At 39.3% G+C, this 144,179-nt stretch overlaps 7 protein-coding genes across 19 annotated transcripts; 6 read left to right on the top strand and 1 right to left on the bottom strand.

The window, feature by feature from the left end:
- Positions 1-455: 455 nt before the first annotated feature.
- On the top strand, positions 456-2,551 carry LOC306821271 (ATP synthase F(0) complex subunit C3, mitochondrial-like). 4 transcript variants are annotated; one of them, XM_079339592.1, is made up of 5 exons: positions 456-561; positions 844-923; positions 1,413-1,484; positions 1,607-1,776; positions 2,172-2,551. In XM_079339592.1, exons 2-5 carry the CDS (start codon positions 885-887, stop codon positions 2,284-2,286), a joined length of 396 nt encoding a protein of 131 aa, XP_079195718.1. In that variant the 5' UTR covers positions 456-561; positions 844-884; the 3' UTR covers positions 2,287-2,551. The 4 variants fall into 4 exon arrangements, with proteins under 4 accessions (XP_079195718.1, XP_079195715.1, XP_079195716.1 ...); XM_079339589.1 differs by having other exon boundaries at positions 1,583-1,776; XM_079339590.1 differs by lacking the exon at positions 456-561 and adding an exon at positions 592-715 and having other exon boundaries at positions 1,583-1,776.
- A 2,416-nt stretch (positions 2,552-4,967) lies between these two features.
- On the top strand, positions 4,968-9,484 carry nsun3 (NOP2/Sun RNA methyltransferase 3; the record flags this gene model as incomplete). The annotated part of the gene is made up of 6 exons (XM_079340353.1): positions 4,968-5,050; positions 5,860-5,976; positions 6,112-6,614; positions 6,995-7,149; positions 7,974-8,095; positions 8,361-9,484. Coding segments are annotated over 6 exons (1,305 nt in total), but the record flags the coding sequence as incomplete, so codon positions are not given.
- A 24,777-nt stretch (positions 9,485-34,261) lies between these two features.
- LOC306821401 (ephrin type-A receptor 6-like) lies at positions 34,262-82,317 on the top strand. The gene is given in 20 exon segments (XM_079339799.1): positions 34,262-34,846; positions 41,651-41,715; positions 50,774-50,902; positions 51,400-51,549; positions 51,654-51,815; positions 51,935-52,163; positions 59,510-59,665; positions 60,593-60,943; positions 71,933-72,057; positions 72,247-72,409; positions 74,073-74,178; positions 76,384-76,454; positions 78,925-79,050; positions 79,832-80,061; positions 80,067-80,174; positions 80,271-80,480; positions 80,573-80,722; positions 80,827-81,020; positions 81,134-81,283; positions 81,556-82,317. Coding segments are annotated over 20 exon segments (3,069 nt in total). The 5' UTR covers positions 34,262-34,767; the 3' UTR covers positions 81,671-82,317.
- Positions 82,318-82,467: 150 nt separating this feature from the next.
- Positions 82,468-87,985, top strand: arl6 (ARF like GTPase 6). 3 transcript variants are annotated; one of them, XR_013778786.1, is made up of 9 exons: positions 82,869-83,057; positions 83,876-84,029; positions 84,194-84,255; positions 84,414-84,482; positions 84,568-84,662; positions 84,809-84,938; positions 85,715-85,770; positions 86,182-86,274; positions 87,388-87,985. XR_013778786.1 is itself a non-coding variant. In XM_079339801.1 (8 exons), the coding sequence occupies exons 2-8, from the start codon at positions 83,892-83,894 to the stop codon at positions 86,205-86,207; spliced, it is 576 nt and encodes a 191-aa protein (XP_079195927.1). In that variant the 5' UTR covers positions 82,468-82,548; positions 83,876-83,891; the 3' UTR covers positions 86,208-87,985. The 3 variants fall into 3 exon arrangements, 2 of the variants coding, with proteins under 2 accessions (XP_079195927.1, XP_079195926.1); XM_079339801.1 differs by lacking the exon at positions 82,869-83,057 and adding an exon at positions 82,468-82,548 and having other exon boundaries at positions 86,182-87,985; XM_079339800.1 differs by having other exon boundaries at positions 82,870-83,057; positions 86,182-87,985.
- A 1,393-nt stretch (positions 87,986-89,378) lies between these two features.
- On the top strand, positions 89,379-94,954 carry slc5a7a (solute carrier family 5 member 7a). Its single transcript, XM_079339596.1, has 9 exons — positions 89,379-89,971; positions 90,693-90,918; positions 91,252-91,365; positions 91,607-91,762; positions 91,897-92,045; positions 92,381-92,524; positions 93,013-93,166; positions 93,847-94,064; positions 94,197-94,954. The coding sequence occupies exons 2-9, from the start codon at positions 90,735-90,737 to the stop codon at positions 94,866-94,868; spliced, it is 1,791 nt and encodes a 596-aa protein (XP_079195722.1). The 5' UTR covers positions 89,379-89,971; positions 90,693-90,734; the 3' UTR covers positions 94,869-94,954.
- Positions 94,955-105,158: 10,204 nt separating this feature from the next.
- On the top strand, positions 105,159-107,584 carry LOC306820921 (BTB/POZ domain-containing protein KCTD12-like). The gene has a single exon (XM_079339001.1). The coding sequence runs from the start codon at positions 106,058-106,060 to the stop codon at positions 106,856-106,858; it is 801 nt and encodes a 266-aa protein (XP_079195127.1). The 5' UTR covers positions 105,159-106,057; the 3' UTR covers positions 106,859-107,584.
- A 9,903-nt stretch (positions 107,585-117,487) lies between these two features.
- On the bottom strand, positions 117,488-142,957 carry lmo7b (LIM domain 7b). Of its 8 annotated transcripts, none has more exons than XM_079338734.1 (29): positions 142,787-142,957; positions 142,513-142,617; positions 138,220-138,290; positions 137,714-137,783; positions 136,169-136,275; positions 135,337-135,367; positions 132,280-132,393; positions 132,033-132,198; positions 131,175-131,304; positions 127,886-128,057; positions 127,609-127,757; positions 127,238-127,421; positions 126,520-127,122; positions 125,351-125,689; positions 124,712-124,826; positions 123,880-124,041; positions 123,630-123,802; positions 123,442-123,505; positions 121,674-121,699; positions 121,456-121,563; positions 121,274-121,339; positions 120,727-120,920; positions 120,447-120,491; positions 120,166-120,218; positions 119,899-120,070; positions 119,616-119,792; positions 119,400-119,505; positions 118,299-118,410; positions 117,488-118,062 (listed from the first exon to the last, which is right to left on the bottom strand). In XM_079338734.1, the coding sequence occupies exons 1-29, from the start codon at positions 142,835-142,837 to the stop codon at positions 118,040-118,042; spliced, it is 3,888 nt and encodes a 1,295-aa protein (XP_079194860.1). In that variant the 5' UTR covers positions 142,838-142,957; the 3' UTR covers positions 117,488-118,039. The 8 variants fall into 8 exon arrangements, with proteins under 8 accessions (XP_079194860.1, XP_079194859.1, XP_079194861.1 ...); XM_079338733.1 differs by having other exon boundaries at positions 121,274-121,345; positions 142,787-142,956; XM_079338735.1 differs by having other exon boundaries at positions 118,308-118,410; positions 121,274-121,345; positions 142,787-142,956.
- Between the last annotated feature and the right edge of the window lie 1,222 nt (positions 142,958-144,179).

Raw genomic sequence — 144,179 nt, 5'->3', positions numbered from 1 at the left:
CCTGCCACACCAAGCTACACTCCCCCCTGTGGTAGACAACTGCTATATATATTTAGCACCTACAGTAAGTAAGAAAGTAAGAAAGAAAGAAAGAAAGAAAGAAAGACAGAAAGAAAGAACGAAAAAAAGAAAGTAAGTAAGAAAGAATGTTTTTCTTTCTTTCTTTTTCTCTCTTTTTCTTTCTTTTTTACTTACTTACTTACTTTCTTACTCACTCTTTCTTTCTTTCTTACTTACTTACTTACTTACTTACTTAAACTGCGTCAAAGAGACCTGAGTTATATGAAATGTAAGGATAAGGATAATCTTTATTGAAATATGTAGCTTTAAGTCCATTTGAATCCCTTCTATTAAGGATTAAACTTGCTGTGCTGGCATAAAGGACACTATAATATAGGTCTATAATTAACGTATATTATGTCTATACTGTAAACGGAGTAATTGCTCCCTCTCATGGTTGTATAAAGAAGGACACACGCGTCATTACACCGGAAGTCAACTCTTTAGTGTGATATTGCGCATGCGCTTGCCTCTCGTGTCTTCGACCTCTACTTCAAACCGGTGAGAGCTAACCTCCTCTTTCACAAACTGTGTTTGAGTTACATAAATAATCATGACAATTCTGTGCAAGTATTTGCTTTTGTAGTATTATTTGAGCACTGCACTGTTTCGCCCCTTTACATTTTCAACTAGCTTGTTTTAGCGACGTTGTTCGGTTTGTTGCTAATCTTGACCTTACTTGTTCTGTATGCACACTTTGTACTTTCTTAACTAGCAAAATAGAAAGGGCTTTTATTGAACTGCGACTCATTGTTTTTGTGTTTTAAGTGTTGTTTTCTACAGACACTGAATCAACGTGAGCACCTTTAATTGACCTGATCATCATGTACGCCTGTGCTAAATTCGTCTCCACGCCCTCCCTGGTAAGCTTACACGAATGAATGGAGACATTAACAGTACATTTAACTTGGGTTACTACCTGTTGAAAAGGTCGTAGTCTGCAGAAAGCTTGCAGTTTGTGGTCAGAGCAGCTAAACATGCAGCAGCTAAGATGTAGCCTGCTAACACTGGCGCTTTAGTATGTAGAGTTAGCCGTCTTTGACTCTTTGCTAAAGTCAGTCAGTGCTCTCACCTGCAAGGGCGTCACTGTTTCACGATCAGGGCAAAAGCCTTTTATGTACTTTACAATTAAATGATACGATAACTTTATTTGAGAAGCAGGCATATTGTGCATAGAGCTGACCCGTGTATGCAGAGTGCAAATACTTTAATGCTTTAGATGGGTTTCATGTATTTACCATGTTACTTATAAGCACAACGTCACTGTTGGATAATCTGACGTGCTTTGGATGCTTGATTGGCTGAATTGATGTACCTCACTCTGCTTACTTCACTTAATTTGCTTATTTCAGGTCCGTGCCGGTTCTCGGGCTTTGTACAGACCGCTCTCTGCAGCAGTCGTCTCTGATGCCAGGAAAGCAGAAGTAAGCTTTTATTTGTGTTTGTAATTGTAAACGCATGTGATCACATGTGATGGACTATTTTGTTTTGTACTTACCTCACTTAATTGCTGTATTTTTAGACTGCTTCACTCCTGGCTCCACAGAGTGCCTCCCAGCAGCAGGTGGCAGTAAGGGCGTTTCAGACTAGCGCTGTGAGCCGTGACATCGACACAGCTGCAAAGTTCATTGGAGCAGGAGCTGCCACTGTGGGAGTGGCTGGATCTGGAGCTGGAATTGGAACAGTGTTCGGTAGTCTTATTATTGGATATGCCAGGTTAGTTGTACTGATCATCTGTTACTTTTGGACCTTTAAGCCCAGGTTGAAAAAGCTGTACTTGTTGGTTAGTTGAAGTTAGTTATTACTCACTTTTTTCCCAGTTTATGATTTTCACTATTTAATAAAGGGCATTTTGAATATTAAAATGGCCAAGAAGAAATTTAACTTTAAGTAATAAAGTGATCATGTTTTTTGATATTAAATTGATCTAAAAGAAAAGATAATCAGGAGTTATGGCTGCCTTAATATTATTGACAGAATTAATTGTTCAAGTTTTAAATCCTTCCTGGGGGAACCTTGGAAAACAGTGTGACTGTGTGCTTACAGAAATGTCATAGAAGTTGTGCTTTTGTATTTCCAGTTTACTCAGCTGCCCATCTCTGTCTCAACAGGAACCCTTCTCTGAAGCAGCAGCTGTTCTCCTACGCAATCTTGGGCTTCGCTCTGTCTGAAGCTATGGGTCTTTTCTGTCTGATGGTTGCATTCCTTATTCTGTTTGCCATGTAAACCAGGCAGGCCTTTTCAAAAGAAAGATCTTCAAAGGGACACATAGTCGTAAGCATTAGCAGTCTGAGATGTCTTTAAACTCATGTCAACTTGTTGTGGTGCTTATTCTTGTTCATTGGAATCTCAAAAGATTGGGAACCTGCAGGTTTATGGAACTCTGGCGAAACCATGTAATTTGAAATAGTGGTTTTGCCATCACATTGTATATTTAATCAAAAATGTTTTGTTAACAAATATTCAACCAATAAAACAAGTTTAATGTTCATTCTCATTTGGGTGTTTGTATATTGATAGGTTTGAAAAGAAAAGTTTTGGTTACACAATTTGTTGACTTAGATCCTAAGGGGCAGTGTTTCTTCTGGTGGCAACAATAAACATAAGTAAAGACACTAAAGGATTCTGTTTATTGGACGCTTGTATGACCACCACAGACATGAGAGACACAAGTTTATGGTATTAACTTGTGTTTAGATCGTTCATCATATGAATCCTGTTACTGCTGAAGGAAAACAGCAAGTATAATTAGACAATTCCTGCAGAAATTGTGAGGGTGGTTACCATGTGTGCGTTTGTGTGTGAGACTTTTTTTCTCCCCAAATCTAATCAGAAGCTGATCTGACTGAAAGTCCACATTACAGACCAGAAACGATCTGCCTGTTCATATTGACATGATCGGATCCACATTGGTTTCTATGGTAACAGTTTACACCTAGGAAAAAAAACAGCAACATGGATGACAGGTGTGATTATTTCTGATGGAAAAAAATCTCCAGGTGCAGTCTGTCTACGTTTGTTTTGATCCTTGCTGTTTTCTTTCACTGACCAAAGGTAACTCCCAATTTGCTGGGTCTACGTCATTGTTACTTTTCAATGGTGTTGCGTTGAGATTGACGCAGAAGACACATTGAAGTGACCAAGACGTTCAGATTGAGACAGATCTGAAGGAATCGGATTTGAAACCACCTCCGTATGTGGTTTGAATCAGATTTGGAAAAATCAGATCTTGTGGCTTTTCTGTGTTTGGACTGGCAAAAAAATCAAACCACATACAATCTGAATGTGTTAAAAATCTGATTTGGAGATGCAATGTGAACAAGGCCTTGTTCAAACTGCACCTCCAACTCTGATTTTTCACTTTTCTCACGTCGGCTCTTTGACAAAGACACCAGAAGGTATACAGCTGAAAAAGCTTTATCATAGATTTTGAATGGGATAGTGTGAATTGTGACGGAAAGAAAAATATTTCAGAGATAGAGGATATTTCAGAGACCGAGGACAATGTTATTGATGAGCCAGATTGTCAATTTTCCTATGATGAGGATGATTCAGAGATAACTTCTTTACATCCTATCACCTTGGAGGGGCTCGGTTTAGTCAGCTTTGAGGGAAAGATGGGGGACCAAGTGGGGAGAACCCAACAGCAAACAGGGCCGAGTTCTTTTTGTTTGGCAGCTACATACGCATTTTAATACTTTGTTAGATTTCGTGGCCCTTTTTACCTCCAGACATTGAGCAAGTCTCCTATTTTCTATTTTCTTTTTTGGCTCCGCTCTCTCTCAACAATTATAAAATTGGGTTTGGTAAAGACGGTGACCCGTACGAGCTTTGCGAAAAATATCTCAAACATGATTTATATATAGGTTTGCTATTACTGTGGGCAGCATCCAAGTGAGAAGTCCTAGTGTTATTTTGTGGCATTTAAATCAGTGTTGTTTTTCAGAAAGTTTTCACCTTTTGTTCAAAGTGGAATTTACTTTTTATTATATAATTTATTGACAGCTATTAGAGAAACAATGGTAAATCACGTATAACACTGGAGTTAATCACTATTTGCAGATAACACAAAACCCATAAAGGGGACATATTATGAAAATCCACTTTAACAGGGTATTTGAATGGAACCTGAATGTATATCGACCTGAGCGTCTATAGACCCACAAACAAATCCATCCATTCATTTGTTTTACAACAACATGAACCCAGAGAGGGCACCCTTGTGGGCAAAACAGAACATCACCAAACTCACACCACAGGCATAAAACATAAACATTACACTGCCCAGGGAAAATATTTAACTATTATAACATTATTTAACATTGTGGGCTTATCAACAGATGAGATGATGAACGCACACATTAACCACGCCCACTGGAGGGCGCCACAATTTCTATCCAAGCTGAAATCATAGATTGTGAAACCACAGCATTATAGATTAACTCAGCGCCTACACAAGTGTTCAGTGCATTGTTCCTGAGGAAATGCGTACTTACAACACCTAAAGTCTCGACTCCACCAAAAGTTTTCTCCTTACTTTATATTTTGGGAGAAAATCTCCCAATGAACCGCCGGAAGTAAAACGATTTTGATTCCAACGATTAGATGTCAGGTAACAAAACAACACACGAAGCCAAAGACAATAAACAAACCAGACCTTACTATATGTGACATTTTTCCATACCTTATTTATTCGTTCGTTTATGAAAATGTAACAAAGTAACGGGTGGAACTTATAAGTGACGGCGTTTCAGTGGGACGGATTTAGGTCACGCACATGACACCGGCGTGTGGAAGAAGCGTATTCAGTATGATAATATTCCCACACTGGCTTTTAAAAGAGATATCAATTACCTTGATAGTAGAATTATTTTACAGTACGCGGATGTTAATTCACTCTACATTGAAAAGGTTTCCTCCGCGGAGGCTTTGGCCGAGCATCATTTACTGTCACACACTCAGCGAGCACCAGGGAGCCTGCAAAAACCAGGTAGACAAACACTCGGGGATGCTTCATATATTCTGTAATCGTTTCTTCTCCATGTCTGGTTTTAAAGCAACTGCTATAATACTCCATGTTGCTGTGTTCAATGTCACATTTGATTTAATCTAATAATTATGAAGACTGGATAATATGCTGCAAAGATCTACACACTGTGTGGCTATATAATGAAAGTTGTGTAAATGTGGCTGCTAAAAAAAAAAAACACGCTCCTCATTAAGGAATCCGGAGTTACTGCACACACACTCTCTGTTCGCTTCTTACACCATTGTAGACATGTAGTTTTTTAATTTGGAATTTTTATTGTGTAGCTAAAAAGTTATCCCAACTTCATGTTACATAAACAGATGTGATTTGTGGCACTGTTATCCACATTTAGCCACTAAAGGTATGTAATAAAATGTATTTCACTTAATAATTAATATCCACCAGGGTTAGTACAAGACGCTTCACAGCAGTGCTTTCTGTTATGAATTTATAACCTCAATAGAGTGGACATTTTGCTTAAGCTAGTGTATATATCTGACACTTCCAGTGTTTGTTTGTTTTTTGTTAGATCAACAGGAAATGAGTGTCTACATTTAGATGGAATAGTTTAACAGGTAATACTAGAACTATTTGGTTAAGTGCAAATGTATGTCCACCTTTTTTGGTTCTATTGATATTAATGTGTTACTATCACATCTTTGTATGACACAATCCCTGTTAAAACAAACTGAAGAGCTTTCAAAGTTCACTTTAAGGAGTCTTTGTACTTTCTTGTCCCTCCAAGTCTTTGACATTCATTTTCACGGCAGTGTCTTTGAACAGGTAATAAAAAAACGCAAAAAAGAAAGACCTTCATGTCCATCAGTACTGGACCGATTTGACGAGCAGTACAGTCAAGAACTCGGGGACTTGTGGGCATCTTCTAGGTACATTTTTGTTTGTTATAACTAAATTCCCGCGATTGGATGATCAATGAAGTTGATATTTATCCTTTTCATAATAAGTTGTGTACAAAACCGTGTTTTTACCCTTCCCTCGTTGGGATTGCTTTTCTCCTACAGAGCAGTGCTCCTGGATCCTCACTCGTGGCAACATGGAGTCATGCTCAACCGCTTCAGTGCTGTGACGGATATCACACAGATTCTCCAGTCGCAGGGTTTTTCCTCATTACAGCTGCAAACAGATGTCTCCACGGTGCTTTCTAATGGCACCTCAATCATTTCAAATAGTAAATCCAAAGCAGGAAATGAGTCTCTCCTGCCAAACAACTACGTCTCCAAGTGCCCTCATGATGACAGCGCCACTAATGCATTCATTCAGGAACTTCAATTGGAGTCATCACTCAGTTTGTCCCGTCCTTCGCTACAATGTTACATCCACCCACATCCACTATGGTTTCCCTCTCAGGCCCACAGGCCTGGTCAACTGAAGCAATACTACCTCCTTAATGCTGCTTCCCTACTCCCAGTGCTGGCTCTGCAGGTCAGAGATGGAGAGAAGGTTTTGGATCTTTGCTCTGCTCCTGGGGGCAAAGCCATAGCCATAATGCAGTGTGCCAATCCAGGTAAATCAATGTAAATGTGTATCTGATTGTATTTATCTATATTAAAGAATTATACAATTGAGCATATATGCAGTATTTAAAAGTGGGAAGTAAATGATAAAAGGCTGATTTACAGAGTGATGAGAATACATCACTTTATAGCTTTTTGATCTTAATGTTAAGTATTGAAATTGAATATTAATAATACTCAATATTCAAGTTTTAATAATTCATAGTCAAATCTGAGGTTATACCTAATTACTAGATTTATAAATGGATGTTACACTATTTCTTTCAGGATGGGGAAATGGGGACTTAATCACTAAAACACATTATTTTCTTTAGCTTAGTTTTACCTGAATTAGTGGTAACACATGTTCATGTTCTGTGTGATGTTCCAGCACTTATTTGCTGTAATGAACCGGACCCTCACAGAGGTGACTGGCTGAACAGAACCCTGGAGTCTTTTCTGCCCCACTCGCTGAACACCAGAGTGATTGTGTCCACACAGGATGGACGCTATTTTGGGCGACATGAAGCAGGAACATATGACAAGGTGGGGCGAGACATGTTTACGACAGCATGTTGGTAAATCTGGCTGCAACCTTGAAGTGTCTCACCTCATTTCCAAGGTCATGGTTAGAAATGAATGAACACAGGAAGACTTTAAACAGATGACAGAAAGATCAAAATGAAACAAAGGAGAGGATGAACATGGCTTGGAGGAATCAAAGAACTCCAAGTGACCGATAACACAGCGAAATATTTAAAAAGAAAAGAGTACAGACTCGAGACGGAGTGAACAAAGATTGAGAAGCAAGAAGTCACACAAACAGAGCGCACAGATTGAAGCTGTTTAGTGGAAGTGATATTGCTTATTAAAGTTAACTATTCTCTTATGTTTCACAGGTTATTATCAAATGCAATCCTTTGTTAAGATGAAAAAGTGCATTTTGGAGAGATTTCTCTCAACCTGACAAGACTGTTCTTTCCCTTTTTTTGCCGGTGTTAAGAATATATAAGCCATACTTGCTTTAATCCTCTTTACTTTTACCTTTTCATTTATTTGAATATTTTTGCTCCTTAACTTTTGCTTTATTTTAGAGTTATTTTTTGGGGCTTTAAGGCCTTTTTTTGGATAGGAAAGTGTATCGATTTTGAAAATCCAGGAGAGTTAACGACACGCAGGAAAGGAGCTTTAGTTCATACCTGAACCCGGGCTGCCTGCTTCAAGGACAGCAGCCTCTGTACATGGGGCCTGCAATCCAACTGCAAGGCCAACTGGCACCCCCACTTTTGCCCTTTGACCCTTATTTCTCTTACTGACGTTCCACTATTGACCCACTCAGACTCACATTTCATGCACTCCTTCTGTTGCAGGTTTTAGTTGATGCTCCGTGCTCAAATGACAGGAGCTGGCTGTATTCTAGCAGCATCCAGCAGGGGGAAGAGAGGCTCAAGGAAAGATCTAGGCTGCCTGTGCTTCAAGCTCAGCTGCTTAGGTAAAGACTGAAAAATGGACTTAAATAATCAGGATTAAAAATGTCATTTGAAACGGCAATTATATTAAATAAATTGACAGTTATTTCAACATTGTTTATGGAAACTGTATCGTATGTTGTCAAAAGCAACACTATTAAATGTGTTTACAGAGGAGACGTTATTTAAGTATATATTGATGCACAACTTAATGTAATGTTTCTTTGCAGCAGTGTTTGAAATGGTAATTGTTGTATTATGAAATGCATTGTTTCCTGCTCCCTGCAGGTCTGCCATGTCAGCTGTGCGTCCAGGAGGCGTTGTGGTCTATTCAACCTGCACCCTGTCCAGCTCTGAGAACTTTGCTGTTGTCGAGACTGTGCTCAATGATTGTCCTGAGGCTGAACTTGAAGACCTTTGGGAGGAGATTGCCATTCCTTTATCTAAATACTTCACATTTAGTCCCGCTCACCCAGATCATGGACAGACCTCCCTGCAGCCACAGAACAGTACTGTGTCCACCTATCAACACAGACTCGGTATTTTAGTGGTGCCTCAGCCTGGCAAGACCTGGGGACCCATGTTTTTGTCTCGGATTAGAAGGAAAAAATAGTGTGTGTCCTCCTGTGCAGAGAAGATATGTTGGTACAAATGGATATAAACTTACACATTTTTGTTTGTACTGCTGTTGTTAGCTCTGGGTTCAACTCATGGGACTGGATTGCAACTCACTCACACAACCAGAAACAGTAAACTCTGCCCCGCCTGGAAACACTTATAGAAGGAGCAGCAGTGCTTTAGACAGTCAGATAAACATGTAAGAGTTGCCAGACACGGGCACAAATGGTCAGCAGTTTAAATACTTGGGCATATACATGACTATAAGAGAACAATCACCTGAACCTGCACTTACTTTGTGCTGCTGCTACGTTGCTCTCATAGTAACTTTCCCGAGCAGCAGGCAAATGTTTACACTGGGAAACTCTTATCAGCAGCAACAAAGCCTAATGTCTTCCTCAGCAGTTGGTAGAGACTAGAAACAAAATGAAAGAGAGTGAATATTGTTCTCACACATGCCAGCTGCACATAAAAAAAACAGAACTCCAAACAATTGATAGTGTTGTTCCAAACCGTTCAAAACAAAATCAACTGAAAGTGACGATGTGTCGATGTCGTAGTTTAAGTAAGTTTTCTCAGCTGGCAAGAAGTTGTGAGTAATTTCATCATTGTTTTTTTTAAGCGTTCGACTTGATTCAAGCTATTGTATATTTATTATATTTATCTTTTTATCAGGTTTGGCAGCTGCTCACACAGCGGAACTACAAATACAGTGTATTGATAAAAGCCATTTTTAAACTGCTTCACATACATAACACAGTCCACCTTGTGTAATAAAATTGATAATACCCCAAGACTGCAATAGCCGGTGATATATGATGGTAGCATTAATAATTCAGCCAGAGTTTATTCTATGAGGAGTGAAAGCTTATGGTGTCAGGGTACTCTTCTAAATACTTTTTGAGCGGTCGTTAAGAGAATGAGAGATGACATTAAAAGACCACCACAGGCGCTCACAGTCAGAATCTCTTTCTCCCGAGCCTCAAGTCAGTAAATCAGGTTACGGTCATTAAATTTTGATAGCTTCTTGACTTGAATTTTTAAAAAGTTTCTATCTCTAGCCTCATGACTGATAAGTTTATTAGCCAATATTTGTTTTCAATTATTTAAAGTGCCATAACTGTATGGCAAATGTATTCAGACTTGACGTACTCAACAGGAGGCTCAAAGTGTCCTGACTGAGAGATTAGTTTAATAACTGGGAAGTGGGATATGATAGCGTTAAAATCGTTTTTTTCTTTATTGCTGTTATTTCCTTTCTGGATTGTGTAACTCTGATTTAAGTGTCATAGAAGAAATCTTTAATCAGACCCCCTTTGAATGTGATGGAGAAGGCAATACCAACTCTTACGACGGTTCCGTACTTGGGTAGACGGTTTGTGTGTAAAGTAGACTATTTCATTGCAATGTTGAAGCTTTTCCTCAGGCTGGGATTGCTCAGGATAGAGGCAGACAATAATGCAGCAAAACCTTACCTCTTCAACCTAACAGACTTGACAAAGTATGTTGTTGTTAAGGCAGTTATGTGTGAAAACTCTTATCTGGCATTTCTGAGAGAGGCGGTGACACACTGTCAAAGATGAGATTGCTGAAATAGGAAAGCTACAAGAGCCTCACACAGGTACTACAACCCAGTGTGGTCATAGACACAAGCAATGTTTGGTGCATTTCTATCCCTATTTTTATTGGCTGTCCTACTTTAACTCCACTCCTGCCTGTCTTTGAAAAGTAGCCTCGGTCTCTGATACGAGTGCATCATTAAACAAACAACATCAGAAGTAGATAGATGTGGAGATGAAGTGGGGCTTCATCGGGGTTAACCATGTTGCTGACCTTTGTGTGAACTCTGGTTTGTTGATGTTCCCCCCATATTGCAGAATTTCCTCAGGGGGAGAATCTCTAAGCAGCTTTTCCCGCACTTCAAAGGCTGGGAATGTAGGCCTGCTTTGCATAATCAGGTGGGGAACAGCTTTTTGCCAGAGAGGCAGGAATTAATTTGTGCCACCGCCAGATGTAATCATTAAAACTCTAGTCATCGACAATAAAGGGGGAGGAGGATGAGGAAATGGAGGAGGAATTTTTCGAACAGTAGATGGAATGAGAAAGGGGTACAGAGCATTGGATGGTCCTGAATGCCAGAGGACTGTCTAGCTAAGTAGGCTAATCTGGCCTGAGCTCTGAGCCAGAATTCAATTTTTATCAGTCTGGTAACATTCAGCTCTGTCACTCTGTGTTTGGACATGTTGGCATGAGTGTAATCCTTACTTCCTACTCCTTTATTTGACATGTTCAATTTGAGTAGTGTAGAAAATGATGAAAGGATTTGTAAAACCACAGATTTTTTTTTTTGGGGGGGGGCAGCTTTATATGCCAGCCATACTGAAAAGCCTTTTTGAATTTATAGTAGGTTTATACACGCTGCCTGTAAATGTGGGACTGCAGGTTCGCTTTCACTGCTCTCGTTAACCCCGTTCCCACCAGCACACAGCTGTTTTCAGCAACATAAAGCTCTAAAAACCCACTCAGCATCAAGCAGCAGACAAAAATGGACTGATTACTGGTAAATAATTCTCAATCTTTCAGTGTACGTTTCCGTCTACCTTTTATTAAACACATTATGAGAACTGACATAAACAAGGAAAACAGATGTAGAAATAAAAAAATAGTTCTTAATGTGCTGCTAAACCCTACTGAATTTGATATTTCCCACTTGTTGGAAATGTTTGACTCATAGCATCTGACACTGAATGAGGTGGACGGTTTACAAGTGGGTGTATAGATTTAGTACCTTTTGGGGTATCCATCATTCATTTCAAACGTCACCGTTTGTCAATATTCCATCAGTGGTAGTGAGTAACCAGGACCGCTGCTCTTGATTGATTGCACCACGACTGATCTCTGAGGGAAAAAGTCTGCAAAGCACACAAAAACACAGATGTTCATGTTTGAAACTTTTACTTATTATGAACAAGTCTGCCAAGAAAATCTGTAGTGGAAGTTAAGGATTCCTAAAAGAGATATCACAGACTTGGAATGGGCCTTAGGACTACAACACACCTGGGAATCGATCCCCCATTTGTTTGCTTTTGCTGCTCATGTCATCATTTTGCCACCTTTGGCAAGAGATGATATACAAGCAGCAAACTTGAAACAAACACCTGTGACAGTTCAGAGAAAACCCACAACATCTTAATTTGAAGTCTATGTGTTTCAAATGCATTACCTAACTGCAGAATATGTATTATTTAAAAAACTCAGAATTCAATTGTATTTGATGTCTTCTATGGTTTGGGGAGACATCAGGTACCATCAATGTCAGAACGCACATACAACGCCAGAGGAAAATGAATCTGACAGGAGTTAGAAACTGAAAGGACGTCAAGATAAAGGAGAAGAACACAAACATCTTTATCCTTTCATGTGCTGTTTGTTTGTCACACTCTCTGACTCAAAATGCAAGTGAAACTAGAGCAAAGACAAGGAAAAGTGTTTCTGGTCTTATGTTAGGGATTATCAGTGTGGGCAGTAAATTATGTTTGAAGATTCCAGCAAAAAAAAAGTTAAAAAGAGCTGTCTCGGAAAACTTTTGGTAAAAACGGCAACAAAAGGTTTCAGATTCTTCAGACTTGTTTTTCATTGAAAGGGGATTTTTTGAGCAGAAGAAAGAAACTTTCAGAATTTCTACAGTTAGACCAAGCAAAGATGTGTTGTTTTTGGTTGTTCCTCCTGTAGTCCCAGCAGCCCAGCAGCTGCAGAGAAGGAGACATCCATAAACTCTGCACTGAAAGACAAAGCACAGGCTCAACAGACTGAAGGCAGGACAGATTACTTCTGCCCGGACATTCATTCATCCTTTGAGGGAAAGACAGAATTGATTGGGAGGTATAAAACTAAAGCCTTGGACAGTCCGAGTTACGAGGGAACTACCAGGACATTATCATCTTTCCACAAATGGAATGCAAATTGCATTCAGAGGATCGGTAAAACTGGGCATGAATTATCCAATTTCAGGTTGTAAGTTTATATCTAGGACAGCTTAATCTGCAATTTATCCAACATTGGTTCAAATCTTTTTTATCACTGAAAGTAGCCTGAAAATCACAGTATGTTTTTCCACTTGACAAGCAGTGATTCACAAGATGAACCTGATGACTTCAAGCTTAACATTGGACAACTCTTCTCTGAAAGAGCTTTGCAAGTGCTTAAGCTTCTACTGACTTTTTCCCTCTCTCCTTGCACCTTGTACCGGAGGATGTTTGAGGTGTTGATCTCTGCTGTTTAATAAAGTGCAAAGTTAATGAATCAGTATTTTTATTGCCAGTTTTCTTCTTGGAGGTAGGTGAATTCCTTTTTTGCATGATGGAAACAGTTACATTATGCTTCCCTTTTCTACTGTGAAGACCGTCATTTAGTAATCTATCATTTTCATTTATTGAACTTGTGGTCTGTGTTAGATGAGGTTTATAGTTGAAAAAACAGGATCTTTCTAACTGACAAGAATCAAACTGAAATCTGCAGAGCTGCACACATGAAGATAAATCAGACTTTAACTAAATAACATATTCCTCGAGACTTTATGACTGCTTTAATTACTGGCATGCTGAACACATGATGCAACTAAAGTTATGACAGCAACAATATTTGAGTCTCAACTTTTTTTCTGGTCCTGGTACAGGTCCATCTAAAATATATAATGGAGAAAAGGGCCAGTTTGGTCAGCTAGAGAAACGTGCTGCTGGAAGTGATATTTTCTTTAAGAATTGACTTGGACTTACGTTATGTTACATACAAGTTATGTAACATAGCTTGAGACTTGATATGGACTTCTTTCAAATAGATTAACTGAACTCGCCAGCTCTATTTTGTGCCTTTGTGGGAAGGTGAAAATCTTCTGCTTTGAGAGTTATAATAACTTCACACAAGTGTAATATGAAAATGAAAAATGATCCTTGTGGCTTTTTTTGTTTATTTACTTATGGAGCTGCCAATGGGTTTGAGTAGGTCATAAATAATTTACAAAAACATTGCACTCAATATAGGTTGTGCATTAACAAGTCCACCTTCTGCCTTTTCCCTCTCTCTCCCTCTCCCTCTCTCTCTCTCTCCTTCTCTCTGTCTCTCTCTCGCCCTCTCTCTCTCCCTCTCTCGCCCTCTCTCTCTCTCTCGCCCTCTCTCCCCCTCTCCCTCTCCCCCCCCTCTCTCTCTCTCTCTCTCCCTCTCTGTAACACGCCCACAGCTTTATCATTGCTTGTCAGTTCGCAGAATTGGTTAGAGGCATATAAATGTCTTTATTAAATTGTTTTCCTTTATTTTATTTTGTGCATATCCAAAACACCTCATTGTTATGAGGATTTTTCGGCAGCAGGTTCATCTGTGTTTCAGTAGTATACATCTTCAGCACCAAGGACAGTGACGGCTCAATAACCGGGACTCATACAAGCTGCAAAGACTCTTTTCTCATTCTCTTAAGAACATTCAGCTTAAGTTCCTGTAGGATGGATGGGGATCTTAAAAACCCCTGACCCGCACATCACTACTTGTATAAATATGTGCGCAAAATATAAACAATTGGTGCATGTGGTCTATAAAAGGGAGGTGTGAATTAAAAAGCATGCATGCAATTAAAAAAAGAAATGAAACCATACTGCTGACACTTAACTTAAATACTTTTATTTAAAGTCAATGTAACATACAATATATACTTTATTTTGTCTGAAGTAGTTTCTGTCAGGTAAAGGGAGAATCAGGTTCTGTCCTGCATTCACTAACATCAATTATGTTAACCTAATAATTATTTGTTTAATAGATTTTAAGAATGTAATAGCTATTACATTTGCAGCAAAACACATTTGTAGTAGGCAACTGCTATTACATTTGTGGGAAATATATAACATTTTAAAACGATTAAAGCTGCATATCTGTATTTTGTTTGTGGTTCCTTTCAATTATGTTGTTATACGTTGGCGAGTGCTGCATCCTATTCTAACAGTGATTTAACCCCTGCTGTCATGTGCCTATGAATAAAATGTTCATCCGGATATGGTGCATCCAGAGTGAAATGGCCCATCTCAATTTTGACTTCACTTCAGTTTAGCGTCCTTCAAACCTTGTTCAAGTGAACACTCCTGTACTGATGGAGAAGCATGAAAAATATATTATTCAACCAAAGCAGTGAGGGGGTGTCAGAGGGAGAAGGGGCTTACTAAAACAGATAGATTTCATAACAATATCTACAGTTTAAAACTACATATTCAAAGGATCAAATGAGCGCCAAAGTAAGAGCATATATTCACAGTATAGTTTGAGGTAATTGATAAATATAATGATGCCTTCTTGGAGTTTCACTTCAAAAGTCTTTTGGAGATTGGATATTTTAGTCTATTCATCACATTTTATGCAGGCATATAGGTAGTTATTCATAATATATTTATTATTCATATTCAGACAGTCGTAATGGAAAGTGCATGGCTGCAAAGTGCCATCTCTCATTTCTTCATAATTTATTTCTATTCCAACAAACTCAGGAACCCTGCTTTTGAAAAGTTGTCACTGATAAAATTACACTGAGTACCTGTCCAACATCTGAGTGTGGTAGTTTGATCCATCACAATGGTGTGCTTCTTTTATGACAAAAAGATGGGAATGCTTCTTGTTTTAGACTTTTCTAAAAGTTTGCTCTGAGAGGTTCTGGAACAAGAGCTTCTCTTAGAGGCTTTTTTTCTGTAACTTAAATGCTTAATGATGTCTTGCTAACATGCTGACAATGTCAGTGCTAGAATGCTGAAGTTAAAGATGGAAGATGATCTCCTTTCTGAAAGCAACTGAGTAAGTTTGATTCATTTCAGTAATCCAATGTAAGTGCGCTTCTTAAACCAAAGATGCATTATTGCTTTACTTTGACTTAACTTTAACTTTAATCTGTGTTTTACTGTGACACATTATTGGGGTGAAAGTTTGAAGCATTTTATTGCTTTTTCAGAATCTGGTGCTGCGCTGGTTTGTTGTAAAATTGTAACATTTTGCTTGGAGATTTGTGTTTTATTCATTTTAAAGTGTAGGCTGTTTAACAGGGTTACAAGAAGGGGGATCAATCCTGTTGCCATGTGGTCAGACAAGACACAGAAAGTACTTGAGACCAAGGAGTCTGCTTCAGTGTTGAACAAGGCTACATCACTCATTGCTGATTTATTACTTAAAAAGAAGGCATGCAATGTATCCTTTAAACAGAACATAATGTCATTGTACAATAGTAATGACAACTGAAAATAACAATAACGTCTAACAATGTTAGAGTCATCGTACCTCAATCGGAAGATCGAGGCTTTGATCCCCAGCTCCTGCGAGCAACATGTCCGATGTGTCCTTGGGAAAGACACTGAACCATGAAATGCTCCCCCTGCTGCATCAGGTTGCGTATGAATGGGTGTGAATGGAATTAGTTACTGTATGGGCCACATAACCAGCCATCAGTGTGAATGGGTGTGAATGGGTAGGTGTGACCTGCTGTGTAAAAAGCGCTTTGAGTAGTCAGAAGACTAGAAAAGCGCTATACAAGCTCAAGTCCATTTATCATTTACCATAACCTTCCTGTGTTGAAAAATTAAGCCAGTCCAAAAAACTGCAGTTCCTCAAGTGTCCACTTGAGGATTGCTCCAAAAGACGTCCTATACACACTCCAAATTAAAATGTACATTTTATCAGCAGAAATAAACATGTTAACAAACTGGTACTCCACATCTCTATCAGCACACACTGTACAGGCGGTGATTTTTTTTGTATAACAAATTATTTTTAAGAAAGATCCTGATCTCTTTGTCCAGTGTCTTAGTGTAGCTTTTTAGCATGCTTACACTTGCACCTCATCAACAAACACCTGTGTGCACTTCACAACTTGTAAATGTAGAGCTATAGCTACATCTTAGTCCAGTTTGTTAGCATGCAAGCATTTAAGACTAAGCATTATCCGCAAAGTGCCGCTGAAGTTGAAAGGGATGTGTTGAGATTTTAAAATGTTTCATCAAAGTATTATATTAACTGAAATGAGAGTTAACTTGGTCATTGGTGCAAAGTGGGTGCTGTATCTATTCCTTGATGAAAACATGTTCACTGCAGGCACATTTCCAATTAGCGCCATGACTCAGTAGTCAGGGTGCTGACCAGACAAGTTCAACGCCTGCCTTGTTTCAAGAGTTTCACAAGGCGTACACAAGGTGACATGGAGGCCAATGCAGCACATATTCTGAAGTCAGCAATAAGGCAGGTGGCAGAAGGGAAATGTCTTCTATTTATCCTCCCTGTCGATTTTTTCTATACCTGCCTCCCTGTCCCTTCTGCGCTTTCAGAACTTGCTATTCTCTCTGTCTCCTTGTCGCTGGATGACTTTTTCTTACCCCCTCCTCTGAGTCTATGTATCTGGCTGTCTTCTCTGCCCCCCTCCTCTCCCTCTCTCCTCCTCTCAGAGTCAGCCTTTGATCTTGCCAGCTCCAGCACAGAGGTAGACAGTGATGCTGTATGGCTTTTCTCTGCCTATTAATGTCTTAACTCTTGCCCTGCCTTTTGCAGGAGGTCTACTGAGACATCATTTCCCTACAATGCATGCTCTAATGACAGGTCTGGACACTCTTAATCACATATGGTGTGTATGTGACAGTGTGGAATAAGGTAAATTCAAATAAAGAACTACGGAAGACGATAACAATTCACATGAGCTGAAATAAAGTAGTGACAGCAATTACAAATGCAGTGTCCTTATCATTGACAAACGCACCAAACTGTGAAGCCTTCTTTGTGTCCGTAGTTCACACACAGCATGTACTGGTATAATCTGAAGTGTCTGTGGCATACACAAATATGATGAAGATAACTACATCAACTTGAAAACCATTTAGAGGCACATGTAGATGGAAATCTTTCTTTTCTGATGAGATGATCATATAAGCCATTTCATCACTGTTAATGTTTTATAAGAATTTATGAAGGCAGCAGAAAAATGTGCCTTAAAATCGTACCCACGTTCTGCATCAACATGCAATCTTTAATTTATCATGGATTTTGAGTCATTATTGCTTAAAGGAAAATAGGAAGAAACAATTTTCTCTCTCGCCTCAAGAAAACAGGTACATTAAGATAAATGTCTGTGATGGATGCCTAGATTATTTACCTAGTGTCACAAACAAAACAAAATATCAGGAAAGCTTCAACCTTAAGAATGGGATCAAGTGAAAGAGTTGAAGATTCACCAAAACAGCAATGACGCTTTGCAGCCGTGAAAAGGCAACGTTGAACTTGAACCAAACAAAAACATTTAAATGTAGTGCTGCATACTAATATGCACAGTTGTACCTTAAGCATCAATATTTTCCTCATTTTTTCTTCAACTAAAAATAATCTGCTGATAATGTATTCCAATGACAAGGACATGGAAAGTCATAAGAACACATCAGCCTGGCAAGAGCAAAATGTACGCCAACAGACTCCCGAGCAGGTACACCAACACCATAAATGCAAAGTGTGAAGATGGAGTGGGGAAAGGTGATGTAATTTGTTTTATAAGCATTTTTTCCATTATCAAATGTGATCAACAATTTGAATATTCAAAGATGTTCATTTTGCTGTCATATATTGCGAAGACAAGCATCAATACACAAATATTGACTGGGAACAGTTCTTTTTGCAGTTCTGCCCAGAAAAAAATAAATCAAACAAGCAAGTTATGAGATGGTGTATGTCACAGTAAATTGTTTTAACTTAAATCTAAAATGAATAATGATCAAAACCCCACCATCTACACTTATCCGAAACATAATGGTTTGAGTCTTGCTTTAATTTTCTGGAGGAACTTTTCTATATGATTGTATTTATTCAGCAAAACCCTGCATCCCCATTTTTTAAAAATGTTAAAATGATTTTACCTTCAATGTACACTTTTAAGGTTAAGATTCCAAAGAAAACATTTGTTTAACAAAAGCAGTTAGCAGCGAGGATTTTGCAGACATGCTCAGTAATTAGGAAGACATTTCACCATAATATTCCTGCAGTTGTAATTGATCTAAACTCAACAGAGATATTTCCCCTTAATCATCACTATAAGCCACTCTTCCTCTCTTTCTTCTTTCCTCCAGTTCTCCTTCTCTGTGCTGTCTATTCATCTTACCGTTTTTTTTTCCTGAAGTGATGGCTCAATTACCATTCCTCACACTCAGGCTTTCAAAAACGGAGAAGGATTCCTTGACCAGTGAACAAAATAAAAGAGAGACTTTTAATTTACCCCTTACTACCCCTCTCTGGCTGTCATAGTTCACTCAGCTCTGAAGTGAATTGTGACACCTGTAATTTAAGAGGAATCTGGGCCAGGACTGAGCTTCAGATCGATTCAGTTAACTCAGTACTTAATGCCAGAGGAGGGTAAAAACGTCTGAATGAATGCATGAGGGAATCAATTAGTCATAAACTGTGCTTCCCATAAAAAATGATATGAACAGTGTAATATCATTGTATCGAGGTTTTATATTAAAGGATCTTATCATCTAGTTTCAACAATATGAAAAGACAGAAGTCATATTTCAATTCATCTATTTTCCACTGGCACATCTGTCTTCTGCTACCCTTCATACCTCTATCTATCCATTTTTCTCTCTCCCCCCTTAATCCTCTCTTAGCCTAAGTGCTAGCTCCCAGCCCCGAGCCTCAGGGATCCACGACTTGATTGTGTTTTGATGTTCTTGTGAAACTTACAAGTGCACTCAGGACTCAAGACCCATAACATACATTTTCAAGACCGTTCACCCAGAGGAAAAGGATGGGAAAGGAAGAGTACTTACTATTACCCCTGTCAGCAGTGTCCACACTAGAGATTATAAATGCATCACAAGTCCCTGCATTTCAGTACATTTGAAGGAAGAAGACATTTGCCTTTGTGTAAATTGACCTAGAATAAATTGTAGATTGTAGGCACTGGATCTGGTTACATTGTCAGACCCGAACAAAAGAACAAAAACAAAAAACAAAAACAAAAAACTTTTATCTGTTGTCTTTTCCTCTTGCTGGTTTTTATAAACAACACTTACTCTAAGAGTGAACATTATTCAACATGATGTTAAGTAGACAGGGTAGAGTTTTTACTTCTGTATTGTACTTTTTTTTGTTCACGTCTGTGTGTGTCAGATGCTTGTTAGGCTTTTAATGAGGCTTTTTTTTTTTATCACCCTCAAATCAATAAGTGCTTTAGGTGTTGGGAAATTCAGTATAGTGACATTTTATTTAATGAAGCAAATGAAGCAAAACTGTATCATGGACTTTTTTAAATGTCATCAAACTGTATATGTAAGTCTTTGGAACTGTAAATTAGCTGGTTTGTTCATGTTTGTGTCCTCTTATTTTGTCTTGACTTCTTTTGATACAACTCTCTGGTGAGAAACTGAATTGAACATCTGGGATATATACAGTACAACAAAGTCAACTAATTCTGCATGTAAATTGTTTCCCTGTTAACAAGTACCAAGGGATGCTAATTGTTTTGGACAATAAGAAGGTTCATGGCTGAACATTAACTGAATGTAGACCTGAAAGTCATCCATGTTTAAGAGGATCATGTTACATGTACATGTCCCTTATGTGTACAGGACACACATGAGGGACTGGTTATTGGTGTACTGACATTTTTGTCACCTAAGCGTGCTACTTTGATCACATGCACAAAGATGATCTATAAGCACCAAGGACAACATTAACAGACCTTTGTAAATTTGTCTCTAGTCTTTTGGTTAGCTTCATTTGTATTACTCTGAACTGATGCATACAAAAATTAGGAAACGTCAGCCTACGTTTTAATTTGTTTCAGCAGAAATTAATCAACAAGCAAAGGAACATGAATGTCAAAGCCTCGGGGGCACCAACATTGGCGTGTGAAAACATAAACAGACAGTCTTTTGTGTTGTTGCTGCCTTGCCACATTCATTATGCACAGCTAGTTAAAATGAATAATGCAGGTGACTAAATGGTTCTACAGAAGTAGTTCAATTATCATCATGAATAATAAATTCATTATTAAAAGGTGCTTGGAGATTTTAGTCACACATTGAGGCAGCATATAATCACCAGACTTGGCAGAATTTGGTGTTAAATAAGCTCCTTTTCAGCACAACCTACCAATCAGAAAACACACTGACTTTTGCTTTTGGTAGGAGTTTGGTAAAGTTTTTGAGTTGCACATAAAATAACATCACACTTTTTCAGCTGATGCTCTTCAGTTCTTCACAGCCTAAAAAATACAGCTCAAATGCTTAGCAGCAAATTGTAACAAAACTGAAAAAAAAATGAGTCATCAGTGTGGCTAAAACAAGCTGTGAACACAAATCACAAGTTTACACTTATTATCATTCTCCAACTGTTCCTCTACTACTAATTAAATGGTAACATAAAACTTTAATATCCTTCTTCCCCTATGTTCGCTATCTTTTCCTGGGCCATGCTACGTCCACTTGCATGTCCATCACCCATCAGCTGTAACATTAGAGTGGGGTTCAATTATTAATGGGCTTTAAGTTCCAGCTGAAGCTTTAATAGATACACTTCAGCTTTCCACATCATCCATTCATCCATTTTGCACATCAGGCCTTTTTAGTGCAGCCAGTGTCAGGGATTCTATGGAGCTTTTCCCAGCAGGCATTTGGTAAAACAGCAAAGCAAACCAGTGTCAGGCCACAGCAACATCAACACTTGACTTCCAGCTGCATCCACATAACATCACTACAGCTACATGTACTATGCATGCTCGTGGAGTGGTGAGAAGATGGATTAAAGAAAAAATCCATTGAGCTAAATTGTAACTGTTAAAAGAAACAAAGCTAAACCAATTTAAGCTGTTTTTTTTTTTGCATTACCATGTAAAACAAATCAAGTGAAATGCTTAAAAGCACTTAATGAGATAGCATAATTTTAGCCTTCATTTGCATTTTGTGCAATTAACTGATAAAGCAGACTGATTTATAATAAAGCAGTAGGATAAGGTCAAAGTCTTAGAAAAAAAAAAGTGCAAGAGACGTGTAAGAAGTATTTGTTATAATTCTAAAGTTTAACTTAATATGTTTAACAAATGGCAATCAATCTGTAAGAAACAAACCAATAAATAATATATACTTAAAGAAAAATGTATTGCCTGTGCAAAAGTGCTATTTTTAAACCAGGTTTCATTCAGGTGTGCCAATATGTCTGACACTTGTTGAATAAAATTTGAAGACAAGTTAGATTAATCATGTTAACTGAAAGGTAATGAGGTGGAAGATCTCGCGGAGATGGAGTAGCTGGCAAGAAGAAGAAAGATTCAGCCTGTAAAATGAGCTGTAACCTTTAATGCGATCAATGAGCCATGAAGCAGGATGCGAGGTGAGAAGTTGCCAAAATGTGTCTAGATATGGATAGAGGTAATGCGTGTGTGACGAGAGGGAAGTGCAAATGCTTTTTTTTAGAGCAACGAAGTAACATGAGAAAGATTTCCCAGCCAATTTACCCAAACTGTGAGGCTGTATAGGACACCATGTTGTTAGTGCTATCCTTCAAGCGTATTATCAATGGTAATGCTAGCATGCTTAATTTACTAGTTCCTGACCATGTGATATATCCAAATTTCACCCACCTTCTAAGACAAGTATATCCAAAGTGAAGGTGGTATAGCCCAATGAGAGTCATATTTGAGCTTAATTGGGTTGGCTTACACCAAACATTTATTCTGACAATATTTTTTCCATTTGATGAGTTCTTCTGTTCGGCCCGTTTCTATCAGCTGAGACTTATTCCCAAAGGGAAAGCCTATCTCTCCTCTAAAGATTTAGAGAGGGTGATATTTGTAACGATCTCGACTACACTATTGTAATTCTTCTGATATGGCTTTGGACACAAGCCCGACCAATTAATGGAACAGCCATATCTTAGATATATCGATATTACTATTTATTCATGAGTTAAATAGCATTTCATTTGTATCATTATATTACACTACCAGCTACCAGCTCTCTTTCGGGCTGCCAAGAGCCAAGTGTGGAGGGATTATATGGATTACAACAAGCATTATCACCCTCAAGCTTGTCCAGAGTGTCAAAAAAAGTGACCATCTTGTCTTAGTTAAACAGTATATTTTCCACTGTTTGATATCTGCATTTGAGGGGTCAATGCAATAAATGTATATCTATCTCTACAGATTGATCATTTATATCAAAAAGATATCTGGCGATATATATCAATATAACATTTTTTGTCTATCCATTACCCATATCCAGCCCCAAAAAATTGCATATCAGTCGAGCCCTAGTTTGGACCAGTTTTCTATCTTAGTGCTTAGTGCAACTGGTTCATAATGCAGCTGCTCCCTTCAAACAGGCAAAAAAAGGAGCCATTACCCCTGTGCTACTTTTCCTTCTCCGGCTTCCTTTACGCTACAGGATTGAAATTGAAATGTTTTTGTTTGCTTTTAAAGTGGTGACTGGACTGGCACGACCTTCCTAAAGTGAACTGCTCTATGTTCACACTCAAGCCAAAGCACTAAGGTCTACCAATCAGTTGCTCCTGGATGTGCCAAAACAATGCTCAGAACCAGGGGTGAGCAAGCTTTTGCAGTAACTGCCCCAGATTTATGGAACAGTTGCCACCCCTCTTGAATGCTTTCAGTCATTGTTGCAGACCAATCTCCTCTCTTTTATTCATTGCATGATTAGAATGTTTTAGCCAAACAGATTTTACAACAACTTTTACGAGTATTTCATGAATGGTTTTTCCCAGTAGATATAAGTATTCATTTTAATATTACTTTATGATGGATTGTTGATTAATGTTTGACCATTTTACCCCGGTAAGCCCTTTGTTCGATGAAGGTGGACAATGGTACAATGAAAAAATGAAAAAAAATGAAAAAAACCTATATATATATAAATTATTAATAACAAACAGATACAAACAACAGATACAAACAAATTGAATATAAAGTGTGACAACAACTGAAACACTCCAGTAAATTATTTGACAGATTCTAATTTCAAATTAAAATTGAGTTGGGGTTAATAACTTAAGATACATGTACTGCAGACAGCCAGTTTTGATATCAGGGACTTACACATTGTTACATTTTTGCAAATGTGTAATTAATTATAATTGCTTTGCTCCAGTCACCACTTTTACACACTGTGTACTAAAAACATCAAAAGACACTTCATCTTCGACTTAAGTGTTGATCAGAGTTGTGTGATTAGAGATTTCAAATTGTGCCAAAGCTTTTTTTTTTTTTGGAAGATGGCTGTATTAAAACCTAAAATGTCAACCTCATGGCGAGCCTTAGTGATGGAAAGGAATACTTTTGGCTGAAACAATTTGTTCTGTGCTTTCGTGGACCACTTTGTGGGAGGATCAAGCTTTCAGTGAGTTTGCTGTGCTGGCGGTCTTCATGGTCAGCAAGAGGGCAGAAGCCTGGTGCCAAATCTTTTAAAACCTCCCTTGCAGGAGTGATACACGGGTCTTACTGACTCATCTTATCACACTGGGTCTGAGCTTAATCCTCATCAGGACTTGATGCTTCAGGAGAAAGACTAAAAAAGGAGAGAACATGGAACATGAGCTGTTTTGAAAGTGTCAAAGTAGTATTTTTCATATTGACACAGCCTTTGTTGGCTTGAATTAATATATCATGCAAGCTGCTGTGTAAGCTGCCCACAAACTAAAACTTTACCACTTTGAATCACTTCTTAAATGTGTTTGAAATATCATCACAGTATTGTGTCATGGATTCATATGTCCATGTGTATATTTCTTTCCAAAAACTATCTACAGACCTGCAGTCATAAAACATTTTCCAAGGCCATGAAGCCTTTCACATCCCTTAATCACTCAGAGGATTCAACATCCCACTGGGCCTCTTTGACACAGCTTCAATGCAATTCCTACAGCACAAAGCTGGGCTTTCCTTCCCGCCACCAAGATCGATCCTATAACAACAGGTGTTCACAGGTGTTCAAATGTGCTCAGACATCGACCCAAAGCCTTCCTAAGCTTTAGAACAAAGGAAGTCAGCGCAGTGGGCAGTTAGAGAGGGAGGGTCACAGTTTATGTGATGTCCTCTAGATGTTTGATATGTCAGTGTTTCATACTAAAGATGTAGTGATTGATTACCCATAACAATCCTCTTATTTCAAGAAAGACAGATGACATACTGTTATTTACAGTAAAGAAAAACAGAGATTTTGTCACTCTGATACCAATATTGGCAATGCCTCCAACAGAGGGTAAAATTATTATCCCCCCAAAAATTGACTTTCTCGAAAACTGTTATGACCTGCAGAGCTAATCATGCTGTGCTGCAACAATCGGCATATTATGGCAGGCACTGGTAACTATTGTGGCAGCACAGATGATCTGATTGATGTATAAATCAAATTACTAATTGCAGTGCATGAAGAAAGCATAATGTTACTATACTACTTCAACTAATTAGGAATCTGTACAAACTACTTTCATGTTAAAAATCTGCAATGCAGCTGTGATTGTTCATATAAACTCTATATAGAGCAAGTAAAGTGCCAAAAAAGTCATGTTTTATGTTTAACTCTAGTGTGATTATATCACTCTGTATCAGGATTAGTATCAGGAAGAAATAACAACTTAAATAGTAATTAAGAATTCTTTGACCCATGCTGGGAACACTTTAGAATACTGTTCTGCTTATTTGAAGGCATTTATGGTGAATTCATATCCAGATAATCACAAGTTAAGTTATGACTCGTGAAAAACTAAGCCATGCTTCAATCAAAAAACTGTATGGTCAACATAGTTATAAAAACATGAATTGCTATGAATAATGTCTGCATACATATATTTAATAACTCACTTATGGCATATTCAATCAATTAATACTGTTGATTAATGTGTTAATTAACACCATGAGCCAAAGCCATGGTCTTGAACTGGGATGCCCAAATTCAATTCAGAAGCAGCGTTGGCTGTGTTTTCCTCAATTGGGAAGTTTGTCCGTTCCTGATGCTGTAGGTTTGTCAGTTCAGCGTGTTTGGGCAGTAGACCTGAATGTCAAACTAGCATAACAAGTAACCAGATTTAAGTTATATATTCCTGTAGGTATGATTACAAATAGTGTTATTTCATTTGCAAAATAAATTGTTTCCTTAATTAAAATGACCGAGATTGCAATACAATAGCTACCGTATATTAGATGAATATAATATACTGTTTTAATGATAATACTGTAACTGTTGTGTGTCCAAACTTTTGACTGGTTGTGTGTATCTTATCTGTATTGATTTATATGAAGCTATTCAGGCGACTTTATTTATGTATTTTTTGTTTGGGGGCCCATAGACAAAATGTTAATTGTAACCTTTTTCCTTTTACCTTAAATGAGACTTCTCCCTGGGGGGAAATAAAGTAGATCAATCTAACACTACATGTTTTCTAAAGGGCAGAGCTGAATGAATATTAAACTTAACATGCATATGACTTAATTTTCATATGGCCCATTTTCTCTTAGTGCTGAACTTGTTCATTGCTCACTGTTCCATTTAATAGCAATGAAGTTGTCACAGTCGTTGTAGGCTTAGTCCACTGGACTGTGGTGTTAAAGTTAGGGTTCTTCCTGCTGACTTCACAGCTTTAAAGCTGCCGTGCCTTTAGGTAGATAACGTTTAACAGCTACTTGAAAGTTCAAATCCAGAGTCTTCAAGCGCATCAATTAAAATGCATTCTCCAAGGACTAATTGCTAATGGAAAATGGCAACTGTCAGAAGTTATGATTTTATTTTGTATCTCCAAAGTAAAGTTCAAGCTCTGGAATGTATTTCGATATATTCAAAACAAAGACAAGTGAGAAGTGAGATGAACTTTGACTGGAATTGAGGAGAGTATGAAAATGTACAAACCACAGTGGAAGAGTTTGGATAAAAGAAATCCAAGCTATCCAAGCAACCTCTGACGCCACGAGAGATAAGCCAAACACTGAATAAATTATTAATATCAAGAAAAAAAGAACAAGAAACAGTTCAACTGTCCACACAACAATTCTGTACAATGTCTCAGGTTGTCAGACATGCTTTGGGATCACAGGCAACCTTAAGATGATTAAACTCTCAAGTACATGCCCTGACCATGAGCCTATAACATTTACAAAGAAATAGACACACAAAAGCCTCTTTCATAAATACACTGTATGGTGTGCGTGAGAGAATGCAAATGGATCTTTTTTCAGCCTTTTTCCAAATAAAATGTCTGTATACCATCAGGAGAGTCAATGTAGGAACACAGCAGGCAAAAGTCTGCAACATTGACCATGAGCGAGTAGGCAGGACAATGACACTGTTCATGTTTCGAAGAGTTTATCTGCATTCTAGCCTTCACTTCTCTATTTTCAGTTATGGCATTTGTAAAGATAGAAACAGTCACGATTATGGGAGTCCTACCTCTGCACTATACCCAGGTCCTCCCCCTCCACCGCTTGCCTGCCCTGAACTGAGAATTTCACGTTTAGAGAGAGTGTCCAACAGACTATCTCCCACTGGGAGGTTCATGAGTGAAAGGCAAGTCTGAGAAATTTGACATCCTGAATGTCATGAAATTATCTTGAAAATGTCAGGAGTTGGTGTGTTAAAAGGGGCTTATGTTATTCCCTCTAAAACAACAAATTAGCTTTAGAGATGTTTATGGGCATATTTTTCTCACTTTGAAAAATGTAAATGTAAACCAGACTCATACAGTAGTTGGTCAGCAAGATGGGTCCACAGCTTTGTTTTAGAACGAATCATTTTGATTCATTAAGGCCTACATCAGCAGTACTCAGAGTTCCCAGAAATGTGAAATATTTTAAAACACCTCCAGCCCATGCCTTCATTTACAACTCTTTGGTTATTTTCTATAGAGTTTGATCTATAACAAACACTTTTGGAAACAATGCAAACCCTGAATGTGCTGCTTGATTGGGTCTCATCAGTAACAACTTGTTCTTTTCCTGATTTGTTGTGACCTTAAAACAAAGGACATCGGTCTTTACTTAGTGCAGTAAACGCTACATGAACAAGTAATTACATAAACAGTGACCTCGTTGACTTTTCTTGTGGATGTTATGCTGTTTTGAAGCTTACATGCACAAGTGAATCCAGGAATTTAGATTATAAGCATATGCAGTTTATTGGCAAAGAACCAGTGCTATTTACATGCATATGTCGTGTCTAACTTATAGAAATGCACCCATCCACTTTCAGTTCCAATTTTATTCCAATAATGATTGAGATCTTCATTTCATCATATTAATGTTGGAATTTTATGTAAGGTTACACAAAGCTATAGTAAAAAAAATGTATTCAAAGAACCAACAAAATACAAATAGAGTAAAATAGAATTAAGACGTATACAAATGTTAATGTTAAATGTTATGCTGGCTTTACACATAAACAGGAAGCAGCAACGATTCTATTCAACTAAATTATTCTTTTAGTTGAATAATTTAAACTGAAACGCATCATTGTACTGTTTCTCGAATAGAACAATCCTTTCCATCTTGTCTGAATGTCTTGATGTAGATGTTGGTGGACACTTGCAGTGCAGGCTGAATGTCTTTAAAGCGAGACAGTGTAAGCCGAGAATGTTTATAATGCCAAATGATCTTTCTTGATCCAAAGCGTGGATCGGCGCAGTCAGTCCAATAACCGATATGTAAATGATGTCAATATCTGACCTGGTCAGATATATATGCAATATATTAGATTGGGTAAGTCCCATCAATTGTAGTTATACGTCATTATAAAGCATTTTCCGGATTAGTATTCTGGACCAAGATTGGGAGTGGTGCTGAAATGTTCATCATCTTATTTTTTTCTTCTTGAAACACATTTTTTAAATAAACTTTTTTTGTCACAACAACAATACACACAGCTATGTTTTTAGACAAAACTGAGGTGATATAACTTACTCTAGTAATAAATAAGATTATCATTGAGTGTTTTGCCAAAGTCAGAAGCCTTCCTCTAGAGATTATACGCTTGTGTTTGCACACCGATTTCATGCAAGTTCATGAAATTCCACACCAGAAATGATTATTCACATAATGAGCAGAGTAAGTACAAGCTACAAGCAAGCTACAAACATAATTTTACCTTTTCCTCCCATTTCACACAAATGTCTTCTGAATGATTTCCCCCCCCCCCATCTCATGCTCCCACCCATTTTTCATCTCATCATGGCCAATAAAATTCAATTATGTGTCTGCGTTTCTCAGTCTGCTTTCACAAATATCTCACTGTCTTTTCTTGGCTCTCCTCCTCCTCTGTCCTCTTGCTCTCCTTCCCCTGTCCTCACTCTTCTGCATGGCCGGTTCCATGTCAGCCCCTAATTGTGTTTTGATGTTCCTCCAGACCTGCAATTGAGCTCCATTCTCGCCAGCCAAAACAGAGCAGACATTTGTCAATGCACAGGCAGCGTGAGATTCTCCACTAACTCTCTCTCTCTCTCTCACATTCATCTTTCTATCTATCTGTCTGTATGTCTGTACGTCCATTTGTCTATTGATGCATTCATCCTAGTAGACTTGAGAGAATGCAATGGAGCACTAACATCAATGTAGGAAGAGACCAAAGACCTACTTTCCCCCTCTGGGACCAATGTCACAAGTAATCACTGTTACTTACACAACACACACACACACACACAGTGTTTGTCTGTCCTAACACTCAACTAAGCGAGGCTTGGGGAGTAAATATTTCCGTGTGCCAGCGCAAGACATAGGAAGCCTCCTCACCTCAGCACTGTGCCACCAAATCATGAAATATTCAGAGAGAGGGGGAGAGAGCTGGGAGGAGGAAAGAGAGCAAGAGAAAACGATAGAAGGAGAGAGAGAGAGAGAGAGAAAGAGAAAGAGAGAGAGAGGTCACACATAACCGAATAAGATGGACGGAGGGGGAAAAGTGCATGGCCAGGTGGCTCCGTGCTACAGCAAAAAGATCTGAGGGGAAAGAACGGGTTGTTTGTGGAGAGGAAGGGAAAGGGAAGAAAAAGGCAGAGGGGGTGTTGAGGGCTGAGTGAAGAGAGAGAATGAAACACACAGGTTGAAGAGTGTGACAGGACAGAATGAAAGGCTAAGGAGCAGCAAAGAGGCAGAGGTAGAATGTGGAGGACAAATAAAGATGTCGACTGACAGGCAGACAGAATCGGGAATAATCAGGCAGCACAATGTGCTGTGTCCAACAGCAGAGGAGACGTGTACGAGTAAATGGATTGCAGGAAATGATGCTCTAAAGCTCTTTATGGTCCCAGTCAGTCTGCAGCTGAAGAGTGATAATCCCCATCCAGGACTTAATGAGGGTTCATTCTTCCACAGGTCATTCTGCCCTGCTATCTTGAATGACTTCTCACTGGTAGAGCTGAACTTTTTATACTTCTGCTCTGCTCACTTTAATACTCATGATGATGGTTACACTATGACATTTCTCCTTTTTTATGAGACTTAAATTGTTCCTGTGATTTAGTTAAGATCAGTTTGATAGGTTTTTTTGTAAAAAAAATTGGAGAGCACTTCTGTTACAATTGAGCACATGCCAGTCAAGTTTGACAGGTTATTCTTTGTATAAAGAGTTTGGAAATGGAGTGTCTGTTACGTTTTATGTTAACCAGCAACGACCAATAGTCAAGTAGTCTTTCAGAAATGATCGACTATTGGTTGTACCCATTCAGGGTACGGCCTTCGATGCTCCAGATGAGAAACTTTTTTTTTTCAGGATTTATGGAGAAATGATAAGAGTTCAAAAGAAAACTTTTGACACAGAGGACAAACTCTGATAACCGTTGATGTATCTTGTCCTTGTTGGAGAGCACCAAAGGATTACTTTCACTGAGAGGAGGCCGGACTCTTTGGTATTTTTTTCTCATGCACAAGCAAATAAAAAACTATTTTCTGTGAAAAGTGATGTGAAGTCTTTGTCTCCATTTAAACTCTACCATATCTTGCTTGCTTGAGACGATGACAGCGAGCTGAAGAGTGAGTGTGGCTATTTAGAACAGAAACACTTCAGACATGTTTGGCAGCGAGTATTGTTGTTTTTCTAATGCTCCATGTAGACATTTAATATATGGTCTTTATTGGCAAATTACTGCAAAGCTGTCTGTAAACTATCACTTTAAATAAACGTGTATGTCTTTATTGTTGTTTTCGTCTTAAGAGCGATTTAAGAACAGCAGTGTTATCATTTTAGTTTATTTGCTTTGCTTTGTGATACCTGGAATATTTACACGTTTGTGTTCACTATCAGCCTTACTCTTCGTGCTTTAAGGTGTTAATGGAAAATTTGCTCTACATCTTCATTACAGTCGTAGTCATATTGGTGTTCAGTATGGTGTGCAGTGTCTGTATCTGGACATATTTAAGTTGTGTATTTAAAGATATTCCTTGGGAAAAGAAAAATTCTCAAGTTTGTTTTGATGGGATTGTTTTCACAAACGAAAAATGTCTTGTTACAACAACTATTTGTTTGTTTCCCTTGAGTGGCAAAAGCAATTTGAAAATGAATGTGACACAACTTTATTTTCTCACTCATTTCAAAGTAAAACCTGAATAAAGACTGCAAATAAGCAGTGCAGTGTGAGCAAAGGAAACACCCATGAAAAATGAAAATATCCATGATTTTTTTTTTTTCAGAAAGAGTTCTTATGTTTCCTTCTTTCCCTTTACAATAATAGTTGACACAAAGTCCTAAGACTTGATGACAACAGAAATGCAAACGGTATTTAAACCTTGCCACAATGTACAGCATCATCATTCATTTTTCTGGAGCTTCTGATTTCACCACCCCTGTTAAATCAACTCAGCTTTGTCATTTATCTGCACAGAGGCATACATACTGGACAAAATGAAGTTTCTTGCAGACCAGGTGCTAAAGAGAAGTGGGGTTACAGAACAACAACAACAAAACAACATATATCAAGACTGCAATGTGCAGTGCATTGTTATGTTTTGAATCTTTTTGGATTACAGATATGTGAGTTGTGAACAGGTAAATGTAAACATTGTTATAGTGCAGAGTACGAACAAATAGGAACCTGAATATGAATATTGAACATGTATGTAAAAATAAATACATGGGTAAATACAATATAAGACACCGTGATGATAATTGGCCATTGTTGTGTCAGTAGCTATTGTCCAATGTAATGCTGGTGCATGCCTGCCCCTCGGCAGTTACTGTTACTATTACATACTGCTGCTGTGACCCATTATTTCATACAGACATTACAGTATTTACAGAATCAACAACAAGCAATAGCAAAAGCTGGAAGGGCAGCTGCATCCAACCATGCCACCATCTTGGAGCAACCCAGTCCCTCCATGCTTTGACATAAATTCATGCACATTTTTTTCTTTGGCAATTAAAAGGTTCTTTCCCTGTTGGGATAGTTAATTACTTTTAATTACTAACTATTAGGTTCAGTAGCCAAATGCCCTGAAAATTCCAAACAACAGATAGAAGAGGACAAAATCAAACCAAACACAAAAATAACAATTTAACAGTTTTAGTTTTAGGAAACTGTTTGTCATTTTTAGCTCAGAGCAGTCCCTCCTCTGGTCAAGGCTGCTTCCCCAGGTTAAATTCTTATCAACCCCATAATAAATGTACTGTGGCAATAGCCTCACCAACCTTGTGGCATGCTATCAGCCATGACCTTTCCAACAGTTAACAGAAAGCAAACTCCTCACTGACGTTTCCATAAATCTTTGGATACATTTGAGAGCAGTTGGGATAGGATGTACTCAATTCAAGTTTACATTGCATATAATTCAAAATGATTAAATATAAAAGATTAATATAACAGTATTCTGACATGGCAATCTAACTTTGACAATAACACATCATCTTGATAGAATAAACTTATATGAACACATTAAAAGAAAAGAGGTAGATATTCAATATGACTTATACTATCAACCAAGCAATCAATCTTTATTTGTATAGCACTAATTCATAACAAATGTTATCTTGAGACACTTCACCAAAAGCAGGCCAAAGACTTAACTCTCTGTTATTTCATATGACAAAAGAGCAGGTAAAAAGATCTTTCTCATTGCTATATCACAAAGACCAAACATTAATCCATCATGAGCACAGCAATAAGCAACATTTAGCAAAGTTTTATGAGACAGAAAGCTTGGGCAAAACCAGGCTCATGTTACATGCAGACTTTGCTTAATTCTCAAAATTAAGGTGAATGTTTAAGAACACCAACGCACCACAACATGCATGGAAGGAAATAAAAAGGAAAGCAGTTTGGTGTAACTGTCCATGGTGCTGAAATGTAGCGTAATAGTGCTGACTGCAATGAATTGTGTGAAACGTTGAGCTGTTTCTATTACAAAGGGAAATTCTTTGTGTACTGGGTCCCCTGACTTAGATGAATGCTTGTTGGGCTTTTTATTTTACATTTAATAAATAATTGAAGAAGATTTAGAAGATAATTGTTTTTGAAAACCTATGTAAAAGTAAATGAAATGTAAAATCTCCATCCACTGTCCACTTCAACACTATCAGCCTGACAATAAATATAATATAACCATACAAACTAAAGTTTGCGTTCCTTATTAGGAGCCACATGGTTATTATGACCTGCCTAAATTCTTCAGCACTGATGTCAATGCTTCAAGCAGTTATTGAGCTATCACTCAAATAGACACTGAGTGACTGATGTGGTCCATCAGTTCAATCAGCACCTTTATCCTCCAACAGCTGAGTGGGGACTCCTGAGACCAGCAGGGTCATTATACATCGCCCAGCGGACTTCCATTAACAGCCCTGTCCTCTATTGTGTTACAGATTAAAGCTAACAGGCCGCAGTCAGTGCAGATGGAAGTGTTTGAAGCACAGATGAAACTATTTGTGTCAGGATGCTATTAATGTTGATGACATTAAATGCATCACTGTGAAAAACGTTTTTTTTTTAAACATTTTAGAATTAAACGTGTATTTTTTATGAATTGAGCAACTCTTGAGCAACAAGAGCAATGTAAATATGTACAGATTATTGTCTCATTTTGTCTAAAAAACTAACTAAAAAAGGCAATTTCTGATACACAAGAGCACGTTAATGAATATAAGTGTGTGGTTACCTCTTACCCAGCATGCCTCATATCAATTTATACCCTATTTGTCTGCCTGCTGTCCTCCCCTGACACCATAAATAGAAACTGCCCCAGACACATTACTATTCCTACAACATAATCCAATGCAGGTAGAACCCACATCACAGCACGGGAGTGATACATGAGTTTAATAATGGCCTCATATTTCCTTCCATCTCCCTTGCGTCCCCCTCCGGAATCAATAGTGGCTGATGAGCCGCGCTTTACAAGATGTAAAGTAAGGCATGAGGTGAAATATAACAAAAGAGTAAGTTAGACTTGCACGCATGGGCTCGGCTGCAAAATCCCTGGTTGAGGTATGAAAATAGATAGGATCCTCTGAATGCGCCAGAGCATCCCTCCTATCCCGAAGAGAGAGAGAGAGAGAGAGAGAGAGAGAGAGAGTGAGAGAGAGAGAGAGATGCACGCAGTGATACAGAGTGTCACAGTGAGAGATGCACAAGCTGAAAATGAGGCGGGAAGTCCAGGGTTTTCCCTTTTCTGTCCTTGCTTTTCTCTCGTTTTTGGAATTAAAACGTAAAAAAGAACAAGACTGACTTTCGACTCATTAACACATCGAGAAAGTTAGCAATTGTACATTTCTGGATCTGCAGACGTCGAACTGTACGTGTTTCAAAGATTTCTGCACAACTATTTCACCTTAAATGTATTCTTGAAGAAGTCGCCGGGTTTTTGTGCGCAATGGCTGCTCGATGATTTTGCCTGTCTGTCGGTCTCCACATGGAGGGATTCGGGGTGCTCAGCTGAAAAAAATAATTCAATAAGAAAAACAAGCTGAGAGTGACCTTCTGAGTCTGGATGCTGGGACAAAGTCAGTCACCTCTTTCATCAAAGCTCCTTACCTGTTCATCTTGAGGATCTATTTTGGAGTCTGTGCAGCGTTTTGTTCAGAGCGCTCTTGTTTCTGACTCAACTATGCGCTCCTCTGGGAAATACTGTGTGTTTTTGTTCTTGCTTGAAAGTATCCTGTCGGACCCTGGGACGTCAAACCAAGGTGTGTATACATACATTCGCGTGCAAACAACACATTCAGGGAACCTGATTTCATAAAAGCACAGTCTGCACGTGAAATAATTATGACCTATTGGGTGGATGCACCAAATGTATAAGTCTCCCAACGTTACACGATTGCACGTGCAGATGCAAAAGAGGCAACTTATTGAATTGAATTTACTTTGTCCTCATGGAGTAATTCATTTTCAGAGCACGCTAACTATCAAAACAGATATTTCCCACCAAAGAACATACACAGAATATCACAAGTAAGACCAGATAAGAGTCAAGACTTTCTTAAAGCACGCATCTTTACCTGTAAAAGCACGACAAGATTGAAATCCGTTTATATTTTAAACATATCATTCAGTAACAATATTTATGGAATGTAATGCCCATAACTTACGCAACCGTCCTTTCGAGAATAGGTGCCGTTTTGTAAATACGTTAACCAGGCTAATTGAATTACAGCTGAGCTGATTAGTTTTTGGGTTGTTTTTTTTTACACATAAAGTGGTTTGATCTCACTACTGTCAATTTCATGCCTGAATAAAATGTCAGATTGATGACTTTTGAAAACACAGGAACGCAAAAGTTAGGAGGCTATGTGAGATAGCTAAGAGATACCATCCATGGTTTCAGTATTAATGTATATTTTATCATTATTTCGCCCTAAACCTAGATTGTTTAAAAGATTCAACACTCAATGCAGTAACAACTCTGTGCAGTCTCAACTTGTAGGCAAAAAACAAGTTTGTTTGCCAAGCCAACAATTTCTCAGGAAATTGAACATGGCAGTGATAATCATGCAGTTAGTTTTCACACCTAAAAGAAGAATTTGGCTCTGAATTTGAAAAAGAACACAAACGTAAGATGCATTTGAAGTTTCAGATTGTTGTCAGAAATTGTTTAGCTCCAAGAGTCAACCAAAAGATGTCAGTGAAATGCTCACTGTTGATGTCTCCTCCTTATCAGTAATGCTGTACAAGTACATGCCATCTTTAGCATTAATTGTCATGCTGGGTTCCTTTTTTAAGTGTTTCCATACAAATGTAAAATGGCTTAATTGATCACATTTATGTTTTAGCCATAACAAGTCTTGGTTTAACCAAGACTATGAATGCATTTTGTCCTGAAAAATAGCAATGGTTTGCATTCTTTTTTTTGGCTTGATCTGTCTTAAAATGTTTGACAGTATAATTTCTATTCACTTTAGCTGAGAGCTACCAAAACACCAAAATATTCAGTCTTTCATGATCATTTGTTAGCCATCGGCCATTGTTGTCTCATAGGTCCATTCCCAGAGGTATGCTGTCTACATTATACCTGGGAATGGACACTAGAATTTTGGTGAGGCTGGTGGTTAGGGTTAAAGGATTTACAGATAATACTTTATTTACCATACAACATTGACATCTGCTACATAAATGCCTTCATTTCTTGGTCCATAACATCCTGGAGTAGCACCTGTCCATCTGTTGAGTCTCAGTTCAGTTCAACAGATGATCATAAGCTGCTGTATGGCTTCAATCTCATTTCAGCAGTATGAGCTGGAAAAAATAACCAGATTTTCTCTGGATTACTTGCATTAATGGGAATTATATGACATGAAAAAAACATTATAATTCAGTATTGTAAAAAGAAAACATTTAGCCTTTACAGGTTCTCTCCTCAAGAGGAGAAGAATACCACTTCTTAAAACACTTGTTTGTCAAATGGAGTTCAGATCAATCAATTCTGATGCGTTTCAGGTAGTCAGGAAATCTATACGCTGATTGGCTCTGCAACAGTGTTAAGCATATTTGTGTCTCAAGTTGAAATGTTTCATTTATTAAAGATTGTCTTCTGTACCTTTATCCAAATATACTCATAGAGATCAATAAATCATTGTTTGATTGGAACTATTATGTCATTGCAATAACACAGACTGTTCCTGCTGATACGTAATTTGTTAATACAGCTTGGACTACAAACGGATACCAGAGACACTTCCCATGCTGATAATTCAGACCCCTGTGTACAGAAAACATACTTCTAGACGCATCATTATAGACAGAGTTTTGCAATGAATACACATGAAAAACACATTAACATTGCTTTAAAGTGTGAAAAAAGTCATACAATGGTTTCTTCATGCTATAGCACACTAAACATGCAGGAACTGCATCATCCAAATTATGGAAGAAACTCTGACATTAGATTTCAGCTCCAAATTCTGAGTGCACAGAAATGTGGTCGCAGCTATAGGGACCACATATTGTTATATTACGTTTCAGCCTCTGGCATTCTCTGTCAACTATAGCGCCGCTTTCCAGTCACCTATTTCTGTCTCTCTGTTGGCTGTGATGAGAACATATATTCATGGTTTAAAATATATACGGATTTTGGCCCATACAGTGCCAAGAGAAGTTCTTGCAGACAGGACCAGTGGCAGACACTAAATGTATCAGAATAATTTCCCACTCCTGAAAATTAATTTCCAGTCACTTGGGCAGTGTGTAGAGTGAAATATGTATGAGAAACACCGGGCATGATGATGTTATCTCCCCTCAGTTGTACCCATAAGTCACATGGGTAAATAGATGCCATAATGTAAACGCTTCTTGACATCTTCCACTTTGCACATTTGCAGAGGTCAGTTTAATATTCCTTCCTGAATGTTTAATGGTCAGGATACACATTTTCAAAGACGGCTGGAGCCCTTTCACTAGCCAAATGTCAAAGCCTCTTTCACTTCATTTTCTGTGTATTGTGTGTGTGTGAGTGTGTGCACTCCCCACAGGATGCTTGTCTGCCTGTGGTGGTGACAGCCTTGAAGTGGAGGGAGATGCATACATAGTAAACTTTAAAAAAAATGACAATGTATATATGTTCATACATATAAGAATGAAGTATCCCTGGTATACATGTCCTCAAACTTGCCAGTTAAAGCTCTGTGAATTCACATCATGCACACCTGTGTGCATGACGTGTAGAGAAACAGCTAGAGCTCCACACGCACACACAAACACACACAGCACTGTCCTCCCCTGCTGGCTCCACCAGTTCCCATCTTGCTCCTGTAACACCTCTTCCTCCGATGGTGGGATCACCTCATTCCCCCGTTACACCTTTGTGACAATCATAGTATAGACAAGACCTTGCAGGGCCCTAAATATTGCACCGAGAACTGTAAGTGTGAATAAAACTACTTCATGCTGAAGGTTAAACTTTTCCATTTAGATCACTAAAAAGTTATCAACATGATGCGCTACATTTACTTTATTATGAAGCCCTTTAAATTTCATATTAACAAACAGAAGTCAAGTTTATCTTCAATGCTACTCACCCACATGTATTATTTGTAACCTTTAGGTTCAGTAATTTTGTTGAATTAACCTCCTTTTACATAACCCATTTGCAAATGTATAAATATTTCAAATATTGCAATGTTTACATCCTTTTTTCTTAGGTTAGGTTTTTTCTTCACTGGCTTTGCACGTACATTGCTGCAAAGAGACACAGCTCCATAGCACTACTAGAGGTCAAAAACTCCACAGGGGACCTTGGAGATAAAACAGTTTTCAACAGAGCACCGTCTTAACCTTCTAAAGAAACAAACACACAAACGCACACACATAGGTTTTTTTGGAAGTATAGGATGGATACAGATATACCAACATATCACAGGAAAACATATTTTATGAGAAGTAGCAGCCCTTACTTACTTAATGGATCATAATCATTTCTTATTTGGTACATAGAGAAATGTTTGTGGGACATAACACTCCTGCCATCATTCATCACACTGTTACATTAACAGTAACAAAAGTAGGCACAGTTTATATAGTTTTCTTCAGCAGTTATCACGTCAAGATTTGTTTGTGTTTCAATAAGCTTTGAAAGACATTTTAACTTACACAATAGATGATTTTAGGATTTGAGACTTAATTCTAATAACTACTGTTACCGTCAGTGTCACAAAGGATTGACAGTGATATTGGACAGAGATTCACAGGTAAAGATATTGCAAGAGAAACTGTTGCATTTTATTGAAAACTACATAATTTGCACCTTTTTCCAAAACGATCATTTTCTTGTTGAGGAGAGTTTAGAGGGGACAGTTGCTGATGATTATGCTTGCAGACACAATACCCAGACGAGAGTAATGTGATTTGTCCTCCTGATAAATACTCTTTTGTATGTGTGTGCAGCATGTGTATGTGTGTGTGCTCTGAATGAGAAAATATGTGGATCAAATTCAGCACAGTGGTCTCGTGTCATTTATTATTTCCATACTGCTAAGATAGTTGCGGGAGTTACAAATTTTCACTGACTACTTTGCTGTGTATGTATGTTGATGTGTGTTGTATTTGTATTTGTGCGTGCGTGATGGACACAGTCTGTGGACAAATAAGAAATGTTTTCCTGTCGTCAAACAACATGTGGAACATTGTTTGTGATCATCAAAGATTGTTTTTGTAATAACGTCAAAAATCAATATCTTTCTGTCTCTCTTGGTCCCTTGCTTTCTCTATGTCCTCCTTTTGAACAGAGGCAAGGCCGTCTTATTATAATTCAGCCCTTAATTACCAGCAGGGGATCAAGGCTAAATGAAGTCTTAGCAAATACTGAAGTGGTTCATTTAGTCTCACCAAAGTGTATCTTCTCTGGTTATCTAATTACTTCCAAAGAAAATAGGAGCAACCCCATTAATAATCCAGATTTGGCAAAATTTGCGGTGCACTGGAGTGACAGGTCGCCTGAAGATGTGACTCTTTGGTCATAATGTCGGCCACTGAAGTGGAATGTACTTTATTGATAGAGATTGTAATTAACTGGCTGTTAGGAGACAAAGGAAATTGCACATTCGTCATATCAAATTGGCCTAAGGGGCTTAGCAAGAGCCAGATAAAGGCTCCTTTTCATGCTTGAGCCGTGACCAGAGTGCAGACAGCTCAAGACTGTTACACTTGTATGAACTCATTGTGGTCATGGACACTCACAAAGGACGGAACATGCTAACATGCCCACACAAAAAGTATTATGCTGAAAACACGACACAAACTGTAATGGGTTAATATATACTGCTTCAGCTTAAGTTCTTGGTGTAACATGTAAGGGCAAATATTGAACCTCAACCAATCACAAAGGACATATGCTGAAATCCTGACAAGTCTAATCGTATTTTTGAGTCTGAATTAAAGACAGACATGTATAAGGACACAGCTTCTTAAAAATGCCAGTAGGTTTGATGTAGGCATCATTAGATCCATGCATCCAATCACGCTTCACCATCTTGTCATATACCTCAACTTCTTACTATCAGGACATGTAGTGATTTTCCCTCTGGGGTTAAGTATTTTCCTAGTAATGAGGCACCATATGTTCCCTTATGCTATTCTCTTTTTATAGATTCTGATTAAAAATACAGTAGTCGTAGGAGTGGGACTGACGTTTGGTATCATAAGTGTTCTGGTTTTGTGTTGGCAGTCTGAGTAGTATTGTTCATTAGCAGAAAACAGTCTGTGTGAAGGGCGAAAGAGGCGGAACACAATCTGCTGTGATGCCATCCTGGAACCCATCAGCGGTAAACTAACATCGATTAAGCTTCTGCTCTTGGACCATGTTCTCAACACCAAACAAATTATCAGGTCAGACTGTTGATGAAGACACACAAGGAGGAAGTATTTGACAGAAGTCCTTTCTATCTGGCTGTACAAAAACCTTCAAAAGTTCGCCATCATTCCTACTGGCTATCAAACAACGATGGCCAGGAGCTTCCGAGACTGCCTTAATGCAAACGCGATTCTTCACATCAATACACTTAGGGTGATATTTTAAGTCCTCCCCTCAACAATATCTCTGCATTTCAACTGGAGTATAGCTTGGAAAAGATCGTGTTTGGCTTGCTATGGAAATTTAAAGGTTATATTTCAGGAATTATTGTGTTTACAGAATATGAAACACCATATGTATGTTTGAAGCTCTTTAACAAGAAGGCAGACTTTTGTCTCCTGTATGAAAGAGATGCCACTTACATCTCCACCATCCAAACCTCCGCCTGGTTAATTATCACCTCACTACATATAAAGCAACTTCTAACTGCATTTGGCACTGATTTTATTATTGGAACTGGACCCAAAATGTGAGGTGTAGAATCATCCAGTATGGAAGTAATTAATGGTGACACCTGGCTGTGTGCTGTAAAGTTAAAGAATGATTTCTGTTGGCTCAAGGGGGGAATTAACACTGCTCTACTGTATGTATTGTTGCTACTGAAATGGTTTTAACATTCATGAACTGTTTATACAGTTTGTAAAAGGACTATTTTTTCTTTTACTTAACTCGTATTTTTTTGGTAAATATTATGAGTGTTATAAGTTTCCACAAACATTTGGTCTTCTCTTTATTCATCTCAGGCCTTTCTTTTGATGACATGCAGCCAAGAAAACTCCTGACCTCTGAGAAGGAGAGTACTAATCTTCCAGACTTTACCTAGACGGGGGGGCGTATCACTGTTAGTGTTGGTGTTGTCTCGGACTTTCCCTAAGAGCTGTTATTTCATAGGTGGTTGAATTTGATAAAAGCTTTGCAGCTTTGTCAGCGTCTCATTGACAGCTTGATAACTATTGTCTTCTCTCTTCCTGTTCTGTCACCTCCATTTCCCTTCTCTTTAAATTCACTGTCCAACCTCTCTCACACTCTTGCTTCCCCTTTCTGCTCTCTCCTCTCACTCTTTGTGCTTCTACTGTCATTCTTTGACTCTTTCAACTTTCCTCTTCCATTTTACATAACTTTCTCTTTCACCCTGCATTCCCTCCAGTGGTTCTGTTGGACACTACGACAGTGCTAGGAGAACTGGACTGGAAGACATATCCTGTTAATGGGGTGAGTGATATCAGCAATTCTTGAATCAGGATTATTTACTTTTGAGCATTTTTCCTTTTAGTTCCAATGGATTTACCTTTATTGAATACAGCCAGTCAAAAAGTGAACCCTTGTGTCAAAGGTTAAAGTTTCTAACGGATGAATAAAGTTATTTGAAGTTGAATCAGAGTATGTGCAGTCCTGATGACTGGCATCCAGGCTCTGACTTCACAAATACAAGGCAAGCACCAAGTACATGTAGTGAATAGCTATGCCCCCCCCCCCCCCCACCCCCCCACAAGAGAAGGTTGACTTGGGTGGGGGTGGTGCTCTTATAATGTTGAAAGAACAGTGACAGTATAGCTTAGATGAAAGGTTTCTCACCTGCCATGCAGCTAATAAGTGAATGGAGCATGGTTGGTTTTAGTACAGCAATAGAACAGTGAGCTGGATACAAGTTCTGGCGAAATAATGTTGCTTATGTGTATAACAACTTACACTTTCTTGCATCACATTAATGTTGAGTCTCAGTAAATAATGTCACAAAAAGTACAATCTCGACCTGCTTTATTGGAAAAAAGTCAGGAGATATTTTGGGGGGGTTTTGGTAACACATATTAAATTGACAGTTGAATGATTTAACACCTGAAAATGATGTGATGATAACATGAAAATATACAAAGGACTTTTGACTGGAGAATGAGCATGTTTTATTTTAACTAACTTTTCTTTTGAAAGAGTATTTTTTACAGTGGTACATTTACTTTGCTTAAGTGTCTGATTTTTTAAATCCTGTTCACCTGAGATAACTCTGTCAGTAAAAAAAAAAAAGTAATCAGAAAATGGATCAATTAGGTTAAGTTTGTGGTCAATGTAAGAATTCTTGTAGTTGTTATTGAGATAGTCTTCAGACCGGTGTAGTTGAAATAGAATATCTATCTAATGTTCACATACAATGTTGTACATAGTTAGAAAAAGTGCTCTTCAATTCAATGTTACTAATATTTCAGCTGGGACTGAGCAAAAATCACAACAATACACATTTTTTTCCAAGACCGTGTCTCAGAATTGGGACATGAAGTTGTTGCTGGACTGTTTGTGTTTTCAGGCTATTATTAAAAGTCTAATAAATCCTTTGGAGCGAAACCAATAAATAGAAACAAATGTGTGAGATATTTCAGGGCTGAATACCAATATTGAAACAGCTTCTCTTGCACACAGCAGAAACAGCTTTTTGCTTTTGGGAGCAACAACGCCATTAATTGGCTGGAGAGAAAAAAATGCAACTCCTGCACCCAGATTCACATCAGATCAATAATTCATCACAACCACAGTGATTTAACGATATTTTCATAACACCTCTGTCTCTCTCTTCCCTTAAGTCTGACAATGACAAATTGTCTGGTTTTAATCAAAATATCACACCTCTTGCCATTGTTGTTAATACAACAGGGTCTGTCTCTGCCATGAATGGATGTGTGTGTGTGTGTGTGTGTGTGTGTGTGTGTGGGGGGGGTGTAAACAGCCTATTGTTTTCAGCACCTTGTGACATGAAACAATGTGCAATGTAATGTAAAGATAATCTCTTACTGCTGGACACTAGCGTATCGATTAAACTTAAGAATCCTATTTAAGAATAAAATATAAAGCACACATAAATAAATGTTACGCTAGTTTGTTAAGTGTATTCAATTAAATATTTGATTGTAAGTGTGTTGATTATCTATATTATCATTGATGTTTTATATTTACCTTTCATCTCCATTATCTCACAAGCTTCAATCTCTAGTCCAAGAGACCCAAGTATGACTCATATGATGGACACTTGCATAAAGTCTACAGGTAGCTGCTTATTCAGATGACATTCCTCCTCCAATTGTACTTTCTGCATGTTAGGATTGTCTAATGACACAGGTCGTTTTTGTATTTCATGGGGGTTTATCCATTTAATGACGAGGCTGTCCCACAGGATAAAAACACTGGATTGAACACTGAAACAACTTCCATCCTGGGCACCCAAGACAACTCTTTATGTGGTTTATGGTTTGTTGTCCTAATCCATGACAATGGGTTCAACTGGATCATTCTCCAGCACAGACACTGTGCTTTATCACAAGTGTAAACTTGGCTATTGATTGAATACTGTAGTTTCCCTTCAGCAATTGCACCTTGTTCATTGTCCTTCACTTTTGTGATTAGACACTTATGAGTCAGAACCATACCAATGATAATGTAAGTGCTCAGATGTATTTTAGCTTGTATTCACAATTAATACTAATAGTTGTACACTGCATAAGAATGTTATTTATTTAAATCAGATGCTATAGTTCAACAATTTGGCAAAAAGAAAGTTCTTCTACATTAAAAGTACCACATTAGCATTCAATTGTCCCTCTAAAATGCATATCTTTTCCTCCCTTTCTCTCGCTCTGTTGTTTTAACAGTTCTCTTATTAGTTTCACAGATATTGAAGATAGCTGAATGACCCATAGCATCCATGTGTAGGCGAGGGGGTGAAACGATAGAATAAAGAACAGTTGTTTATGGAGGAACACAGTGCATTCTTAAGGTGACTTACAGTATGTTTGACGTATAAATGAAAGAATTTGACGTAAATTCGGAAATCAATCATCAAAGCGGAAAGCATTACATTGAATACATTAAATCAATAAATGTTTACTTTTTTGAAGCCTAGTTAACTAACTGTAACTGGGTACTTAGCATGTGTAGCCCTTCTGATTAAATACAATCTCTTATCTGCCAGCAAAAGTTTAATCTAAACCTCATCTCAGCAATGTAAAACTGTCATGACTTTATACTAAGTTCAGAGACTTCAGATATTCCTGTATGTAGCAGAGTGCAGACCTTAAACTGCCAGGAGCCATGGTGAAAAGAAAAGTCTTTAAAAGTAAAGTGAGAATCTAACCTTGAGTTTCCATGTCAGAACATCTCTGCACAAGTCATCATTTTAATATTCATGTTGTCTTCTGACATCACACTGAGGGTAGAAAGTTCAAATGTTGAATACGAAGGATAGAGTTGTTTTGGGTTTTCAGAATATAAATGTAGGTAATTAGAATTTTTTTTTTTTATCTCTTCATCCAAATAAGCAACCATTGATTGCAAATGGGAAATTATTTTCCAAACAAAGTAAAGTGATATTCCTGCATAGAATAAATATCCAGACATTTTTTTGCGCACAATAAAGAAGAGGTTTTAGAGGTTTGCAAAGCAGCTGGTACCCAAACTTTTGATTTCCTGAACCTTGTAAGGCAGTAAAATCCAGTTCACATTAATACTAGCGTTGAATAGCCAAGCAACTCTCTCAAGTTTGCTGACTTGCAGCCAAGATGGCGGTTTTCACTCTCAAGGATACTGCAGACCAGAACTATCATCTCGGTACATCAGCCACAAGTACCAGTCCACTCAGCCCCACTCCAATGCATTAATGTGTCTGCCATAAGGAATTAATGTCAATTGAGCATCTGCTATTTGTCTGTCCACTTCAAGTCTGAAGGGGGACTGGGGCTCTTCAAATAAATGGTCATCTACTGAGCAATAATGGTGAAATTTTCAGTTCCTCAGATCACCATCTGAATGTAGAGAGAGCAGTCATTAATTGTTGCAAACTTTGTTAAAATCCCTTCTGACCAGGGGAAAGTGCATCTGGGTTTGCTAGAGTCAATAGGACATGTGAAAGGGGCTGGCGTAATTGCAATGTGAGTGTCATTGTGTTGATACAAAGTGTTTTAATTGCTTTCTGGATTAAGTGAGGACATTTTTAACCAACTCAAGGGTCATGATGCCAAGCTCTGCAATTAGGTCCAAATATATTTTCTTTTTTTCTTTCCCCAGTATACTAAGTAACAGGATGAGCCTGAAAAAAACCAAGTCAACACTGCATGTTTTGGCTGGCCAGTTCTACAAAGTCTACCATTGTTTTGTCACAGTGCAGTATATGAAGCTGTTTTACACCTTGAGCTCGAAAAATGTTTTCTGAATGCTATGTTGCGCTAAGCTTGAGGCTAATTGGGAGAGCGATTAGTAGGTGCATATCGGATTGTCTCAGGGAGCGTAGGCTTCAGCTCATCTTTCAAACTTGGGCTTTGCATTTGTTCTCTCTGCTCCGAACCATGCCACATCCCAAAGGGGCATTTTAGAACACAGAGGCACAGAGAGTGACAAATTACCATTTTCTCTTGTTTGTCTGCATAATGGAACTTCACTTACTTAATGCTGATCTTATGCAAACCAGAGAGCCCGCTTTTCTCAAAGATTCTGAGTTTCTGTCTCTGGTTTGTGTGAAAGGCACGGAAATTACAGCATATTGAGTCCATATGTTGAAACTGCACTCATATCAAGTTTGTGTGAGTCATGTTTGAAGTTTAAACTCTTTTCTTTGACTTTCACAACATTTCCACTTCTTTACACACGTACGAATCTCAGAAATGACAGGCTGAAAGGCAAGTGGCAAAGCACTGCAGAGGCCTTGCAGTCATATAGAACACAAAACTGCTTTTCACTTACGGAGAGTGAACACAGAATATATAAATATATTTTCCACCATGCTCCTTAAATCTCTGGTATACAACTCCACGAGCATTTGAAGCTTTATTTATAAAATTAAAGCTATGGACAGCTGCTTTAACTTACATTTATGCTCCCTATCATTATGACTTTGAATAATTGCTGTATTAGTTGTGCTTTTCTTTAATTTTATGACTAAATAACTTTAAAGAAAAGAGTAAATTCACACCAGCCTCAGCTGTCCTTGTCAGTGTAATACTTAATTAAGAGACACTGACATGCTAGCATTACTACAGTAAGCATGCTAGCTATCAAAAGTTAGCATTTAGTCTGGGATTAGATTCTTACATGTGTTTTAAAACAATATTTATATGCATATGGATAATTAAACCGTTTGATTTCTGTCAACATTCTTGCTTGTCATTTTGGCCACACACAAAAATGTATTCCCAAACTGCTTCTTTTGTGAATGATGGGGGACAGAACAGTCTAATTCATTTTGACGTTTATTTGAAGCTTATATTGGACTTCACTAGTCTGAGTTTTTTTTTTTTTTAAAAGTGGGTTTGATCCAAAGTTGCAGTCTTTGTTGTTTCTTGAGTTTGCCAAGACAAAGATGGAAGCAGTGGAGGGATTGTACCACAAAGAGGACATTTTGTAGTAAAAAGGCTTCGGAGTACATGTGCTGATTAAGTCTTACTCAAGCAGAACATTCCAGCTTCAGCTGAAATATAGAGGTTGCTTTGGCACAGAGAGCGGACTGAATTGTATTTCCCATTTCTTTGATTGAAAGTGCATTGAAGATGGATCTTTTAACAGCTGCTTTGAACAGAAGGAAGGATTTCTGTAAGCAAAACCAGTTTGAACGTTCATATGGACACCTGGGCGTGTAAAGTCACAGTGAATAGACCTTTTGCCATTGCTAAAGACTCTTGCCTTTAAGGATTCAAAGCAAGTGGATTGAGGCAGTTATCACATATTACATTGTTCTATAAAAACATTTGAAGCATAAACCACCTTTGCAGTTAATCTACTTACTTAAGCCTATTTTTATTTCTATAATGCTGATCTAGGAAAGCATACATGGCTTGATTGTACTCAGGAAAGTGGTTGTGTGATTATCTACAGACTGAATCAACTCGTATACCTTGAACATTTTCAACAGCATATAACAGATATATGACAAGATTACAAAATACCTCAGAGTCCACTTAAAGTCACACCGGCCTGTGTACAGCCAACATTATTGGCTGGCTGGAGTTCCAAATGAAAGAGGAAGTGATTATGATTGATTAATCATTTAGCCCTAGGGTGTCACAAAGACCTAATTTAAATAGCCTAATTAATATAAGATTAATTGCTTTTGCACACTCCAGTCAAGGTTAAACTGTTATTTAATCATTTATATTTGAGAACACTCTACCTCAGTTGTCTGGGCTCAACCTGTTCTGTCTGTCGTCTTTACTAGGTCTCTGTCCGACATATAAAACAGAATGTGTGCTTCATTCAACACAGCAGCTTTGGATGATTTTCCCCTCTTGAACTCTTTTGCATATATAGAATTAAATAATGGAGGTACCATTATGGTAGGGAGGGGAAATCAATACGCAGTCACCGAGTGCTTTCCGTTTCGCCACTTTTGCTTTTAGACATCTTCCCTGCCCCAGTGTGTAGACCCAAAAACAACAGTCTGCAATCTTGGAGGAGGGTTCTAGTCTTCAAGTCGGCATCTGATACAACTTTTCATGTTAAAGAGATTTTTCACACACTGTTTCATAATGGCATTGTTTCAATCTGAAATTCACTGACAGTTGGTTTCTTTTTTTATGTTTAGTTTATACATTAAGTACATCAGATAAACTCTTTAAAAAAGCAATGCTTTCAATGGCGGAAGATGGACATAAATTCTGCTGTCGGTTCTAATTTCCAGCTCGGATACATCGTTATTGTCACTGTGGGTCAACATTGCCACCTGAAAACGCTCTTAGCAACGTCGTAGCTAATTACGCCATGGGAGTTTTGAAATAGTTGGCATGCGAGGCAATAAATGTAACTTTTAGTTTGCTGTGTTTGTGGTGTGCTACATGTATTGTTCAATCTCTATATAGGGACACCTATTTGTCATGCCCTCCCCATGAACACACCTGTTCTATAAATGAGGCTGTCTCATTTTTTTCTAAATCCTATTAAACTACACTTTAAAAGACTTGATTCTTCTTCTTGTTCCTTTAGACTCCTAAGTGGAGCATAGGGAAGCAACAACACCCTTCCAGTGGATTCTGTTTTGGGCAGTTTTCTTCAGCTGGGTCCATTTTTGTCCTGTTTCTTTTTGCTTCACTCTCTACTGTCTTGTCCTCCCCACTTTCCTTTTCCCTTGTGGATTCCAGTGCCTGCCTTGTGATGTTGTTTTTCGTAAGGTGTGTCCAATCCACCCCCACTTTCTCTTCATCACATCCTGGCTGATGGGCTTCTGGTCTGCTCTCTTCCATGGGTTGTTGTTTGTTATTTTGTCAGGCCATCTGATGTTTAGGATGTGTCTTAGACACCCGTTGGTGAAGGTCTGGAGTTTGTTGGTGGTGGTGTTGGTCACTCTCCATGTCGTGGATCCATACAGGAGGACCGCCTTGACGTTGGTATTAAATATCCTGATCTTGTTGTGGAGGGACTAAGCCTTTGAGTTCCTGATCCGATCTGATCTGATCTGCCACCTTTGCTGACTATGCTACCCAGATATGTCAAGTGGTCAGTTTCTTTAATGTTCTCACCCTGTAGGTGGATCGGAGATTCTTGGTTATTGTTAATTCGCATATTTTCCGTCTTTGCCTTGTTTATCTTTAGGCCGGTCTTTGCTGTCTCTTCACAGAGTTGTGTTAGTTTCGACTGTGTGTTGATGTTGATGGGACAGGAGGCTGATGTCTTCAAGATGTTTTGATAGAGTCCACTGAATGCCTGTTTTGTTGGTCATGGTTGTTTTTCTCATGATCCAGTCGATGACCATTAAAAAGACTGTTGGAGACAATATACATCCCTGTCTCACCCCGGTTTTTATCTCGAAGGGGTTGGTTAACTTCCTGTTGTGGATGACTTGGCAGGTGGAGTTCTTGTACAGAATCCGGATGATGTTAATCAGTTTCTGTGGAATCCCATAGTGGCGCCTCAGCTTCCAGATGGTCTCTCTATCCACACTGTCGACGAATGTGTGGATATCCATTTTTCCACGAATGTTGCATATAGTGGGGACTGCCATTCGATCGACTGCTCGATGATGATACGCAGGGTGACGATGTGAAAGCTGAAGTCATCGCAAAGACTGGATTAGGAGGTTTTTATTTCTGAAGACATTTGTCTAGGCTGCAGACAACAAAGTAGCAAACTGTTCTTTCACTCACTAAAGCTCTTGGTTTTTTTCAGAAGAATATGTGAGAGTGTGAAAAGAAAATGTAGAGCATTTAATTTCTAACTATGCTGGACATCAACACATTGTGCATGCAACTCCTGCTAAAGCAAAACCCGACAACCTTAGTTCCCTGACTTTAAAGAACCCCTGAAAGTTACAGGGGACTACTCTAGTAAGAACTGGGAAATTATTCTATACCATAATAGTTTCGAACTTAACCTGTATAGTTTTGTCACAAATTAACATTTACATACTTGTAACAGTGATAAAAATATGACATTAAGTAGAATTTATACTGTCTTCCCTGTTCTTAAGCCATTACATGTAACAACATGTCCAGCTGTGTTTCTGACACAAACTCAGCTGCTCATTTATTGCGACAGCAGTTATGAGAAAGAAGTTCTGTCAATATGCGTTAGTGCTTTTGAAGCTCTGATCATCACACCGTTAGAGCGGAGCAGACAAATGAGAGGGTCTGGCTGATGCAACAGCTTGAAAATGTGGTGTCTTTCTAACATCATGTTTCTATAGAAATTAAGTTTCAACACATGCAAAACAAGGATCACATGTTAACCTTTTCAGGGAACAGCTCTGGAATAAGATCAAGCATGCATTTTGATCACCAAACATAATTGTTACAGTATACATAACTGAATAACAGTTTACTAATCTCAGTCAGTCAATCTTACCATTTAACACATCATTTGTGTTTTTAACTATCAGTTAAGTCAAATAACACAATTTACGCCTCGATCATGTTTACATTGTTGACCCACCAGTCATGGTAGATGCGAGCACTTGCCCACTGGTAGAGACATGTTGGATATAGCTAAGGTCTAGACTTGTCTGCCCAAAATCATGAGAAAACTTTTGTCATATCAAGAAAAGGACTCAACACAATGGTTAAACCGATTCTGAAACTGAAATGCAACATAATGGACCATCACCAACAGCAGCTTCCCCTAGAAAACCCATGAAACACATATTATGTCCAAAAGAAACATTGAGATTCTATAATGTTTGATGTTCTAAGGAAAGAGGTCAAACCCTATCTGTTATTCTCAGTAGTTTTGTTATAAGCTAATTCCTCTGTTGCATCATGACATATGTCACTAATTTACCCATCTGTACTCTCAACTTTTTTTTTTTTTACAGTGGGATGCCATCACAGAGATGGATGAGCAGAACAGACCCATTCACACCTTTCAGGTTTGCCACGTAATGGAGCCAAACCAAAACAACTGGCTGCGGTCAGGATGGATCCAGCGGCAGGCTGCACAGAGGGTGTGTAACACATCCGAAACACTTCCTCAGTCACACTGTGAAACCTCGGCCTGAAAATGTGATCAATGAAATAGTCTTGGTTCTGACATTGACTCAAGGTCACAACAGTATCAAAGTACCTGGAGGGAACATAATCTCCCATGTTCAGGGGAGGAAATAAAATGGAAAGCAGGTGTACAGTAAAGAACCAAAAATCCTTGTATCACTGATTTTTGTACTAGTATTCTATCTTTTTTTGCCCTTTGAGTTACTTTGTACGCATTCAGCGATTTAATTGTTGCTTGCACTTAATTCATCTTCATATCCTGTGTACATAAAGCCTGACATGTAAACTGTCCACAATACCTGTGTAAGAATAGCAGGCTGGTAGGATTAAAGAATCCAGTTTATTTCCAGTCAAGGAATATGGAGAGCCAGCTGTAAAATGCTTACAGTCCTGTATGTTTAATGCATAATGAGCTTACATGTGTTTATTATTTATGAATACTCTGACTTAGGTATATGTGGAGCTGCGTTTCACACTCAGAGATTGCAACTCCATTCCTTGGGTGTCTGGTACCTGCAAAGAAACCTTCAATCTCTTCTACCTGCAGACGGAGGGCCCACTGCCTGCACAGACAAGATTTAGGCCGTCTGACTATGCCAAGGTAGGGTTTTAGATATGTTTCATGAAAAAAAAACAATGTTGCAGTTTTAAAATCCCTAAGAAATAAATGGGTGAATATTAAGTCCTTGTTGTTTTTTTTGCCAGGTGGACACTATAGCAGCAGATGAAAGTTTCACACAAACAGATCTTGGAGATCGGGTTCTTCGCCTCAATACTGAGGTCAGGGAGGTAGGGCCGGTGACACAGAAGGGTTTCTACTTGGCCTTCCAGGATGTGGGAGCTTGTATCGCTCTTGTTTCTGTAAAGGTCAGTGAAAGAGGGGCTATGGCTCTTGTTTCCTGGAGCTACAGCCATGACCTTGTCTTTTTCTTTCACAAGACTGGCAGCACTTCAGTTTCCTGTTGTTTTCTTCTCTTCTCCATAAGGTTTTTTACAAACGCTGCCCATCCACTTTGAGGAACCTGGCAGCCTTTCCAGACACAGTACCACACCTGGACTCCTCCTCTCTGGTGGAAGTCAGGGGTGCATGTGTGGAAAATGCAGAGGAGAGGGACACACCCAAACTGTACTGCGGTGCTGATGGAGACTGGTTGGTTCCACTGGGCCGCTGCGTCTGCAGTATTGGACACGAGGAGATGGACAGCTTTTGCCCGGGTGAGAAGTAGTTTTGGATGTTTTTTTTTTTCTATGTGAATGTGTTTGTATGCTTTAACTACAATGCATACAAAGAGAAGGGAACAATACAAAGAAAAACAGGGAGAAGAGAAGAGAGGGCATTGCATCACATTAACAGATCTCTTGGGCCTCTCCAGTCATCTGCAGGACTTTGAGTTCACAGAACTGCAATTCCCTTCTCTCGCTCTAAGATCCTGCATCCTTGTCTGATCCTCTCCATCCACATCTCTCTCCATCTCTTCACAGCTCCACCTCCCCTCGTCATCTTCTCCACTCTCTTGTCTGCTTTGTTTATGCTCCACTTACAAGCCCCTTGAGTTTTTCTCCTCCAAGTCCTTCTATTTGCTCTCTTCTCATACTCTTTATTTATCTTGATGTCTCTTATAGCCATCCCTCTCTAAACAATGTGAAAAAGAAGAGATTAGAATTTCTTGACATTTCACGATCATTGCCTTTGCATTTTCCCAGAAGCCTCTTGACTCTCTCAATTACATGTTGCAAATAGGAAGGGGATTTCTTCAAATATCAAGCCGTGTGTTTCTCTAGTTTTTTAAATATCTGATACATATCATGCTTGCTGTTGTATATAAATGCAACAAATGCCATCTTTGATAAATAACTCATACATTGAGCAAATGTAAAAACCTTTTTGGGTGCCTCCTCTCTAATTAGTCGTATCAGCACTACCTAAATGTGGCCCGTTGTCAGCAAAAACAGATAAAGTTAAAGCAACTGTTGTTCCATGTAGTCGTTGGCCTGGTTTCTCAATTAGACTCTGCTGACAGAGAGGGGGCTAGCTCGCTAATTGCCTTCATTTGTTAGTTTCACAGCTAATTTAGCCTGCACCTATCATTATCTAAAACTCCCCCAACCTTCTCTCTTTCTCTGTTTTCCAGACACAGACTCACTCATGTAATTAAAGCAGGTGCTACATAGAGCCACACGGCATGATTACAATTCAAGTGTTACAGTACTTGCATTTTCCAGACGTAGTCTCCACATGTCTCAGCTGGTCGGGGTGAAATTCATGCAGTTGGCCCTTTGGTGATATGGTTACTCAGTTTATTACAGAGAGAGAACTCCAGCAGTCATTAGCACAGCTGATACGTAGGACAGGCTGTAATATCTGCTTTGTTTTTTCCTTGAGTGTACTTTTATCTGTTTTTTATTTATCTTTTTTTTTTCCCTGTCCGATTTCAATCACCTCAAAGATGTGGTTAAACAACACAGATGACTGTCAGGAGGGATTCCAGATGAGACAAGCAGTGTAGGAGCAGCACTCTCATGGTGTCCCTCATATATGTCCTACATCTATACTTTCTCTATCCTTCAGTTTATAGCGGTTGCCTCTCTGGATTGTCTCTAGCTGCAATAGTGTCAGCTGAAGGCAGGCTACATTTTCTGTGAATAGGACAGTCATTGAGTAGTAACACACAAGATTATTGGAAATAATGTGTGTCTGAAGACGACAGCATCTGCAAGGGTAATATTACAACGATGACTAATCTGAGATACAAACATTTCTCAGTGTTATACCCCGTACAAACTGACATGAAACAATGTCGATTTCATTTTGAATTTAAAAGAAAGAATGCATATTTCCCAAAATGCTCGTACTTCAAAGATGCTCTTGTCTATGATACGCTGTTGCACTATTTTGGGCAACGGCAATATGCAAGAAGCTGTTTTGCTGTGGAGGATTTGGAGTTAAGTGAAGAAATGTCAGGTAAAATCTTTCACAGATGATCTGCTGTGCAGCTCTCGTTAACACTGGGATAGAAGAGGTGATCAATAGCAACAAACACATTACGGCCTTGTAGCCAGCAATTCATGGTTTAAATGATTTATGGCCAATTATTTTTTGCTCATCAATAATTTCCATTGGGCCTTGCAGAGCTTGTGCTGTGATAAAGATGTGCACTTGGCAAGTATAGTTGCAGGAAGTTTAGGCGTGAACTTGCGATGACTTCTGCTTTCTCCTCGTTTTCATTTTGGAACACTGCTTCAAAGGGTACTGTGATCAAAGCTGTCTGAGAGGCAGCATGGGGAAAGAGCAAAAGAGGGAGAGAAAGTGTGTGTGAGAGAGAGAGAGAGGGGGAGAGAGAGGGAGAGAGAGAATAGGGAAAACCCCAACGCTCCCGAATAGAAGCAGAGCTCTGCGCTAACACGTCCATCTTTCCCTCCCAGCTGCCTAAACAAAGGCATCAGCGCTTATCAAACCCCGCTTTCTACCCCAATAGCATTCTGCCAGACTGTTTTGACATCTCAATCGAGTGCTTTATTATTCCATTCCTTTCATTCGGTGTCAGCCACAAGAGGCTTACTCAGAGATAGGCTGGTTATATCATGACCTAGATAAGGAAACATCATAGCCCTAATGCTATTTGTTCCACATCCTTTCGTCACGCCATCATATTCAAAAGAACGCAGGGCATTGTGGGAGTAGCTAATAGAGACGTCGCATCGAATTCTCTTTTGAATCAGTCATCATCATATCATCAATAGATAGGCAGACAAGAGCACGAGCCCACCAGATGGATAGGTGATTACACTCAGTGCCAAAGAAAATATTTTTATTCAAATATTATTGATTCAACAAAACACTTGAATGAAAACTTTTGTTCCTACCACCTGCTGTACTTTTTACGAAGTTACAAACTAGTTCATCTTCTTACTGCACTGTTGAAATAGCAGTAAACAAATTAATCAACCGTTTCTGAATGAAACAAAATCGACCGTTTTCCCTTTTCTCTTTTTGTGCCCCATGCCCCCTTGGTGTCAGAGGTCGTTAGAAATATAGCTTTCTTTCCTCTGACCTGTGTGGTCTCGAGACAGGCAGACAGATCAGGCAGGACAAGTTCAAACATATGACCTCGCATTCAAATAAATTGGAAAAGGAAATACTCAGAGAATGGATACATTCTCTGAGTCGTATATCCGAGCCACTGTGCCCCTCTTGTGTCCATAAAGGAGTGTGTTTACTGTGGCCTCTAATGCAGCTCAGCCTGACTAGAGCATCACTCATTCTCTGTGAACTTCCCATCTGCATATCAAAGCTGAAAGTCCAGGGTAAACACAGTCTCTGCCTCCATCTGTTTCTGACAACATAAAGCCAAGAGAAAACTTCCAGCACACCCAAACAACTCAAAATCTCTTAGCTGGGTTGTCGTTACACTGCAGCAAATGTGCAGTTTCTCCCTTTTCTGAAGGTCAACTTGTGAATCTCATACATCTCTTTTTTTCTTAGCTAGAGTAGGTGACATATTTTATGAGCATTTCTTGCAATACTTTTAATCCGAAACGACATTTTCTGATTAAAAATTGTAAAATTAGGGTGTCTCTGGCTTTCACAGTCCTGAGATAGGAAAACTAACTTTTAAATAAACAATGGAATGGCTTCCCTGACCGTCTTTAGCTCACTAATTGACTTGCTGCGTTCAATCTGCCCATGCTCATGGAAAATCGATAGAGTTATCCTCATGTTAAAGCAAGCACGCTTGTTGAAGAAGAATGGCAAAGACATATAGTTGGATTCTGGGAATGACAATGATGCACTGCACTCTTCTATCAACAATACTATGAAGCAAGCGTGTTCTGTACATCGCTGAAACAGGGATGTGCTCTTATGACACTTTTCAGGTTAGATCATTTAATTGCCCTTACTGTGTTTTTGTCTTGAAATCGCTTACAAAAGCTATATTTTTTTACTTTTTTTATAAATACTTTATTAATCCCAGAGGTTGAAGTTCTGGTTCGCACTCTTATTTTAGAGTCATGCTTCTCACACACACAGGCTTGAATCGCACATGCACTATGTGCACATGGAGAGATAACAGAGTGCAGCAGCTGCCCCCACTGGAGGCGCCCCCTGAGCTGGTGGGGGTTTGGTGCCCTGTTCAAGGGCACCTCGGCAGTGCTCGAGAAGTGGTGTGGCGACCCTCCGGTTCCCAACCCAAATCCCTACAGACTGAGCTATGGCCGCCCAAATAAGTGCCACTGTTAACCTGAAGCCAAATTCAAATAATTTCAAGGTCATCTTGGTGGAACAAATACAGCAAATACGAGTTCTCTAATAGGGATCTGATGAAGTAATATATTCATGTGGAGAATTCACCTTATAGCTCTGCCACTCCTCTCAAATTATCAGAGCTTGTATCATTCAGCTAATTATTTTGCTCCAATCAGTCATGTTTGAAGCAGTCTGGAAGGTGCGTTCTGCCAAATCGCTCAATAAACCCACCAAACAATACCTGCCAATCATCAACTGGCTCTCAGACTAGTTTCTTGTGTGGTATTGGCCTTGGTAATGGAAACCAATTCAAAGCAAGAAAGGTGATTCGTTTTAGAGGTTTATTTGTCAGCTGGACACCCTCCACTCCAAAGAAAATCTAATCTTACTTAGTAATAGCTGTGTTTAAACATTAAAGTGTTGGAAGAAACATTTTCCATCGAAGTGAATTTTAGAGCAACTTTTGAGTACAGTTTTACTTCAGTGCTCTCAAGTTTCTGTGTGAAATAATAGGAGGTACATTTAAGGAACTCTCCTTGTCTGGAAATAAAGTATGTTCAAGTTGTAAAATCATTGCTTAGGTTAAAAGAGAATCGATGGCTCCATATGAGCTTATTTATCTCAGTCACTGTAACTCAGCAGCACAAAAATATGGAATCAAAATCAGCTAAAAAATCATTGATAATGAAAAAATAATTACTCTCAGCTCCAAATCTATGAACTTGTGAATACTGAATTTTGCACGCATCATTGTTATTGAAAAGAAGTGTTTGCTCAGTTTTGGAATAAAAAAAAAATACTGTTCCCTTCATTAATAAAGATTCACACCATGACAAAAAGCCAAACAACAGACAGTGAGCACACTGGATCTGCCTGTGTGTGTGTGTGGAGATTTTCCGAGTGATGTGCAGGAAGGAGCTGGAAATTCAAATGAATCTGCATGTTTGCCTTTGGCAGAAGCTCAGCTTAGGAGCAAAGTAATATCCAAGTGAAGGAGGGGCCTCAAAAATTGGAAGCTGGGTGACAAATTACTCTTCTCACAAGGAGCTTAGCAGCAACATGATTGTGGCGAGCATGTGTCAATCTTCCGTCTCATCCCCCTTATATGACTTAATCCTCAATTACGTCCACCATACATGGACATATGTGTCCATTATACAGATTTTTAAATCAGAATCTCCGGGATCATTTGTATTCAGTTAACTGTTTTTAATAATAAATAATAATAATACTTTTTTTTTCTCAGCGCCTTTCCAAGCACTAAAGGACGCTTTTTTTTAACAATGATAAACCTATCAGTTAAATGAATGCTTTTACAAGTAATGAAGGGTACAGTTAGTGGTGTCTGGGTAGCATCTGGACATCATTCATTTGACCTGTAAACTGTAACATTTAAAAGCCATGTTTCTCAATGTAGACATTGTTTCTTCAGACAGTTACAGACATATGTGGCAATTACTAATGATGTGAAGAAGAAACTATATAAACATGGCCCAAAACTGCCACTTAGCGTCTTGCTTAACTGAGAGAAAAACATTAAAATGCTGAAATCATAAAATCCTCTGGCTGTCTGCCATTATGTCTTCATTAAAATCCACAATGCATCAGCCTTCTCTATCTATATCATCGTCTATATCATACCTGGTATATTCATTTGAGAATTATCATTCCTCCCACACTTATTTTCACACAAGTCACTCTGCAATGAAAGTATGCCAAGATTCCCGTCTTATTATATCGTTGCACTATTACTGCTTTATTTTTCCTCTGCTGAGATAAGTCTGGGTAGAAGGAGGCATTGCGGATTTACCATCTTCTGATAAGCCTTTAAGAAGAAATAGAAAAATATAAACTGTGAAAAATAAAATAAAATGAAAACAGAAAAAGGAAAATTGTGGCAGAGCAAAACAGAAGAAAAAAAAGAGAGATAAGGAAGGGACTGTTGGCTGACTTGATGGAGAAAAAGAAATGTGAAGGTAAAATAAGAGAGAACTGGAGGAAGTAATGAGGTAGGAAAGTGAACTGGGGTAAGGTGGAAAATTGAAGAATACCTGGGTCAGCAGAATGGACCATGTAAGTGGATGGAGGTTTTAGACTGAAAGCAGGCTATAATTGCATTTTCATAATGCATTATTTGTATGTTAATAGCTCTTTTTTTTTACCTGTCTGACAAACAATTCAAACTTTCCTCGGACACTATTCAAGGGAGTCTGAAAGTGGGGACTCTATTAAATCTGCTGATTAAAACAAATAGACTCAGGAGTCTTTTCCATTTCTGAATCATTTAAATAGTATCCTATTTCTCTTTAGTTCTTTTAGCTAATATTACGCCATCAGTTGGCTCTTCTTATCAACACCTCTAGAACTCACAAGTTCTCATGTGCAATAGGCAATTCTATTTTACTATATACTGAATTCTCCCCCGATTAATGACGTATTTCTGATTCTGGTTAACCGTTATATTTGATTTCTAATGTGTTACTTGAAAAACAAGCTAATGGCGGAATCACTCTTATGTCAGCAGCATTTTTTGTAATGTTAAGTAACTTTAGCTAACAAGCTTTTTTAGACATAGTATTCAGACTTTAAGTTAATATTGTACAATATTAAACTTTGTTCATTAACACCGGGCTGGCTTGTTGAGCTCTTCTTGAGAGTTGCATGTTTATCAGAGATGCTAGTTTAGGTCTGACAGCATAGATCGAAGACTGCAGTAGGAGGAAGAGATGCCTTTGTGTTGTATGTTGTGTTTACCGCTTGCTGTCCTGCTTGTCCTACATCCTTTAGTCCTCTGGGTTTAACACGTTATCAAAGGGAGTGATGTCTATATGTTCACAGGTTCAATGTGAACTTCTGGAAGATTGTAGCTCCATTCCAGTAAAGTTTCTGGGGTGCTGGTCAAAGTTTTTGCTTGCTGTATCTGGCCTGGTTTGTGGTAAACACATTTACCTCCTGTGGAATAATTTGGCCAAGTAATGATGATGATCTTACTCAACATGAGCAACCAACTGCTGTTCAGCCTCGTTGATATGAGGGAGAGTCTACTGCGTCCACTGATCACAATGTAAAGAACAACTTTTTGCACTTACCTGTTTACAGTAACTGGGCCATTACAGGGTGTGCCCTCTGATAGACTTGACCCTTGATAAATATGGATATGATATTTGTATGACCGGGACAATAGGTTACAGTATGTAAAAAAGGAGCCAGCTTCAGTTTTGAATTCAATCTATTTATGTTGATGGAAATGCAATAAGCGGAGAAACATTTACCGTGTGTAACTGGCTTCTTCCTCCACCTCTCTTCTTTTTTTCAGCTTGTAAGCCTGGCTTCTTCAAAGCCTTTGCAGGGAACACTAAATGCACAAAGTGTCCTCCACATAGCTCCAGCCATGACCAGGCTGCCACCATCTGTCACTGCGACAAAGGCTTCTACAGGGCCATCAAAGACGCCTCCACCATGGCTTGTACAAGTGAGTAGAGTAGTTATGAAGAGCAAACTTTTTCTTCTGCCAGCTGGGAGTTGTTTTTTGTGTTTACATGTCTTTTATTTATTCCAGTCTTTGGTGCCATCTTATCCCTATCCATCTGCTCCTTTTCAATATTAGCAATATAATTGGTATAAATTTAAATATATGTCTTAATAACCTTCCATATCTCAACTTTGGAAAAAAAAAAATTCTACCTTCTTTCTAGATATAAATAACTCTTTACATTTTTATCCACAAAAGAAGTCAAGAATTGTATTGCAGTGTGACTGTGTTGAAACACTTAGGGCTGTGTACAGGCTTAACACCCACACATACAGCAGCTATTCAAAGAAAAAAATCTCTTCACCAGCTCTGATCACCCACAACCAAATCAGAAAGTATATGATTATGAAAACTACAAAAAATGTTTAAAAACTATACGTTTTGTTTTTTTCGGAATTAGTACTTCAGAACAAATTGAGGGCCAAACACCAACACAAACTACAAATTCTAAAGATGCTCTTTTGCTGTCAAATTTGTTTCTGTTCCCATTTACGCTTCATCCCCAACTTTTAAAAAAGTGGTACATTTACTGGTACTACTTTTACCTACATAATAACCTACATTTTTGCACAACCAGTATTCCTAATGTAAGATGTTTGTGTACACATTTCACTGGGGACGGCTGTGGTTCAGTTGATGGTCATCTTCTCTGAACCAGAAGGTTTGCAATATTGCCTTACTATTAAGGGAATCAGTTTCTGAAATTGGACCAGTTATCAGAAATCATGTCTTTGGTTCAGTATTGTGTTCAAACAAACATTACTCAAACATCTGCTGCTATTTTTGAAAATGTGTGAACAAAATAATAACATAATTAGTCAGTAATCAGTTAAGAATCTCTCTAAACACCTTCACTTTTTTCCTCAGGGCCTCCTTCAGCTCCTCGGCACCTGGTTTCATTGATCAATGACACGGCTCTCTTCCTGCAGTGGATGCCTCCCAGTGATACAGGAGGCAGGAAAGACATCACCTACAACATCCTGTGCCAGCGCTGTGATGGAAGTGATGGCGACACTGGTGTGACACAGTGTGAGCCGTGTGAGCCTGACCTGAGGTTCATCCCGCGGCCACTCGGTCTGACTGGCACCTCTGTAGCGATACTGGATTTTGCAATGCACGCAAACTACACCTTCCATGTAGAGGCTGTGAATGGTGTCTCCGGACTGGGAGTGGCTACTCGGTCGCTGGCGAATGTGACTGTCAACACACACCAAGCTGGTGAGTTGGAGTTTTTTTTTTGTCTTCATCTGTGCAACTTTCCAATTGTGATTGATTTATTGTCTTCAAATCGAAGAGTTTACTGCCAACTGATTTTAGGACTGACTCATTGATTTTGTGACTGGATTCAAACAGGATTTAATGAATTGCTTATTTCATCAGGGCTTGTGAAGACAGTGGATTGATCGATTAGATAGTTGATTATTCTTCAAAATTAATCAAACAAAAATGCAGATAGGTGCTGGATCTGGATTTTCTAATTTTTCATTTTGTTTTACATCTCGCAGATGGGTTATGAAAGTTTCACCTTACAAAAAAAAAAACGTTACATTGGGCTCTACTGTCCATGTTCAACCACTGCTTGTTTTTTTTTTTTTTTAAAGAATTGAAACAGAGTTGATAATGACATGCAGGAACGGAGCCACATGTAAGATTCAAATCCCAGCTGCCTGCTTCGTGGGCAACAGCCTCTGTACATGGGGCGGGCAAATGAAGCACTAGGACACCAATGCCCAAACACTGACCACTACTTTCTCATAAACTTTTGACTTTTAAAAAAAATTCAAAGAGTAATTCTGTATTGCAAAAAGTAGCAAGTTGTGGCCAAAATCGTAGAAATCAATTTAAAAAATGTTTACAGGACTGAAATGGTAAATAGCAAGCTACAAAGAAATGCAACACATTCATCATTTTAATCCTGCTAGCTTGGCCAAAACAACCATCTGGACTGGTGGGAATTTTCCCAGTGGACCATTAAGCCTGTGGGATGGCGGAGATCCAGGTAAAACAACAGACAAATAGTTTGCAACTTGAAAACCAGCAGATTGATAAAAACTACAAGGAGTTCTACTTGTTCTCATTTGATTTTGCTTCAGTCTGAAAAGTACTGGCTGGAATTACCAACTCACTTAAACTGGCATTGATAACAAATGACAGACAACATTATGTTTAACAATTCTTATAGGATGATATAGCTTCATAGAAAATACATAATTTAGAGCATTGGTTGGAGTGTAAATGGACAGGATGTTAGAAACTATTTTCTTCTTTGCACTATATTGGTAAGTCTTTGCACTATATTGGTAAGGCAAGGCAAGTTGATTTATATAGCACATTTCAACAACAAGGCAATTCAAAGTGCTTTACACAAAACATCAAAAACATCATGACAGAAGAAAGAAAATTAAGTGGTAAGTTATTCAATATTTGTGTTTAGTGTATTGGATCTGCCTTAAACTGGTGGCTGCAGTGGAAGGCAAGTTTTTTGTGAACAGGACATATACGGGATGTATTCCATTTGCTCTCAGATATAGTAGCTGAACATGTTGTGGGTTAATATTGTACTATAGCCATATTTACCTCTAAACTATTTATAAAGATTAAATATGCATGCTGATGCCTGAAATGCATATACTCCAGTTACATAATACCTGAGTCATAGCCGAAGAATCCTGTGTTTTGGAGCTGAAAAAGATATTCATGCTGCAGCAACAGACAGAGATTTATTTATTCAGCAGTCTCCCACCTTAGCTCATTGTGTGTTCTCCCACAGTGACGGTCTCTTCTTTCATCTTAACGTGTCAATAGGTGAGTCACTTTGGTGACCCTTGAATAGCCGACAGAGCGTCTGTGACCTGAACCCACTCCTAATTAGCGGCACTTTGCTGACCTGGGGTTAACTACAGCTAGAAGCCCTCAGTGCAGCATTGTCTTGGACTTGAATTAGGAAAAGTAAGACACCTGAGTTCAACCACTGAAGTCTGAACCTTATAGTTTAAGGGCAAGAATATTGATGGAATAATTGATGAGGACGGTTGAGAAGAGAGGAGAAAGAGAGTGGATTAATAAATTATAATAGGATGTATGTGCACATTTTCTCCTCTCTCAGCAAAACGTCAGTATTGAGAAGAAATTCCTGTGAGAAAAAAAGAAATCAGTGACTCATGTGTTAACAGGGTATTGGGATGTTGGTTTCTGTGCTTAATCACTTTGTTTATTGAACGGCTACTACATGTAATCATAGAGGAAGAATATCCTACTACAGTTGACCAAGTTGTCAACTCTTTTAAAATATAGAGCCAACAAGACCTGCCACCTGAAATATTTCCAGTTATAGCCAGATTTTGTTACCGACACCTATTTTCTAATTATGTGCACAATAGACGGCATGACAAAAAGTTGAAGACAGCTTTGAATTTGGGACTTTCAGGTTTTACTATCTTTTACAGAATTCATCCTAACATGAAATATTAAATTAACATGATGAAATATTTAAACAAGACCCAGGGTTTGATATCATTGATAAGGTGGTGTTTGGAAAATATACATGCATACCAATTGAGTGCATAACCTTTGCCAGGGGGCCCTGTAATAAAATATAAAAATAAAAATATAGATGAAATACAGCAGAATACAAGATAATGTATAAACCCATTCAGATAAAACAAGAGCATTCCTCAGACAACATTTCACTCAATAAAAGTTTAAAATGCTGAATGCTCTAAGTGATGTTCATCATCAAGTGTAACATGTAGGATGTTGACGTTAGAAAAAGCACAGAGGACAGCTGTGAATGTTTGAGTCCTTTTGGTGTAAAGTTATCGAGATGAAGACAAAGAAGCGATCTAAAGGTCATATCCTCACCAAAGTGATAGCGGCCTTTTCTAAGTGAAGCACGAATATCTGCGCAAAGTCTTATGGAGACAAAGAAAGAAGTCTGTTGAGATATTATATAAAGTGGTGGACCAATACGATTATTGTCAGTGAGCTGAATTCAAAATGTAACGGTGCCCTTGTATAAAGAACATCAGACAACTGTGTCAAAAGCATTCCGATTTATAATATACATGAAGACTCCCTAACGATGGAGTCGACAGTTAAATTAACAGCATTGAACCGATTCGTAGACAGGCATTCAGACTGTGCAGTGCTTCCATTGACTTTGAAATGTACTTCATAAAGGTTACCTTCTACAATAATACATAGTATTAGGTGCTTTTAGCATTGTTGTGTTTGTAATATTTGAAAAATCTATTTTACAGATCCATGCATGCTTCCATCATTTTACATTTGCATCTTGTTGCAAATGCTGCCCCGGTAAACAGAGAATGTACAGTATAAATGTGTTATTTTTAGCTGTGAAATGTCTCGCTGATAGGCTGTCATCATACCATGGAATCCAGACGTAAGGTGTGTATGTGTCACTTCATACACCTCTCTCCGGCATAGGCAGCTCGGCTGATGGGGGGAAGTTGGAATGCAAAACAATCTGTGCAGAGGAGGAGAGGCAGCCTGTAGGGATGTTCCCATTAGGATGTTTAAAGTGGATTAACTTGTCAAACTGCCTTCCATCCGCAAACACTCTGTATGCACACACTGCCATGGACAGGAAGGCAAAGCAAAACAAATGTGTACACACACGACAACATACATTTGCGTTACCTATTCACCACCTATAGACATATAATGGTCTCGTCAGTCACACCTCTTCCCTGGGAATGACTTGTTTGTCTCTCCCACACAAAAAAAACACACACATAGTTCTTCTTGTTCCTGTAAAGTAGGAAACAAATCTCTATAGATGTTTGCCATTGAGGGTATCAATGTAACCATAGTTACATGTAGTTCCATATATATATAACGATCTATATCCATTGCAGTGTTATAGCGGTGCAATTTTCAGCTTAAACTGATGATGGAATGCTCCCTTGTTTCTTGTTTTTATCTGTCATACACATTTGATGCATGAAAAAGGCAACATTTCTGCACACTACACAACAGTCATACAGTCTGAATGAAGCTCTCCACAGCTCATAATTTGCACGACAATAGGCGGACATTTTTTAAAGTCCATTCGCTATTAAAAAAACTCACATATGTGCCAGATCCCTCAGACATTCAAATGATTGGGAAAGAGGCAAAAGGCTTTTTATATTCACTTATGCATTAGGCAAACTCTTCCATGAAGCGTCTCCAAAATGTTTACAGAAATTGGCAAGCTACTGTATGTAAAGTCTGCAAAGCACCCTGTATTTGTTGCTATATGCTAATGCTATTTAAGCACTCAAAGCCTGCTGTATAAAAAATAAATTCTTGTTTTAAATCCGAGTCTAGTTACCTTTGGATGGGCGTTAGGAATGACAGGTGTTGCAGGGGTAATATGTTTATGTCTGCTTTGGCTGCTTAGACAATGAATGGATTATAGCCAATCAAATAGGAAATTAACTGGTAGTGAGTAGATGGGGGGGGGGAATTCTGTTGACAAGTTATCTGTTTGTAAATTGAACATTAATGCCTCATTATGCTTTTAATTATGCTAAACCTATTCATCAGAGTTTGTAATAATTTCACTTTGTTATTGGCTGTCTGCTAATCAACTTTTAAAAGATATAACGCTCAGTTGAGCAAATGCATTTTCACTTTGAACACAAGATGGGTGTTGCTTTCCTATGATAGTGGAGGTATCAGACAGTTTTACAGCTCTTTAGACATGGACTCCCTGCAAACACTTTTGTTCACCTTCAGTGCTTATCTGTGCGTTTTCTCCTGCACATTTAACTTCACTTTGTGAGGCAGCGTGCTGGTTTTCTGCCTCCTGAATCTGATGAAGGTCAGCTGTTGTCACCACACCTCTAGTGGCAGCAATGACAGCAATTTCTGTGTTTATGACGACTGTAGATATTGCTTAGCCGAGCGGTTTCTCACTGATGATTCCTCTACAAAGTTCATGCTGTATTCAGCAAAGAGGTACACACAAAAAGTCTAAATGTGTGGAAGGTGTTTGCCACACTGAGGGAATAAATGCACAAATATAGAACTACTCTGTGTGTTGTAGAAAGTGAACCTTATTTAAAGTTGGACAAAGAAAGATGGTGTCCTTGCAGAGCCTAAAAATGTTGTCTGTTGAGCTTTAAAAAACCTTGACTGATATATTCCATATATATATAAATATATGTGTGTCTGTGTGTGCGTGCGTGCGTATGTATATTGTCTGTAATTAAATTAAATTATTTGCAGTACGTCAGATTTAATGATTCGTTCACCTTAGCTGAGATAATTGAAATAGAGTTGGTGAGGCTTTAAATGGTTGATTCCCTCCAGAGTTTGATCATTATCTGAAGGTTCATTACAGACTCTAATGATTTAGTCTTCAACTACTACAGATACACTTGAGTTCATCATACCACTTTTAGAATATAGTGCATATAGTGCATTGAGTTACATTCAAAAAGAAGTGTACATATGTGGTTTTATAGACCTTAGCCTTTTGTTGAATATCTATATTGAGGTCTGGTCCACCTACATTGTAAATACAACATTTTGGTCAGTGGCCCAATGTTTCAAAATATGAAGCTGTAGATTCACCTTAGGCATTGTTTTTTGATGTCGTCCTCTGGCTTAGTGTTATGATATAAAATAGAGGACAGATCGATAGGATGAAGAGAGTGAAAGTCTGCTTGGGGTGAAGTTCACGGGTGATGGATGGGTCAAACACAAGTCTATTATCCAGGGACTGTGTTTTGTTTCCTGTATGAACCAAATGGTCAAAGTTGACTTTATTTAAGCGCTAACACTAACTTATTTTCGTTGCATGCGGGATATTTCCTTTATTTCAAAAATTCAAGTCTCAGTTGTGCTTTTATAGCAGTCATACTCTCATTTTTACTCATGAACTTATAATTGAGTCTAAATGTGGAGTCCTCCTCCTGGGCTCGTCCGTCCCAGAAGCGCACACAGTCACTGCGGGATGTAATGTTTACATTTACTTGTTTGTACCTGCATCCCAACGCATGCTAGTAAAAGCTAACTGCCAATGTTTGTCACCTGCCTGTCTAACAGAAAGTACACCAACTCCACTGGAAAAAAGCCCTCACAGAGAGGTTCACCCTGGTTTTGGAATAGGCTTTATCCTCTTGGCACCTCACTATGATTATTTTTTTTTTTTCTTTTTTCCGGTTTGAATCGTGTCCAATCTGTTACGATTCAGAATGAACTGGGAACCAAACGCACAACTCAGAGACAGGATGAACAAAAACAATAATTTATTATACAAAGGGGTGAAACGGTGAACTACAATACAATATGAAATGTAAGTGACACTAATGTGAAGCATAAATCTAAAGTGACTCAAAATGTGTACATGTAATTTACATGACTCTCAACTATGTGAATAAGGAATATAACGTGACTAGAACTATGTGACAAGAAATATTATGTGACTCGAAAAACACGCGTGATGAAGCCAGACGAACGAACGACGAGACGCACAGGATACAGGACGGGCAGGACTGGGAACTAGGCGAGAGGGAGAAAAAACACGAAGGATCAAAACACACAACAGGGAATAAAGCAAGCAATTTCAGAGCACTAAATATTCTAGGAAAGACACGGAGAGTACGAACCACGGATGAACAACAATAGTCTGGCGCCGGCAGTGTGGAGGGAGCCGGCTTAAATACTGCGTTGATTGCATAGGCAACACCTGTGCCCTAACCTGCAAGCAATGAGTAATTAGGGAGGAGCAGGGAGCACACAGAGGGAGTGACAGACAGGGGAAAAACCAAAACAAACACACGTGGAGACACACAAAACCAAAACATAACACAATCACTGAAATGTATCCTCTCCAGAGTCAACCAAAACAAACCAAAATGTGAAAATCCAGCTGGAGGGTTAGGGTTAGGCTCTCAGCAGACAGTCACCACCACTCATGTATGGAGGCCATAAGTGATGACTGAGTAGCATTACTTTCATAGAAGTCTTTATTTCATTTATTAGGAAAAAGCAACTGACTTTATCTTTAATTACAGTTTAATAATGACATCAAAATGTCAGACTGTTTTATTGTCTGATTAACTATAGTATGTTTATGTAATTTTCACTTGAACCAAACGTTAATTTGTTTTTATATTGCTTGAGTTTTGGCTTTTTTCCATTGATTTTGTAACTTTTCAAAATTGAGCTGTTAGTATCCAGGAAATTGAAATGAACCATATATGAAACATATAGTTGCATTAAAGGTGCTTTCAATCGTTTGCACAATCCAGTATTTCCAGGATGTTTTTTTTTTTTACACCCTGATGTCTTCATCTTCAGGATCATTTATTCAACAAATCATTAACAAAAGTAGTCACACAAAGTTCCCCTGTTATTAATCCTCGTGTGAACATTTCCCACTGATTCGTGGTGTCCTGATTCAGGAGATTTTCTCTCTTTTACTTTGCTCTTCCCTCCCCCCCTATCCTCCTGTGGATTCTCCTCTGTTTTCATCTCTTGCTGTGGGAATAAGGCTGACTTCTATTTATATGCTCAGATGCTGGGGAGATGCATCCTCATGGGATTTCTTTACAGCCCTCCCTGTTCACTCTTCTCGCTCTCTCTCTTTCTCCCCTCTGTCCTTGCCTTCTTTATCCATATGAGCATCTACAGCTGAGTGTTAACCTATTTTCCACATGTTGCCGATGACTCGAGCTTATAGATTCTCAATTAACCTAAGATGTATGAATTCTGATGAGACTATAATGACCATAATTATTTTCTCTCAGACAATCATGCATATCAGTAGCTATCTCACCAGCTGATTGATTTCTCCTCAAACTGGAATTGATCTTGCATAAGAGCTTTTTTACAGAGCTTTCTTTCTCACGTTGCAACATTTCCACACAATGTTTTCTGACTACCACAAACTCATGCATGCTGATACATACACAACATTATACTGTATGCTGCAGACAGAAATCCCCTCCACTTGTGTTATTCTTACAAACATTTTTGTCCTCTAAGTGGGTTATGCTGCCTATTTATCTGCGAACCAATGGCAACGCATTACAATAGCTTACTTGAGCTTCACATTTAAGGGCACTGTTGTAGTTTAGATACTGTAAATTTGAACAGGTTCATTCACGCCATAGCAGTCCATCCATTTTAATTTAAAATGTGTTGTGCACATTTTTGAAATATTCCAAAAAGTAAACCTTTCATATTTCAGTGTACATCCTGTAAATACTTCTAAGCGTTGTTAGTCCTTTTACTAAGGTTGTTGATGATAAATATAGAGTGACAAAATGTGATTGCCGACCTTGTTCAGCCTCTCTGCTGCAGATATGCTGCTCATCTTTAGATAAGTTGAAGCAGCGAGGAGGTTCCTAGTTCTTGGTGTGAATGTGAATATGGTTGGTTATCTCTCTCTATATATATCTATCAGCCCTGTGATTGACTGGCGACAAGTCCAGGGTTTACCCCTCCTCTCGCCAAATGACAACAGGGATTGGCTCCAGCCACCCCAGGAACCCAAAACGGGAAAAAGCTGTAAAAGATAAAGGATGAATCGCTAACAAATGAACTCTAAGTGAAAATAGTGAAACTAATTCTTAGCTGTAGCTCAAGTGTTCAACTTTGAATAAACTTTTATAAGGGATTGCAATGGACAATTTTATAGACATTTCAGTCATGCACGTAGACAGCACACAAGGAGTAGAATTTGTTGCCATGATGTCATCAACCTTTAAGCCTCAGTTTCAAAGCTTTGTCTCAGGCTATTGGAGCCAGAAGTGACTTTTATTGTCGAGGCTGGATTACACCTTTATTGTCAGATTGACAGGTAGTTCTGGGAGTAGCCTATCACTCACAAGGTTTGCCACACTTCAAAGCATAAACTGCTTTTTTCCTCTGTGCTATAAATCAAACCATAGACTTCACCAAAGGAGAATTGTGTTTTTTTTTTAAAGACTTGTAACTGAGACCATGAAATCATAAGGAAAAACTTTACTGAGATAACATATTGAAGCAGGGTCTTCTTCTTTCTTTATTTCGTAAATCTCTGTGAGTCATGGTCCAGTGGAGACGCTTTCTAGGGGCTGTTAAAAGAGCCAGGTTTAAGGCACTTACACATTGACTTCAGCTTTCTGACCCAGTGGCTTAATCAATTACGTTTTCATCACTCAGCCAAAACAATAGAAATATTCTTGGTAAAATATTAAACACTCATAGCTGAATGGCATATATTTAAACTTACTCGAAGATTAGATTTAGGATAAAGGTTAATGTCATTTCGGTAAACATCAGGTGTTGTTCACAAAGTATCTAAACCCGAGTTTGTCCTTGTCTTGCCTGTGCACTTTTGCACCGTCCTGTTCTGTCAATACTCTGTGTATGTTGTTGTTGGTGTGTCTGCTGTTTGCCATTAATAACTGCATCAGGCAGCCAGACTGAGAGGCTTGAAATATTCCCACAACAGCTCGAGGCACTCAGTGCAGCTCAGACACCACCTGCCACCAGGATAGAGAGGGCACGTGTTACCTGGAACAAAATGGATGCTATGACAGATCTGTCATCCGGCTCTGTAAATAGTTTGACAACCCGATAATTGAGATCCTATCCTGTCCCATTCATTTTGCTCCATGCTGTACGGTTGGGTTGTGTCTTGATTTTTTAATTATTAACCCATCAATGACGTTTTTCTCCTTTGACGATTCTATGAGCAGCGTTCATTTCTCCAGTATCCTGCTAGATTTGTGGTCGTGTGTCACAGACATGATGTTCTTTTGGGTTTTTACAGAACCACGTTTAAACAGATCCAAGACTATGTCTGATATAATGCATTGTGATCTGGAAGTTGGATTGGAGTTGTGCATATTGCCTGGAGCCAGCGTCCAACTCTTGTTTCCTTTGTGCACCATATTCCCCTCTGCTGTTTTTTTTTTTTTTTGTTTTAAAACAAGTTGAAACGGTCGAGTTGCTGGACTGTGAAGCGTCAAGTCTGGACCGAGATGCTGCTGCTGCTGCTGCTGCTGCTGCTGTGAGACAGTCTTGGCTCTTTGACAAGATGTGAAAGTCGTGTTTGAAATCTGAACCCCAACCCGTCCAACTTAATTCAGCAGCACGTTACTTTTCAGAAGTGTGCCATTCAGTCTGTGGCACTGTGTGATTAGCAGGTCATCTGCGTCTCTGGGCACAAGGACAGTTTAAGGCAACAATCTGGGCTTGAATTTGTATTCCAACAACAATCCCCCAAACAGCACGTGCGACAACAGAGAGCCTGGATCTATTACTTTGCCAAATCATATTCTGGTCAAGCATAGGCTTTATGAATAATTAATGGTAGATATTTGAATCTCTGCAAGGTGATTGTGTGTCTCCTCAGCAGGCTACTGTGAAGCATTCCCCCAAATTCAGTAATAATGACAAACTTGATAAACAGTTTCTATTCTTTCCGGAGTTTTACTGTAGTTAACAAAATGTTTGTAAAAGGCTGCACATTACACCTGGAGCTGGACAGCTTCTTTGCCCTCATTTCCCTTCTGGTATTCATCTGATACTGAGACAATTTCTCAGAAGTTGTTTTACTTGAGGTTGTTAGCTAAGAGCAGATGTTTTAGATACTGCTTGCACTTTTCTCGGGCTCCATGTCTGATTTTATTTTGCGCTTTTTGGAGTTCTAATATATATATTTTTTTTTCGGTCAGCGTTGACATCTATCTTGTGGTGGCTGAAGACACTTTTAAAAGGCCTTTTTTCAGTCCTGCCTCAGAAGTCAGTGGATTCAGTTTGGAGTTCACTCTAGTAGTGGCTCCAGAAATAAATGGCTGAAATAACTCCTTTTCTCTATCCCCCTGGGCTCCTCTGAGAGGGGACTCTGAGTTACTCACCCCTGATCCTAAAATGCCATTTTTCTTCCTTGTGTTTTTTTTCCCACAGTCCATATACATTTCTTTCAACAATCTCTCTTCGGTATATGATGCATCATGCTGAGCTAACCCCGAGTGTACGATTTATCCTCTGAGTCAAAAATGCTCACTGCATATTTTGAAATTTAAAATCATGACATTTCAGAAAAGTTCATAATTACACTAATATATTTAGAGTGTCAAACACATTCCGTCTTCAAACTAGCTGCAAGTATGACTTTTCAAACCTCCAAGCTGCTGCTCCTCACAGATTTTTTTTAGTCACGGCTGACTCAATCCCTGCACTCTTCGTCTGTATCCTCAGGTCCTGCTTTGGTGGGTGTCGTCAGGAAAGACTGGGCCTCTCAAAACAGCATCGCCCTCTCCTGGTCAGATGTGGAACTGCTGCCTTCAGACATAGTGGATTATGAACTCAAATACTTTGAGAAGGTAGAGACCAATAAGGCATTTCAACATTTCTCTGTTTACCTGTCGTCAATTTTAATGTGCTTTATGTTGTAACAGCAGATTTATGTTATGTTAAAACACACTGAAGGGTTTCTTGTCGATGTATGTTTGTCTCTCGTAAAAAAACCAGCTTTTTAAAATGATTGCTTTAAATCTGTTCCTTTTTTTTAGGAGCAGGAACAGCTGAGCTATTCATCAACACGGACAAAAAACCCCAGCGTGGTTGTGACAGGCCTCAGACCCTCCACTGTTTATGTCTTCCATGTGCGAGCTCGCACTGCTGCTGGGTACACAGCGTACAGCTCAAACTTTGAGTTTGCCACTGCAGCTGAAGGTACGACTGTAGGGGGGGTGAGCAGGAGGCTCATAGTGTGCTCATAGTGTCTGTGTTTTAGTGAAGGAACGGCATAATATTTAGCCTTGATTTATTTTGATTTTTGTTAAGAGAATATACAAAAGTGAAGAGCTCATTTTTAAAGCCATAGATTTGGAGTCAACTGTGTTGATCAGCAAACCCTGTGAAATCCCTGGAGACCTTTTAAGATCATTATTTGCTATGGATCAGTGAAACCTATCAGAGCTTCTTCAGGCATGAGCCATTTATTTAAATGTTTATAAGCTGTGTTCCTGAAGCACATATAACGCTCTGCTGGTTCTAATCCTGAAATATGCTGGGAATCTCCGACATAGACAGGATACGCGCTGTAGTGGTGAATATGCAGATGTCCACCTTCACCCTCTCACTCCCCCTTAATCCGATAATAAATATGCACACCATACTCGGATTGTGCTTCTATATAAGGACCATGTGTTCTCTGACCTTATGAAACCCATGCGATGCAAACTTACAAAGAGATCCATTCATTCATTTTCAAATTTAGTTCATTTCATACTAACTCTCTATCTTCAGATTTGAAAAGCAATTCAGAGACAAATCCTTTGAAGATGTTTGACAGACAACATAGCTGATAAGGTTTCCAACCATGGAGCTCATTATGTTCCTAAATGTACCTTCTTTTTTATGTATAATGTAACGTTTCCAGGCTTTTATTTACTTTACTCTTTGAAGTGACCCTTTATTGGGGACAGACGTCAATAAGAGACCCACTCTTAATTACTTTCAAACTAAACTTTTGCACAGCAACTATGTTCACATTATAAGCAGGAAAAGATCCGACAAGACTATGACAGACTATGAAATTGTAAATACACACAAAAAAAGAATATTAGGCTTTGTTTACAGCTAGGACATTGATAAGACAAATACACTCGGAAATCAGGAATTTGCTCGAGCTCTTTAAGAGCGCTTTCTGCTGCCTGGTTGGTATGCATTCTAGAGATATTCTATCTTTCTTGGACATATTTTGTAGTCTCCTTTTTATGTTTTGCCTTGTGCTGTTTTTTCTCCTTATGTTTGATAAGCAAACTATTCCAACACTAAATACCTAAAGGCCATTAACTGAGACCTGCCTTATTTTTAGAACATGCAGAAACACCAAGTTAGTAAAAGAGACAGGACTTACATAGGTGTAGTGGATGATGCTTAAAATATATATTCATGAATTCCACAAAAGAAGACTACTGTGACTAAGTAAAAGAAGTGGATCATTTTAAGTGGGTGTATGTGCAGCTGTCTGTAGCTATTTTTGAGCTACTTCAGTCTGCATGAGAAAACCACCACCGGTGTCTTTATCTGTTTTGTGATTAATTACAGCACGGTCTGCTTTAGGCCCTCAAACCGGAACAGAAGCATTTTGAAGTGAGCTCGTTATACAATTTAACTTCACTTGCATAGTTTTTATAGATATTATGTTGTTAGAATTGGGATTTTTTTTTTAAATGTTCATTATGCATTTATGATGTTCAGTAAGAACATCATAAATGCAGCCGAGTGTGTGCTGTCTGATTTGTGTTCTAAGAAAGATGCCGGTATGAACAGTTACTGACCCACCTGTCCTCTTTCTGTTTTGTGTTTGTTTTCTTTTCCATTTCCTCAGATCCAGATATCGCTGATCAGGGTCAAGTTCTGGTGGTCGTCACAGCATCTGTAGGAGGCTTCTCCCTGTTGGTCATCCTCACCCTGTTCCTCCTCATCACTGGACGGTAAGACAGTCCCTGTTACACACACACACACACACACACACACACACACACACACACACACACACACACACACACACACTGTGTCTCCTCTCATAATCTCCAGTCATGCTACAACCAGAAGTCTGTTAATGGACTCTCTTTTGCCACCAAGCAGACACTCTTATTTTCCAAATGGCTGGAGCAATTTTCTGCCTAATTACTCAGCATGTAATGCATGTACCAGCAGTTTGCTCCATTCCATTAACTTCCACAGGTTGGCTCAGCCTGTTGTCTTCAGTCTGCCTCTAGTTCACAGGGTTTTACACTCACTGGCACTTATTGATAAACTATGAATAATGGCCCAATTGCGAGATACTTTGTCTGGATTTTTGTAAAATTGTGACTCAAGCTGAAGTAATAGACTTTAATCACACAATTTGCTAACATCTAAAGTAACTGAACTAAGGAATGGGAGGAGCGTCTCTCACTTTGCAGAAAAGAAATAGTTTAATAAGGTCCCCAGAAACAAAATGGAAGATCTGCGCCTAACGCAACAAGAGTGAGAGAGTGAGTGTTCTCTCCTAAATCTTTCTTAAAGGACTTTTAGCTAGTTTTGAAACAAACTAAAATAATTTGTGTAGTCTCTCTCTACAAGCTACAAGGGCAAAAAAGACCATAATGTAGAGATTTGCTCTTTCTAATGGCTATTTTTAATATCTCTCATGCCAGTAATTGAGACAATTACAGCAGGATGAAAAACAAATGCACGAGTAGTCACATTATTCACAAAGGATGTTTCATTTTTAAATAAAACATATTTACAATGAGCGAAACATTTGATTTGTTGAAGAAAGCCGGATGATGTTTTTTTTTTTTTTTTTTTAAAAACACTAACTACTCCCTACTAACTGCACCGTTTGTGCATGTCGAGATCAGCCAAGAGATTGGTTTACCACTTTGTCCACAGGGGGCGCCATAATCTACACGAACCAAAAGTTCCTCCCAGAGGTTTTGAGTTTAGTTTCGACTGAAATGAAATAACAGAACTATGCCATCATGACTGTACAAGTTGATTTGTGGACTGCTGATCTGAAGCCTCCAGTTCATCATGTTGGTCTTTGCCATCTTGTTTTTTTCTTCGAGGAGCAAAAAGGGACTGAATGAAGATGAGAACTTGGAGCTCGATAGCAGACAAGGGGCAGAGTTTTTTACCTAAAGCTGTTACATAAGCTGTCTTCTTGAATATTTTAGCAAACCTTACTAACAAGCTAGGAACTACTGTAAAATAAAGTTGACTACCGTACCAGGGTAGACATACTTTGCATGGAGGACAGTTTAAAGCTCAATCTGTAACCTTGAGGGTCACAAATGCCCACTTGGACCCAAGGCTGAAATGTTTGACATCGAGAGGGAATTTTATTACACCTGATTATTACTATTATTACTAACTGTTAAAGATCGCCTCTCTCATGACTTTCTACTCCTCACGTTTTCTGTTTGCAGTCCTATCCAAGGTGAGGCTGTTTTTCTTTGTGAACTGTAACTTGAATCGACAAGGGGCCAACAGCTATGGTTTTAAACTGACTTCAGTATTTTTTACATGATTAAACACTTCCAAAGTGGCAAAGAGGCACATTTTAATCTCGTTATGACATTTTCAGAGGGCAACCTTTCTCTGAATGTTTTTGTTTTGGGTTATTTTTCCCCAAGGAAGATGCAAATGTCCTTTCTGTTAAATACAAGTCTTTGATTGCGACTTTTCTTCATGTCACTCCCTCTTTGGAGACTGAGCCTTGAAAGCCTTGAATTTGTGAAAGTCTGAATAGGATACACGTGGGCAGATTGGAGAAAATAAAAAGAACTACATAAAGGCAAGAACAAAAATTGCTCTGACGAATTGGTAATAGAAAAGGGAAATGGCTGTCTACTTTCCAACGGAGGACTCTTCCCAGAGCAAAAGATTGATGAGGAGGTATTACAGGGAAAAGCTTCTTTAAAACGTTTTTTTTTTGTGGCAGTTTTTGCTTTCAGAATAAATGTGCACTCTTCAACCTTTTGTCATGGGGGCAGTAAATCTGTTGGACGTCACAATTTCTTTTCCTGCTTATAATGTGAACTAAATCAATATTTCTTCAGCACCAGTACCAAGAGAGAAAAGACTGAAGTGCATTGTGGGTTGTGATGAAGTTGATTCTTGCACTCTAACAAACTGCTTCACCTGTGCAGGTGTCAGGGCTACATTAAAGCCAGGATGAAGTCAGAGGAGAAGAGGAGGACTCGCTTCCACAGCGGACACGGTACATAATGAAGGGGTTGTTTTTTTTAAATTGTGTATATTTTGCTTGCAGGATTATCCACACTGTTATTCATGCATTAATCATGTAGTGCAGCGGATCTGGTTACAATGCTGTTTTCACTTAGATGGTGGATGGATTAGATTGGAAGCTTATTATAGTTGACTATCTGGCAGGAGGAAGATAAGGTTTCTGTTGAGGGGAAAAAAGCTAAATAAGGTTACCAAAGCTAAATGTCTATGAAAAGTTCCTTCAGACAGAAATTCAAAATAGTTAACACGATTTATTCTTCATATGCTACGTTACATTTCAAAACATCATAGGCAGACAGCGGGTAACGCTTCACATTTCATACCAATATCAATGATTTGTCTTACCTCGAGCTGCTGGCAGTTAAGAGGTTTTTCTAGCCATCCAACACTTCCCCTGTTATATACAGCCTTGAACAATAGATACTACACTTGATCTCCCCCCCCCCCCCCCCCCCCCCGGTTTAATTTCCTAAGACATATCAGTGAGAGCTCCAGTGGGATTTGATCTGAGGCCTGCAGGCGCACAAGTTCACCTCCTGAGACTAATCTCACCATCCTTTTGTCTCTTTGCGTGATTTGGGGATTTAAGAAGGATCCAGAAGGAAAAAGAAGGGCTACAGGTTGGGGAAAAAAATACCATGCAGGCACACCAATGTATTACCTCAACACAGACACATGTTGTGTCTGTACCCTATGCTGTCTTTTGTGGCTTTTTCCCCAAGTGTGAAGAACGTTTGATAGAGTTTTGCTGCAGAATTGTTTGGTCTAACATTTTAGTATCTTTAATTTCGCACATCACAATCTTAACCTATAGCACACGGCAAATACAGACTTGCTGTTAAAGTTGTGCATTTGAAAGCATTTCCTTACATATTATTAAGTTTATTTGGAGCATTTTAATCCACGCCTGCAGTCTTTTCTTGTTTATTATTTGCTGTTGATGCATCGTGCAAGCAGGGGATGCCAGCAGGCTCAACAAACAGGTAGAAAAGGTTTGTTCTATTACAGCACTGAGCGTAGACACCCTGGAGACAGAGGTAGAGTGTGAGACTCCAAACTGGAATCTTTTCACAGACGAAGCCTTCAACCCTCTGCAACATGAGCTGACACAGCTATAAAGTACATTAAGTCCCCAGCTCATCTGCTCGAGGTGTACCGGGGGGTTCTTCAACTTATCATTCGTGCCAGAGCCAGTCATCGTGCACAACGCTCACTGCAGAAATGTCCCTATAGCCTCAGACAGCTGAAAACTGTCTTCCTGCTATGTCTTTTGTTTTGTTTTTTCTATATCCCTTGAGAAAAAAAACAGAACATCTTTACAGTGTAATGGAAGCAAAAAAGCATTAATTATGGCCTCATGCTGTTAAGGCAAGAATCAACCCCTCTAGTACTATCTTTAAAAAAAAAACTGTAACACTATAAGCTCAGATATACCAGAGTTTACTGCAAGGCAGTAGTCCAACGATAACATAACACTTTATTCAAGGAAAATGTTGGAATGAAAGTTTAATTCTGCATTTGCATATAAAATTGAGGAAATGACAACAATGTGGTTCACAAAACACTGGAAAAAAAAGATGTGGAGGACAACGACTTCACCTGTTGAGCATGAGATAAAACCTTATTTGATTCAAAATAAGTCAAGATTTAAAGAAATCTTTCAAGGACTCAGATGAAGGGAGGCTTTTGTCAACGCTGGAATGCAGGGTTATTGGGCTAAACTCTTATAATGTGTTGCACTGGCTCTTGTGTTTTAATGCCATAAGGCACAGGTTCTCAAACTTTTCCAGACCATGAACCCCTTTCAGGTGGGAAATTTCCAATCCAAGGACCTCTTCATTATTGTAATGTTAATCAGCATACCTGTATTAATGTATAAATGTACTATTGAGTACTTTGCAACGATGGATTTAGGCTTCATTTACAAGTATGTTATTACTTACAAGTAATTCATTTTCTAAACTTTCAGAAAATGTTGGCTCCGAGGTATGTTTGATCTTTTTTTTATCATTTTGCACTATAAAGTGGGAGAAGGATTTTATTGGTGCAAAGGTCCCAGTTTGTAGATGTGCTTTTTCAAAGATACAGACCACTGTACAATTTTGTGTTAATTATTCTGCAGACTCCAAGCTATGGAGTTTGTGGACCACTATATAATATAAAGTCTGATAGGATATTGTGCATGTAGAATTTTTTTTTTTTAATCTTAGAACTCTAAAAAACCACTCGGTTTTCATTGACACTATACTGTTAGTGTAGCCAGCTGAGCTACACAAAGCCTTTTTGAAGTCTTCCAGTGTCACTGGACATATCTATAAATATCTGTGTCTGTGTCTTTATCTGTACTTACCCTGTTACATCTATCTACTGCAGTGCAACTGTGTTGGCATTTCAAAGTTTCAAAGTATACAAACCGTTGTTCTTTTTCTCGTTACATTCAGTGCCGTTCTCTGGTATAAAAACGTATGTGGATCCGGACACGTATGAAGACCCTACTCAGGCTGTGGAGGAATTTGCCAAAGAGATAGAGCCCTCATACATTTGCATTGAGAGGGTGATTGGTGCAGGTAAAATAGAAACACGCATGTAGACACTGACATGTTTTCACTTCTGTTGTTTACTGCACATGTTTTTCCCTGTGTTTACAAAAGGAGGAACAACGGCGTTACTGATGTGCAAGCGGCGTACGCAGAAGTTTTAACAATGCATGACTAGCAGGCAGAAGAGATTTTCAAAGCAGTCATATAAACCTAGGTATCATTTCTGTATTAATAGCGAGGATTGCACAGGGATATTGAAGTGTCCTAGTGACGGATGTCTAGCACTTGTTACGGAGAAGTGGGCACATTTTATGTTGAGTAACATTTTTATTTTATGAGAAATGTTAAACCTCATAAAGTGCAAATTTTAAACTTTTATAGCCTCTCTTAGCAAGCTGATTTCAAAGTAATTGATTGTATTGTGCCTCAAAGGGACAAAGTCAGTGCTGACACCAGTGAATAATTGTGTTTGATGGTTCATTAAATTGAACAGCTTGTGTCTGCTATTTAACCGTTGAGGAATTATGAAGGTGCCTCTCAGATATCTAGTACCTGTATCATCAACTCCACCTTGTGGAGACTTATTTTGTTGCTGGGGCAAGGCAGCAGGAATGTAGCACTACTGTGCCCATATTTATCTGTTGTTTTATTATTTGATTTAACAAATGTGTGGCATTTTTCCTTTTAAATGAGCTCTTACTCAAGAACAGAGAGCATTATGATACAGGAAATCCGAACTACTTGGGGTAAGTTGCTAAAAAATATATAAAAGATAACAAACGCCTTTTTGTTTTGTTTTCTTACACAGGTGAATTTGGAGAAGTTTGTAGTGGTCGTTTGCGTATACCAGGAAGGATGGACATCGCTGTGGCGATTAAAACACTTAAAGGTGGCTATATGGACCAACAAAGGAGAGACTTCTTACGTGAGGCTTCAATCATGGGACAGTTTAATAACCCCAACATCATCAGGCTGGAGGGAGTGGTCACAAAAAGTAAGCTATATATATATATTTCTTTGTCTTTATATGTGTTTGTTTATAATCTTTTTTTTTTCTAATTAAAAACATGCACTTAATCATTTCCTCAGGCAGACCGGTCATGATAGTGGTTGAGTACATGGAGAATGGAGCGCTGGATTCTTTCCTCCGGGTAAGACACGTGCATGTTCCCATATCTGTCTATCGATGTTCTTCAGCGATTCGTTTCTCTCATTTCTCTTATATGTCGTCCCTCTTTGTCATGCAGACACGTGATGGTCAGTTCACAGTCCTTCAGCTGGTCGGCATGCTGCGCGGCATTGCAGTGGGCATGACCTACCTCTCAGAGATGGGGTACATCCATAGAGACTTAGCTGCTCGCAACATCTTGGTAGACGAGAACCTGGTTTGTAAGGTCTCTGATTTTGGCATGTCAAGGATCCTTGAAGATGACAGTGAAGCAGCCTACACTGCTACAGTGAGTTTAGAGCTGACAGTAACTGCAGGATAACAGAGTTATTGAAGTCAGAAATGTTGAATATCTCTAACCTTTTTAATGTTCTGTGTCAGGGGGGAAAGATACCAATACGCTGGACAGCACCAGAGGCCATTGCTTATGGCAAATTTTCTTCAGCTAGTGATGTTTGGAGCTATGGTATTGTCATGTGGGAGGTGATGTCATATGGGGAGAGACCCTACTGGGAGATGTCCAATCAAGATGTAAGCTGCTGATCACATTAAACTCTCTAACATTAAAGCTTGATCAACATAGAAACATGAAATGTGTTTTTTAATAGTTCTTAACCTGCTGATGTCCATCTTAGGTGATCTTATCCATTGAAGAAGGCTACCGTCTTCCAGCACCCATGGGCTGCCCTGTCACCCTCCACCAGCTGATGTTACACTGCTGGCAGAAAGAGTCTGGCCAGCGCCCACACTTCAACAACGTACTCTCTTTCCTCGACAAACTCATCATCAATCCAAGCAACCTGCTCAATCTGGTCAATGATATGCAGAGGTAAAGTGTCACTGGGAAAGGATTCAAGTTGTTGTTTTTGATGGTTTAAACACACTAACTATACTTCTCAACTTCGCAATATTAACCATATCCTTAACTTTCTGTTTTCACAGTTTCCCCGACTCCCCAGAAGACATGCCAGACTATCCTCTCTTCATCTCTATCGGCGACTGGCTCGACTCCATCAAAATGAGCCAGTACAAGAACAACTTCCTTGCAGCAGGATACACAACCCTGGATTCCATTTCAACCATGAGCATAGAGTGAGTGAGGCCAATTTAAACTGAGTGCTGCTAAAGCTTCAAACAGCACGATAAAAGGACACAAAGCAGCATCAAAGGGAGAGAAAGAATTGCCAAATTGGAAATAAATATGATACCTCTATAAAGCTTTATCTATATATATAAAAAAAGACTGTGTTTATCATGTAGCAGTCTTAGCCTTAGCTATGATAATGCACAATGTTTATTTTTTAAATTGTGCTTGCTGGGTTGATAGGTATTAAAAACTATTACCTTTTTTTTTCTCCTTTCAGCGACATCCGGCGTATCGGGATCTGTTTGATTGGTCACCAGAGGAGAATCATAAGCAGCATACAGTCGCTTCGCCTGCAGCTTCACCACATTCAACAGAGTGGCTTTCAAGTGTGAGAAGACGGCACAAAGACAGACTGCGTGCACAATGACCAGGAAATAAACCAGAGTTTCTTGGCATCAACATTCAACTAATTGCACAAACACCAGACTGTTAGGTGTAACAGGAAACCCACAAGCTGCTCGTGTGAGGGTGGTCACAAGTTGGCCACATGTGGTCTGGCTCATATGCACTCATCTCAATCATCATATGGATCATCATCATCAATGCAGCCTCCACAACAACCAACCTCTGTCAGCATTGGCCGAATGCGGTCTCTTTATTATCTCAGCAAATACTAGCATTCACTTGAATTTAGGACTTCTTTTCTCTAGTGTCTGTTCAAGTGTTCACCGATACCTCTTCTCTTTCCAAGTGACAATCCAACAGTTTTTGACTTTGAATGGTCTCAAGTCGGTTACCTCAAGGCCAGAGAAGATGTGGATATGATAAAGAAGGTATGGTATTAAGAAAACAATTTTCCAGTAATAAAGATTGACAGAATGGTATATACAATCATGTTTTTTTGGACTGAAGACCGCTGAATGTCAAAAGATTTTATAGAAATGTACATTCTATCCTCATGATAATGCAGTATGTCTTGTACAAAAAGTCTTGTGAAAGTTGTATGTTTTATTCAGTATGTTTGTTCCTTAATAAACAACCCTATTTTAATACTTTGTTTTCACTCAGACTTTAAACCACCGCCAAGACATCATCTTTTCCTCTTCAAAGCAAACTGCTAATTCCCAGTTGCACGTGCACATTAACTACACACAAACAAAGGTTTCCATGGATGCACATGTTCTATCTCAAACACACATGCACAAGAACAATATGCTCTTAATTGTCACTCAAGAGGCTAACACGTTTTCTGGACATGAAGAATTGTCAGGTGAGTTTGTCAATCGGGTGTTGAAGGTTGCTGATGAAAAGAGCTAAAGACAAAATACTGTATACACAAGTGTTGAGGTCTCACAGGTTTTTCATTTCAATGTAATACACTACATTGTCATTAGTGCTTTTTTATACAAACAACTGTTACATTTTTTATTGGCAGATAAATTATACATTTTTAATACTTCACGTTACAATAATTAAAGTCAGACTCCATCGTGCTGTATGACCACTATAACACGTTTATGGTTAATGAAACACAACAGCCACATTGCCTCTCCAGGGCTGCAGTGTCCTTGTATGGCCTGCAGATGTCAGACTTGAGCTGGAGCTCTGGTCTCCCAGCAACACCGTGTAAATAATCAGTTGTTCCTCTGTGGTGTGTTAGCTGGTGAGCATTAGTGAGAGTGAAGAGGGAGAAATGAATGAAACATCGGTTTGACTGTTGTTTCTGGAGCTCGTTTATCGAAGAGTTGAGTGGAAGCAAGAACCCACGACAATCTACAGGTAAAGCCCACCTCTACTGACCTGTCTGCGTTCATACAAGCGGGCGTTAACTAGCTGTACCCTCGGAAGCTAGCATGTTAGCTTCAAATGTGACGTTAAAACGTCAAGCAAAGCAAGTTGGCTTCAGACTTGTTTTGCCATACCAACCGCTGCTTTTAAATATAAAAGCTAAAGAAAGTGAATACTAGAGAGAGCCCGAATAAACTGAGCAACCTAAAGTACCGAGTAGCTAAAGGTTAGCCCAGGTTAGCAGGCTAACGGTCACAACAAGAGATTAAGTATATGTCTGTAAGCGAGTGTTAATTACTCGAGAACACTAAGTATGTTAGCTCGAGCTAAAGTTAGCGAATAAGGCCATTCGTGTAGAGCTGAAACGAGCTTTCTTCTTTCTTTTTTTAAAAATAATAAACACAAACGTCCTCTCTGATATATTGTACTTGGTTTTAAGGTGAAAGTTAGAAGGTTGATGATGATTAAGGTTAGCTAATGGTCGAGTCTCCGAAGTGTAATGCCACCTTTGACGAGTCACTTCACTGAAACGTGGACTCGACATTGTACGATTAGATACATCATCAGTTGTCTGTCAGAGAGACTGGGTTTGTCTGGTGAACATAAATAGATGTTAAAAAAAGCTTATTGAGAAGAAGTTCATGGTAGGGTTGGGGCCGTGTTGATCTCTTATAGAAGTCAGATCAGACTGATTTTGTCACCAGGGGAAGGTGTAGGGTGAGGAAGGAGTATATGGCCTGTCCATCATCTGAAAAGGGCCTCAGGAGATGCTGCTGTCATCTAACCATTCATGTCTGTTTTTCTTGTAGATCAGACTGTCTGCTGATGGTTGTTGGCAAACAAATGGGGCTTTTTGACAAGTTGGCAGGATGGCTGGGGTTGAAGAAAGGGGTGAACGTGCTGTGTCTTGGTCTGGACAACAGTGGAAAAACTACAATTATCAACCAACTCAAGCCCTCGAATGTAAGTCTGTTTAATTCTCTCTACATCAATATTGTGACTGACAAAAGTCAAGTAGCATTATTTAGTATAGCATAGTAATAACCAAGTAAGACATTATTTATTTTCAAAGGTATTCACAATATTATTGACACCATCATTTTCAACATATTGTATTTGTTCTACAGGCCCAGGCACAAGACATTGTTCCAACTATTGGCTTCAGCATAGAGAAGTTCAAGACTTCCAGGTAGTTGTTCATTCTAAAACAACAAGTCGTGTTATTAAACACATCGTTTAAGAACTGTGGAGTCCTTTTCTCTTAGTTATGTTAATGTGATTTTAAAGCAGGTTTGATACACTACGCTGTTATTCTCGATATTCTCTGAATGAGAGCATTTCTTGTAGTCTTTCCTTCACAGTGTTTGACATGTCTGGTCAAGGCAGATACAGAAACCTTTGGGAACACTACTACAAGTGAGTACACCATGTTCATTAAAAACACCAATCATATTTCTCACAATATACATAATAATGGCTGCAATATTTTTATGTTTCTCAGGGAAGGCCAGGCAATCATATTCGTCATTGACAGTGCTGACAAACTGAGGATGGTGGTGGCCAAAGAAGAACTGGACACATTACTAAACCACCCTGGTATGTATAAATACATCAAATTGATTTGTACTTTTAATTTCATCCCTATTTACTGTTTGGCTGCTGAAGCTTTTTTTTTCCCGTAAAAGACTGATTTGATTTTTATCGTCAATGCTCTGGCGTTTGTCCCCCCCCTCTCTCTCCAGATATTAAACACAGGAGGATCCCCATCCTGTTCTTCGCCAACAAGATGGACGTCAGGGACGCTTTGTCTTCAGTCAAAGTCTCACAGCTGCTCTGTCTGGACAACATCAAAGACAAACCCTGGCACATCTGGTATGAACAAACACTGCACCGGTGTGCTTTAAGTAGCGTTGAGGAAAATAAATGTATAATGTGAGGAGGTTTTGGCTGCCAATTTGTCGACCCTGTACGTCTTAACTGTCGTTGATGCTATCCTGTAACCGCTTGTGTAGTTTTCTGACGAGCTCAAAAAGCTCCAGCAACACCTGTAGGATGAAGATCGACTTTATTAACTTTATTAGACCGACATGTTTCATTTTGGGGCCTTCATCAGGGTCATAAGAGACAAAAGACGACCCGATACAAATGAGCTGAAGGTCGCTATCAAGGATCAGAAGTCCAGTGTGGAGTTTCCCCAGTCAGTGATTTGGTGCCACAGACCGACTGCTTTCATGCCACGCTGCCATGATGCAGTTATTCACGCGAAAGGACCCCTCTAAATAATAAGTGCTTAAATGAACATGCTTTCAGGAGGTCCGACAATTCCGTATGATCCTTTTTTAGATTAGTCTGATTGTATAATATTTTAATAGTTTGATTTGTCTTGATTTTTTTCTGCCCATGAGTTGTTATCATCAAGATTAAAACAAAATAGCCTGAAACATTTCACTTCATGTCTGTGTTGAATCTAGTATATGAACGGTTAATTTTAAAAAAATTAAATAACAGAATTTTTTTTTTTTTTTTTTTTTTACAAAATTCCTCATTATATAAGCTGCACCTGTATATCTGGCATGATGTGACAAAGCACTCAAAAAAAAGGGTGTAATTCATCTATTTAATAAATAATCTGTGCTCAAATGTTTCAGCGCCACAGACGCCCTGAAAGGAGAAGGTTTACAGGAAGGAGTCGACTGGTTACAAGGTAGGAGGAGAATGAATACTGAGAGTGAGTGTCATTTTGTGCTCAGTTAACAATGCAGTCTTTGTTCAGAAAACATCAGCACCCCGTCGGCTTCATCTTCTCTTTTTTTTTATGTCTAATGCTGTCATTCACATCCTTCCATAGAGCAAATTATGCAGTGAGTACTGGGTGTTTTGTCAGTGTTATATATCGTGTGTCATAGTAGAGGACTGTAGAGTGTCTCTGTGCTACATAAATACTGTGAGGCTATTAAGGAGCTCAGCTTTCAGATAAACAAGCAGTCTGCACTCAGAAACTCCTCCCTTTTAACCTTAACCATGTCTTCAGTAGCTCAGTGAAATACCCAGATCCCAGTTCAATTCTTTTTTTTTTTCCACAATGGTTAACTGCATTCCTCTTGTTTTTTTCCAGATCAAATAAAGACGATGAGAACGTGAGGGCATGAGGTCGAACACATCAGAAGAAGAAGAAGACAGATCCTCTAGAGGGTTTTATGAAAGACAAGTGGGCCCTGTTTCCAGAGGTACCGTAGGGAAAGTAATGTTTTTAATCCAGTGTCTGGGTGGTTCTTGGATGAGGGGGGCTCACCCAAATATAAGGGAGTCATTCCATTCTCTGGTACCAGGTATGCCAATAAAATCCATCCGATGACAGTGCTAAGTTAATAAGACACCAATTGGCAACAAATCCGTACTTTTCAGTCAAAACATTACGAGTTCACTTGATGAATACAGATATTTCTAAGGCAATCAAATGTTTAGATCATGATATGTTTTATCCATTTATATTATGTCTCCCTGTTCTTAACATCTTCGTGCAACAGGTGCTGACTTTATATTGAAGGGCGCTGTCGATCTCAAACTACAGATATCTTCCCCTGGAACCCACTTTGTTTAGTTTTTGTAGATTTTGGAACTGGTGGCTAAGTGCACGTGGCTAGCTTAGCTTTTACAAAACAACACTTCTCTTTACCAAACTTCATTACAACTAGAGTTCTTGTGTTTGCCTTATTTCATTGCTCAAAGGAAAAAGAGCTGTCATCAAAGTAAATGCTTCTTAAAACCATGCTACTTCAGTGATTCGGTTTGATGCAACCCTTTGATCCTCTTCTCCATTCACGGACTAAAAGCTAGCATCAACAACCACTCGTGAGTTTTGTCAAGTTTGTTATAAAACAAGCTTCATAGGAAAGAAGACGTTTTTTACTGTTTTTGTTCATGTCATGAGGAAGAACAGCGGACAAACTTGCACCATCAGATTTGTTTATATCATATACTGTACGCTATGGTCTTTATATACAGTAGTATATGTAAAATCTGTAAAATCCTCTGTTTACCAAAAAGACAAACATACCAGAAACAAAGAAGTCTTATAGCTCTCTATTGTTATTGTTTTTACTCCAGTTGAAGCAAATATCAGTCTCTGTCCTAACACGGTTTCTCTTTGAAACAGGTTTTGTTCATCATCTGAAACAATAACGGTCAAATGAATGACAAAGTGTGCAAATGAATCTCACAGAGATCCTTTGAGCTTTTTTTTTCTTGTTTTCCAGAATGGAGGTGTTTATGTCATGAATAGATCAAACCAAATCTTGTGTTTTTCTGGCCATTTCAACAGATAAGATCCAGAAAAGACTTCACAGATCTACTGTTTTAAAGACAAAATCATTCATATATTTCAGTACTTCATCATTTTTTAAGTAGACGCATGTTGAAATGTTCTGCTTTTGTTGCTATCGGGCAATTTAACAGTTCCAGCTCTTCAAACTGTGCATCATTGTACTGTCGTGTTGGCTTGGGGAGGAGACATCTTCAGTGAGAGGTGCTACATGAGCAACTTACCTCATGGACATTTTTACTCTTGAGGGAAACCCTGGTCCAAAAGATTCACATTCTACCCATAGTGGCTCTAAGGACACTACATAGATTTATATTTAGTCTATTACTTACTGTAGGATTATCAGAAGTGATTTATTGGTGGGGGGGTCGGTCTGTTATCCTCCAGACATCTAACGTCATATTTTCAAAGACAAGGTCATTGTGATTTTAGGTTTTTATATCCTCTGAGCACTGGTTCACTTTAGTATAAGAGTGGTTGTAGGTGATTGTGTCAGCTGTACTTAATGAACTATGTCATTTGTTTAATACGTTTTATGTGTTACATTTCAAAGAATAAAAAGTAAAGGCCCACTGTGGCTTTTATATGATATCTATAAGTATACTCTCTTCTCTTGTTCTGTGTGTGTGTGTGTGTGTGTGTGATGTCTCACTCTCTCCTTCACTCAGAAACATCTTGAGCACTGCCAGCGACAGCTGCTCATTAAACCTCGAGTCCTTTGGCCCTGAATATAAACATTCATTTCTACAAGTTATGAGGACTCAGATTTCAAAGCTTTGCAACTGGCTGTTTATTTACGTTAATCGAGTGTGGTTTTTATGTTTACATTACGTTGTTACATTATGTGCTCTATGGCATTTTGAAGCAATGTGTGTGTTTGGGTTTAATCATGAAGACACACATACAGGCACACATTGAGTTTGTGGTTTGAAAAAGTGTTTGGGTCGTGTTCCAGCCATCTGTCAAACACGTCGTTAAAAACCTTTCCAGCTGTCTTTCCGGATGTTTTACATTTTGGCTTCAGTATTGCCCAGAATCACTTGTCAGATGTCAAGCAAAATCTAAGTGAACCCTGTTCTAATTACTACTCTTATGAATTTTTATTTATTTTATAATAAAGTGTTTGGTCAGTTGATTATTTTTAATTAGACACCTTAAGGCCACACTGTTTGTCCTCTAAGCTGAATCCGATCCCAAATAATCCCATTTTATGACACACATCAGACAAAATGCTACATGAATGATATTTGTTAAATAAAAAATATAGAGAGAGATTTTTCGCTCCAGGTAAAAAATAAGAAATAAATATTGCATTTGCAGGTGAATCTACGGCAAAGAAATAATACCAAAGAAATTTTTTTAAATTGACCACATAAAACACATCACACATTATAGTGAAGTCCTTTCCACCTAAGTCTGTCATGCTGATCTGCAGCCGTATAGACGTGATCTGATGATCTGGCCTCTGTCCATGGTGCTGATGAGACTCGACGGCCAACAGGGGGCGACGTGCAAATGGTTAAAATTAGATTGTTACCTTCTCCCGTGGCGAGTACACACCTTATACATCTGCAGCAAATATGCCCTCCTTCACACTGCATGTGCTTGTTTGTCTTAATACTGTTGATGTTTGTTTGTGTGTGCGCACCGGGTTTTATTTTTAAAGTCAGTCTGTATCATTAAATCTCTCCGCTGCTCCTCAGGATCCATCCTAATTGGGTGCCTGTCAGATTTGACGAGAGGGGCCGAGATTAAACGACTTCAGGCAGTGGAGGCCATTAAGTAGATACAGTTCATTGATATCTACCGTGAAGGGAAAGTGACAGACACAGTACACCTAAATGATTCCTAATTGCTCAAAGGTGGGCAGTTTATTGGAATAAGAAGTCTTCCATATTGGGCCCAAAAGGAGAAAAAGTGTTCGGATCGTTTTTGATCTGCAGTGTTGAAAATAGGTCTGAGTGTGGTCAGTTATTTCTTTAGATGTGTTTCACTTCGCAAAGCACAGAGGGCACCTGACAGTCGCGGAGAAGCTGTTGCTGGTGAACAAAGTTAATTGCGGTTGTAAGGTAAAATGCCGGCTGCTGGGATAGTGACAGCAGATAAAAGGCCACAGGAAGTACGGCTGCGCAATTAGGTGCCTGTTACGCACAGAGTTTGGAGGAGCAAGTGTCACGTGAAGCTTAAAATTCTCCCACAAAATATAGACGATTTAGCGTATAAATGTGCAAGATTACAAGTCATGTTATTGTTATTTTTCCAAGTAAGGTTTCTTCTCTGTTATTGCAGAGGAATTTCTTCCCTCGTCCTTCAGTCAGACGAGCCAGTACACTGTGACGTGTTCTCATGCAAGCAGCTCATTAAGAGAGACATTTGGTTTCTCTGACGTGTGTATCAGTCCTCTGACGGCACCTGCCCCCTTATAAGCCTCAGTAAGTCACCCAGGAGACCTCCACCAACGTTTCACTTGCCTGTTCCTCGCGCTGCAAAAGGAGGACTGAAGCTTTTAATAAATCCGTCAAACTGTTCAGCTCACCGTTTCCTGCCTCAGGTGCCCCAGCACTTGAGTCTAAAAGTATTTGAGGTAAGTGTTGCACGTTTTTTAAGCTTGAGCAAAAAATGTAGTGTACTTTTATCAATTGTCACTTCAGATACTCATTTTTTGGTGTGTTTCTTTTTAGGAGTTAATTATTTACAATATATTTTTCGTAAGGCTTTCTGCAACTAACGGTTGTTAAACTTAAATCATGGATGTTGTGCGTAATTTGATTTTTACGCGCGTGAGTCCGTATTGAAGGACACGGAGAGAGCTGGAGGAGAGACAAAAAGTATGATAAAAATAAAAAAATAAAAAACAGACTGAGACAATTGCATGTCACTTTTTTTGTTAATTCGTGCATGTCTCCGTTCTAATGTGGAGAATTATTTTCATGTGTGCCCCCAGAAAATGTTTATTCCTGAAATAATATGGAAAGATTTTCAACATCGAGCTTCCAGTTCACTTTCAATTAATCTATTTTAAAACTTACTTGTGCCTTCATAATTTAAAGTGGCGATTAAATATTTAAAGGTCGTGTGTATACTAAAATTGTCAGAGAAACGTCTTCTGGACAATTATCGTTTCATTTGATCCAGCTAAACGAAATGAAGAAACGAAATCATTGGATCTCAACTCCACCTAATAGAAAACAAAGTTATCATATTTGTATAATCCCCCTAGAAGCATCATATAAAGTATTAAATAGTTATTCAAATATCTTGATCTATTTTCACATCTGATCATTTGGTCTCCTTGCGTCCTGCAGGTCTCCATGCCCTCCGGTTCCTAGTGACAGCCCGGTGCGACAATGACCATCCATGTAGAGGGGCTTGTGGCTATCGCGCTCTTCTATATGCTCATCCTGTTCGTGGGCATCTGGGCGGCATGGAAGAACAAACACTCCGGGGAGGCGGAGGGCACCGACCGCAGCGAAACCATCATGGTCGGAGGGAGAGACATTGGATTATTTGTCGGAGGTTTTACTATGACAGGTAGAGTCTGTATTTTGGTAAATGTAACATTTAAAATGCTATGACTGTATACATTAACTTCAAATACAGTCCACAGGTTAAAAAGGGGGGAAATGTTCTTAATTTAACTAAATAAAAATATTAAGTTGAAAATAGTGAATATATTTTAATGAATACATTATTTCTATCTTTTTTTATTTATTAATAAGCTCATGCATTTTGTTAGAGGTCACTCTACAAGCTTTGACCTGAAGGACAATATTCAAAATTGGCTTGTATGGCACTTTTTCTTGGTTAAAGGATAAGTGTTACTATCTCCAATGGTGACTTTTTTTGTGTTTGTGTGATATTCAGCGACCTGGGTTGGAGGAGGATACATCAATGGCACAGCTGAATATGTGTATTTACCTGATTATGGTTTGGCTTGGGCTCAAGCTCCCTTTGGATACGCCCTCAGTCTTGTTGTGGGTGAGTTCAGTAAAGAAACCTACTAAGGATTTGAGCATCATGTGTGTTTCTACACATTGACATTGAAAATCCCTCACACATTATTATTTGATTTATGTATACCTGTGAGGTACAATTTGTGAATTTTAAGTAAAAGTGCTAAATAACACCAAAACTGCACATAAAGCCGAGACAACGACTAGATTTCTGAGTTCTGGATGGAGGATGCCACAGTTCAGTGTTGTGTCACTTTTTGTCTCAGGTGGACTTTTCTTTGCTAAGCCCATGCGCTCACGAGGCTACGTCACCATGTTGGACCCATTCCAGCAGCTGTATGGAAAACGCATGGGTGGCCTCCTCTTCATACCTGCACTGATGGGAGAGATCTTCTGGTCTGCCGCCATTTTATCTGCCCTGGGTCAGTTAGAACTTCAACCACTGCACAAAAGCAAAAAAAAAACAAAAAAAACAAAGAACCTGCATATCTTATAATATTAAATTTTTTCCCACATGATGTAGCAGTGTAGATAACATCTGTGTTTATGACCTTAGGTGCGACTCTGAGTGTCATTGTGGACATCAACATTAAGATGTCCGTGGTTATCTCAGCTCTTATTGCTATCTTCTACACGCTGGTTGGAGGACTTTACTCGGTGGCCTACACTGATGTTGTGCAGCTATTCTGTATCTTCATTGGCCTGGTAGGTTCATGCTGCATTCAAATGAAACCATACAACAGCTACTCATATTATTTGCTCTCCCTCTTGAGTAGATTAACTGTATGTAAATATACTTTGACCTTGACTTAATATATAAACCAAATCACTCAGAGAATTACGCACACAATGGTATTCCAAGGGACCCAAAACATATACAATGAGAATGAAAAGATTTATGTTTCTGACGTATTGAATTGAAACGCCAAAAAAACATTTAAGTGTGATAAATGATACACAAAAAGGAATACTAAACTTACTGCCTAAACGTGTTTGTGAATAACTATTAAATCCTGTGCTTGTTTTCTGATCGTTTACAGTGGATCAGTGTCCCCTTTGCCTTGACCAACAAGGCTGTGTCAGACATCACTGTGACTGCAGTCAAGCATGTGTACCAGTCGCCCTGGAGGGGAGGCATCGACAAGAGCGACACCTGGGTCTGGATTGACAACTTTTGCCTCCTGGTACAGTTACATCTTCTCATGTACTTCTCGTCTTTTCCTGAATCAGAATGTAGTCAAATAAAACCAGTGCTTTCTTTGCCTGGAAAGAGGCCTCAAACTGACTATATTAAGAAAATTAAGAAACTTCATTTCATCACGTTATTGTTGTTGGGAATGAGTCAATGATAATTATGATCATTATTTACTCATTTAGTCCGTGAAAAGATGACAAAAATAAGGCATTTGATTCTGGACTACCAATTGATCAATTTCATACCAGATCTATACATAATTCTACAATAATAATCATAGTGATAAAGACGCCTTTTTTTAAAATGGGTTTGATTTAAGTTTTTTTCCCTGTAGTTTCTGGTCATCAAAGTCAAGTGTCTAATGATTGGAGTTGTCATACGCTTTGTTGTAAAAAGACAAACTTTGGATTTTGGGCTTAAATATGAAATTTACCCCAATTGATGAAAAGTATTCACTGGCCTGTACATGTACCACAGATGCTAGGAGGAATACCCTGGCAAGTGTACTTCCAGAGAGTCCTCTCAGCCTCGTCAGCCACCTACGCTCAAGTCCTCTCCTTCCTGGCTGCCTTCGGTTGCCTCGTCATGGCCGTGCCCTCTGTGCTCATTGGGGCCATCGGGGCCTCCACAGGTAAGAAAGTTCAGACGTGAGCTTGCATATGAGCAGTCTGTGTTTGTTGGGGTCTGAAAGGGAGGCTATGGATGAGCCCATGATGCTCTTAGATCTAAGAGAGCCGGGTAAATAGCAGCTGGTTCCCCTCATCCATAATGAATCAGCAATCGGTTTAATAGTGTTGCTGGTTGTGTAAATATTACATTAGAGGGAGGCGAGGGAGCAAATTAGAGGTTTGATCTCCAGATTTTAAGGCGTCACATTTTCTTGGTTAACATCTGAACACATAGTTTAAAAAATGATGAACATCAGCCATCATTACAGAAATATGCAATATACATATAATTTGACTATACTCATGACTTTGTATTACATTCTATTTCTTGAAAGTTTGAAATGATAAAAAAGAAAACTTCAAATGAAGGAAAGCAGATTTTCCTATTGTACTGACTTCCCTTTAACTGTAATAATGAGTGTGTGATGCATTTTTTTAAAACTGTACTGCAATGTTTCAATTCCATGTATTGAGTCAACTTTGGCACAACTGTTTGTTGTTTATCAGTATTATGAATACTTAGTTGCAAATACTTTTAATTTATTTAGTTTATGAGTTATCTGCATAAACTCGTTATATACAGTATGTCACACTTAACATGTACTGTCACTTTAAACACTCATTGAACTTTTCCTGTACCCAGACTGGAACCAGACCTCTTATGGTGCCATTCCTCCTAAAGACAAGGAACAAGCCGACATGATTCTTCCCATTGTGCTGCAACATCTTTGCCCACCGTTCGTCTCTTTCTTTGGCCTGGGCGCCGTGTCGGCTGCTGTCATGTCATCTGCTGACTCCTCCATCCTTTCTGCAAGCTCCATGTTCGCGAGAAACATCTACCAGCTTGCATTTAGACAATCGGTAAGGACGTGTGTTTGTGTTTTTTCTGTTCAGGTAGCAAGTCAGTTAACAGATGTCAACACCTACTGTGTTTTTTCTTGGCTTGTTCTGCATACATCTCAATCCTCATCCTACACCTCTGTTTCTCCTCAGGCGTCTGACCGTGAGATCGTGTGGGTGATGCGTATCACCATCTTTGTATTTGGTGGCCTTGCCACTTTGATGGCGCTGGTAACCGGCACAGTTTATGGCCTCTGGTACCTGAGCTCGGACCTGGTTTATGTGATCATTTTTCCCCAGCTGATAAGTGTCCTCTTTGTCAAAGGCACCAACACGTACGGCTCAGTGGCTGCCTATTTGTTTGGCATGGTGTTACGAATCGGCGGAGGTGAACCCTACCTGCAGCTGCCTCCTTTCATTTATTACCCCGGCTGGACGACTGAGCTGAGGAAGCATCACATTACTGGAGAAATGGAGGAAGTGGTTGTCCAAAAGTTCCCATTTAAGACTGTCTCCATGCTCGCCTCTTTTCTAGGTAACGTTGCTTTCTCCTACCTGGCAAAATACCTGTTTGAGAGCGGGAAGATTTCACACAAATATGACTTTCTAGACGCGGTGGTGTCTAAACACAGTGGCGAAATTATGGATAAGACCACACTTGTAACTCGTGGCAACAACATCGGGCTGTCAGAGATGGCACCCGTTAAACCACGGCTGAGCGTGACCTTGGCGGCAGCCTTCACACGCCGTGACACACTGGTTAAAGAAACAGTGGAAGAGGAGGAGGAGTCGAGCCCTGACTCCTCCCACCACGATGATGAATGACAAACTGAGGATGGGATTAAAAAACACAGAGTCATGACAGAAACTTCCAGATAACTGGTGACTCTGTCATATATATACTGGAAAAAGAGACTAACGAAGACTAATAGACGTCAAAGGACATTGCCCCAGGAACTATGTTACCGCCACATGCCGCTTTGTGGTGATTGGATAAAAGCCACGGATACGTATATAGTGTAGCAGCTTGCTGGTCGTCCGGACATTTACTTGTTTTTCAGTGAAGTTCATCCAACTCACATTTAATCATATACAACTCGTAGATAGTTGGATGTATCGTATTCACCTTTTTGTAACTGGTTTGGAGATTTACTTGCTGAAATTCAGACTCATGACATTTTTCGCCGCCGTTCACCTTGTTTGTGCGGCAACCATTTCACTCGCTGTCACTCTCAACAGGCAAAACTCAAATGCTGCTATCATGTTGTAACAGCTGTGTTCTGGTTTGTACAATGTTTTAACATTTAAGAGTACTCCGCTGCTTCCTGACTAATCAGCAACTTACACATGATAACAGTGATGATGAAAATCTGCGGTGATTTTAGGAACTATTTCATGGTTTACAAATTAGCTAACGCCAGACAACAGATATAGCAGGCAACCACTTTTTTGGCTAACATTACCATTAGCTAAAAATGCCATTCGCTAAAAATGAATGCTTGTCCTGTCACATTTTGTAACATTAATAACATCTAATGTTAGCATTCAGTTACCAGCTAATGGTAAAGTTAGTGAGTAAGTGGTTTAAACTAATGTTAACTGTTGTCTTACTGTGAAATGTATTTTTCAATTATGGTAATATTTTTTTTATTACTCAATAACTCCCCTAAAACTCTGGGGGGACCCAGAGCTTTACTGTTCACTTTCTTCTCAGTTGTTTACTGATAAGATAGCAGTGATATGATTATATTTTGTCTGATTCACTTTATTTGTTGTTCTTTAAACCTGAAACACTGCAATGCTAAATTATAGCAGCATTGTAGCTACTCTGAGTTTGACATCTCTGGAAATCAGCCGCTGTCTGAATATGATCAATAATTCAAATAGTGGATATGCCAAGGTATGTATAAAATAGAAAAAGAGCAATATCACATACATGTAGTAATGTAGTAATAAAAACAGGCTAAATTATCACTTTAATACTGCAGATCAAAACACTAGTCATGGCATAATGCTAAATCAAATGTGCAGAAGTGAAATGTGAAATATCTGGATTTGGATTTAATATTATTTTACCGAGTGAATGTCATAATGTTAAATCTACCGTTTGAAATAATCTACATCCAAATTGTTCTTTTCATTTGATCAAGCTTGGACAGGCACTCTAATATGAATAAAAGACACATCATGACTGAATCAACAAAGAAACCACCCATGTATCATGCTGAATAGAAAATATACACGCAGTAGTGATGGTAGTGAACTTGAAGCATTAGATCAAACTCTCTTTCCTGTCAGGTGTAGCAGCAGTTTAAAACCTAGAGTCAGTGTAACGTAGTGTTTCAAAAGGATCTTATATTTAACTGCCTTAATGATGCTCAAAAGAAGAGAAACTATATTTCCACAGCCATGACTGAACTCCAGTCAGACTGCAGTGAACAAAGACTTGAACATGAATGTAACCTCCACAGATGATGTGGCTATATCATGTAGTGTACTTCTGCTGTTTGTGTATGTTTTGAGTTGGTGATTTTAGCAAAGTCAAACAGTATCTGCTGCAGTACAATGTAGCTGCAGGTTCTTTTAAAATCTGTTCTTGATTTTTCCTGAACAACAGCGTAGAGAAGATTTTCTTTGTGATGTGTATGGTTGTATAAATATGGAGCTAAAAAAAGCTAGATTTAAAAAAAAGTTATGCTGTTTAAGATTGTTCATATAAGATGGAAAGGATTATGTCTAAATGTTTATTTATTTTTGATGTCATAAAAGATAAAACAATAAAAAAAGACTAAGTTATGAGGAAATGTACATGTAAATAATGCTTCTCTATGAAAAGAAATGGTCTACCATATTTTCTGTTTGCTGGCCCTTGTAGGAAATCCAGACTATTTCCAATACAGTTTCATGAAGTCTACGTATGAAATGTTTCCACAAAGTTTGTGTTTTGTCTTTAATTTAATCTAATTCCTAAACAGCAGAGAATTGTTGTCCATCAGAATAACATTAATAGTTAAATATCTTCAAAACAAAGTTATACTTTGGACTCTTTTTCGTGTTGCATCAGGTCTATAACAAGTAGCTAATCTCCCCTTTTTTAAAATAGACTTTGTTTGTAAATGTTAAAATGACTTTTTTTGTTTGTTTCAAAAAAGAGAAAAGACACCTTAACATCTTTGTTCATGTAGGACTACATTTTCTTCTGATATTCCTGATATATTTAAAGACCCCTCAGATTTATTTTATTTTTAAACAAAATACTGCATTTTCTCTCCAGTGTGTAAATTTCTGCTTCGTCGTATTTCAAAAAAATTTTTGCTGCATGTTTCAGTCGAATCTCGTTATATAAAAAAATCTCTCTCTTAACAAAGGCTAGCATTGAATTTTCAGCCAGTGGTTTTCTTGTCCGTCGGGCCCTTTAGCTAGCAGGAGGTTAGACAGAGAAAGAGAACATGTCGGAAAACGTGACTGAAATTACAATCGCTTGGCTTGCATCTTTGTGCACCTCAATGGCCACAGTGAAAGACAGCATCTTAAAATAGCTCTCCTCTCTGGTTATTTACATTATCTTAAGTGCTGTACTCTCTATCCAGTCCAGGACTCGGGGAGGAGCCAGTCAGGGGTGGGTGGGGTTGTGATGGTCATTTGGAGAATAAGGACTTGGGTGGGGGTTTAGAACAGGGTGTAGCTATAAAACTCTGCCGCCTGTGATGCGCAGGAATGACGCTGGTGCCCCACCCATCCACTGCGCCTCCTCTCTCCATCTGCGACGTCCTTTTCGGCGTCCTTGAGAACTAAGACCAATCCCATAAAAAGAACAGAGGGAGGAGAAAAGAGCGAGAGTGTCCCATCACCATTCATAGAAAGTACCTCAGAGAGCACTCATGATAATTAACTATTATGAAGGAAAACTGTTGCTCGTCCAAAAGTCAATCCATTTATTTACGTAAGAGAAGAGGTGATGGTTGGGGGGATGGTTTCTACGTAGGACTCTCTCTTCGAGAGCATTTGGATGTGAACCAAAACAGATTCATTTGTTCATTCTCCTGGATATTTTTAGAATGCCCTTTAAGTTGGGATATTTGGCCAGTGTGGATTTGTAATAATTTATAACTGACAGATATTTGGAATCTCATCTTGATTGGTTTCTTCTACTTTCTTCTCAGATTGGTCTTATTAACCTTATATTAACCCATATGTGTCATAAATTAGAGCTTTTTTCTGAAACCTTAGATGCTCTCACTCAGCTGGACTCGCTCCTTACTGGTCTGAAGGAAGGTTTCTTTTAATTTCTAATTAGTTTCAAAAGGAGAAACCAGCCAACTTGAGGCTCTGACTCATGGACATACAAAAAAAAATGAAATAAATATCCCCATTTCCTCCACTGTTTTTTTTATCTGCTCCAGCTGTCTGGTTTGTTTTTCCAGGTAGACCTCAAGAGATAAAAAGGAATTCTGGGAATCAAAGCCCCCACTGGAGCACTTCTTTTCATCGGGGACATGATAAGATGAGATTACAGCGGAGCAGACGGTGCGTCAGATAGACATCTAATGTGCTGGAGTCAGGAAGAACTTCAAAAAGAGGACCTTAAGCAAGGTGACCGTCCATGAATTACACCACTCACTAGGAATGTTATTTGAGTGAAGGAATTTTTTGTTGTTGTTGTGGTTGTTTGTTAAATTTAAATAGCTTGGAATAAAACACGTTTGTCCCATATAGCTAAAGCACTATGTTTAGTATGTTAAATCTAACTAAAAAATACTGCAAAAATAGAAATGTGAAGATGTTTCTTTCAACAAGAGTTTAACTTTAAGACTTATTTAAGGACTACAGGTTTACATGAGGATAAAATCTGCAGCATAATGGGAGAGAAAAAATAAAATGTGTCTTGAAACCCATGTGCATGTTTCATTTTCATCAATTTTAGACCTATGGATCACTTGATTCATCAGTTGAATTACTCAATAAGGAGAACTCGTCCATTTGAGTTTGAGGGGCAGTTATTAGGAAAGGACTGCCTGATGAAATAACAATTTCAACAGCATTGCACAAACTTTACGGTGCACCTTTTTTGTGAGCCAGGCCTTAAACTGTAGCACACAAATAACTCAGTCTCTGCTGTCTTGGTTTTGACCTGTTTTTCAACAGGACAGGACAACCAACCATTGGATTGCCCCAGAACAGGAGTACTTTGTGTAAAGAAGATTGTGAAGGTAATGAAATAAATTCTCCTCATCTGACCCAAGGTTAAATGACCCCTGACCCCCCAAAAACAATCCAGTCTGCAGAATCAATTTTTGTTATTGTCTACCGCAAGAAACATTTACATACTGCATATCAGATATTCTACTTGAAATAAGAGTTTTAAATATATATTTCACTACTTATGAAAATAGCTTAAATTATTTTACACATTTACCTTCTCCTTGTCCCTTCAAATTAAAGAATCTGATAATAATCAAATATTTCCTTTTAAATTTACAACAGTCTCGTAAGCCACAGTAATTTTTATCTGCTACTTTAAAGTTGTATAATGAACTTAACTTGGCACCTAAAACAATGCTTGCATTTGTTTTAGATGCATTTTTTTGTTTGTGTTTGTGTTGGGGGGGGGGGTAATATTAGTTATTGTACACCCAGGGAAAGCAAAATGTATGAGTTGAGTTGAACATGATGTAGTGTATCAGATAAAGATCCTGCTTTTTACTCCTGATAGACTGACATGAGGCAGCTCATATCTCATCTGAGGCACCAGCATCATGTCGGTGAGCCACTATTTATGTCCTTCTTAAGTAATGTCCGCTATAATTCAATTTCAAGGAAGCTAATTGAAACATTGGAAGAGGGCGAGGGATGAAGAAAGGGGAAAAAAAGACGTGACAGGTTTGAGGAGGAGAAAAGGTGTGACTATGAATGTTTTATATATTTAAGATTATAGTTTTTATATTTATACATACTGTACTAAAATAGATCCTCTATATACACAAGTACAGACATACCAAAATGCCATGTCTAATTGTTTCCCATATATCTCTCCATCTCCTCCATTAGCTCCTCCGAGCAGCTGAGGAGCATCTTTAGCAAAACGAATGTAGCGGCTGCTCTAATCAAATCAGCCACTAGAACTCAATTATGGAAGCAGCTTTGTTCCACTCGAGCCGGCTGCAGGTAGACCGTCTGGAGTTCAGCACAGGAATGAGGCGACTGCTCCGAAATCAGAAAAAGCCAAAGACTGTAAATGAGCCGCAGACATGAATCAGCTGATGATGATGTGAAATTACAGCTCAGAGTCAAACAGGTTGTATGATTCTTCAGATACTACTGTTAGATCTGCACGCATGGCTCAACTGGATCAATCAGAATCTGATTGTTTTATTGGACCTGCATGTATCAAGAGTCGTGGGGGGGGGGGGGGGTTAAGTGATTGAATGCATGCAAAATGACATTGCAAAGTCAGCACTGTAGACTGTTACACATATGCTGACATTCATACAGAACATTCATTAAATGAAATACTCAGTACCATTTTTGTTGTTGTTGTTTTTTTTCAATAGCATTTATTCCTGACGTCATTTAGATGATAGTTTCTGTAATGACTTGTAGGAATTCAGTTTTAAAGGAAAAATAGTTCATTTTCTGTCACACCATTTGTATTTAAGACCATTTTTATTAATATGAATTAGGATGTAATTGAAAACAAACTGCCTGTTATATTACCCAAGGTAATACTGGTGTTTTTTGTGTTGATGTTAAGTCTCTGGATTATGTTTGTGGTGAAGATTGAGCCAAAGCAGCTGGAAACACAAATCTGCATATCTCTGTAGTCTGACTTCTGTGTCTTTATAAATATGAGTCCGGCCTTCAGCCAGTCTCTTTCCTTAAAATAGGCTGGATGGACAGACGTCTTTTTCTTCCCATAGAAAGTCACTGAGGGGAATAATTTAGCGACCGCACACCCACACACACACACACACACACACACACACACACACACACACATACACAGAAACACATATTTCCCCCCGGGGACTTGTTCACTCTCGGAATGAAGAAGACGCTTAGGAGAGGAGGGTGGATGGGACCCATGTGAGCCATTCAGAGGCAGGGGCCATGCTGGTGGTGATGGGTGGGGGGTTGGTGATATCAAAACACAGTCGGATAACTGTTTGTGTCACATATTGTTTTTTTGTGTGGATCAAGATTTGATTTAGAAAAGAAAAAATATGAACTTAAGAGCGGTGCATATTCAGTTAAATCTGACCAAGTTTCATTGTAGACATTGGAAACTAAAATGTTGCATCATTCTTTGTGCAGGAGGAGCAGCTTTTAGGGACAGTCATGGTGAAGCAGGAGGGAAGAAACAAAGGACAAAGACTGGGGAAAATGTTCAGAGGGCTGTCACACCTCTTAGATCATCACTAAGCACACGATCCTACAGCCCCACCCAGACGTTTGCGTGCGTGTGTGTGTGTGCGTGTGTGTGTGTGTGTGTACTTATGTGTGTGTATTAGTGTCTTCAGTATCACAATCAGAGCACTGGCTGAGTCGGAGCCAGAGGATCCATTAGAGCTGATTGAGGAGCAAAAGGGTGCAGACGTAACCCTGAGAGAAGGTGAAGAACACACGCACACACACGCACACATTTAAGTCCAGTCACATAAAAACACAAGTAAAATGGAGTCACGAGCAGATGCGTCACCAGTATGTAACAACCACAGTACAAAGAGGGCCACAATAACAAATTTGTCCACGAAAACACAAACACGTCTCATAAAGAGACACATAGATACTTAACACATCCATCTAAATTCTCCTTCTAATGAGGGAGGTTTGAGTTTGCAGTTGGATCTTAATAAGGAAGTCAAAGTTCTGCTGCTGGAGTTCATGAAGTCCTGAACAAATGTACAAAAGTTTGCTAGTTGCTGGTGCTGTGCTGTATTTATAAGGGGTTGCTGGTTATTTATAAGGGGTTAAAACATAAATGGAGGCCCATCAATAGAATGGGCTTTCAAGTAAATACTACTACTCTACAAGTACCATTGTTTGTGTTCTCTTGAAGTAAGCCAGACTGGCTATTTTACGGGCTAAGTGAGACTAAGTGAGGCTATGTGTTGCTACTCAAGTATTCCAAATGATTTTTAAAGATTGTTTGGCTAACAGCTGGCTATTAGACATCCTCCTGTATCACATAGATCCTCATAATGTCATTTATCTTGACAAGTTTAATGTTTATGAAACATGAACCAAAGTCTAATATGGCTTTGCATAGACAAGCCTTTATTTGATTATGCTGTGGTAAGTGGAAGTGCACAAAAAGTGTGTTTCTTTGAAAAAAAGACAAGTGACAGAAAAAAATGCCGCTCTTCTCTGTCCATGCATCAGACAGGAGCAAGGGGAGGATCACGGGATCACTGGAGAGGAGCTGGGCGAGGTTGGGAGGGGGATGGGGGGATGGGGGGGGGGCAGCAGAGGGTTGATGGTTTGGTGCTGTAGAGAACTTAGAAAAAGTGTTGAGTGGGTCAGCACACTCCAGCAAACCGCAGAGTGACAGTGTTTTGCTGGGTGTCACATCAGAGAGGCCACCTTATACCACAAGCTACAGGTCACATGATTGCTCATATGAAGGTACGGGTCATAAAACATCACTGCACACACACACACACACACACACACACACACACACACACACACACACACACACCTACACACACACATAGAAATATAGAAAAGAACACAACAATCCAACAGCCCTTCAAAATAAGAGATCTTGGAATAAAACCAAAAATCTTTTTTTGGTTGGTAGTGCCTCAGCATTCCTAATAAAGACACATACAATAGTCGAGTAAAACATCTATTCATCTGGGAGTACTGATAGCTTAACGCTTATAAGGTGTGCCCTTTGTATGAAGGCCATACTGTAGTCCTTAATGTAACAGCCTTGAATTCAACCTTGGACCTTTGTTTCAAGTCACCCCCCACCCGCATTTCCTGTCTTTCTTCACTCCTCAGCTGTCCTATTCATCTGTTCATTAAAGACAAAAAAAGGCCCCAAAATAAAAAATATTTCTATCTAAAGTTTATTCTTCTTCTTAAATTATCTAAGTATCGAACCACTAGATGGAGCCAAAATCCAAAAAAATTCTACAGTAACATTTTTGTTGCAGAATACAAATATTATCCAGATATTCACTTCATTGAAGTTTTGCTTGTTGCTTTTTGCATCTCTGCAACAGATGTTGAGTTTTACTTTGTAGACGAACAGGCAAATAAATAGATGATGTTGATTACTATTAAGATGATCACAGGTGGAGGCACCGCTTGCTTTCTATATTTGATCCACCATATTAATCATTAAACATTTTTCTTCATGTGCTTTGTTTCAAAGCTGCAGTTACTAATTTGTGTTCTGACTTTTTTAAATGCTAAAACTTGTTTAACACATTGGCTAAGCTTTTTTAAATTATTTTATTGCAGGTTGCTGTTGGTTTTCACCCACAGCAGTGTCCTTTTACATCAGCAGGATTTTAAATGTTGGACTTTAGAGATGTAATCCCTTCATTAGTTTTGCCAACACAAAGCTACAATAATACAAAAACTACACATAAATACATAAACTCAAGTTTCTCATAGCCGAACCCATGATTAAGTGAGCGACTGTATATCATATTACCAAGGAAACTCATGGAGGGCTTAGCTTTACAACTTCCAATTATCTTCTGGCAGACTGAAAGAAAAAAAAAGAAACATTCAACAGAGATGACACGGACATGAGGTCAGGACTGAACATGGGACAGCAATTTAACTGTTCACTGCCGAGAGGGGGAGAGAGGGAGAGCAGGAGGCTATATGTCACTATAATAAAATCTGTTTTGCTTATAGAAATTTGTTATGAAAAAATAAATCACATAAAATAAACACATCAAGCATATATATACAAAAGTAGCATAGCATATGATTTAACAAAGCATTATCACACACAGGTGATCAACAATTCACTTATCATTAAAATGCTTTTTTGTTGGGGTTTTCAGTTTGTTGTGGTGATTCTCAGACTGATTAATTCTCGCCTAATGATGTCTTATATAAACGTATACATGATGAGAAGCCCTGATGTATTACCTCAAACGTCATTATTCCAGGAACACCCAAACAACAAACTGCTAGTTCATGAATTGTCCACTAGATGTCAGTCTATTCCACAGATTCACGTCTCCAGTGGGAAACAAGGTGAAACGTCTCTGTTTGTGCACTTAAAGGAGAACTTTAGCCCTCAGGACAGCAACAGGTTTGTGCTTTCAATTGCAAAATTATTTGGGCTTTGTGATGAAAGACAGATAGAAAAAGCAGTCACACATACTGTAAATAAAGTGATAGAAGTTTAAAAGTAAGACTGCATCTCCTGCGCCAAAGAAATGCAAAGATCTGTGTTCAGCTTTGTTTCAGTGTCTTTGTATTCCTGACATTTTTTGACTGAATATCAAGAATTGTTTGATGTTTCATTTTTTATTTAAACTTGTGTTGTAATTTCCACTGTACTTTAAAGTACTTAAAATCCGTTTTTTAATCACTGCACCAACAGCAATTAAGCGACAACTATTCTGAACGGTTTAAGCTACGTGTGACATTTCTGCTGGCTCCAGCTCCACCTCTACATGTCTCTGTTCTTTGTTTGTGTATCCAAGGAACATTGTAATAACTGTTTATCGTCATACATGTGGATCTTGATTAGCTTTCTCTCTTACAAAAAGCTGATGGCACCAAACAAAATACAACACACGAGATAACAGAGCAGTCGTATCTCCCTCAGATTATGATGTCAGTGTTCCTCCTCAGGACAAACACTGGTGTGTGTGGAGTGAAATGTGAATAGAGCACATACACTGCAGAACAGATCAAAGAGGGTTTAGGTGCTATAAGCTGGAATCGATCCAGGGCTAAGACTTTGTGGGTTTGAGGAAAAGTACCTCTTTTCAAGGGATCTTTTAGACATCACAGATCAGTCGAACCAGGAGTAGAGTTTCTTAGTTTATCATGTGTGTGTTACTCTTCTATCACAATATGATAGTTCTCAGGAAAACTAGAAGGTCATTGGTTAAATTACAGCTCTTGCATTTCATCTTTCAAACAAACCTACAACCTATGTTCTACTAACAGGTTTTTAAACCTCTATGAAAACATATATTGATCTGTCCTGTCAAACACAGTGTTGCTTGGATTCATATGTTGTGTTAAAATTCTCAACTTAAACTGAAAACCTGGAAGACTTGGCGCTTGGCTTGATCCCCAGGAGGCCCAGAAGGAAATGTGTTCTCTGGAAATTCTGACACCTTAATGCAACATCACTTTAACCCCAGAACTAATGCCACACAGCTTTACTGCTTGCAGTTCCCAAAATAAAGCAACAGTCAGAGCACATTTCAGTTCATTTTGAAACCCCACAAAATAGTGTTAAGAATTTCTAATGCACTGTAAACCCTCTCTCTCTCTAGCCTCATTTTACAGCCTCATTTGATCGCATTGCCAACTTCCCTCAGATAGATAGTTTGCCAAATCATTCTGAAAATAGCTGCAAAGTTTAATCAACCAATTCCCTTCTGCTGAGACCAAGACCTTTCCAAATCATATTTCATGACTTTGTTGCATTGTATGTACCTTACAGTCTCTTTACATAGCCTACACAGTATTAAATTGATTAGTGATTATTGAAGTCATGTAGGCCTAATAAAAGTCACGGCAAGTAAGCAACTTAACTTTCTCCAACTATTTCAGAAAGTGGTCTGCCTTATATATTGTGGGGTTTGAAAATAGGACGTTTAAGCTTACACAGGGCCTTTGAAGGCAGCATTTGTTTCACAGAGCTTTCCAGTGAACAGTTAAATGTCTCTGTGTGTTGGCCGTCCTTTTTTCTCCTTCTCCTCCCACACAGACAAACCAACACAAACATATCTGTACAGTGAGGAGTCCAGTTAGGGCGCCTACAGGGACACTATTACACAGTCTTCTGAAAAGGGAGAGAGATGGCGCAGACCGACAGCCAACGTTTCCCTGAGATTGTGGAGCTCAACGTGGGTGGCCAGGTGTACGTGACCCGACTTGAGACTCTAACAGCGGCCCCGAACTCTCTTCTGTGGACCAAGTTCACCCAGAGCTCCCCGGGAGAGCTGCCAAAAGACAGTAAGGGTCGCTTCTTCTTCGACCGGGACGGCTTTCTCTTCCGCTACATTTTGGACTTCTTGCGGGACTCGGAGCTTTTTCTGCCCGAGTTTTTCAAAGAAAAGAGGCGACTGCAAAAAGAAGCGGACTTCTTTAAGCTGCCTGAGCTGTCGAGGCTCCTGGCAGCAGGCAGCAAAGACAGCTCGGAGGACAGCGGGGAGCCGGAGGAGGCTGATCTGCTCGCCAGCCCGGTCACCTCCTCCTCCTCTTCCTCGGACCGGACCCCACGGTCTCCGGGGGGTGCGGGCAACGCGGGCTTCATCACTGTCGGGTACAGAGGCAGCTACACTATCGGGAGAGACATCCAGGCGGACGCCAAATTCCGCAGGGTGGCAAGAATAACTGTCTGTAGCAAGATATCTCTGGCGAAAGAGGTGTTTGGAGACACTCTGAACGAGAGTCGAGACCCGGACCGCCCTCCTGACAAATACACCGCCAGGTATTACCTCAAATATAACTTTCTGGAGCAAGCGTTTGACCGGCTGGCAGACGCTGGTTTCCACATGGTGGCCTGTAACTCCACTGGGACCTGCTCGTACGGCAGTAACGACCCGGGGGAGGACAAACTTTGGACCAGTTACACCGAGTACGTTTTCTGCCGATAAAGTGGACTGAAAAGTGCACCAGTGCAGTCGTGCTCCTCGTGCCAACCACTCATTTCAAGGCTAGTTCACAAGTTGCAAAATCTCAAACGTCATAAATTGTCAATTTTCAGATAGTTGTGTTGCTTAAGTTTTGGTCTTTTTTTCTTTTCTTTTTTGGCTCTGTGCAGTCAGTGGGATATGGGGAGCAGCCAGACTTGAACTTTTCTGCCATTTTCTCTACAAATTCTGTAAGAAGGAGACTTCCTCAAGACCGCAAACTTCACTCTCATTGGTCAGAGAAAACCTCTGTTTGGATATGTCACTGTAGGACCCTTCTGGGTTATTTTTATGACCCTTAATTGTTTTCACAGAGACAGTTCCAAGTAGATTACATTAGTGGTTTATTGGCAGAAATGATAGGGACTGGTTTCTTTCGTGCTATCTTGGCTTTACCTGCATTATGTATTTGTAGTAAGGTTTTTGGTATTCTGAACACATTGACATGGTCATGTGTACTGTAAATAGCATATTTGACCTGTATTCCACTTCCCCTGAGTAACTCTGGGGGTTAATGGATAATAAAGATAGTTGCTTCTTTGTTTAGTTTCATTAACAGTCCATATGCCTAACGTGTCACATGTAGCTTTGCAGATTGCACACCATGCAACATTGTTTTGTGCCATTTATAATTACTATTGTTCTGTCTCTAAAGCTGCAACAAATAAAGTGTGACATTGACCAACACTATCCAATCCTTCTTCCTCTTTAGTTCACAATCTCTAACATTACTGTGTTTGCCAAATATGTTATACCTCTTGTTAAAGAAAAAAGTTTAAAAGTGGTGGTTTTTATTTCTCATCAGTTTCTTGGTGAGTTTTCTGTCTGCTCAAACATAAGGGCAATTTAAAGCCTGCTATTGTTATTTTAACTGTTAAGTTATATATAGTGCACATTTTCAGTGACATGTACAGAGGATTTCCCTCATGCAATCAGCCACTCTGACCTCACTCTTGGATCCTTTTAAAATGTGCAAAGCCACCCTCCCCGCTGACTGAGCAATGCCCATAAGAGACTTAAATGCCATTAGAAGAGTTTGATGACAAATTGGATCTGAATCAAGACACAATATATTGCTGTAATCATTGCATATGACCTTATTCCATTCTCCCCATCATAAAGTCAGAGTTCACTGAAAGACAAAGAGGGTCTAAATATGCTATAAAGTCACATGTCTTTATAATGTGCATACCACTTAGGGTGCAAAATAGCTCAAATACACAGATGTATATATGAGCTGTCTCAATACAAAATTCCCTTTGATTTCTGCATATATAATGGACATATGTGTATATATATATATATCCCCTCACAGGGATTCATCACACTCCTCCAAGTTATATACTCTGAATAATTTAAAGTTTTATATGACCATTTTACCCCTCTTTATTGTCCAGTCCAAGCTCAAAAAATAATATTACTGTTAGACAGCAGCAGAGTTTGGTTAGGGATCTGGCAGAGCACAGAGGAGCTCTGTTATCTCCCCTGGGCAGGATGGGAAGATGGGAAAGAGGAGGAGGAGGAGGAGGGGGTTTCTCTTTGGCTGACAAGTACAGTAATCAAATGTCTGTTCCCTTGTGGGATCCTGGGGCACAAATCCATGCTATCCCTGGATCAAGTCTAATATAAAAAAAGCATTTGTGTGGGCTGTGTTAGAGCGCACTTGAATAAGATTGTGTAAAAGAGAACAAAAAAAAACTGCAGAATGAATCATTTATTCGTCAGACTTCCAGAGGCACTGACGCTTTAACTGTAGAATATATTGCAGGGAATTCTCGTCCAAAATCATATGAAGGCATCTTACACAAACACAAGCCAAACTCTAACCTCCCACACACACTACTGATACCAAGGAGCTCCATAAAAGCTTCAAAGATAGACAGAGACCTGCTGTTGTCAGCTGACGCTGCCATCTGGACAGGAAATAGGAAGCATCGACCGCATCTTTTCCTCCAGAAACAGGACGTGTAGTGCCTGGCGCTGTCCTCAGCAAAATTAGACACGTTTGTCCTCATTACGGGTCTGACTTTGCATGTATAATTTTAGAGAAAATAGAGTGGTGGAAACCTTTAAAAGCCTGTGATAGGCAAGGGTGCCCTTAAACACTTAACATATTCTCCATGGGACTTACACCTCATCGAACCATTGTACTAATGTGTGAAAAGACTCACAAAACACTCGATTGAATTGAAAATACCTTTTTTGGTATGATGAGTTTCCCTGCCAAACAGCGCTATCCAACACAGGCCTTGTTGTGTGAGTGTGGACCGTGTCCTTGGTGATAAACCACCTCCAGTGCACGTTTCATTCCATGGATGCTATTTTTTTCTGTTCGAAAACGCTGTCTGCCAAATGCTGAAGACTTGCATACACAAGCTCATAAATGAACACGCAGAGCGCAGGAGGGGGACAGATAAAGAGAGGCAAATTAGCCAATTTGCAGAATTGGAGATAACACATACTTGCTGGCTTTATTTCAGATCCTGAATGTGCTAAATCTTTTAACACATTCTCAAACACTGTGCCCACAGCTCACAATGACCTGCACGTCTTTAATGCAGATCATTTCTTATGCACTTTTCCTGGCTTTTCTTAAACATAGACAAATTCACACTGTTTATGAAGAAGAAAAACACTTGAATAATTAATTCAAACTGCGTCTCTTCCTTTTTCTGATCAAGTTTGAGGGCAAAAAATAAAACATGACGCCTCTGAGCTAATTGCAAACAACATTTTCTCTTTATTTCCATGTTTGCTCAAGTCCTATTTACAGCATGACATAGCTCGCATGACATGAATGACGACTATGGCTGCCCCAATATGTGGCATTTAAATACTGGATACTTCAGTAGTGCTTAATCTCCATTCTGAGGCTAAATTATATATTAATATATATTTGGTTTTTGGAAGTCGAACTCCCTTTCCCCTTTTTAAACAGATTCAACATCCCACTTAGCCTAGCCTAGTTTGTGTAGTCTCAAGAGGACTTAATGCTCATGAACCTCTCAGTTCTTAATGTCGAAAGGATGTCGGGTGCAGAGCAAAATGTTTTGTAGCTCCACAGAAATGTTTGGGGTAGCGGCTCGACTGCTAGGCTAGGTAACCAGCTCCAAAAATTGTTCATATTGCTGTCAAAGTCCATTAGCATTAGAGTAAATGATATATGCTTGTAGTTGCACAACCTTAATCAGACTGAATGGAGATCCGTTAGAATAGGAAACTTGCCAACCAAATAAAACACAAGCTTGCATATTTTTTGTGGATTTAAGGCAACAGTTCAACAGATTAAAAAAAACAAAAAAACGTGTAATTTTTTTATTATTAGTTTAACACAGGTGAACCACCATATGGATCAAACTTTATTTTCAGCAAACACATAAGACAGTGTTTTCCCTCTTCTTATGTAACTCTGGGCAAGACGGTATATAGGTTAAGTATAGATCTTAAAATGAGTTGTCTCATTTCAAGCATAATAAGTGATCAAAATAGTAACATTTTTAATTTTATAATACACTTAAAAAACAAATTAATGTTCATTTAAAAATTCCAAGTTATAGTGGAGTGTCTCTTTAAATGAACGTAAATGTATAATAAGTGATCAAAATAGTAACATTTTTAATTTGATAATACACTTAAAAAACAAATTAATGTTCATTTAAAAATTCCAAGTTATAGTGGAGTGTCTCTTTAAATGAACGTAAATGTTCTTTCTCTTTTATTGGAAAATAAATCAGAGCTCTTTAGCTTCGCTTGCCTTTTTATTCATGAACTTGGAACGTGGAAACATTAGTTGACAAAACAATCTAGTCTCATGGTCCACATACTCTACTACTACTTTGTTCTGAAAGTTTTGATCATATGGACTTCCTTAGCCCATTGTGTGTGTTCAGTTTCCACTGAAATATAGAGACAAGAAGAGTCTGGGCATCATGAGGAATTTGAATCCATTTAGACTTTCAAAACAACGGACAATCTCAAGTAAAATTCCACTTACTCGCTGGGTCTGGAGTTCTTCATTTCTTCCTTCATCTAGCGATGAAAGCAAACACTTCACTGTTTGAATAAAGTTGCTCTGCAGCCATCCACTGCTAATAAAAAGCACACGCATCGTAAAAGACCACCGCAAGTTTTTATCAGGGACAATTATTAATGTTTGCTTATACCTGAGCGCATCATTAGCCCCATTAAGTGTTTGTGTTTCTAAGCAGTGAATCCAAGAAAGGTCCACATGCTCCTTGAATCATTAACAGTTCTCAGAAATGTGTTCAACAAAAAACAAGCAAGGTTCTAGTGTTTCCTATGTGTCTCATCATGTTGAATAGATGAATGGCAAACATGACTGGTTTTCTCTTTGGTCCCAACAAACACTTTCACAAGAGAACAAACGTCCCCCTTTAGATATCTTCCCCCAGAGAGGCAGACTTGCACAGCCACTAAAATAATGAGTCATGTGAAAGCCTGGCTACAATCTTGAATGGTGACATGGTAATATGAAGCCATTTGTTCTGCTATTTCTCAAACTGTAGCATCATTCAGTTTAACAAGCTGACAGTTTGGTTACTGTCACAATGCTTGAAGTGACCTAATTTCCTCTTCAGTTACAAGAAGTGCGAGGCAGTCCATTCTAGAGTTACTGCTTTTTTTTTATTTGGTTTTGTGTGTGCATACTTTAGCACGAGTAAAACATCCACTTGATTTCAGATGGACAGGTCACTGCTGTAACTCGAAGCAATAATAATTTCTACTCAAACTGTTTATCCCTGAAAGAGTGAAGGACTCTGTGAATGACAGCTTTAATAGACTCGCAGTGTTTCATGTTGAGTGAAGTCCTAGCAATAAGACAAGGCACACAACAAGCTTTTCTTCTGCTATTTCCTGTGGCCTAGAGCACAGTAATGCAACATTAGACATAAAAAATACACAGATATTCTAAGTTTGTTTTCAATCTCTGCAGCTCTCCCAGAGCCATCCATACAGTACTGCACAATTTCAAAGCTGTCAGCGAAATGGCCACAAATAACAGGCTGTATTTCAGATCACAGTGGCACAAAAATAGAAATAAAAGAATTAAGATTAAGCAATAAACCACCTTCTTTTTTTTTTTTACATAGCATGGTCTAGACCAGTGGTGTCCAAACTTTTTTTCTTGCGGGCCATAATAGTCGGGTTAAAATCGCTCACGGGCCACAGGGTTTGTTTTTTTTTTTCAAATATTGGAAGGAACTTTTTGAATTTTGACCACTTCAAAAAATAATGTAAATACACAATAACTAATTGCAGTGGGAAACTGTTATGTTCTAATTTTTTGGAAAGAATAGTCAGGTTTTTATAGCTCTCCCTCGCTAACAAGAAAAAGAAAAAGAACGAAATATGCCATCTGATGAGGCCTGGGGCCAAAATCTTCTGATTCTTCGAACGAAGTCAAGGGCCACAAACAATCCACTCAAGGGCCACAAATGGCCCCCGGGCCGCACTTTGGACACCCCTGGTCTAGACCAACTTCATATGTAAATGCCAGCGGATTGTTTTTATTGGCACAATATACATACAATTTCACTTGTATTGATGTTTTTTTTTCCCTTCCAAGACTGCAACTTCAGGTCACGTCACGACATATCTGTCGTGTTTTAGGTTTCAGCATTTCTTGTAACCAAAGACAAGCTGATTTTATCTTTGAAGGGATGCTTTGTTGCGACACGTATGGCTTTTGCATGCACCTCTCTTGTTAGCAAACTCTTCAAGGTTGCAAATCGTGCTCTTAGCAAATAAAGGATAGTATGGTCAGGTGCTGCAGACAAATAGATTTAAAACTCCAGTGGCCATGTTATCTGCCCGCTCGAAGGACTCAGCCTCCGTGTTTCTGACTTAGAAGCTCCCTCTCTGTCTGCTCTGTGTAGTTTCCTCGGGTGGAAGGTGGGTGTAAATGCCAGTCTCTGCTGAGCTGCTCTCAGTGCCCAGCAGCAGGCCGGAGATTGGTTCGGCTCCCTTTGACAAAGCTGAGCCTTGCACTGTGCCGGTAAACTGAAAGGTAAAAGGCTGCCAGCATCAATCAGCTGCAGGGAACAGAGTGAAAGAGAACAAGCATCCTCCTTTCCTGCTGTGGCTGCGGCGGGGTTCCTTTCACATCATGTGCAAACCCTTCTCCTTGCCTCCGCCTTAGACTGTCTGAAAGGGCAAGATGTGGAGGAAGTTGATTCTGAGTCAAACACTGGACCTCCATCCTCTGCTTTTGTAAGAAACTGGAGCTGAGATGCTATTTCAAGAATAGTAAAAAAAAAAAAAAAAAAAAACCTGCTTTATTTTTGTACTTTGTGCAGTGGTTAGAAAAAAACGTTTTTTGTCTTGGTAGCTGGTAGTGCACAAAGTATCACCTTGAGGATATTACTTCAGCCCGCAACTGCAGCACAGCAATAATGGCTGCAACGTTATCCTTTCATGGAATTAAAGACAAGTCAGTCAAGTCTTTTGTCATCGACAGGCACCAGTTGGTATCTACACGTCTGAAAACATTATGTAAACAAGTCTCCTTACTACAAGACATCAGAGCTAGACTTAAAGACCTTAAAGTGAGATTTCCCAACTGCTTAAATAGGTTTTGGAGGTTTCCATGATGTTTTCTGACATGCAATTTAACAATCTGAGTCTGTAACTGAGGCAGGTACTTTAGTAGACTTCACTCGCTGGTCTGTTCTTGCCACAAAGGATTACATTGCAGGCTAATTACTACTAAAACAATCTACTGGAACAATTCCAGATCTGTTACGAAATACAAGAAGCTATCACACCTACACATTCTGTATAAAAACAGGACTGGGAATGTAAAGATATGGAATTTTTTGTAAAAATATTGTAGTACAGACAGTTTTTTATCCAAATGAATTGAAAAATACTATTACAATGCAAGTGGCTCAGCAAATTGAAATTGAAGTCGACCATTTAAGGCATCATTTTGCAATATTTCACTGATTCCCTTTGTAGACATGACCATGAATGGATGAATCCTTAAGACTGTGATTATTTAGTGGACCTCACCAAAAGATTGGAATTGGAATTTTTGGGGGAAATAGCTTTGGATAGCTAACTATTGGACAGATTCCCTTTAAATGTGGTGGAAAAGGACAGACGGAAGCCTGAAGAAGAGCACTGTGAGTCTCCTCGGGACTGACTATTCATCTAGCACCATCAACAGCACAAACATTCCAAATGATGAACAGGACTCCTCCTGCTGTGAGAACCTGAACCTAATAAATTAAATGAGTAAACCTAAAAAGTAAACGTCACATGTCAAGTTTCACTAAGTAAGAATAAGCATATCTAAACATTGTCTCACAGTGCTAGCATTTCTGTGGATTTGAGTCTTGAAGAATAAAAAAAAAACTCTACTAGCAGTAAAGTTAATAAGGGAAAACGTCTCGTTTTCATCTGGTTTAGCTTGTTCTTTTCTTTTAGCAAACAACATAACAGAGCTGTGAGAACAGATTCTGGGTCTGCCCCGCCTGTCTCTGTACAGCCTGATGTCTCTGTCTGCTCTGGACAATGTTTCAGCAGTGATGTTCCAGTGAGAGAACCCTCGCCAGATATCTACTATGCACAGACACACCCACATCTTCCTCACTGCTTCCTGTGTCATCCAGATATAGGCAAACCAATGTAAGATCTCAATGTGCTGATAACACATGATTGACAGGCACACAGAGGGGGTTGGTGCCACATTTGTAACTTGAAACCATTTCCTTTTGCTTTCCTGTCTTAAAAATGCAACAGTGTGTGTTTACAGAGTCTGTAAGAGTTGGCATGCAAGTCTTTGTCAATGATTCTCCAACCACTGAAAGAAGGTTTAAATATCGAAATACCTTTGATAAAAAAAAAGAAAAAAAAAGATATATATAAAACAAGATTGAAATGGGTTGTCTTTAGCTCTCTGGGTAGAGTCAGAGGTACGGGGACCGTGATAATAAAATATGTACAGAAAACCATTAGGAATATTTGTGGTGAGAGTTTCCTCTTAAGTTAGCAGCTTTCAAATAGAACCATCGTTTAAGAATGTGGGGCACGTATGAAGTTCTCCAAGGGAAAAAAAGGAAAAACGAAGTGGTTAAAGCAGTTACATATTCCCAAAGGAAACAATGCATTCACACATTTGAAAGATTCTCTACCAGGGTCAAGATTTTCCACTTTCCCACTCTGCTAACTTGTCTTACTCTGGGGGAAAAAAAGTCACATGAACTTTTTTTTTTTTTTTTTTAATTTATGGTGTCTGCTGTCACGTGTCTCAAGGTTACTTATTCACATTTACACTGTTGGGTAAGGTCTAAAAAGTGCATCTGGCAGCCTTAATCTAAACATTAACATAGAACCCAGCATTATTTAACAAGCCTCCACTTGTTTGTGGCTCACATGATTTTGTTAACGTATATAAAGTGATGCTTCTGTCTAAGAGCAAGCCTCCATTATGCCTTGCAGATTATCTCTGTGTTTGTATCACACAGAGATAATGTATAATAATAGACTCTCATTCATCAACCACACTTACAGAGGTAAATCTCTGGTAGGCTAAAGGAATTACTTTGAAGCTAGAAATTGAACTGAATTTTTACTGGGGTTTGGAGTTGATTAAATATATAACAAAAGTCACTGGAAAAAATAAATCGAAGTTTGGATGCAAAAAGAAAATTGTAAAAGGACTTCAGTAGTGAGAGAGCTAAAGTAACACTGACAGAAATCCTGCTCAGTAAACATCATCCGCACAGATGATCATTTTAATCTTTCACCTCTCTCAAGCTAAATCTGATGTAAGTAATGTCACCACATGTGCAGCCTGACTGTTTTGTTTGACCCTAGGCTGTTTCAGCTTAATTGACATGATGTGGTATTTAGTATGGGTCAGGCTGGAGTCACAGGAGTCATCCTCAACAGATGGAGCATGTCAGAAGCTGAAATATACTCCAGCTTGTGCTTTTAGAAGCTGAACTTCCAAGAGCAGTTCAGAGAAAGAAAAAAAAAACATTTCCATTTATCAGGCCAAGAGAGCTGGATGACCACTGTTTAACATCTTAGTTTGACTGCATCGGTTCACAGAGAGCGCACATAGTGCTCTAAAGTTAAACTACCATGTTGACACTGAATGACCCATTTCTCTTTTTGGTTATACTTCTTGCAGCTTCCCTTCATTGAGTTGAAAAGTGTCATAAAGACAAAAAGGGAACTGTCAGCAGAGTCCCAGTGAGAGCTGTCAGAGCTGTTGGAAATATGATTTGCATTGCAATACAACTTCCTCTTATGGATGAGATAACTGCCTTCAATGATACTTTTGTGCCATTCCACCAATACAATTGTAAACGCGCACAAAAGTGGAACCAAACTCAAACAAAAGGTCAGCCAGAACTCTTGACCAACTTCTGTTTTCAATGCCTTCTTTTTTTTTAGCACATAGACACAGACACTTGTCTTTTACAGCAGACATTAGAGCCTAAATCTACATTTTAGGTTGTGGCAGTTCCCCATTGAAGGTCTAAGAAAAGCAAACTCTCTCTTCCCTTTCACTGCCTATAAAACTCGCTTCACAAACTTCCTGGAAATAGTCAGTAAGCCCTAATGACACGTCATGCTTTCGGTCTTGATTTAGGCATTTAGTTGTCATTATTGCAGATGTGTTGAGTATATTAAGGTTTTATTAAAGACCAATCTCTAGATATGCTTTCCAAACTAGCTAAGGCTAAAAGTGCTGTTGAGACATTTACAAGCTACATACTTGTTTATATCAAAAGAAACATCTAAATACTTTTTTGTTCTTTCCCAAACAGAATGGAAGTGGGTGGAATTTTGTTTGTGCTCTTTTGCAAAGTTTAAAAAAGGATGATCTTCCCTAAGAGAGAAAACAACCCAGTAACATGCTTGTTTTTCATGGTAACTGGTGTAGTGTCTTTAAATGCAGGTGGAAAAGACCAAGAGTGCTTTATTGGTTTAAAAGTTTCACAAAATGAAGAAAGGGTTCTTTTAAACTTAATGAGCAAAAATATTAAGTGCAGTGAACTGACGGAGAAGTTTATAAAAGCAGGTAAATCTTCCATGAGTAACCAGCAGAAATGAGCTCTAAAGTGATCATATCTGAACAATGTTCACCAGAAACAGACTCAACACAAAGATAGTCGATGGGAGTATTTCGAGATAAACCGCTCTTTGTTTAACCAGAGATACCGTCCAACAAACAAGAGTCGGATATAGGAAAGTTAGGTTCCCCTTTAAACCCTTGAAAACATACACAAGTTTTTTACATATTTTATTTTCAAGAGTTTACAAGAGGGCAAGTAATCACAGCACATATCCTTTTTTTTTTTCAGATAACTGTTGCATTATATGGATTTGATTTGTAAAGTTAATTAATATTTTGTAAATATTCCTATTCAGAAACCTGTACTTCAGTTCCATTGTCACACACAGGATAAACATTTTAAAAAGTTGTGTCATCTGAAACAATGTGCCTCAGATGTGGGTCCAAAATATCATTAGGCCATTTTAATGACTCTGAATTTCTGTTTCAATAGAGACAAATGATGCCACCATGTGGTAAACAAACGAAACAACCCTTTTGGATAAAGCTCAGTGTACTTTATTCAATCATCATTTTATTTTAGGTCATTTTTATGTTAGAGATACAAGTGTTTGACAAACCACCAATTCATCCCAGAGTGTATTTAGTGAGATTAGAACAAAGTGCGTCAGTTCAGCCAGTTAAAAAGGTGCCTCCATACATGTGTTACATTAATGCTGGTTATCTTTATCTCTTTAAAACACTATTAGGAAAATATGAAACTAAAACTGACAAACATGACAAACAACATTATGTATCAAACACTAATCATTTCTTTACTTTATTTCATATATTAAATTTGACTGAAAACACATTAGCAGAAGAAAGGACAGACACACTAAGATCTACATTAACTATGTTTGAAAGAACAGAAGCCAAGAGTATTATTCACCTGTGGATCCACACATGACATTTTATACCACATCATAGAGTTTACAACTTTCTCATCAGTTATTGTAGGACAAAAACGTGGCTTGGCTGTGTGGATGATATCACTCCGTGTTCTTTCCCACCGACTCTGGTGCTACTCCGTAATCTTGAGTGAGGTGTGCTGCTCACATGGAGGGGGCACAAGGGGCTGAAAGTTGAATAGAAGATCATCAAAAATAGAACTGTATTTACTTTGCAAATTTAAATATCCAGGACATTAATAAAGCCCAAACCAAATACATTTTGTGTTGGTCAATAATTACAAGAAAATCAACAATCTGAGATTGTCCCTATGGAATAAACTATAAAGAAATAATTAAATGGCTACAAAACTATGACGTTTGACATGCTGCCCGAGAAAATAAGTATAACTGATTGTCTCACAATACTCACACTTGAGATGAAAATAGCAAGGCTCGCAGAAGGGCTTCCTGTTTCGGACTCGAACCTGGACCCCAGTCTCAGTTCCTCCAAGGTGTCGCTGGCAGCCCACACACTGAGAGGAGGGAGAGGTGAGAAAACACTGGACGACTGTTCAAACAAAGCTGACCTGCAACGCCTTTGTGTCAGCAGAATATGTGAAACCTTAGCACTGAAGGAAGCTTTATTTATCGACAACACATACAATCTATAAATATTTTAAGGCTGTTTTGTGCGCATGCAACACATACAGGGCAGAGGGTTGAAGAAGTAAAACCGACTGTGACGTCTACATGCTAATGAAGCCAAGTCAAGTCAATCAGGGGAACCGCAACCAGTGACATATTCACAGTGAGCGTCTAAAAAGTGAAGCAGGACGAGTGGTGGGCGTGTTGCTCTAAACCAATCACCAGTGGAGGAGACAAAAAAGAGGAACAGCACTCGAACAACCTAACAAAGACTTTCTGGCCACCAGGCCAGGAGCCGGACACGCATGAGGAGAGAGACAGGTCGGAAAGATGGAGGCACGGAAAGGTGGCAGAAATGAACCTATAACAACACGTGATTGTGATTAAATTAACTACAGGCCTTACTTAAAGGTACGGTCACAATAGTCTTCAGCCCTATTCAAATGTCCCAAAATGACAACTGAACTAAGGTGTCCTGTTGTTATCGCTAACTGGAGGTTTTACAGGCTTACACAGCTGTGTACGCATGTGTCCCACTATGTTGACAAGCAAAGGCGCCTGATTGGATAACTTTGGTCACTGCAGAGGAATGGCGAAAAAATACTAGCATGTCAAGGATTTTTTTTTTTGTGCGTTTGTGTTTTCACATGGCTGGAGATGTTATTGAGGACTTAGTTTGTGGATGGGATTACTTTTTGAAACAGGAGGAGGAAAACCTTAGCTTAAAAAAAAAAAAGAAAATATCTGCCTACTACTGTATGCCTGACATAAAAGTGAAGACTGTGCACCGAATAGGAGGCCCTCTGAAGAACAGAGTCGTGACTCGCAGAGGCTTGGAGCTACTGTGACAGCACCTTTATCTGAAGTGACCTCTCACCTGGAAACAGGCGAGGTGGAAGCAGAGACTTAAGGTCTCTATGACCATGGCTGCCCCACTACCCAGGAGACGTTCACACACACAGCAAGTCCTCCTGCCACTGATCCTGAGACAGCACATGTCGACAGTATGAGGCCAGAATGTACGACCAAACAGAAAAGAACACGCCGAAACATGCGCAAGAGAATCAGGCTTTATATTTGCATCCATACCAACCTGCCTTGATGAGCCGAGTCAATGGTTGTACTTCTCTGGAATGGTATACCTCCAGTGCTGTAGCGGGAGGATGAGTTCCTACTGGGAGCGCCATAACCCGAGGCAGCTGACTGTGGACGAGTGTAACTGAATGTCGTGCTCTGGCGGAAAGTATCCAGGTCGTCCAGAGACTCGTACCTGCAGACAGCAAATCACATTTGCTTTGCATTTGAACTGTGGTAAGAGAAATTTATCAAGCAAACGTAATGACCAAGAGTTTAGGACATAGTACAGGTGCACCCACCTCTTGAGAGGAACACCCAAATACATTGGCTCCTTGTGAAAGCTGCTGCTGCGCTGACGGATCCAGCTGTTGTCTGTCAGAAGATGAGTCCTTTTCTTCATCTCCTCCAAAATCTGCTGTCTCTCTTTCTCAACCTGAGAAACTGAGTGTCCCATGCTTTTCCTCTGTTCACCTGGACCAATCAAAGCAAGGGAGGTTAGCCTGGAACAGTACATAACCAGAATAAAAAAGGGACGAATTATATGACAGCGAGGGTTATCATCATACCTTTTGGTTGTTTGTGAATGCCAGCTAATACTGGGGTAGACAAGGACTTTGCCCTCCAAAAAAAAAATAAAAGTCCCAATTAATTCACAAAACTATGAGGGTGATCCTTTCACAAGGGTTAACATTGTTTTGAAATGTTACTATTTAAATGATATTTTGTTAGCTTAGCTTTGCAGACAGACACACAAAGCTCAGACTTTTATGCCCAGAGCTACACTTAATATAAATAACTGAGGACTGAGTCACTCTGAGAAGGAAACGTGATCTTGCCATGTTCTGACCTGTGTGCAGGCGACAGCTGTGCAAAGCCACATAAGTCCTCAGCCCTGAGGTGCAGCATGAAGAGCATGAATGTGAACAAAGCAACAAGAAGCGCATCAGTTCAGCAACAGAGCAAAAAAATAAAATAAATAAAAGATAAATAAAAGAGAAAAAATAAAAGGGAAATAAGGTTGATTTAAATGTAAGCACCACACGCAGACACTGTTACACTCGGAGGGAGTGAGGGAGAGGAGCTAATGTTGACTTGCAGTAGAACAAGCGGAGGAAAAGTTTATTTACCAGGCTCGTCCATCGATCCTGTCCCTCTGCACTCCTGGATCATCACTTTGAGTCTTTGATCCTGATTCTTTCAGCTCATGTTTCTCAAGGCTGCGCTCATCATCTCTGCTTTTGTTTGTCAGTCCGTTCACATGAAACGGACTTCTGGAAAAGCTCTCACTACCGTTGGTTAGCCCAACAGAAAAGGTGCTCTTCTTTATATACACAAAAAAAAAAGGAAAGGGAAAGAAGTTTAATGTATCAAGGGACATGACTTTCATTTTGAATGGTATTTGTTAACGGCATTTGAGGCTAGAAAACATACATGTACATGTAGTTACATTAATTGTAAAAGTTAAGGTGGTCTGTTGTTCTTATTCCTGTTAAAATACATGTCATCACAATGTTGGGAAAACATGAAATCTTAGCTTATCCACCAGACAAAGTTTATACTCTGTCATACAAAAAAGGATCATTTTAGAATAATAAAATACAAAAAAGCAATGACCACACAGGAGAAGCTGCTTTGTAAAAATTAAGACAGGTCACAAACTATCTGCATGCACACCTCCACCATTGCATCTTGTTGTGCTTTCTGCCACTCAGCCTCCAGCCTCTCCTGATCCCGCTGATACTGCTCCTTAAAAAAAAACACACATCTTTGATCGTTACATGATGATTACAGTTAAAAATGAGCGTTCAGGTCCTCATCTTTCTTTGCAATTCTGTGCTGGTGAAAAGAGTGTTCACCTGTAGGAGGCGCTCCTGTTCTTCCTGCCACTTCTCCTGACGCCTTCGATCCTCTTCATAGTCCCATGACCAGCTGGACGAGGAGGGGCTGAGCGATGGCACCTGGAGCTGGTGATGCAAAAAAGTAAATAAAAAAAGATTCTCACAAGATCACAGCGCAGGACACACAATCTTCTCACACGCACACACATCGAGTAATGCTGATGGTGGTAACTTACATCAGAAATTGCAGATTCTGAACCTCCTGAGGAAGAAAAGAAAAAGTCAGTACTGGACAACATACGTCAGGTAATCAATAAATTCAAGTTGCGTCGAAAGGTTACAAATCGGCTGGAGATACATTAGACTGAGAATATAAAGCATTATGGAAATGTGTTGGCTCAAACAATGGATGACTTATGCATCATGCACTTTGTGTCTATATCAACTGCATGAGACCAAACGGTGCAGATATTTGGATTTCTGACCCCGAGCAGATCTTTGGAAGCATCTAACTTCATAGGACAACAACGTTTGCTCAGGCATTAGCCAACACATGAACTGTAACGTTTACTGTACATGTGTTGGCTAATTACACAGTGCACCATGCAACAAAAATAAAGAGGAAGCAATGTTAGCTCTAAGCCAAAATACAATAAAAGCATGGGGCACCCATCCCCCAGCTTATTTTTTAAAAATTTTTTATTAAAGAAGCTGTAGTCATCAAAGCGGGGGGCTCTCTTCTGCATGTCCGTCCTCACTCTCTCCTCTTGATTTCCTACTCTATCCACTATCCTGTCCACCAGAATAAGGCAAAAAGAAGCCAAAAAGTACATCTTAGAAATAAACAAAAAATGTACAATTAGGGCAAAACAATTACCTCCTGTATTTGTCTGTGCAGTTTCAGGCCTGCAGCAATACCTGATCAGAACGCTTGACTGAAACAAGAACAATGTGTCTTTATATACAGTCTTTAATCACACCTATGAAATGTAAGGTGGCCCATGTGGCTGAGTAGATGGGAGTATTTAGGTTTTAATCTTTAGACCGGCTATCAGAATCAGAAGGTCTCTGTGTCAATCAGCAAACATTGTCTAATGTATCCCCAGCTTCACAATACTGCAGAAACACACATGGTTAAGCAAAGGGTTAAGCTTGCAATTGTAGGGTTCACACACTGCATCACAGCAACTCTGCTTTGACTTTTTGGTAAAAATGCGCCACAAAAAAAGAAAAGAAAAAAAAGACAGAAAAAAGGGTTTTAGACAGCAGCATGCATCCCAGTCAAAATAAGAAAACACCACACACACACTGCAAACACTTTTACCACACAAGTAAACCCATGAGCTGAATCCTGCAGAGCCTGAAGAGAGAAGCCATTGTAGTAGGACATGCATCAGATTTATTAACAACTGCAAAGAACAGCAGCATCACAATCCAGCCTTTGTGCGAAAGGACAAAAAAAAACCCACCAATTAAAAATGACATCGCATGAACACAGAACACCTTCAGTAAAAGAAGCACTCTGTATGTCGTAAAGACAAAGATGGTCGTCAGATCTGTGTTCACCAAAGATGTGCAAAGACCTTCAACGTTGCGTTGCCTCAGTTCATTTTAAACGAGTAAGACAAATAATGAACATTCATTTGTGGAATGTTTCAAGAAGAAGAGATAAATTTATTTTCTTCCCAGGTCCCCTGCTTTGATTAAACAGTCCTTTACTTACACAAATCTTTTGCTTTTATTTAGCATCCGAACCAAGCCAAGCCCCAGGCCCCAAAGCTGCTCTACATACAATGTTCAAGCTTAAAACGGGAATTTTACCTTTCTGTCTGAAAAATTCAGCCCTGCGCCTCTGAATTTTCTTTCTAATATTATTATCTAAATGAAGAGGAAGGTCAGATTGGTTGAGAAAGTACATCAGAACAAAGTTCATGTGAGGAGCCACTCCAGCAGGAGGTGTTTATCTCGATTTTTGCGGTGACAATATTTCATGCCTGTTATTACCTTTAGTTCTGGCTGTCCTGTAGTTGTCAGCAAGCTCTCCATTCATGACTTTACCCTGCATAACCTGGGCAGGTGAAAGAACACCAAGATTCACCTGATGAGCGCCACTTATCATGATACTGCAGGAGAAGAGCATGTCGCTTCTATTTTTGAACCGAGGATTATAACTGGCTTAAACATTTGCTCACATGGTCGCACTGCCAATTGGATTTTGACACTTTCACTGGGGTGTCTGCAGAGGCACCACTGTTGGCATGGTGATCAGGGTAACCTATCAGAACGGGAGCTGAAGCGGTTAGATTAAGGGTCATCCTGCTCTGGCCTGGCTGGTTGTGATGACTCTCCTCACTGGTGCTCCAATCTAATGAAAATAACCACTCATCATGAACCAAGGCCACACTGTCAACAAACAATGTTCTCTTTCCCTTATTATCTCACCTTTGTTGCCATAGCGTCGAATGTCCATAGTCAGACTGCCGGTTTGCAGGGAAGATGTCATTTTATCCTTCCACTGGGTGTAGTTCATGTGTGCCACTCCAATGCCATTAACAGCCACAATCTCATCGTCCAAACACAGCTGGCACAGCTCCGCTGGACTGCCTGAGGAGGAGGGGGGAGGGGGGGGCAGGTGTCAAAAAAAAAAAAAAAAAAAAAAAAAAAAAAAGTAGAAAGATGACAGCGTAGCATAAAACCAGACAGACCAAAAAAGGGAGCGGCTTCAAAAAAAGACTTTAACACGAGCTAAGAAAGAAGCTCGAGTATTGAGGACAAGGTTTCTGTCATGAGCTGAAAATGAGGCCAGTAAACCAAATCTACATAGCAGCGAGTAAGTGAGACATCTTCTAACATCTAATTAAATATTCATGATGGAGTTCAAAATCTATTGGCTACATTTTGTAGAGCAGTTTATAGTTTAATGCATACATAGTCAATTTACTGAAAATAAACTGGGGAAAATTAAATTTAAACTCAGAAACTTTTTTCCATTTCAACAGACCTCCAGCCACACCAGACAATTTCTTGTGTTTAAGCATTATTGTTTGCATTTAGTAGTTTACAATTCGTGCAAGGTTTCTCACTGATCTGCTTCTCAGTGCAGGATGTTGGAATATATTGCCTGATGGAAAAACCTCAGAGAGCGCACATTGCACATACAAATACATTCCCTTAAATTAAAATGTCTTTATTTCTCTTAATATTTAACATTAAATGTGATGTTGATGAGGCCAAACTACAGTGAAGCACAGTTCAATAAATCTAGAAGTCTTACCTGGCTGAATAAATTTGACCCTCACCCCAGTGGAGTCCCAGTGAGTCTGGAAACCAAAGTCCGGTCTACTGTTGGGTTTAAGAGTTAGGCTCACTCTCATGTCACTGTGATCCACCTGAAACACATACACACACGTAAAGCTGACACCCTGTGATCCAATGTCCTACGCTTCCTAGAAACATAATACTTCAGAGGTCTGCTACACAAATAGTGACACAACAGGGCCAGTTTATAACATAAAAAACAAACCATAGTTCAATCATTACAGTGGCCCTGATATAAATGTCACACTTCTGGCAAAATAAAAAACAAACCTAACAATCATATCTGAAGTAAAGAAAAAGTGAATATAGTGCCAAGTCTGAATAAATAGAACAAAAAAAAAACTGCTTCTGGTGATACAGCTTGAAACCACTTTGGAAAACAAAGACAAATGGAACAGCATGTTTTTCGGAGCTATTGGTGGCTAATTTTGTCTTCAACCAGCACCAACCCCGACTGAAAGAGGAATCTGGTTTCATAATCCTTAAAGGCCAGTTTGATTACAAATATCCAAACTGTCCAAAGATAACTTTCCTCGTTTACATGTGCTTCACTAAATGCATATACTTTACAATGGGTTCTGAAAATACATTATACCTTTGATTGGTCCAGAGAACTATGAAGGGTGGAGCTTTTGTTGTGGTGGTCCTGCAGTTTTAAATAAGGCTGTGGTAGTAACAGGGTTTGGCTGGAGGGCTGATGGTGATAGCCGGGGTCCTGGAAGGAAGTCTGCTTTGAAACAGTGGCACCTTTCCCCTCCTCCCTCTGATCTGTACCACTCCGCAGGCCCGGTTTCTCTTTCTTCTGCGAGACTGCAGCCTGGAACGGACTCTTCAGGTGGATGGTTGCAGTCTGCCTTTTAAGCGACGATTCAGCGGGTAGAGGAGGATACTCCTCTTTCTCACATTTCAACAGCAGACCTTGGTTGTTGTCTACCTAAAGAAGGACAAGACAACGGACAGTGAAAGTACAGTCACAGTGACGGCTGATTTCACGGTTTATATTTCAGTATTAAAATGTCACTGTCCAACTGGTAAAGAATCTCTATAGCCTACACAGCATTGTGAATGTGAAACTTTGCATTGAGTTAACTCTTCACAATGGTGCAGCAGCTATGGTATCATTAATGTGGAGGCTGCTCCAAGATAACAAGGGTAACACCCACTCATATGGACATCCTCCCACTAATGTTTTTACATTAAAAGAGCCTGATGCACACTTAGGAGTACTGTGCAGACATTAAGCCAGATACTGTACCATCTAGACCAGTGTCAACTGGTGGGTCGGAAAGTCATTTTCAGTGGGTCACTAATGTTTGGCTAGAAAAGTATGGTTTCAAGAAGTGCTTTTTCAACATGCTAGCTTTGTTTCTTTGTTCTGTCTCGTTTAGTACCGTCTACAATATTTCATTTAACAAATCTGGTTGGTTGAATATTATCAGAAATGTGGGTCGTGGTGGTGGGTCCTAAGATCTGCAGGGGGTTCATCCTCCTACTCTAAAAGCTCCAATGATTGTAGAACTCTGCAAACTTCCATTTCCAAGACCCGTTTATTTCTGTCAGACCACAAAAATCTTCACTGCGATAACCAGCATGTTGAGAGCATGTTCATTCTTAAAAAAAGGATCCGACACATCTCAAGTCAGATGCAAACTAGGATGCAAAGTGGGAGGTTTGTCTCAAAGAGTAATAGTCAATTGTTCAATGTATACTCGCAGTTGGTTTAACTAGCACCAGTGCTTTAGGTCATCTGGGTATGAAACTTACATTACACAGTCTGGATAGTGAGGACACCCTGGACTGCTTGCTCCCAAAGGGTCTGGCTGTGATTGCAGATGAGAGACGGGTTGAGCCCTCAGATCTCCTGTAACCACGAGGAAGGCTGGCTGAGCCAGACCATGACCCAGCTCTGGAAAAGTTCTTGTAGCTGCCTGAAGCCTGCTGGCCTCGGCCGTGCTGTACAGCTGGTTCACAAGATTCCTTCTGGATGTCTTCTTGGGACTTGTGGTTGTAATGTATCAAGTCCGCCAGATGATCAATCCCTGGCTGATTGTCTGTATCAGGCCAAAGAGTTGTAACTTTTGGGTCAACGCAAGATGTAACCCTGTTGCTGGGCGACTCCGTGGTCGACTGTAAAGTTGTGATCAGAGTGGAGATTTGGTTTGTAGAGACATTTTTTGACTGAGCAGTTTCAGCTGTAGCTTCGAAACGATCCAGGCTGCCCTGGGCTCTGACATGGGTCTGGGAGCTGAAAGAACAGTCTGGAGAAGGGGTGGTAACTCCTGCTCCATCTGAAGCCAGAGAGGCAAAGTGAGTCTCCTCTCCCAAAATGATCCCATCAGAGACGGGCATGGATCCAATGGATGCCCCCTAAAAGAAGGTGAAACAGGCTTTCATTTTGCTATGTGCACGTGTTAGACAAGTAAGTATTCTGCAGATGTGCCTCAATATTTCCCGTAATGGTTTATTTTGGTATTTAACTTACCAGAGAATGGGTTGAGATATGGGGGCTAAGTGGAGCCTTGGGGCTGTAAGGTGCCTCGGTGGCGTAGCTACGGGCCAGCAGAGCACGAGTACGCGGTTTCAGATCAAAGCTCGCTGATTTCAATGGAAGAGAGGTGGAGTAAGGACGAGGGCCAGAGCTGTGCCTGCGTGGTGACTGTTGGTCTCTGGGAGATTAGCGTGTAAGGGAAGAAGAGATGTAGTAATAAAAGGAAGCAGAAAGATGAGGGGGGAGGGCATGTGTCATATTACGAGAGTTCACCGTGGTATACTAAACAGCTCAGCGGCCATCCATACAAACTTGATTATAATTCTTGGGAGCGACAAAAGATTTTTTTGTTACATTTGTAGTACCTCTTAAGTCGTCCCTCTTGTGCGCCATTTCTGTCGAGAATTCTGCCATCCCCATTAACCATCTGGTTTATGACATGCTCTCTGTCCAGGGATTTTCTGCGGGATTCAGACTTGGTGCTCCTGCGACGGTTCTTCCACTTTGTCAAGTCCTGTAAAGAGTTAATAACCTAGTACTTTTATTTTCCTTTGCATAAAAATCTTCTCTGCTTGACATCAGACCTTTTCTTTCTCAAAACGTTTTTTTTTGTGGTCTTTTTTGTTTAACAGTGAGACTTACATCCTGCCACTGAGCTTCGCTGTCCTTGGCAGCCATGCTGCACTTGCGTTTGTCGTCGTGATTCCACTTCTGTGCCATACCGGCATCCTGGTACACATTATCATACATGGTGTGACCAGCAGGGACTTTCCGCACAGGGTACAACATTGGGATGTTGGTCAGGGATTTGCTCCTGGTACAGAGACAAAACAAAAAAAGGACAACACGATCATAAATAAGGAATTACAGTAAAATTGAGAGACTGAAGTCAAGAGCAATAGCAGAAATGATGAATGACAGAAATGCAATCAGCAAACATGTCATTTTAAACTGACACATTCTTGAAGACAAGCTGGCATGTCACAGAATTTACAGCAGCAGCACGACACATTCTGCATCCAAACAACAGAATTGCTAGCAAAGTGCGAGCAGTGACGAACACGCAAGTCAAGTAACGCAGCAGTACAAATAGCAACAGATGCTGCTGTCTGGATTACACAACAGCCATGAAATCTTGGAATAGGTAATAGCACTGCGCTGGGCAACAGAGGATGTCAGATGTGACATTAAAGTCATTTCCAGCTGCAGTTAGCAGATGGTAAATCAACACTGTGACATCACTTGATGGGAGGAAGCAGGACTGCGCTGACAAACAATCCTGCAGTTTGTGATAAATTCTACCGTCACGTCTCTGCCAAGAAATTAATAGTGGGAGGTACAAAAAGTGCTCCATCTTCATGACGAGGCAAATGATGTTTGCCGCCCAATTTCCTCTGTATGTGAGCTCGACAAAAGCAGAAGACAAAGCAGCCAAAGAACATGTTGCTCCAAAGATCGCCCCAAACTTTCAGGACTTACCAAATCCAGCCGGGGTTGACCTGAAATGTTCTCTTAGGTACGACCTGGATTTGATTTGCTCTACACAACCAGAAAAAAACAAAAACTGATAAACACAATGTTGCTTTACAGCGCAATGTTGCACTATAGAGTAACCAAAACAAATACTCCACATGATGAAGATGATGTGCAATGAAAAAATAAAGCCACGACACATACCTACAGTAGAACACATAAGACCTTGGCAGAATCAATGCATAAAATAAATTTCAGTCTCTTTATTCAACACACTTTATTTTTACACATCATATTCACACAGAAAAGAACATTTGGTAATATAAATACCGTGATCCTGTTATGGCTATTTAGGTATGACACAACAGTATGAGTCATCTATTAAACCTTGATGAGTCACTCAGCATGCTGCTGTAAAAGTCCTCACATCATTAGTTTAAAGAAGTGACAGAGTAACTGCCAGATATCAGACATGCTGTATCTAGGGAAAAATCATTGAGCAAGAGAAAAACATAGAGTAGAAGTAGTGTCATTAAACATTTATTGGATCTACAGAGCAATCTGTGCACATCTTTATCAATTAGTTTTGTTTGCCGATTGATTCAAATTTAGCAAATGCAACAATGACAGGTTCACTCAATCATTGAAATTATTCAGGACAGGCATGAATGTGGTTCAGAGGTTGTCCAGATGTGTCTGAGATGCTTCATTCTCTAACAGGCGTCACAAGCCAGGAAATGACATCACCATCAAACTCTTGCTCAGAAGAACCCATCAGAGCTTTATGGCTGCAGTCATTGAGAGAGGGAACAGGACAGACAGGAAGTGAGTAAAACAGAATTAACATTGGAAACAAAATGCCTTCCAGGAAACAGGACAAAGAACTTCAGGTTTTGTGATTCGCAGTATTAGCTCATGTTAAACTAGTGCAAGCTTCCTCATTTTGACTGGCAAACTTTGTAATGCTTTAAAATACAACAGAAGATATAATGCCATTATGTCAAACAGAGGTCACAAACAAAATGTTTATTAAACTAAGGAAGGCACAATAAGCCCAAACCATGACTTGCTGTTAAATAATGCATCAACATCTTTGCTCGTTAAGAATTTAGCAAATTAGAATCGTGTTAGATTTGGCTTGTACTGGTTTTATGTGAGTGTTAAATGTTCACTGCCAAGCATCATAAAAAAGTTAAAAGCAGCAAACACACCTTAATCTTTGCATTTTATGATACCAGGGTCTTTTCTGGGAGCCGAGGTAGATGGTGCGCACGTGAGTCTCCTCTTCAGGCGTCCAATATCGTGGCAGGAAGCGGTCAAAGTCCGGGTTGGTAGAAGTCTGATGAAGTGTCTGCTGTACTCGCCGTAAGTACAGGTCATCTAGGACCGGGTCTGCATCAGTGTAATCATCCTCCGAGTCTTCCTCGCAAAAGGCATGCAGGAAAAGCTCTTCATCAACGGCACAAACAGGAGTCACAGTGAGGGGAGGTGGAGGAGAGATAGGGGCATCTTCAGTGCTGTGGCAAAGAGTTGTACACCCACATCTGTTTACATCCCTTTGAGGGGGGGGGGTGTTATACAAGTGTCTCAGAAACTGTTTTTGACAGCACAAAGCTGCTTCAAAACGTTGAAAGACAAACGTTTCAAGAAGAATCGCTGAGTTGTGAAAATAAGGTTTCGGTCACTTGGCACATCTCATTTTCCAAGCAGATGAGTAGTGGGTAGTATGGACGAGCAACATCAGAGCAAAGCACTGACATTCAACGTTTTCTTTTTTACACAGCAGCTCAAAGTTGAATTAGCAGAATAAGATCAAAGCGCATTGCACACACACCTCAGCCTTCATCATCAAATACTCCACATTCATCTATTAATGGAAAAAAAAAGAAAAAAAAAAAAAAGGCAGTGGAATTCGTCAAACACATTTCCGACGAGGAGTGAGTGCTTGTTAAAGTACTGCTGCCAAAGAGACCCTGACCCAGTCTCCAGAGTTAAATACTGGACAACTGGGTAAAGAGTGGCACAACAAACACTTGCTCAGAGGAGGCAAATGGGCCTTCAAATTTCCACACAGAATGAGCAATAGTTTAACTCATTTAGAAGCATTTAGTTATACTCAAACAACCGAGCTGTCCTTGTCTCAATTAACAAGAACTTGATCATGATAGGTTTTTTTATCACTCAGCTGCTTAGTCTAGTTTGACAAAGTAAACCTATCATGCTTTTCATAAAAAGAAACTACTGATAGAAGTGAATAAATGGCAGCATGCAGGAGGATCATGTTGATTACTTATGTGCAAACAAAATAAAAATAAAAAGGTTAAAAATTGAGCGAGGAAACAAAAGGGTTAAATGAACAAACCAAACCAAATTCACTCGGTCCTTCAGCAGCTATGGACGAGTGAGTTAGTAGCATCCAGTGAACGCTGTGTTTAAAGGAGATGCATTAGCAGTATACCTGGCGAGTACTCCATTTTCCTCCCGTCCTTGTTCCCCCTGCGGCAGTGATGGTGGGACGCCACCTTTGTTTTGCTGGATCGAGGTCTCCATCTTGAACACCTGCTCGGCCTCTGCGTCACTTCCCCAACCTTGAGATGGTTAAAAAAACAAAACAACCCGATGAATGATCAACAGAAAAGAAAAGAGTTAAGGGAACAGGGAAAGAAAAAATAAAACCTCTCAGAACAGAGCGGAACAAACTCTTTAGTGGATGACTGGGTCTTCAAGTGGACGAGCCTCGAGTGAGCAATGTGTCAAATATTTCACGACTCTTCCATCACCACAGTGTTGAACTTCCTCCAATTTGTCACTGACGTGCTCTGCAAACCGAGCACGGCAGGGAGCAGACTCATGACAGAATGAGTCAGGGGATCAGCAGTTTCCAGAATGATGTTGATACAAGAACATTTGTTTAGAACGACAAAGTACTGGATATAGAAAATAATTAACTGAAGTCGTAGTCGACACGTCTACCTTTGGTTTGATTTGAGGAAAACAATACATTTGGAGATGAGATGATGCCTTCCACTTAAGCTGAAGTTGCAACCGATGTTTGCATAACATCAACACGAGTGTCTCACAGCTTGGACAAGTGAGAAACGTATCGAAAAACAGCCACTGCATTAAAATCGTGTTAAAAAGAAAAAGGACAGCAGGTGTCAATATTGACGATTATGAAGAGATGGATCATGATGACCAAGTGATCTGAAAACTGCAGCGCAGAATGTTTACACTCCAATGAAAAGAGAGGCACACTTTGTTTTCACACATTATTAGGAAGAAGAAGAAGACGACAGTATAGAGATGATAAATGTACCTTCACTGTTTGGGCGAAGGGCTCTAGGCTCCAGAGAGTCGACGCTGTCCACAGAATGGGTCATCATATAGCTTGGCCTCTTATGCGGGTACTCCTCTTTGTCCTGGTCCCAGCCTTCTCTGTACCCGCTTTCTTTCACAAACACATTACCCCCCTCATCCAGAGCCTGGATTGGAAGGGCAAAGTCATTGTAGTTCAGAACAAGAAAGGACTACAACTGTGTTAAAAGACCAGAAGACCAGTTTACCTTAGACAAGGCCAAGCCCAAGAGCCCTTCAAAGGCCTTCAAGTTAAGATGTGGACCGCTGTAGAGAGCGTCTAAGTGAGCCTTACGACCCAACCAGTAGATCGTGATCAGAACCTTGGAAGGGAAGGACAAAACAAAATCAAAGCATATGAAATATGCCAGATGGAATGTTGGAGTTTGTTGAACTTCAATGATGGCATTTTGTTTGTGCAAAGTTATGGAATGCCAAGAATCACCCAAACATCTACAATCTCATCTTTACATGTACAGAAACTCAAACCACAGGTAAACAGAGCAGGGAAGACAACATTCCTTTCAAATAATCCAGTTAAAATATGAGAACTTATAAAATCATGTTGAAATGATGACCCTGATAAAAAAATATGAAACCTTTAAACATCAGCATGAAAAAAAATAATGCTGTCCAGACCAGAGTGAAGTAATGATAGCCCTGCTTGTACCAGATTGAGTTTTTTTTTTTTTAAATAGATCATCCTGAAACAAAAATAAGGATCTGTTTCTCGTCCTTCCTCATGTATTACAGGTCATGAAACTTTCCCCTGGCATCGCTAAATTCACTTAAGCTAGCCTAGGGATGAGATTTTCTTAAAAACAAAACAAGAGATCTTTAAACGGACTGCTGAGAGTAAAGACAGGGAGTAACAGCCTGTGAAATGTCGGCCTCCATCTGACATTTTTACTTCACATTTGTCTTAAAGCGCAGTTGTCCCCTGACGGGGAAATGGAGACCTATAATGTTGTAGATATCCCTCGGCTCTCTGCTGCTGCTCCATTTATATCTAAACAAAGTCATCGCTGAGCAGCTGGATGAAAAAAAAAAATCCATGCAGGATCTGAAGAGATGATGGAATTGACCAAATACATAAGCGCACAATGCTACCTCGATGAAAGGACGAGAACTTTGAGAGGTGATCAATGTATTTGTAAATGTTTCCCCGTTCTGTTCTGATCAGCGTCTGCAGGAAGCTTACAGGTCAATAGAAAGCATTCACTGAACACAGTAATGGTCTTAGAGTTCTAGCCTTATTTCAGCTGTATAGGATCAATATCACATAAGCAAGGGCTAATATTGGATTTTTCACTCGATCATACATAGATTTATTAGCTTATGGAGTTCTCCCCTCTCTGCAGTTCTGTTAGCTGGTAAACTTGATGAACGCACAACACAAAACTTCTAGAAGGTCAGCACTTTGTTTCTAAGGCTCTTTAACTGTTTACAGGTCTCTTTTAATCAGCACATGTTTTCTCTCCTCACAGGTTATGTACATTTATGCTATACAAGCATAATTCTAATGTTAATGCTAATGTTAACTGCACAGGTTTTATTCTGTAATTATGTTTACTCTTAGTCACATTGGAGGGCTTCTAAATCTTGTTTGGGGATTATTGTATACAGAGGAGAGGCGGACAGCGGGTGTGTATTGTAACTAATGTCTTGTGTCCTGCTCGTCTTGTATACTGCTACTGGATGCCTTGAATTTCCCTCGGGATCAATAAAGTATCCATCTATCTATGAAGCCACTGACGCTAAGGTAAGTCCTGGTTTTGCCTCATGTGTTCAGCCTGAGATAAAACAAGGAGTTACCTTTTATGTTCGTCAGGCAGCACAGGCTTACAATCTACATACACAAATAATTGCTGCAACAGGTCATCACAGGTTAGTGCTTTTAAATGTCATTATTTCAAATCTTAGTTGGTGATCGAATAAAAGCCTGAAAATCCATCATCAGGTGGGCCAACAATAATTTAGCAGTAGTACGCTTTATTTAGAAATAACTTGGCAGAGGAGGTTGAATTTTAAAGATTCATAAAATCTACGACAACGTAAATACATTATAGCTTCATAATTAATAAGATATTGTGCCTGTAGCAAATGCATGGTCACAGAAACCTTGACATGTGCATGGTTGTAGACGCTCTATATTCTCTTCCAGAGACAAAAAGGAAGAGGCTCAACACAATTCCACTGCTGTGTATTTAACTAATTAATGCACCGATACAAATTTAAAGAAATTTCGTTTCCGTTTCCTGTCATCACAAAATACACATTAGAATAAACTACTGAATTCTTTGCTGAGACGTTGACATTTCTTTTGATCTGATCTAAAAAAGCGTTCAACTCCTGAGCCAAAGAGAGTCAATGGAGTAAACCTTTTTCTTTGAGACAGTTTTATATCAAAATGACTTGAAATGTTAAATAAAGAAAACTCAATAACAGGCTTACAAAACCAAACAGACACTGTCAGTGAATGTAAAGGAAATGTGTCTTTAGTTGAGGTTGTGACAGTTTCTCAGCACAACACCCAGCCCTGCTTTACAACTTTCAAACGATTGGAAATTATGATAAATTATTGAGCAACTCCATTTTAATTATTTGTGGTGTTGTTCCAGAGGGGTGGGGGGTGGGGTGGGACCCCGGTGGATTTCATTGGATGCAAATTGACCCTAATTGGTAAAATGAAAAAAAAAAAAATTTGCAACACCCGATCCAAAGAAAGAGAGCTCTGACAGGCAGCCTCATTACTGGGTCCAAGTTGTCAGCTATTGTGTGATTCAAATGAGGCTTCCAAGATAAACTCATCAGCTTTGGAACATGTTAAATACCAGCAGTGCACACAGGCGTGTACACATACAGTAACAGTCCTCACATGTTCAACACATAAACACAGCATGTGAGGCAATGAGTTCACAGATGCAGTTTAAGGGTTAGTGTGGCACACACTTTCTGGGGTTTAAAGGCAGCTTCTAAGTATGAACCTTAAACTCAAATCAGCAAAACACACCCTAGACCATCATCACTCTGCTGGTGGGATTTTCATTAACTGGATCTGGAGCTGGGACCAGTCCACATCCTGGGACCTGGACGGACATTTTGTGTCAGTGTTAAGGGAACTTAAGAGGTTTAGGTGGGGTGGGACAAAGTTCCACTTAGTTTCTCAAGCCTTCAGTACACAAGGGAAAAAGAAATGAATTAATAAATCGAAGAAAAAAACGTTGAGGAGGAAAATAAATGAGGAATCTTTCTGTTCAACTTACATTTTTGAGTCTTCTGTTGCTTTCATCTCGTCTAAAATAAACAAGGAAAACAAAAGTAAACTTTAAAATGTGACAGAGTGACAGAGCATACAGTTATCACCCCCAATATGCTATTGTTCAGTCAAACAGATACAGAGCTGTTGGGGGGGGGGGGGGGGGGGAGTGAGACTTATTTAATTTGCAAAACTCAAATATTCATCCGCTTATCAGAATAACACTGAGTCACCTGGCATGAATCAGCAGCTTGTCAGGCAATGTTAATATCTTTATAAATGCAAAGCAGCTATGACAATCATCCAAAACTAAAAACCTTTTTCAGCACAGGTATCGCAATCCATCAAACACTTAGTGTTAAATGTCCCAGAAGAGCCGAAACAAAATGTTTCACTGTGTGAAAGTGAATTTAAAGGCCGGGGAGGTCATTTCCTCCAGATACACTTCTTAGTATGCTGGTTGAAATTGTCTTTATGTTCTGGCAGTAATTAATAACTAAACAAAGAAACAAAAAAAACAAAAACAAAAAAATCTGTCATCTGTAGCATTTGTAAACTCGTAAAAACGTCGACCAATGTCTAATGACAATTAGTTTTTTTATAAACCAGTCAAGCATCTCAACCCCATGCATGCACGAGCTGAACTCTTCCTCTGGATCAATGGTGCTGGTGCATGTAAGTGAGGGGCGTGGCTCTTTGAGGGAGCCCTGCCTTTAACTTTATTTCTCAACTGATGATACAAATCGGGTAAAAGTTGGAACAGGCTTCACGTTTGCTGAGCACACACTGTCCACACAACGTGTGGTATCAGCACCCAGAAACGTGAGAGTAAAGCCCACCTGAGTGTTGCACGAGTGGACAGGTCCTGCAGGTCCCCTGGATGGAACAACTGAGAGACGTTCAGTCCCAGTTTCCCGCAGGCTTTGAGAAAGACACTCACATTATCCTGGAGAGAACATACACAAAGACTACGATAAGAGCAGGGACCGTACTGATACTTTTTTTTATCAATCATCCATAAGAATGATGAAAATAAAAGGAAGCGGACTCAGATTGTAGCATGAAGCTTTTGTTTACTTTATGAAATGAAACCAAAAATGTTGGACTCAGTTTACAGGACATGTGTTAGCATTAGGGTTTAACCACTTGTAGCAAATAAGTAAGGATACTGCACAGGAAACTAACGTGTCAGATAATCCCTTAGCATGCTCTAGTGGCAAAAAGATCCACTGCAGGATTTGTCGGTCTGAATTAACAGAGAAACCGAAGTATTTTAATTTAACCATACAGTCGGTAGCTTTTTCCAAAACATGAGTCAGCGATTGGACAAGATTCAAACCAGTGAATAGAACGGACAGGAAGGTAGCGGTAAAGGAGAGAAAATATAAAATGTGCTGACAGTGAGCAGAAAGGCTGCGTGGATAAAGCTTGCTCCGAAACAAGGGTGAGCCTCCAATTGCAGATGAGGAGTTGTCCTGCTTTCTGTTGGACAGACACTGGTGTTTATCTTGTGAAAGCTTGCGGTGTAGGAACAAGCAGTAAACAGACACACAGTACAGGTATATCCTGCATCGAGTGTTTGCCTCTGGGGGGTGATGAGCCCAGAGGGCCCAGTTTGAATGATGTGTTTACAAGCTGCAACACAATGCTACTGACTCCACCTTTACAGCTCCAATCATAAATACCATGCAAAGACATTATACTGTAAATTAAAGGAAGTTAAGGGTTCTGAAAACAGCATGTTCAGTCTCTACTTATTCAAATAACTTGAAGGGTAGAACATCAATGTAGACCTCTGTGCTGTCTTTTAATAAACATCAACAGTAATGTTAAGTACACTTAATTCATAATTAACGAGTTCAAATGTGCAAGACCACCCGCGCAAAACCACCAGTGCGGTCCTGTAGGCTGTCACATAAATGCAGAATCTCTGCTGTTTCTCACACTCCACCATCACAGACACTTTAGTCTCTGTAGCAGAATGTCTATTATTCTCTAATGGCAAGATGCAATTGATCTCTACCTGCCCTTGCTTGGGGCAGTTTAGGCAATCATACTTAGGTGGTTCAATCCAAACATGGCCTGAAGCCAGAATAAAAGTCAGCAATTGCATTCATGACCAATAAAAGAAAAAAAAATCATGACATATTCAGATGTTGGATTGTCGCTCTGAAAGGAAGTTTCACAGTCTTTCAAACTGTGGTGAACCCGTCTATCACTGCCTCATGCAGGAAACCGCACAATGTATCAGAACTTCCTGGTTACTAAGGGCCGTCTTATGTTCTTATGGTATTGTAAAAAAGAAATGGATGTTAAAAAAAACAAAAAAAAAAAACATGCACATTACCTGTCTCGCACACAGTAAGCAGTTTACAAAGACTCACCAGGCCAGCAATGGGAGTAGAAAGCCTGTTCACCCTCTTAATGATTCCTGGTTTCAACTGGTTAATCAAGCTATGACGAAAAGGAGAAATCCAGCCTTACTATACACATTTGAGACTTTTGTAGCCAACCTTTGTAAAATAAAAAGGAAATCCAAAAATAAGAAAAGTCAACAGGAGTGTGATGAAGTATGATTGTAAATAAACAGCTTGAAGCCGACTTTCATTACTAGACTTATGGGCTTTTTACTTCTAAACAATCTATTGATGATACAAAAACAGAAAGTTGTTGTACTAAAATGTTCTTATGTGAGGGTATCTAAATTATTCATTCTGAAATCGCTTCACTGGTTTGTTTACCACATTTCAAAGGCTTCAAGCTAAAAAAAAAAAAGCCTTGTTAAAAAAAGTTTGACTATACTCTGAATGGAAATAAAGCTCGAAATCAATAACCTTCAATTAAAGCCTAAAAAGACACCAAACATTCACGGTTGTGCATCGACACTCACTCGCACAGCAGGACTCCATTCTCTAAGGCAGCACGGAAGTCGTTGCAACCAAACGATTTTCCAGTCACTTCCTAAAAAAGAAAACACTGTTAGAAGATATCGGTCGGACATTGGCATGTTGGAGTGATGCTATCGAATTGTGATAGAACTGTGTCCAGAGTAAAACTTTGTAAAGGTCTTTGGAGAGGGGGGCAGCAGAGGAGAAGTTGTACACAGAGCAATAAAGATCAATTACATGAAGGACTAAACTTTGAAAAGAGGCTGTAAAAATGAGAGCAATCACAAACAGGGCAGGGCAGCTCCAGTCTTCTGACTGCTCTGATGCTCTCTGAGGACAGTCAGACAAGTAGGTCGAACCTATTTTATCCAGACTGTGGTAATATAATGTTACAGCCTGATCTGCGTCAGTCCATGAGTGATGAAGGATTTCCTTTTCTTTAGCAAGACATTTATTTGAGATTGTACTTTAGATTTCTGCCGACAGCAGCATGCCAGCTAATGTTTGCCTCAGTGCTGGTTCATTCACTGTCAACAGTGACGTCTCCACAAAGTACAAATAGATGTTTGATTTTATCTGAGCTGGATCTGGAAACACCTCCCGGCTAACCATCAGTCCTACTGATTAATGGCCATAACTACAGTACTTTCCCTATGGTCGGTATGGGGGGAGTCTGGTCTAAATCAGTGACAAACTTGCACTGGACACAGTTAGGATTTAACATACACCTCGAAAAAGTTGCCCCAAAACTTCACAAAGACAAAGTTTAAGTTTATCTCTCAAAAAATAAACAAATTATTCAACAAGGAAAAACAATGGGCCCTTTAAAGAGCATAAATCGGGTGAACATTCCCACTAAACAATTGAAAATATGTTTTTGGTCAAATCAAAGAATACAACACCTCAATGAATTAACATGACAGAAGTGAGCACAAGGCAAGCAGGCTGTGTAACGAGGCCATAAAAATGGGGCCATTAAGGTTCGGCTCCACAACGAACAGAGGGCCCCAAAAGGCTATTCTTCTCACTAATTAGTCCTCCCAGGAATCCACCATCACAATACGTTCTTGGTAGATCTGGGCAGCGGGCACGGAGCAAATCATTCTCAGTGGAATCAGACAAACAATGCACTGCCCGGTTTGCACAATGAAACACAATCGTGTGGTCAGGATATTGTCTGTTTTGCAAAAACAAAAGTTAAATTGGTCATTTCAATAAATGACTGCTGAAGTCACAAGCGCAATCAATTTCTACCAACTGTCTACGATTATAACTTCTTGAGAAAGCGGAGAGTTTATCAAAAGCAAAATAATCAGATACAGGAAGTATAATTGTGCCCACAATAAAGCTCGTATTGGCCCCCCCACACACAGTACCTTACAGGTGATGGAATCAACTTTGCTGCAGCTACTTCGATAATAGAAAACCCACTTTAACCATTTCTTTTAGCACAAATGCCTCAAACGTGTCGTTTCTGGCTTCTTTAAGTCTACAATATAACAATTTAAAAGGAAATTAAGTATTTAAAAGTTTTGGTCTTTACAGCTCAATAGGTTTTTTTTGTTCTAAAAAAAAAAAAAAAAAAAAGGCAGCAAGTTTTCAACCTATTTAGCAAACAGATCGATACAAAAATCCCTGAGCCTTCTTCTATATTTTATGGGCAGAGCAAAGCAAGACTGTTAAAGTTATCATGCAATTAAGGCAAGATGTAAGGGGTCATTTTGGCTTGGAGACCATTTTTATTATAACAAAAAAAAAAAAACACCACAGTTCTCATCTTTGAACTTCAGTAACATGTGGTCAACATATCCATCAGAACTAATGGATTCCCACCGGACTGGAAAACAGCAATTATAACCCAAATGCCCAAGGCAGGAGCACCTGACCAGGTCAGCCCAATAGCAATCTAATACTCTCTATACTCTCAAAGGCTGTTGAAAAAACTGTAGCTAACAACTTGAAGGTATAATCACCTTTTGCACACTAAACTATTTTATTTTAGACCAAGGTACTAAACTGAGGCGCCTTACCGAAACAAGGCAGTGTAGTAGGAAAAAGTATTTTTTAGATTTTGATACTGTGAACCTTTAATAAAAAATAAAAAAAAGATTTACCTAGCATCTGCAAAAGAGTCAGCTGCCAAATGTGTTCAGATGGAACAGTCATACAAACAGTCACACAAAAAACACCTTTAGATGGCAGCAGATATTCTCCAGTGAGTTAAAGGGGCTCCACAGTAATCATCTGACCTTGAACTATGAGCTCAGTGCGTTTCTCAATAAAATGCAAAGTGAATGAAATATTTAGTAAAGAGATCAATGATCAACACGTTCAAATTTGTTGGATCCATTTTTAGACAAATTCCCAGCTGAAGTTTGAGGCACATGAGACGAACACAAAAAGAATGCAAAACTGTCAGAACAAAGTTAAATTTATCATTTCACAAGACAATATGTACCTCTAAAAGCAGCACAGCGATATTTTCTAATTCATCATACTGTTTGAAGCTAGGCCAACCGAACAACTACACCCATCAGATCATTTCATAAACAGGTTCTGAAACGATGGATCAGTAATCCCAGAAAGAAACCACCATACACAGTAGGGCCAGTTTTAACTTTTCTTTTATGAATCGATGTTTAACCTCAATCCAGAAACAAGTAAAACAGTGGCTGAAACAGAATCAAGTCTGTGGGCTTTTACTTTGTCTTCTCTTACAGTCCTTATTTTAGTCTCTTATTTGAATTACATCATAAGGAATGTATTTGTATAGCATCATTATTTCTGCTAAAAACATGGACGTGCATGAGATGAGTGCATCGTCTATTTATTTTACATGAAGTATGAAGAAATAGTCATTACATATGTCCCGATCAAACAAACAACAATATGCAAACATGTCTGGATATAACATCTTTAGAGACTTCACCTCCAGCCACAAGAAATCCAAGCCAGTATTTTTTTACTATTTATTTTATTTTTTAAATATATAATAATTCAAAAATAACTTGCACATTAATCAATAAAAGACATTTTGCTGGAGCAATGTTTTAAACCAAATGAAACCCCACCACAATGAAGAGGTCAAACTCATCCCAGGAGATGGTATTGTCTTTAGACAGAGTTGGACTGTTCGGCTGCTATTGCATCCAAAAACTAAATAACCTGCTTTACATGATGTAAAAGGAGGCAAATTCATTTCTATTACTCCTCCAGTGAAACAGCCAATGAGATGGCTGCAGCTGATGATAAACAGCGACCATTTCTGGATGCTTTCATATCGGCCTACAGAAGCGCATTATTCTGCAATCTGTAACAGTGAATATTAGTGCGAACATGTTTACTATTGCTTGGCACGAGAAAGAATTTATGACACCATTTAGCGTTACCTTAAACGCAGCCTGCCTTGTTTACCACTCCAACACAAACAGACCTCATCAGTGTTCAGCCAACCTTTCATCCGTCAGTGCAGGAAAATAGACGTGTAAAATTGGCACGGGCTCACCGCCAAAAGAGCTCTGGACAGAATTCTCATAATGATCCACTCAGACACAGTCGACATTAATGGTCCCATTTAGAGTTGGTCAACATTCAGCTCTCAAAGCGTGCAAGTTGTGTGCATTGGTTATGACTTAAGGACTGCAACTTCTACCATGTTTTTACATGAGGAACCTGGTAACATAATGTTCTATAAAACCACATCCTCCACAATGTGTGCACAGAACAACCTGCCTACACCATGCACTTATCACATTAACCACAGCATATGTGCAGGGAACTGACTTGTCAGAGCAAAACACATGAGGGGGCAGTCATTATAGAAGCAACATGAAAGTGTTAAATTCTCTTTAAAACATCACCTTATTATAGTCTACCTGCCTGTCCTACATGTGCACTCCCCTGTGAAGCTGTCTACAGTCAAATCATGTTTTATCTGCAAACCACAAAGGATCCTCACAAAGTGTTTCTGTTTTTGGAGGCAAAACTCACCTGAGTCTTATCAAGGCACGCTTTGCATTTCAACTCAAGATAAGTCTGTAAATGTGCCTCAGTTAAAGTCCCCTTCTATCAACTGTGGCTAACAAGGGAGAGACCAAATTACACAAACAATGGACAAGTGATCCTTCATGGCTGAAATGACTGCCACTTGTTCATAGGAAACATTTCTCCACAGGGGCTTAATTAAGAAACTACATCTTCATGGTTGCTTGCACGTTCAAATCAGAAGAGAAGCACGGATATAGTTGCACATTTATGATGCTGTAGGATTGTTTAAAAAAAGATGATGTCCATACCTCAATCCAGCGTTGAGCCTCGTTGAAGGCGTCTGCACAGCTGACACTGGTCTGCTGGCGCCACTCCATCTTCAATCTCCTGAGCAAGCAAAGATAGAGACGACTCTGAGAGCGAAAGAAGCTTTAAACTACCTAACACAGAGCATGGAAGTCACAAACAGGACATAAACCATCTTTACATTTAGAGCATTATGAAAAATGAATTCCAAAAACATGAAGACAACTTGTAAAGACTGATAGTAGATTGAAAAATGTTTCCGGTTTGTTAAGTCACCTGTTCTGTGCGCAGCTTGCTCACCGGTGAAAGTTCTCCGCTAATTGACATCCAGTTTATGAGCGGACACTTCAGCCCATAGCTTCAGCCACAAACTTCCCATCACTTACACATGCCGCTTATTGGGTGAAGAGGAGAGGGGAGGAATCCGCCCACTCAAACACTTCGAGCAAACTTTCTGAAGCCCGTGGAAACCGAGTGGAACCGAGAGGAGCCGAGTGAAGATAGTATCTCATTAACCCCCCTGGCGGCCTGCTGGTGAACTACACTTTGCATAGAACTGTTCACAGGTGTGCAGCAAAGCCAGGCAAGGCAATTGATGTTATTTTAGAACCTGATTAACACAAATGCTATTTATAGTGTCCGTTACACAAGGTGAGGGAGTTTTTGAATTACATTTTAGTCCTACCAACTGCACATATCTTAACACACCTGAAACATTTAATAGTTTGGGATTAATTAATTTACAATACGCTTAAACATTCTGAATTCATTTGTACGTGGGCGCAGCATTGCCTTGTGGTCATGTCACCCACCATTGTGTGGTGGCTATAGTTCTATTCACAGTGGTCGTGAGTTTGAATCCGACCTCTGCCCTTTGCTGCATGTCATCCCCCACTCTCTCCCTCCCACATTTCCTATCTCTCTTCATCTGCATTCTGCATCTTGGAAGAAAGTTCCCCTCCCCCCAAAAACTAAAAATGTGGTCTGATGATTCAAATGCTTGCACAATATGAAGTACAATGTACTGCGCACAATCCAGGTGAAATGCTAAGTCCAATTTATTAAGTTAAAGAAGATAAGTTACATTTTAAGTTGCCGTGAATGCTGTAAAAATTGATAAGGCCTTTATCCAACATAATTCCATTAAATATTAACCTTGTCTTAGTTCAGCTACACTTTAGAAAGTATATCCCCCTTTGAGGACATAAGCGGGTCCTCAGTTGTAGAGGCTATAAAAGTCTTGTCTGCACTTTACTACTTTTAGGCTTGAAAGTGGCCTGCTTTATATTATACGACATTTAAGCATATACATCTGCCAGCACCCCGTCGTTGTTTGCCAAATATTCAGATGAGCACAGTTCCCCTCTCACTGATGATTCAGAGTCGAGTCTGATCTCACAGCTATCATTAAGGCTTGAAATATTTAAAAGCATCAGTAATCCATTAACTTTAGCGGATGACTGCATTAAATGGCAAATGTGTTAAAGAACATGCTTGGTTAGGCTACAGTCATCACTCTGAGTCTGTCTCTTCTTTGTTTCTTCTCACCCTCACACTCCCTGTCTGTCCCTGTAACGATAGCAGCAGCCTGATGCTATATATGCAAACTATGACAGTGTGTTTCAAGGGTAGGTCTCTTGCTCTCTCTCTCTCTCTCTTCCTCTTTTAT

This window comes from Symphodus melops, assembly GCF_947650265.1.
Source record: "Symphodus melops genome assembly, chromosome: 3".
Classification (NCBI taxonomy): Eukaryota; Metazoa; Chordata; class Actinopteri; order Labriformes; family Labridae; genus Symphodus; species Symphodus melops.
The sequence above is the reverse complement of the archived record's forward strand: the minus strand, read 5'-3'. Positions and strand labels throughout refer to the sequence as shown.

Bases quoted from the DNA above. Each gene is read 5' to 3' on its own strand.
- LOC306820921 (XM_079339001.1), top strand. From the start codon at position 106,058: ATGGCGCAGACCGACAGCCAACGTTTCCCTGAGATTGTGGAGCTCAAC.
- lmo7b (XM_079338733.1), bottom strand. From the start codon at position 142,837: ATGTCAATTAGCGGAGAACTTTCACCGGTGAGCAAGCTGCGCACAGAA. The intron at 136,276-137,713 runs GTGAGTCTTTGT...TGTTCTCTCCAG, and splicing joins CTACTCCCATTGCTGGCCTG to GATAATGTGAGTGTCTTTCT. The intron at 127,123-127,237 runs GTAAGTTAAATA...ACCTTCTTTTAG, and splicing joins ATATCTCAACCCATTCTCTG to GGGGCATCCATTGGATCCAT.
- arl6 (XM_079339801.1), top strand. From the start codon at position 83,892: ATGGTTGTTGGCAAACAAATGGGGCTTTTTGACAAGTTGGCAGGATGG. The intron at 84,256-84,413 runs GTAGTTGTTCAT...CATTTCTTGTAG, and splicing joins GAGAAGTTCAAGACTTCCAG to TCTTTCCTTCACAGTGTTTG. The intron at 84,483-84,567 runs GTGAGTACACCA...TATGTTTCTCAG, and splicing joins CTTTGGGAACACTACTACAA to GGAAGGCCAGGCAATCATAT.
- slc5a7a (XM_079339596.1), top strand. From the start codon at position 90,735: ATGACCATCCATGTAGAGGGGCTTGTGGCTATCGCGCTCTTCTATATG. The intron at 90,919-91,251 runs GTAGAGTCTGTA...TGTGATATTCAG, and splicing joins CGGAGGTTTTACTATGACAG to CGACCTGGGTTGGAGGAGGA. The intron at 92,525-93,012 runs GTACAGTTACAT...CATGTACCACAG, and splicing joins TTGACAACTTTTGCCTCCTG to ATGCTAGGAGGAATACCCTG.
- LOC306821271 (XM_079339589.1), top strand. From the start codon at position 885: ATGTACGCCTGTGCTAAATTCGTCTCCACGCCCTCCCTG. The intron at 1,485-1,582 runs GTAAGCTTTTAT...CTGTATTTTTAG, and splicing joins CTGATGCCAGGAAAGCAGAA to ACTGCTTCACTCCTGGCTCC. The intron at 1,777-2,171 runs GTTAGTTGTACT...CTGTCTCAACAG, and splicing joins CTTATTATTGGATATGCCAG to GAACCCTTCTCTGAAGCAGC.